Raw genomic sequence first — 144,179 nt, 5'->3', positions numbered from 1 at the left:
CATCTTAGATATAAAGTCACTTGCCTTTATTGGGGCGGGTATTTTGGACCACCCTCTGTCTCTGCAACTGCAATTCCTCTGCCTTCAGAAGGTTGGCTTTCTTTTGCTCCTCCAAGAGAGCCACGTTTGCTTGCATCTGGGCTTGCTGGCCAGCAACAAGGGCTTTCAATATGTCCTCCATTTCAGTCGGGCGGGGAGCCTACGGCCAACTTGGAAAACTGGGTGATCAAACCTTCGGTATCCTCCTCTGACATGCACTATTAACGCTTGAGCGTGCCCGTATTCTCCACCATCTGTGATGTCACGAGAGGCTATACAGCTTTCAGCGGGATTGCTCAAGTAGTGCAAGGAGACAAGGTTCAAACAAAACAAGGATTTTATTATAGGTCTTGGGAAATTAACGAAAATATAACAAAATTCTGTTCTCTTGTGGCTCTTTAAGGGTTAACAGTTCAGGGATGTCTCTTCCACATCCAAAATCATAATTCTCACTCGCTCAGATAACTTTTCCCCAGCCTTACTGTAGTCCACGTTGCAGCTAGTGGCCAACCCAGCAAAAAGTCCTTCCAAATGTCTCTCACGTATTTCCACAGGTGCATATATCCAAAGGTGAGTATTTCCCAAAGGTAAGTATCTCCAAATCCTTATATTCCTCATGGAAGTGGACGTGCAGCACTCTTGTCCTCCCGAGAGCCCAGCTTGGAGACCGTGTCTCTTCCCTTCAACAAACCTTCAGCTCATCACCTCCTGATTGGTTTCAGCTGCGTGGGAAGATTGGCCATAGAGGGTTGGAGTTCCCGACCATACCAGCAGATGGAGCCATAGCTGTCTGGGTTTGCAGCCATCTCAGGGGGATGTAACGTCCCTCCAGGACACAGCCTCTCGTGACATCACAATACATAAACACATAGAACACCAAATACCTGCGTATTTTGTCGGCGTATTTCATCAGCCTCTGTCTGGTGAAGGGGAACCCATGGCTGGCGCAGTAGATACAGTACTGCACCAGAGACTTTTCATCCTCTGGTGCAAGCAATGTGGGTGGTCCACTGCGACAGCCATGGGTCACCAGGCCCCTCAGCCTGTCCGCCAGGGTCTGCCGAGGTACACCATGCACTTTGGTAGATAAGAAAAGAAAACTGTTACTAGCAGATAAAATTCACATACACATGGTAATCTCCTAAAAACAAAAGATGCCTAACCTTGGCAGCCTGGCGGATAGCCATCCCTGCCCCGCAGTCCTCCATGGCATGGAACATGTCCACCTCACTCCACTGCTTCCTCTTGACTTTCTCCATGCTGCAGTGGTAAATACATGTAGCTAAATAACTTGGCATACTATACACATTTTAGAAAGATAACTCAATCTGAATATGTATAAACATTTACATTTCAAAGCTAAGGCATTGAAAGGTGATGAAAGTTTTCACAATAACTGAAAGTGTACCCACGTTTTTTGTTTGATGTTATCTGTAATGAAAATTAGTGTCCCAATTAGTGTAATATTGATGCATACATTGTACCATTTGACTAAATACTGCCTCTATGTAGCTGTTGTAAGATGAAACATAGCCAACAGTGATAGGTGTCAAAAAGTTAATGGTTCAAAGTTCCAAAGAAATTTTTGCAGATTGTGCAAAACGCCTCCGTCAGAGGACTCCAATTTTGATACGGTAAAGCTTGACAATTTCTTACAATTTCTTTCCTTTTTGCTTACTTAGCAGTTCTATCAACATTTAGTAGCAGTTCTATCAACATTTAGCAACTAAGATAGCAACATTAGAAAATCCGTTAGCTATATTTCAGAGGTAAAAAGTTGGATATTAAATTAGGTGTGGTCTGTCGCGCAGTCGAATTTTACAATATGCAGCGTGTTCCACAAAATGTGTACATATAACTTTTTTGAAAACTCTCAAAACCTAACTTAACTTTGTTAGAAATTGCGTAATTCAAATCTGGTATTGGAATAAGAGAAAACATAATCAAGAGCTATTCAATCCAAGCTAAATTTATTATATGCAAAATGTATGTATGATAAGTATGTTGGTTCGTATACAGGCTCACTGAAATACCACGCAGGGCAGACAGAGAACTAATCCATTGTTACAGGTTCTTCTTCAAATACTTTGACAGTTTTTAGTTCCCGCTCTCTGCTGGGCCTATCAGGGTAGAGGTTGGGCGTGGTTTAGACTTGCCCAACCTATCCGTTGGCGCACCGGCTGGTCCCAGCCCCTTGGCGCATCCCTGTTGCCAGGCATACGTTTTTATCATAACAACCTGTAGAGTCAGCACTTTTTGCAGTACCCATGTCCTTGGACGGTTCACAGATCACAAAGAAGCAGTGTAGTCTAGTATTTTGAGACACAAGTTCTTATCTATAAGAAATACAAGTTTTATCTCATCCTAGCCCCTAACGTTCCTCACATGAATCACAGCCTGTTATGTGAAACAATTTATATCAGTACAGTACAAACCTATGCTTATAATTAATGCATTCCTTCTAAGCTATTCATCACATACAGATCCAATTATGAGAAAATAGAACCCCACAACTTACATAAATAGCACTGAAAATCGGTGGTCAGCTAGCTAAAAGGGTGTCGTTAGTCACAAAACGTACCGTTATTTTTCAGTCCGTTTAAATGTTGAGCTCGAGGTGATTCAGTCCTCCAACCGCTAGAGAGTGTCCGAGGTTAGGGGGTGTCCGATGTTTGGGGAAAATTAGCTAGTTATCGTGCGACTGAGTGACTGACAAGTGGAAAAAGGCTAACGTTATTTCGACCGACTAAGGGGTTTTGGTTGACAGAAAAACGTGAAAACGGTAAGTAACTAATGTTACGAATTATGAATTTGATGGTCATTCAGGTTAAATGGGTTGTCCTATCATAATTAGGTACCTAACTAACGTTAGCTTGAGTGTTAGCCTCGCGACCATGCTCGCAACGCTAGCTTAGTAAGCTTACTGAAGTGTTGTTGCGGAATATAACTACATTTATGGTTTTTGTCGATGTTTGGCTAGCTAGCTAACTAACTATGTCAACGTCTGTAACGGTAGCTTGCTAAAGTTAGTTAGCTAGCTACCTTAGCTAGCTAAGTCTGACACTTCTTCTTCTCGACTGTCTCGGACACTGTTTCACTCGTTAGCTAAAGTTAGCTGGCTAGCTAAATTACCATTGATAGATTTGACTTATTCTCGATCTGGGTTAATTTAACCAAGCTATTTGGCAGGCTTATCTCATGCTTGCATGGTGATTGAGTTAGCTAGTTACTGTACTGGTCTTCAATGGTTTCTGACAGTGGCAGCTTTAGTCAGACTTGTGAAGTTGAGGAGGATGGATGCAAATTCTGTTAGCTAGCTAACGTTAGAGTTAATCTTAAATTAGATGTAGCCAAGTTAGTTTAGCTAGCTAACTAGTTATTTAAGAAAATATATACAGTGGGGAAAAAAAGTATTTAGTCAGCCAACAATTGTGCAAGTTCTCCCACTTAAAAAGATGAGAGAGGCCTGTAATTTTCATCATAGGTACACGTCAACTATGACAGACAAATTGAGAAAAGAAAATCCAGAAAATCACATTGTGGGATTTTTAATGAATTTATTTGCAAATTATGGTGGAAAATAAGTATTTGGTCACCTACAAACAAGCAAGATTTCTGGCTCTCACAGACCTGTAACTTCTTCTTTAAGAGGCTCCTCTGTCCTCCACTCGTTACCTGTATTAATGGCACCTGTTTGAACTTGTTATCAGTATAAAAGACACCTGTCCACAACCTCAAACAGTCACATTCCAAACTCCACTATGGTCAAGACCAAAGAGCTGTCAAAGGACACTAGAAACAAAATTGTAGACCTGCACCAGGCTGGGAAGACTGAATCTGCAATAGGTAAGCAGCTTGGTTTGAATAAATCAACTGTGGGAGCAATTATTAGGAAATGGAAGACATACAAGACCACTGATAATCTCCCTCGATCTGGGGCTCCACGCAAGATCTCACCCCGTGGGGTCAAAATGATCACAAGAACGGTGAGCAAAAATCCCAGAACCACACGGGGGGACCTAGTGAATGACCTGCAGAGAGCTGGGACCAAAGTAACAAAGCCTACCATCAGTAACACACTACGCCGCCAGGGACTCAAATCCTGCAGTGCGAGACGTGTCCCCCTGCTTAAGCCAGTACATGTCCAGGCCCGTCTGAAGTTTGCTAGAGTGCATTTGGATGATCCAGAAGAGGATTGGGAGAATGTCATATGGTCAGATGAAACCAAAATATAACTTTTTGGTAAAAACTCAACTTGTCGTGTTTGGAGTACAAAGAATGCTGAGTTGCATCCAAAGAACACCATACCTACTGTGAAGCATGGGGGTGGAAACATCATGCTTTGGGGCTGTTTTTCTGCAAAGGGACCAGGACGACTGATCCGTGTAAAGGAAAGAATGAATGGGGCCATGTATCGTGAGATTTTGAGTGAAAACCTCCTTCCATCAGCAAGGGCATTGAAGATGAAACGTGGCTGGGTCTTTCAGCATGACAATGATCCCAAACACAACGCCCGGGCAACGAAGGAGTGGCTTCGTAAGAAGCATTTCAAGGTCCTGGAGTGGCCTAGCCAGTCTCCAGATCTCAACCCCATAGAAAATCTTTGGAGGGATTTGAAAGTCCGTGTTGCCCAGTGACAGCCCCAAAACATCACTGCTCTAGAGGAGATCTGCATGGAGGAATGGGCCAAAACAGTGTGTGAAAACCTTGTGAAGACTTACAGAAAACGTTTGACCTGTGTCATTGCCAACAAAGGGTATATAACAAAGTATTGAGAAACTTTTGTTATTGACCAAATACTTATTTTCCACCATCATTTGCAAATAAATTCATTAAAAATCCTACAATGTGATTTTCTGGAAAATTTTTTCTCATTTTGTCTGTCATAGTTGACGTGTACCTATGATGAAAATTACAGGCCTCTCTCATCTTTTTAAGTGGGAGAACTTGCACAATTGGTGGCTGACTAAATACTTTTTTTCCCCACTGTATTTATTTATTTCTGTACTTAAATGCGGAGGTCAAGGGCAATGAATGGACAGCTTTGTAAAGATACGCTGGATAAGTGGAACCTGGCCTCTTTGATTCCTAACTTTGAGGATAAGTAAAACTGAGAAATTCCTTTTTGAGAGTGGGGACAGAGGTTTGGTGGGGGGGGACTACGACGACGACACTGATTTTAATTGACCCTGTGTAAAATAGCATCTACTTCTATCACATTGTCATCGATAAACAATAGTGCAACCTTAATAGAAACTTGAAAGACTTAACTTCACCAGAGCCTCTTAGAACCATGGGACTAGATACATTACATGCACAGCTACCATAGATAGTCTGGCCTTCATTTGACCATACTTGCTTTATTGGTCAGATATTCTGTCACAGTGACCAACATGACACACATTACAGGCTGTGAGCAGCTCATGGGCACTTAGGGGTAAAGTGCCTTGCTCAAGGGCACAACAGCAGTAGGTAGTATGCAGAGATATTGTACTTTCCTCACTCCCTTGTCTTTGTTCTACCATTTGACCTGGTTTATCAACCCTTTCCTCAAAGTATTTAATTTAGAAATGTGGGTGAAACTATCCGTTAAAATCTCCACCCTAGCGGTCAAGCCTAGCGGTTAAGAGCATTGGGTCAGAGGGCCTCCCGAGTGGCACAGCGGTCTAAGTCACTGCATTGCAGTGCTAGCTGCGTTATTATAGATCCTGTGTCGCAGCCGGTCATGAGGCGACGTCCGGTTTAGGGGAGGGTTTGGCCGGCCAGGTTGTCCTTGACCCATCGCGCTCTAGCGACTCCTGTGGCGGGCCGGGCGCATGCACGCTGACACGCCAGGTGTACAGCGTTTCCTCTGACACATTGGTGCGGCTGGCTTCTGGGTTAAGCGTGCATTGTGTCAAGGCTTGACGGGGTTGTGTTTCGGAGGACAAAATAATTCATTTTGGAAAAATAATATTTTACATTTTAGTCATTTAGCAGACGCTCTTATCCAGAGCTACTTACAGTTTAAGTGAGTGCATTCTTCTTCATACTGGCCCCCCATGGGAAACGAACCCACAACCCTGGCGTTGCTCTACCAACTGAGCTACAGAGGGCATGAAAGGCATGGACCCCATTAAAAACATTGAGTTTTTAAGTATTTAGTCAGCCACCAATTGTGCATGTTCTCACACTTAAAAAGATGAGAGAGGCCTGTAATTTTCATCATAGGTACACGTCAACTGTGACAGACAAATTGAGAAGAAAAAAACCCCAGAAAATCAAATTGTAGGATTTTTTATGAATTTATTTGCAAATTATGGTGGAAAATAAATATTTGGTCACCTACAAACAAGCAAGATTTCTGGCTCTCACAGACCTGTAACTTCTTCTTTAAGAGGCTCCTCTGTCCTCCACTCGTTACCTGTATTAATGGCACCTGTTTGAACTTGTTATCAGTATAAAAGACACCTGTCCACAACCTCAAACAGTCACACTCCAAACTCCACTATGGCCAAGACCAAAGAGCTGTCAAAGGACACCAGAAACAAAATTGTAGACCTGCACCAGGCTGGGAAGACTGAATCTGCAATAGGTAAGCAGCTTGGTTTGAAGAAATCAACTGTGGGAGCAATTATTAGGAAATGGAAGACATACAAGACCACTGATAATCTCCTTCGATCTGGGGCTCCACGCAAGATCTCACCCCGTGGGGTCAAAATAATCACAAGAACGGTGAGCAAAAATCCCAGAACCACGCAGGGGGACCTAGTGAATGACCTGTAGAGAGCTGGGACCAAAGTAACAAAGCCTACCATCAGTAACACACTACGCCGCCAGGGACTCAAATCCTGCAGTGCCAGACGTGTCCCCCTGCTTAAGCCAGTACATGTCCAGGCCCGTCTGAAGTTTGCTAGAGTGCATTTGGATGATCCAGAAGAGGATTGGGAGAATGTCATATGGTCAGATGAAACCAAAATAGAACTTTTTGGTAAAAACTCAACTCGTCGTGTTTGGAGGACAAAGAATGCTGAGTTGCATCCAAAGAACACCATACCTACTGTGAAGCATGGGGGTGGAAACATCATGCTTTGGGGCTGTTTTTCTGCAAAGGGACCAGGACGACTGATCCGTGTAAAGGAAAGAATGAATGGGGCCATGTATCGTGAGATTTTGAGTGAAAACCTCCTTCCATCAGCAAGGGCATTGAAGATGAAACGTGGCTGGGTCTTTCAGCATGACAATGATCCCAAACACACCGCCCGGGCAATGAAGGAGTGGCTTCGTAAGAAGCATTTCAAGGTCCTGGAGTGGCCTAGCCAGTCTCCAGATCTCAACCCCATAGAACATCTTTGGAGGGAGTTGAAAGTCTGTGTTGCCCAGCAACAGCCCCAAAACATCAATGCTCTAGAGGAGATCTGCATGGAGGAATGGGCCAAAATACCAGCAACAGTGTGTGAAAACCTTGCGAAGACTTACGTTTGACCTGTGTCATTGCCAACAAAAGGGTATATAACAAAGTATTGAGAAACTTTTGTTATTGACCAAATACTTATTTTCCACCATAATTTGCAAATAAATTCATTAAAAATCCTACAATGTGATTTTCTGGATTTCTTTCTTCTCATTTTGTCTGTCATAGTTGACGTGTACCTATGATGAAAATTACAGGCCTCTCATCTTTTTAAGTGGGAGAACTTGCACAATTGGTGACTGACTAAATACTTTTTTCCCCACTGTATCACTTGGCTCATGTAAATAATTCTGTAGTTGTCCCTTTAAACATCCAAAGGTCAACATCCTAATAGTGTTCCCATTTCTGTCATGTAAATGTTGTAGCTACCTAAAAATATTAATATAAACAATTTATTTGGAAAATATGCAGTCGTTTGCTATTTTCCTTCATTACCATGCTGATCATTTCAAGTTGTATTGGACTCATTTTGATCTGTTAAAGATGTTGAATACATGTTTAGTATATTTACTACATTTAGTATGTATTTTCTTCTTCTGTGAATTAAGTTAATTTAAAGTTGTGATTTGGCTTATGTAAACACATTTCACAGTAACCAAAAACGTGATCTAATTTGCGTATTAATACTGAGTTTGCAGCAAACGGAATTTTCGCCACAAGTTTGCCAGAAGTTCACAAGTTGCCGCAATTTTACTGCAACAATTTGCCACAAAACTAATTTGCATGTGAAGATATGAGCTTGCTGCAAATTTGCCAAAGGTTTGCCACAACTGTTTGCCAGAAGCCTGTTTTTTCGGCAAGGGTATTCGGTCACTGGTGTACTATGATACAAAATCCTGAGTCATGCAGTAGAACGCTTACAAACATTTATAATGTTGCATATTTGATGTGAAAGATGACATTAAAAAGCTGTAGGTCAAGGTCATAGTTCTCCATAGGTGGCCAATCAATTGCCTGTTGAATGAGTTCAAACAGTTTTTTTTGGTCATTTGGAGTACCGATTCTGTCATTCGGCATAACTGTTATACCACAATGTAATGTGTTACTCCGAATGACACACATAGCTTTATTGTTTTTATGACTATTCTTAAGCTTTTAGAACCTGGAGTTTATATTGTTATGTCTTGTTAATGACATATGTATGTATTTTTTATGTTGTAAGGCATATTTTGTCTTTTTATTTATGTTAATTAACAAAAGAGAGCAACATGGTCATTATTGTTTTGTTTTTGTGAGGTTATCAATTCAAATCATAAGGATTTAATGAAAGATTTATAAGTACGTTTTTATGTTTTTAAGGTGTTGGTGAAACCATACAGGAGAGGAAGTACAGAACCAACGACGCTAGACGGAGAGGAATATGTTTAAGCAAAAGGCAGTTTATTAAACACAGAGATAGCTGGTATCTGCTCAAGCTACATGCATGGACCCATTTCAGTTGCCTCTTATGGAGACAGTTGAAAAGGGATCAAAAACAGAGTTTTCAGCATTACTTTATACAATGCAACACAAAGGAAGGGGTCCTTCTTCTAGTCCCTTGATTGGTTCCCGAAGCGTAGGAGGCGGGTCTGCTCTGTCCAGAGTAGAAGCCCCATTTTGTGCACGGCAGAGTCCTCTGCCCTAGGCACCCGACCAGTAGAAAGATGTGCAGTTTGTGTGTGTGCGTAACTCGTGAGGCATGAGGATGAGTGTGCGTATGCATGGAGATGTGTGTGAATGTGTGTATGTTCTCAAAGGAAAGTCTCGTGGGGAGCAACCAGATTGTGGCCTGTGGCGTGGGAGTTGTCCTTGAGAAGATATTGGCTCTGTCCATTGTTCTTGCATAGGAACAGCATTGACTGAAAACAAGCTCCTAACATTAAAATGGGTCATGCACAAGATTTTAGTCAGACCAAGCTATAACATTTTAATATTTACTACGACAAATCCCCCTCTTCACGTCTCCCCAGAGACGTGACCAAGTAACAGTAAAGAAGGAAAACTTGAGACGTGACACAAGCTAACAGTGTAATTGGCAAAATAGGGAAAACTTTATCAGAAGATAAAGTTTTACATTCCCCCTCTTCACGTCTCACAAGAGACGGACATAACAAATGCTGCAATTGCAATAGGGAAAACTTTATCAGAAGATAAAGTTTTACATTCCCCCTCTTCACGTCTCACAAGAGACGTGACAAAAGCTTAAATGCTATTCATCATCCAGATATCCTTGGTCAGCATCGTCAATAGCAAGCAAAGGAAACATCTGACCGTTATCTGCAGGATTTGGATCAATAGCGGTGGTTATAATCCTGGTTGTCAGCGTCCGTATGCATGGAATGCAACAGCATCCACAAAGCACTAGAATTGCAGCAAAAACAGAGATGGATACAAGTATAGAAGAAACAAGCGTTTTATATTTACCAAACGCATCCATCCAAGAGTCCCACATTGAAGTATCCACCCCTGAGTGGCTCTTCATTTTACCATTAAGAGTCCTCAAACCTTCTAGAGCAATTGTCAAGCTTCCATCTGCAGCAGTATTATTAGGAATAAAAGTACAACATTGTTCCCCGAACATAGCACACACACCCCCTCTTTCAGCAAGTAACATATCAACAGCAATTCTATTCTGAAAAGCCATTAATGAAGTTGCAGCTAGTTGTCCATGAACAGCCTCAAAACCTTGTTGAGTCCAGTTTTCTAATTTCTGGACATTAATGTATGTAGTTAATTCTATCGACGTTTTTATTAATAGTACAACAGTCAGCACCCAAAAGACACCCCCAAAAACTGTACTCCATGTACCCATGTTCAAGGACAGTTTCACAGACAACAAAGAGAGAGTGTTCTTATCAGCCTGTTATGTGAAACAATCCATATCAGTACAGTGCTCCTCATTAATGCATTCCTTCCAAGCTATTCATCACATACAGATCCAAAAAATAAAACCCAACAATTTTATGGTGTCACTCTAAACAGAGTATAATCACCCTTAAGAATAACAGGATATGGAAATTAAATCACAACATTTAATGTTAATAAAAAATATAAATAATAATTTTAACCCTCTATTCCTCCCCTACACCTAACATGTACTGAGTTGGCTACCAGCCACCCAGGAATCCTTTACCTTCACATCAGGAAGAATAAACAATCACAGTGGTTAGTAAAAACATAAGGTAATAAATGAGCAAGAACTGAAAATAAATGCGTGTATGTATTTTACTAGGCAAAACATGGATCATCCAGCTTGGTCTCAGAGTCAGTAGCAGAGTCACCTGCATCATCCTGGGCCGGTAACAACAGCATCATACCCGACGCCTGCACCACTCCTACCACTGACCTCCTGAGACAGGGGGACGATGCAAGCAGCACAACACATTAACAGCAAAAACACAATCACTAGGGTCAGAAATCCAGTAACCACCATAGAAGAGTACTCACCAAACCAGTCACTCAGCCAGGAAATAAGGCAACATCCACAAAGAACAAGTATACCCATAGAGGCCATAACTTCACCCAGAATAGTCACAACAATAGTTTTCCATTTACCAAATATGTTATCAAACCAACCGTTTATGGAGCTATCAATACCAGAGTTCTCAACCAGTTCGTTCTCCAGCGTGGTGATGGTCACTCAAGCGCTTTGGTCACGGGCCCGTCCGGTGCTATATTGTTGGAGATGAAAGTACAACACATATATCCAAACAGAACACAAACCCCGTCCCGCTCAGCCAAAAGCATATCTAAAGCTATTCTATTCTGCCATGTCATTAAGCTAGTTGCCGCTGTCTGCTCAGCTAATCCCTTTATTGCGTCACGAGTGTGGTTAATAAATCTTTTGCTGGTTATATTAAATATAATTTATCCAATTTACATTTTTATTAATTGTTTGACCACCAGAAAATACTTGATTCAAACCCAGCTGCGATCTGATTGTGGATCCCATCAATATATATCCTTTCATCAAAGGATCCCGGGAGGAGGTCCTACTTTCTATGTGACAACTCACCAGTCTCTGACACGTTTGATTGTTTGCTTATGTAGGTGAGTTCACAATCAGTTATCACCACACATCCATCAGATGTCAGCACGGGTCTGGTTTTTGGCTCCTATAATCCTCTGGCTGCAACAAAGAGGAGAGATTAATCATGGTCTCTTTTAGTTGTGATATTCTCTGTGTGGGAGCAGGAGCTAAGATGCCCTACCCTGTATCCTATCCTTACTAGTCCTAGAAAAACAATTTAGAATCCCCTGTGACTTCAAACTGAGGCAACCCAGGTCGGGATGATTTTGTTATCGGGGGAAACAGATAGTGCAAGTTACCATAAGACTCTTTCCCAGGTGGCTTGCATGGAGGAAAAAACCTGACAGAGAGTTAAAGCCTGTCAAGGGGAACGGAGTAGTTGTTATCCCTGGTTTGGCTGTCCTACAGGCAAAACAGTCCTCTTTAGACATAGTTTTTTTCCGTATACTGAATCCATTCCAACCACAGGTTAAGATTTCTATACCCCGTTTCCACCTGTACTACTTCCTCCAGGTCCATAGTTTTGCACTATCTTTATCACAGCCCCGGTCTCACTACCTCCCTCAGAGAGGTTTACTCTAGAATTTCCCCTTTCCCCTACGTCTAGCTGTCTCCTATGCCTTTTCAACTTGTGTTAGGTTAACTACCACTTCTGGCTGAAACAGGAGGGTCCGTGTGTGTTAGGAATATGGCCCCCCACAATCAGACAGCTACCTACCGTCGGGAGACCTGTGAATCCCCACCCTTGCCCTGAGAACATGTCAGATGCCAGAGGCCAACCCATTGCTTTACCTTCTATCGAACTCACACAGGGATGATCAGACAGGGTAAGGGAATCTTCGTTAAGGAGGCAACCCCCGAACCATAGTGGTGATCGGATCTTTCTCCTAACTCTGTGTTTGTTCGTCAGGTGTAGCTGGTTTTGTACAGTGTGTGACATGCACCCAGATGGATCTCTCAGCTATTCTGCTGGCAAAGGCAGTACTTGGTAGGGCCCTTCCCGCCAGGCCTGATTCAGTCTCCTGGTTAGATAGAGTGGGTCACCTTCTCCTTTAGTTCACCTGTGGGGCACAAAACCTCTGACATACAGGTGTGGTTAATAAACTATCATACATGTTTTTTTTTTTTAAAGTATTTTGTCCTCTCCTTCGTATATATTTAATATTTAATCCAACCATCCCCCTCTTTGACACATGATTTGGCCATGTGTCAATATTACCACCTACCTAAACAATCACTTTAGTTAATATTGGTATTTCATTATCCAATTGCCATTCCTCCACTCTCTCTTCTGTTATTTATGGTTCAAATCAAATATATTATTACCAAATTATAATATTCTTCACAATTTTCACAGTACTATAAATTACCCTCAACTTAGTAAAATAAACTATCTTAAAGTCTTCCTCTCATGCCTTTAGAATGTACTAGTGTGGATGATTAATTAACACCAGAATGTTAAAACAGAGTTCAGAGGCCATTGAAATCATTTAACGAACTGTTTAATCCCATAGTATACTAAACAATTACCATTATTCTAAATATTTCATAAATGTTAGTTATCCCAAGTGTTCATTAAGTCCTCATGACATTCATTCTCATAAGAAATCATATATACCCCAAACTCAGCCAAAACCTAAAATATCCATAAAATTCACTGTGTGCACCTTTAAGACCTATAACCCTTGACCTGCTGAAAACCCTCCAAAATTGAAACAACAAGGCTTTATAAACATCATACTAGGTGTGTTGTTTTCTATTTGAAAACCCCAATTAAAAAAACAACAACCAAACAGCCAGGTCATGAGGACTCCTGATTTCTCTCTTCCCCTTCTGCCTACAGTTTCTTAACTGGTGCCCTTTCCTTGCAGTAACTACACGGTTCCTCACATTCTCTAGCAAAATGTCCCGTTTTGTCACAATTGTAACACTTCCACTCACTCCTGTCTCCACTATTACTATTTCCTTCTTGTCTGTCTTTGCTACCGTAACCTCTCTTCTCTCCTAGGTATTGACTAATAGTCTCACTGTCTCTAATTCAACACAAAACCCCATCATCCAATTAATTTTCATACCCATTACTGTCAATGCCAAATTAGGTTTCTCTGTTCCTGTTGAAGTGCTAAGTCAATAGTAGCCAATTCAAACACCTCACAATTTGGATCAAAGGGTTCCTTAGTCTTCCCCCCACTAGAGTCTACTATTTCTCCCTCAAGGACTAGTCACGCCTTATCTTCCTCTTTCTCACACTCAAAGCTGGGGGATGGACTTCTCTCTCCTCTCTCCTGTCTGATGGATTGCATGTCTCTCTGAGGCTATTACACAATTCAGTTATTTTCCCAACATACTCTCCGTAATCGGCCCATGGCAAAAGTGTCCTATGGGCATCCCCTGAAACCCACTGCCCTCTAACGGCAGCCCAAACCTTACTATTCCTGTCATGGGGTGGGTCATTCTTTCTACCGCTCTGGCCACGTCCTCTGTGTTCATGGCCTGTCTGCTAAATGGCATATTATTATTATTACTGTATACATCTAAGGTTGCTGGGGCCCCTATCATTCCCCGCCAATAGATTAGGTAAGGCTATCAGTGGGTACTGGCCCCCCTCCTACTCTCTCTCTCTCTCACTGCTTATTTCTCCTTTACACACCTTATGTATCTGTTTAAGCATGGATTCGAGTTTATCTGCGTCCAGACGTCCCTCAAAACCATACCTCTCCCTCCACCTCGTTATATAATGGAGATTTCTTCTATCTCTGGATTCCATTTTAATTACATCAAGCATTTCTCGTCCCCAGTAAATTCTGGGACCTCTTGTGAGGATTTCCCCCATGGTTGGTACTGTTAAAAAATCCCTTAGCCACCTCTTCTATATTACAAGTAAATTTAAAGTAATTCAAAATAGCTTCACACAACAACCCCTCATAAGGAGTGCCCAGCAGGAGTCCAATTCCTATCAGAAAACATACATACAAACATTCAGACACTCCCAATCTCTCCCAGGGGGAAAAAGTTATTCTTCACCCTGAGTGAGATTGTTGTTCCCATTAGGGTTTCTTCATTGTGTTGTCAGGGATTGGTTCTCGCTGCTCAAATCAGCTCTTACTTCAGACAATGGTCTGGAAGGAGTGGGGGCTGGAGTACAGTGTGTTAGATGGTGCCAGGGTGCGCCTGATTTACCTCTGACCTGGACTGAGTGTGAAGTAACCTCCTTCACTTCGTACGGTCCAGTCCACCTGGGTTCCAGCCACTTTCTCTTGTGGACTTTAACCCTTACCCAGTCTCCCACGTTTACCTTCAGCGGCAGCGTACTTCCCGACAGCTCCCCCTCTTGGGCCTTCTGCACCTGAGAAGAGAGTGCTGCAGAAAATTCCGTCAATTTCTACACATAATCAGTCATTTCTATCTGTTGTACATCAAGGGCGGGCATATGACCTCCCTCCCTTGGTGGACCTGGCATTACTCTCCCTGTCATTCGTTGTTCTAAGTATTCATTGAATTTGGGTATGGTTATGTTTGGTCCTGCCATCTTGCTTTCTCTATCTTGGATGTATTATCGGTATCAAATACAGACTTATCTCATGTACGACACCCTCGTATATAAAGAGGCTGATTGTTTTTATATTATGTGTAGTGCAATCATTATCATAAAAGTCAGAATTCCAGTCACATATACCAATGCAGTAATTTCTACACACAGCACACACCACACTTTAGTTATCTCACGCTTGTTCTAGAATCATTGCACAACTTCAATATCAGTCTCCCCAGTCCCTGGTTCCTGAAACCCTAGGTCAAATTCACTCAATTCCACAGATTGGTGTTCGGTCTCATAAGTCTCACTATAACTTCCCATCATCCATTACACGTTTAAGATATAACACAGACACGTTAAAATATAAAACACAGCAAATTCCACATAGATCTATACTATGATTCCACTATGCCTTCACATAGATTTAACTTCCACATAGATCTATACTATGATTCCACTATGCCTTCACATAGATTTAACTTCCACATAGATCTATACTATGATTCCACTATGCCTTCACATAGATTTAACTTCCACATAGATCTATACTATGATTCCACTATGCCTTCACATAGATTTAACTTCCACATAGATCTATACTATGATTCCACTATGCCTTCACATAGATTTAACTTCCACATAGATCTATACTATGATTCCACTATGCCTTCACATAGATTTAACTTCCACATAGATCTATACTATGATTTCCACTATGCCTTCACATAGATTAATTAATATAAATCACAGTACGAGATATCTCATGTATGCCTTAATTCATTTAGGATGGAAATTATTTAACAAGTATTCATACTCACGCTCAGTACTTCTGATCAAAATTTGGTATTGGTCTATAATACAATATGCAAGATTTCGTTTTAACAGGCTCTGCATACCTTTTTAGAAGAGCGCGCTCTGATCAGGTTTCCCTGAGCCAAGACGAATAGTTGATTTCTCCAGGATTTTCAGGTCACTCTTCCGTCTGTTTTTAGATCGATGATTTGCCTTTTCCTCTCGCACCAACTTTTAGATCGAATTAAAAACCATCCTCTGCTACCATTTTTGTTGGTGAAACCATACAGGAGAGGAAGTACAGAACCAACGACGCTAGACGGAGAGGAATATGTTTAAGCAAAAGGCAGTTTATTAAACACAGAGATAGCTGGTATCTGCTCAAGCTACATGCATGGACCCATTTCAGTTGCCTCTTATGGAGACAGTTGAAAAGGGATCAAAAACAGAGTTTTCAGCATTACTTTATACAATGCAACACAAAGGAAGGGGTCCTTCTTCTAGTCCCTTGATTGGTTCCCGAAGCGTAGGAGGCGGGTCTGCTCTGTCCAGAGTAGAAGCCCCATTTTGTGCACGGCAGAGTCCTCTGCCCTAGGCACCGACCAGTAGAAAGATGTGCAGTTTGTGTGTGTGCGTAACTCGTGAGGCATGAGGATGAGTGTGCGTATGCATGGAGATGTGTGTGTGAATGTGTGTATGTTCTCAAAGGAAAGTCTCGTGGGGAGCAACCAGATTGTGGCCTGTGGCGTGGGAGTTGTCCTTGAGAAGATATTGGCTCTGTCCATTGTTCTTGCATAGGAACAGCATTGACTGAAAACAAGCTCCTAACATTAAAATGGGTCATGCACAAGATTTTAGTCAGACCAAGCTATAACATTTTAATATTTACTACGACAAAGGGAAATTCTGTCCTAGATGCCTCTATCCAACAAAGAGATGGCTGCACGGTTCAGGGCCTGGAAGAATGCAGAACCTCTATTTAGGGAAGAGTGGCTTGTGAGCAGGAGAGCAAGGTATTAAAGGGATAGAGCAGTTAAATTAAAGATTCACCCGTTTTTAATGTTATATCGTTTTTGTGCATCTCTGAGCGATGTTCTATTGATTCACGGGGTCATTTCATGTTTTCATGTGTATCTGACCTATTCGCCGTTCAAGCAGACAGAAATACTGCCAGTATGACGAGTTTTGCATCATATGATGCAAGCGTCACTTCCTCCAAATAATCAGAATGAATCTAAGAGAACTCAAATCTGTAATAAATGTTTACGCTTTTACAGAGGAGATTTTAGTCGCGCAATTTTACATCTAACTAAGGTGATTGGTGCAGTTAAAAAAAAAAAAAAAAAAACTTGTGACGTGTTGTCTTATGTAAACAAAGTCCGCTCCGCTTCGGTGCGGTGCTGGGTAGTTCGGTCTCACTGTTTGTGTGTTCTGCGGTAGGATTGGATAGAGTGCAATCACCGCAGCTGTGTATCCTGTGTTAGTGGGCAAGTGAGCATTGTCGAAATCAAAACCCAACCCTCAAGCAAGTCATGACAAACTCACTTTCTGACTATCGATAGGCCGTTTTCTATCAGATAAGTTGTTTATTGCCTTCATTTGCGCTTAAAGTACATCTTTGTTCCTGAGATAATGTTTTATGCTCATCCAATGTGGAATCTCACAGTATGTCATTCGGTGTATCGATGTCACCGTCAAGCAGTGTAACACACATGTTTTATGACATATTACATAATTCAGTTTTGTGGAGTTGAAGATACAACAATAATCTTAACTCATTTACAGCATATATATTATGTTTTTCTCACTAGCTAGATGCGCAATTAAAGGAGAATTACACAATTTTTTTTAAATGTGTTAGTTTTCTTCTATACCAAAATAAAATGTATTCTGATGTGAATTAAGCATTGACATTCACTCAGAACATCCAATTTAGTTGTTTCTCTATGAACAATTGTAATTTTAAGAGTGAAAAATGAAACTGAGAACATAATTTGTGGAAATATAACACATAATTTTGGGGGGGAATCACAGATTTTATAGGGCCTGTCATGCCAAATAGTGTCCCCCTCTGAGTTCTAGCTTCTGTTGCTAGGGCTGTTGCTAGAACTTGCAAAATTCTGACCGGATTACATAATGAACCAAAGCGTCCGTTGCTATGCTGGTTGCTTGGCTCTATTTCACCTCAGAAGCGCTCGCTCAGTCCGCACAAAATTATTACCTCAGAATTGCTCTCCAAGGACGGTGTTTTTGGAGGACCGAGAAGACTGGAAAGAGATTGTAAAGTGGTTACCCCACTGGCTATAGGGTCTCACTGTTTGTAAGTCGCTCTGGATAAGAGCGTCTGCTAAATGACGTAAATGTAAATGTAAATGTAGAACACTCTCTCTTTACCATATGTGTCTTTTTATATAAGAAAATATATTGTTAAATAGGAATAAATAATTTAAGCTGTTTTTAGATTGACTTTGCTAGCTTCTGTACTTATTTACCTCACCCTGCCTAGTCAGCTAGCTAGCTATGGACAACCATTTTTCAACAACCATTTTCCATCTAGCTAGTTGGTCATCTACATGTTGCTAGCAATACATATAGTTATGTGGAGGCTGCTGAGGGGAGGATGGCTCATAATGTCAATAATGCCTGGAATGGAGTAAATGGAACGGTATCAAACACATGGTTTCCATTTCAGCCATTATTATGAGCAGTCCTCCCCTCAGCAGCCTCCATTGATATTGTTTTATGTCTGTCATATTGAGGTATCTAGCTATAAGTTAAATCTGATCAATCAAATGGATAGGTGTAAGCAATTATGGTAACTCCAACTGCCCTTAACTAGGTGTCTTCGCTAGATAGAGAGAGACCCATACAGAAAGAGAGCGCGGTGGGAAGAGAGTGAAAGACAGTGAGAGATGGAGAGCTAGAGAAACAGAAAGAGAAAGACAGCAGTGCAAATTTACTTAGACTTCAGTATTTCAACAACTCTTGTCTTCCAACGTGTTAGGCAATCACATGTACTTACTGGGGAAGGATGGCCAGCCACACAGGAGGGTGATTTTCACTAAGGAGGAGAAGGAGGCCGTGCTGACCGAGATGCATGCTGGACATTTCGGAGTGAAGCGCATGATTGCCAAAATCAACCTACGCTTCTTCTGGCGTGGGATTGTCAAGGATGTGGACAGCTGGGCAAATGAAATAACCTTTTATTTATCAATCACATGCTATTATATCTGAAATTATTATGATTCCGATTGTGTCATTTCAGAGCGCACAGTGTTTCAATTTGTCACTTTGTGCTTATAGGTCAGTACCTGTCTAGCCTGCCAGAAGTTTGAGAGGGTAAAGACTGTGGCGGCGGAGTTGAAGCCCATCAAAGTTGTTTCACCATGGCACATGATCGGTAAGTGTGTCACAATTCAAATTTTGCATTGATAAGTTGTTTTTTAATGGTAGCTTTATTTGACCACAGCAGAGTTAAATATGATCAAATGTTTGTGTCAGTATCCTTACAAATATGAAAACTGCATACTGTATGACACAGATACGGGTAAGAATAAAGTAATCTTCTCTCTAACGCTTTAAATGTTAGGGGTGGACCTCATCGGACCCTTCACGAAATCCAGGAATGGCAACCACTGGTGTCTGATGGCGACCGATTACTTCACCAAGTGGGTGGAGGTAATACCCATTAAGGTCAGTAAAGGAAGAGAATGTGCTTAACTCAAAATTCCCTTCTGTAACCCATTAAAAAGGGTGCTTGGAACGAAAAATGCGATTTTCATGTTGTATGATACCCATCAAGGACGAGACTGGCGAGGCCACCTCCAAGGCGATGATGGACATCTTCAACACCCACGGTGCTCCTGAGGTCAATTGACTGAAATTGACTGTTGAGTTGCCCAGTTCCTTACTGGTCCTTAACCCCTTCTCCCTAGCCATTAATCTTTTGTGCCCAATTCCAAATCAAATTTTAGGCCAGGGTTGGTATGGAATTGGACATTGGTTTCTAGTTAGTGTTTGCATATCTGGAGGTTCTAGATTTGTGTACGTAATATGGCAGAAGTGTCCCAGAGTCCATTACACAGCAGGGTTGAGTCATCACCATATTGCTACACCTACCCAAGCCCCATCAGGTCAAACACTAAAAAGATAGAGTAGGGGGTTAAAGGCCTTAATTAAACTGGCTATTTATTTTTTTTACAAAGTATCTCGGCCTGTACCTTGATGTGGTGAGAGGGCTTCCAACTAAACCAGGCCCGTGTTATTGAAAATGAAGTATCCTTTATGATTGCTTTTCCATCCCACCACCCCTGACTGAGACTGGCTGCCTGTCGAGGACAAGTGACAGGAAGAACTAGCCGCAGCACCTGTCTCTTGATTCGGCCTCTTCCCTCTCTCCTCATCCTTTAACTCTTTCTCTCCTCTCCCTCCAGACCAAATTCTGCACCTAGTGACGTCTGATTGCCCAACAATCTGCCCACTCATCCCATCCCCTCCTCCATCTCATTGCATCATTTAAAGCTACTGTTATTGTCATGTCATTATCTGCTAATAAAGTTTGCTAGCCATATCATACTCGGCACATAATATGTGAGATACACAGATGAACTAAAAACACTAGCACTGCAGATACTCAGAACAAAGAGAGCAGCAGTGCATGGACTTCGCAGTCTCCCTCTTCAAGTCCCCCTTCCGAAAAGGCTGCCTGTTGAGAACAAGTGACAGGCAGAACCTCCCAACCACACAGCACCCACCTCTCTATTCCACACACCAGAATTAAGTATTTCAGTCTGATTGCCACGTGATTGTACAAAAATAATATTTGAAAATAAATGAATGACACGCCTGTATCACAAAAATATAAAAGTTTATGTATTAAAATCTTCAATATTGCCAGGTTGGTTTTCACAGCTGTTTCACAAGGTGTTCATTATTGTAAGTTGTAAGGTATCCTTTGATGGTATTTATTTGTTCAACATTGTTCATTGTTGTATCCTAGGACCTACAATAGATACATATATATATTCAACCACAAGGGTGTACTAATGAGCTATGCGAGATAGAAAAAAATGAATCGTAATAGAGGACTACTGAAATTATATTATTTCAGTGTAGAAAAGGGAAGTGCAGGTTAAAATAAAAACATGACAGCTAGACAAGCCAGTGTATGAATCAAACGGATTTGCATATGAATGGAGTGGAAATTAGTAACGTTTAGTATTTTTGACATTCCCCATGCTAGCTGTGCCACTAGAGATCCTGGTTCGAATCCAGGCTCTGTCGTAGCCGGCAGTGACCGGGAGACCCATGGGGCGGCGCGCAATTGGCCCAGCGTCGTCCAGGGTAGGGGAGGGAATGGCCGGCAGGGATGTAGCTCAGTTGATAGAGCATGGTGTTTGCAACGCCAGGGTTGTGGGTTCGATTCCCACAGGGGGTATGAAAAAATAAATAATGTAAGTCGCTCTGGATAAGAGCGTCTGCTAAATGACGTAAATGTAAATGTAAATCATTTCCAAGACAGATAAAGTATTTTCTCTGAATGTGGAAGTTCATCACAGTTAAGACAGCTTTCTCTTACTGTGCTATATTAAACATAGGAAGCTCATACATCCGTTACTACTCTGACATCTCTGACAGCATTATGAAGGAACAACAATGGTAAGGAAAATGACACTTAGATAAAAGAATCAGACATAAAACTAGATATTTCTGAATGTGTGTATTTCTTATGCTTTGCACTTAACATCTGTATTCCTTAAAATACTTTTGATTCATGAGTTGAATGGCATTTCGATTACAATTTATGCTCTCTGACTTGAACAATGACCACAGTAGGCTACTGTATAGTGAGAACTGGGGCCATATCCACAAAGCGTCTCAGACCAGATAATTGTTCGTAAGTACGGAGAAAATAGACATTTTACACTCCTACTGTTATGCATAAAACTAAAAGCTCTGCATGAAGCTTCTTTCGTCATAATTTGATCCGTATCCGTGATTTGATCCTTATCGGTGATTTCCAATGCTTTCTCAAAGGGAGTCCCATCAGTTTTCACGGACAAACAAGTTAATGGGCCTAATTTATAAACCGTGCGTACATACAAAATAGACCCCAAAACAGTTTTCACACAAAAGTGGGCATTTATCAAAACTGACCTTGGCATGAAAATGAATTTAGACCATGCGTAGGCACAGTTTCTAATGGTTGAACTAAGTATTGCATTGCAAGGAAAGTAGATTAGTATTTTGTGCAAATGGGGTATATGATGGACACGCTTATTCAATAACAAGATTCAATAATTTGCCGTTAGTGAGAAGAGAGAACATCTATTTCGTTTATCTTAGCATTTTACAAATAATTAGAAATAGGCATCTATTTCCTAGGCTATTATTGATTTCATTTCCATGATCATTGCATAATAAATTCCTCACCTTTTCTGTGATGGTTTCATACTCACGAGGTACCATAGGCCTACAACAAGGATACCATTCGTTCCATCTCATTTAATTAGACCCACTTCGCAGCAGTAAATAGATAAGCTATTTCAAGTATTTTGCTCTATGCCATCCGAGCGCAGTTTATTAACCGTGGAACAGACGGTTGTAGGTTACTTCTGTAGTTTACGTCTGAAAACTGTAATTTCACATTTCTCAAGTAGACAATATTGCATTTATACACATAATACATATTTTCATAACCATGGCAGAATACATTCTTCACCTTTTCTGGCTATGGATGATGGGTTCATATTCCCGAAGTAGCCATATAACAAATTACCGTGCGCATTTCTCATTTAATTGGACCTATTGCTATTATTTCAAGTATTTTGCTCTATCCATCAGAAAGGAAGAGTGGTTTATAACATACAGTAGATTTTAACAGGTGAATAGACAGTTGATCTTTTGCATTGAGGTGTGTATGGCTTCCACTGTAAGTAGACAAAGACAATGTTTCTGAATTCGGGCAGTGCAGCATAGGTTCAATAAAAAGTGAATGCAAAACATTAGGCCCTTTTAAATTCAAACGGTCTGTTTACAGGTCCACAGCAATTTGCAATTGTTGTTGTCTGTCATATAGCTTAGGCCTACAGCAAATGTCACTGCAAAAGTGGAACATTCTGCCATCACCTACAAAGACATTTGATCAAGTTCATGCGCATTCTTTTCAGAAATGGCGAAAGCAGATATTTAATGTGCAATTTACCCAACTGTTATAAATGAGACCCCAGAATAGTTGAACTTTAGACAGGGCCGACAGATAAGTTAACCAATTAGAAACGAGCAGCATGCGCATTGACCATAGACCAACATTAATCAGTCTAATTTGGTGTCCGTTCTCCACGGATCAGTCTAGCCAAAGCCATCACCTAGTCGACAGATATGAGACCTCATGAGCTGTCCTAACCAGTTAAGAGTTACTAGCAGGTGTCTTGATTATAAAAAGGCAGCAAGTCAGTGGTTCCTGTGACATAGACAGGCAATTTCTTTGGAGTTGAATTTTTTTGTTTATTGCTATATGATCAACCCATAATTTGCAAATAAATTCATTAAAAATCCTACAATGTGATTTTCAGGATTTTATTTCCTCAATTTGTCTGTCATAGTTGACGTGTACAGTGGGGAAAAAAAGTATTTAGTCAGCCACCAATTGTGCATGTTCTCTCACTTAAAAAGATGAGAGAGGCCTGTAATTTTCATCATAGGTACACGTCAACTATGACAGACAAATTGAGAAAAAGAAATCCAGAAAATCACATTGTAGGATTTTTAATGAATTTATTTGCAAATTATGGTGGAAAATAAGTATTTGGTCACCTACAAACAAGCAAGATTTCTGGCTCTCACAGACCTGTAACTTCTTCTTTAAGAGGCTCCTCTGTCCTCCACTCATTACCTGTATTAATGACACCTGTTTGAACTTGTTATCAGTATAAAAGACACCTGTCCACAACCTCAAACAGTCACACTCCAAACTTCACTAAGGCCAAGACCAAAGAGCTGTCAAAGGACACCAGAAACAAAATTGTAGACCTGCACCAGGCTGGGAAGACTGAATCTGCAATAGGTAAGCAGCTTGGTTTGAAGAAATCAACTGTGGGAGCAATTATTAGGAAATGGAAGACATACAAGACCACTGATAATCTCCCTTGATCTGGGGCTCCACGCAAGATCTCACCCCATGGGGTCAAAATGATCACAAGAACGGTGAGCAAAAATCCCAGAACCACACGGTGGGACCTAGTGAATGACCTGCAGAGAGCTGGGACCAAAGTAACAAAGCCTACCATAAGTAACACACTACGCCGCCAGGGACTCAAATCCTGCAGTGCCAGACGTGTCCCCCTGCTTAAGCCAGTACATGTCCAGGCCCGTCTGAAGTTTGCTAGAGTGCATTTGGATGATCCAGAAGAGGATTGGGAGAATGTCATATGGTCAGATGAAACCAAAATAGAACTTTTTGGTAAAAACTCAACTTCGTCGTGTTTGGAGGACAAAGAATGCTGAGTTGCATCCAAAGAACACCATACCTACTGTGAAGCATGGGGGTGGAAACATCATGCTTTGGGGCTGTTTTTCTGCAAAGGGACCAGGACGACTGATCCGTGTAAAGGAAAGAATGAATGGGGCCATGTATCGTGAGATTTTGAGTGAAAACCTCCTTCCATCAGCAAGGGCATTGAAGATGAAACGTGGCTGGGTCTTTCAGCATGACAATGATCCCAAACACACCACCCGGGCAACGAAGGAGTGGCTTCGTAAGAAGCATTTCAAGGTCCTGGAGTGGCCTAGCCAGTCTCCAGATCTCAACCCCATAGAAAATCTTTGGAGGGGAGTTGAAAGTCTGTGTTGCCCAGCGACAGCCCCAAAACATCACTGCTCTAGAGGAGATCTGCATGGAGGAATGGGCCAAAATACCAGCAACAGTGTGTGAAAACCTTGTGAAGACTTACAGAAAACGTTTGACCTGTGTCATTGCCAACAAAGGGTATATAACAAAGTATTGAGAAACTTTTGTTATTGACCAAATACTTATTTTCCACCATAATTTGCAAATAAATTCATTAAAAATCCTACAATGTGATTTTCTGGATTTTTTTCTCTCATTTTGTCTGTCATAGTTGACGTGTACCTATGATGAAAATTACAGGCCTCTCTCATCTTTTTAAGTGGGAGAACTTGCACAATTGGTCGCTGACTAAATACTTTTTTCCCCCACTGTACCTATGATGAAAATTACAGGCCTCTCTCATCTTTTTAAGTGGGAGAACTTGCACAATTGGCGGCTGACTAAATACTTTTTTTCCCCACTGTACCTATGATGAAAATTACAGGCCTCTCTCATCTTTTTAAGTGGGAGAACTTGCACAATTGGTGGCTGACTGAATACTTTTTTCCCCCACTGTATATGTGCTTTCTTGAGCAGGGGGACCTTGCGGGCGCTGCAGGATTTCAGTCCTTCACGGTGTAGTGTGTTACCAATTGTTTTCTTGGTGACTATGGTCCCAGCTGCCTTGAGATCATTGACAAGATCGTCCCGTGTAGTTCTGGGCTGATTCCTCACTGTTCTCATGATCATTGTAACTCCATGAGGTGAGATCTTGCATGGAGCCCCAGGCCCGAGGGAGATTGACAGTTATTTTGTGTTTCTTCCATTTGCGAATAATCGCACCAACTGTTGTCACCTTCTCACCAAGCTACAATTTTGTCCCTGACATCCTTGGAGAGCTCTTTGGTCTTGGCCATGGTGGAGAGTTTGGAATCTGATTGATTGATTGCTTCTGTGGACAGGTGTCTTTTATACAGGTAACAAACTGAGATTAGGAGCACTCCCTTTAAGAGTGTGCTCCTAATCTCAGCTCGTTACCTGTATAAAAGACACCTGGGAGACAGAAATCTTTCTGATTGAGAGGGGGTCAAATACTTATTTCCCTCATTAAAATGCTAGTCCAGGGAGCCATTTGATTAGCTGTTCAAGAGTCTTATGGCTTGGGGGTAGAAGCTGTTACGAAGCCTTTTGGACCTAGACTTGGCGCTCTGGTACCACTTGCCGTGTGGTAGCAGAGAGAACAGTCTATGACTAGGGTGGCTGGAGTCTTTGACAATTTTTACGGCCTTCCTCTGACACCGCCGGGTATAGAGGTCCTGGATGGCAGGAATCTTGGCCCCAGTGATGTACTGGGCCGTACGCACTACCCTCGGTAGTGCCTTGCGGTCGGAGGCCAAGCAATTGCCATACCAGCCAGTGATGCAACCAGTCAGGATGCTCTTGATGGTGCAGCTGTATAACTTTTTGAGGATCTGAGGATGCATACCAAATTTTTTCAGTCTCCTGAGGGGGAATAGGCTTTGTCGTGCCCTCTTCACGACTGTCTTGGTGTGTTTGGACAATGATAGTTTGTTGGTGATGTGGACACCAAGGAACTTGAAGCTCTCAACCTGCTCCACTACAGCCCCGTCGATGAGAATGGGGGCGTATTCTCTCCTCTTTTTCCTGTAGTCCACAATCATCTCCTTTGTTTTGATCACGTTGAGGGAGAGGTTGTTATCCTGGCACGACACGGCCAGGTCTCTGACCTCCTCCCTATAGGCTGTCTCATCACTGTCGGTGATCAGGCCTACCACAGTTGTGTCGTCGGCAAACTTAATGATGGTGTTGGAGTCGTGCCTGGCCATGCAGTCATGGGTGAACAGGGAGTACAGGAGGGGACTGAGCACGCACCCCTGAGGGGCCCCCGTGTTAAGGATCAGCGTGGCAGATGTGTTGTTACCTACTCTTAAGACCTGGGGCCGGCCCGTCAGGAAGTCCAGGATCCAGTTACAGAGAGAGGTGTTTAGTCCCAGGGTCCTTAGCTTAGTGATGAGCTTTGAGGGCCTATGGTGTTGAACGCTGAGCTGTAGTCAATTAATAGCATTCTCACGTAGGTGTTCCTTTTGTCCAGGTGGGAAAGGGCAGTGTGGAGTGCAATAGAGATTGCATCATCTGTGGATCTGTTGGGGCGGTATGCAAATTGGAGTGGGTCTAGGATTTCTGGGAGAATGGTGTTGCCTTTCAAAGCACTTCATGGCTACAGATGTGAGTGCTACGGGTCAGTAGTCATTTAGGCAGGTTACCTTAGTGTTATTGGGCACAGGGACTATGGTGGTCTGCTTGAAACATGTTGGTATTACAGACTCAATCAGGGACAGGTTGAAAATGTGAGTGAAGACACTTGTCAGTTCGTCAGCGCATGCTCGGAGTATACGTCCTGGTAATCCATCTGGCCCTGCGGCCTTATGAATGTTGACCTGTTTAAAAGATCAAACTCACATCGGCTTCGGAGCGCGTGATCACACAGTCGTCCGTAACAGCAGATGCTCTCATGCATGCGTCAGTGTTGCTTGCCTCGAAGTGAGCATAGAAGTAATTTAGCTCGTCCAGCATGCTCTTGTCACTGGGCAGGTCGCGGCTGTGCTTCCCTTTGATATCCCTAAATACTTACAACCACTAGGCTAATAAATAATCACATATGTTTCTTTAGATTATTTCATTAACCTACATCATGTTATTTAAAGATATCCCTTTGGAGCACAATATCATGTTTAAAAAATATGCATAAATTAGCCTATAAGTAAACGTATAAGTTGAGCAATTGATAGCATCTGGGGAATAAGTGTTCAGTGATTAATGATAGACCTTTCAAACGTTTTATGCAACATTATCAGCAAGTGACTTGATGCCTAGGCCTACTGTGCCAATAGCTATTTAGACAGTTGTTGAAAGGGACTGATGACTAATGTTGATAAGGGTAATGAAAAATCAGCTTTTAACAACCATACCGTATGATTCAGTACAATATGCATTCCGGTTGTGAAAAGAAGAATCCTGGCAACAACATTAGCATTTTTGACATTCCCCATAATAAATCATTTATAAGACAAACAGAAAGTATTTTCTCTGAATGTGAAAGTTCATCACGTGCAGTAAGACAGCTTCCTCTTACTGTGCTATAGTCCTATTAAACAGAGGAGGCTCCTCCAACCACAACTTCTCTCTGACAGCATTATGAAAGAACAACACTGGAAAATTATCAGGGGCACAACTTTGGTTTTAGAAGTGGGGGGGACATAATTTTAATTTAATGTTAATTTAACATGCCAAACAGCCTACCCGACCGCTCGGAGGCGTCCACATGGTCCTAAAGCACACCGTAGCCTTGTTTTGTATCACATTCCAATGATAAAACTGAGGGGGACAAAAATGCAAATTCAGAATGTGGAGGGGGACATGTCCCTGAAAATGACACTTAGATAAAAGAATCAGACATTAAAATAGATACTTTTGGTCATGTAGTGTATGTGGACACCTGCTTGTCAAACATCTCATTCCAAAATCATGGGCATTAATATGGAGTTGGTCCCCCCCCCCCTCCCCCCTTTGCTGCTATAACAGCCTCCACTCTTCTGGGAGGCCTTCCACTAGATGTTGGAACATTGCTGCGGGGACTTGCTTCCATTCAGCCACAAGAGCATTAGTGAAGTTGGGCAATGATGTTGGGCGATTAGGCCTGGCTCGCAGTCGGCATTCCAATTCATCCCGAAGGTGTTCGATGGGGTTCAGGTTAGGGCTCTGTGCAGGCCAGTCAAGTTCTTCCACACTGATCTCGACAAACCATTTCTGTATGGACTTTGCTTTGTGCACGGGGGCTGAAACAGGAAAGGGCCTTCCCCAAACTGTTGCCACATAGTTGGAAGCACAGAATTGTCTAGAATGTAATTGTATGCTGTAGCATTAATATTTCCCTTCACTGGAGCTAAGGGACCTAGCCAGAACCATGAAAAACAGCCCCAGACCATTATTCCTCCTCCACCAAACTTTACAGTTGGCACTATGCATTGGAGCAGGTAGCGTTCTCCTAGCATCCGCCAAACCGAGATTCGTCCGTCGGACTGCCAGATGGTGAAGCGTGATTTATCACTCCAGAGAATGCGTTTCCACTGCTCCAGAGTCCAATGGCGGCAAACTTTACACCACTGCAGCCGACACTTGGCATTGCACATGGTGATCTTAGGCTTGTGTGCAGCTGCTCGGCCATGGAAACCCATTTCATGAAGCTCCCGAAGAAAGGTTATTGTGCTGACATTGCTTCCAAGTTTGGAACTCAGAAGTGAGTGTTGCAACCGAGGAGAGACGATTTTTTACGCGCTATGCGCTACGCGCTTCAGCACTCGGCGGTCCCTTTCTGTGAGCTTGTGTGGCCTACCATTTCGCCATTGTTGCTCCTAGACGTTTCCACTTCACATTAACAGCACTTACATTTGACCGGGGCAGCTCTAGCAGGGCAGAAATTGTTGGAAAGGTGGCATCCTATGACAGTGCCACGTTGAAAGTCACTGAGCTCTTCAGTAAGGCCATTCTACTGCCAATGGATGTAGCTCAGTTGGTAGAGCATGGCATTTGCAATGCCAGGGTTGTGGGTTCGATTCCCACAGGGGGGCAGTATGAAAAAATAAAAAATAAAAAATAATGTATGCACTCTGGATAAGAGCGTCTGCTAAATGACAAAAATGTCAAACATGTTTTAATAAGGTCAATAGGTATCCCCAAAAAATAGGTAAAATGTTTTTCATAAAATATAGAATTTTGCCTTAACTACTATAGCCCATAGAAACACATCGAATAACACATTCATAAATGGCAAAAAATACAGGCAAAAAATGTATCATAAGAAATACTGGTTTGAAGTGTCTGTCCTATATCTTGGAGATATAAGAAAGCTCAGGATGTTTGTTTATAATAAATAATAATTTGAACCCCTTTTTAAAAAATTTTTTTATTGTTGGCACAAAACTACCTCTATACTTCCATTAATTTGTGTGGGTAACCTTTAGACGAGTCCCGTGACACTTGTGGGGGTAAAGCATATTAGTTTGTATCCCAAACAATTCGGACACTACAGATAAAAGTTGGCACATCAATGTTATCGACTTCAACCATTCAGATGCTGCAGACGTTTATGTGAGAAGACCGATTTTCGGGATGTCTCCTGGTCTGACAAGCAGCGCTGTAGCTCTGCCACTTTCCCCTGCAGATGTGGAAGGGCGACATAGGCGGATGTGGTGAATTGAGAGGCAGCCAATGCAAAAAAACTGCAAAAAAACAGATAGCTTAAACTGACAGATTTTTGAAGGGGATTTTTTTTTTTACGGTACATCAAACTGTTGTGATTACTAGCTGAGAAACTTTTATGAGTTGATTTTACTCCTGGCTCAGTTTGTCTGGGCAGTGTCTTAACATCATCCTAAAACCTACTCTTAGCTGGAAGTTTTTAAATGGATTCCTAAGACCTTTTCTGAGATGCTTTGTGGATTCTGGGCCCTGACTGCACCTTGACAGGTAAATGGCAGGTTCATGACTGGTCTGCTTAAGATTAATCTGAATGGTGTTTTATTTGCCTACAGTGTGATTTTGATGTGCTGCATAGGAACAATTCAGTCTTGGAAAAATGTGAACTGGTGAATTTTCAGGCAACCAAAGGCCCACTACATTTCACAACACTTTTGGTAACTTAGAAGTGTTTAGAAAATAGTTAGGGAAGCAGGATTGTAGGATTTGTTGTAGCTCAGGAAGGCCCAGCGTAGTATTGAATGTACCACACAGTAAATGCACTGAAGATAGATTTTCTGTTTTTGACATAGAAATAATGGGAGGCCTTCTGCGCTCTTTTTTGATTTGGATTCTTCCACATTCTCGACAGTGTGAGGGTATTTCTATTTATTTATCAGTCTTTGAAATGCATAATACTGTATCTTAAAGTAGTCTGTAGCTATGTGTTACGCCCCGGTCCTTTCTTTCAGGGAACTGAGACTATTGTCAGAATCAGATGTTTTCAGCGCATGAAATACTCATATCCTCTTCCCACAGGGAAGCAGCCTTTCAGAGGCTGCTGTTACTCCTAGTGTTGCTGTGTCTCTCCCCCCCCTGCTGTGGGAGGACCTGGGCTCAGAGGAAACTACCCTGTGATGTCATCTCTCGCAACCATTTACTGGCCTTCGACTGCTCGGACAGGAAGCTACGCCAGGTACCCCACGATATCAGCTGGAATGCCACAGAGCTTGACCTCTCCTCCAACCAAATCAAGATACTCTCCAGCTCCTCGTTTTGGAACCTCCAGAATCTGACTCAGCTAGACCTTAGCTTTAACTTTAACCCCCAGAAACATCCTTTGAAGATAGAGGACCAAACATTCTCCATGCTGGATCAGCTGGAAGCACTGCTCCTTGATGGTAACGGCCTTTGCACAGTGCCGAGGGGCCTTCCGTCTGGGCTGCAGATTCTGTTTCTGAGGTACAATGACATCAGCACTGTAAAACCGAAAAACTTCAGGGATATTCCACATATTAAAGTCCTCCATTTAAGTCACAACTGCCAAGGGAGTGTCTGCAATGGGACCCTGGTTATTGCAAACCACACTTTCTCCAACCTCACTGACCTGACAAACCTGACACTGTCTTTTAACGGACTGAAAGCCATCCCTCATTTCCTCCCCCCATCGCTCCAGCTGCTCAAACTCAAACGGAACCTAATCACCCACATTCACCAGCATGACTTGAGTGCACTCACTAATCTGAGCACTCTAGACTTTTCAGGTAACTGTCCTGTGTGTTCTAACGCACCTTTCCGCTGCTTGCCCTGTAATACACCTAACGGGGCACTACAGATCCACCCAGAAGCCTTCAGGAAGCTCTCCCAGCTGCAGGAGTTGATGCTATCAGGAAACTCGTTAGAGCACCTACAAACATCCTGGTTTGAGAACCTCACCAACTTACGCTACCTGTATCTCTCATTTAATCGTCTGGTTGGGGAGATAGCCAATGGGGACTTCCTCTCTGTGCTACCTTTCGTAGAAGTGATTGACTTGTCTTACAATAATGCTGGACAATCTTCATATTCCCACAACTTGAGGCTCTCAAAGAATTTTTCCAAACTGACATCTCTGAAGACATTACACCTAGAAAACTATGTTTTTTCAGCTCTTCACAAAAATCACTTGAAACCACTTTACAGTTTAGCTAACCTGTCTGTGCTCAATTTGGGAACCAACTTTATCTATTGGGCAGACCTTTCACTTTTTGAAAAGTTCCACAACTTATCCAGTGTTGGCCTCTCAGAGAACAGTCTGACTTTCCTGTCCAAGAGGGCAGATGCCTTGTCTGTGAATGGGTATGGCTGGGGCTATGAGCCAGATATAGACAGGTATGGGCCTTTCATACACAAGGATGAACTCTACCGTCGCCATTTGCCTAACATTAAACCAGAGTGTCTTGCTTATGGTCCAGTGCTCGACCTCAGCAAAAACAACATCTTCCACATAAACCCTGATATGCTGCAGGGCCTGAACAACACAGCTTGTCTCAACCTCTCATCTAACTTCATTGGAGACATGTTCAACGGCAGTGAGTTTGTACATTTCTCCAAGCTGAAGTACTTGGATCTATCCCAGAATAAGGTCTACCTGCGCTATGAGCATGCATTCAGTGAACTGGCAGCACTGGAGGTGTTGGACTTGAGTTATAATAAGCATTACTTTGTGGTGGCAGGGCTAAACCACAGTTTAGCGTTCCTGGAAAACCTGGGTTTTCTGAAGGTTCTGAACTTGAGCTGGAATGAGATCAGCACCCTCACTGATAAAACCATGTCAAGCAGCTCCCTGCAAGAACTGAACTTCCAGGGCAACCGCCTGGACATCATGTGGAACAACGGTCAGGATTTTTACTTTAATCTTTTCACAGAACTTAATAACCTGACGTCCCTGGATCTGTCATACAACCAGCTCCACCACATCCCATCCGAGGTATACGACAACTTCCCCAAGACCCTGAGACGCTTGACTCTGAGTAAAAACAGACTTGAGGACTTTAACTGGACGAAGCTCACACAACTATCACATCTGGAGGAGCTGGATTTGAGTAAGAACCAACTGGAGCAGGTGGCCTTAACCTTCTCCACTCTTAACAGTTCACTGAGGCTGCTGGACCTGAGCTATAACAGGATTTACCGGCTAGCGCCTGGTTTCCTCAGGGGCGCCAGGAGCCTGTGGGTGCTGGACCTCAGCTTCAACCTGCTGGAGCTCATCAACCAGACAACGTTTGAATCTGGAGCAGAGAACTACCTCCAGCAGCTGTCACTACAGGGGAACCCGCTCCACTGCACCTGTGACCTGCTGGACTTCCACCTGTGGATGAGGAGCAATGAGGTGGAGCTCCCTCTGCTGGCCATCGGGGTGACGTGTGACATGCCCGCGGAGAGGAGGGGCAGGTCTGTGTTGAGTTACGACATAGAGGAATGTGTGAATGATGACAACTCAATGGCGTTCTGCATCCTCACGTCGTTACTCGTCATTCACGTTCTGTTGGTATCTCTCACAGCACACCTCTTCTACTGGGACCTGTCCTATATTCTGGACTACTGTGGGGCCAAGCTGAAGCACCACTGTCGCTTACTGCCGACAGACTGTGTCTATGATGCCTTTGTTATGTATGACACCACAGACCCGCTGGCCTCTGATTGGGTGTTGAACCACCTTAGGGTGGAACTAGAGGAGCGCGGAGAGAGGGTTCGCCCACTCTGCCTGGAGGAGCGTGATTGGATGCCAGGGACGCCTATCATGGATAACCTTTCCAATAGTGTGCAGCAGAGCAGGAAGACGGTGTTCGTGCTGACAGAGGGCTTCCTGTCGCGTGGTGTAGTTAAAATGGCCGCCCTGCTGGTGCAGCAGCGGCTGGTGGAGGAGGGTGTGGACGCCATGGTGCTGCTGCTGCTGCAGCCCCAGGTGCTGCGACGCTCACGCATCCTCCACCTGCGCAGACGGCTCTGCAGGCGCAGTGTTCTGGAGTGGCCTGCAACCGCCGGTCCGGCTGCCCAGCGCTGGTTCTGGCACCAGCTGAAGAGAGCCATATGGAAAGATCAGAGAGCCACACACGCATCACTACACGGCACATACTTCACTGGGCGGTGAACCCAAGGACATGAAAGGAATTGACGAAAAACAGGAAACCGACCAAACACATGGCTGAGTTTACTTACCCACAGCTTAAAGGTCTCCAATTCCTACTCTGCAGTGTTCTAGAATCAGTTCCTAGAGACATGACAGTGTAGTTCCCCCTCTCTCTCTCTCTCTCACACACACACACACACACACACACACACACACACACACACACACACACACACACACACACACACACACACACACACACACACAATGTAGCCTATTGTAGGGGGCTGCATGGTTATCTGTACAATCCATAATAAAATATTAGGCCTTAATTTCTGTTTTTCCTGTGAAGGATTATATTATCAATCGTCCCATTAGCTTCTCTGTGAAAATGCCTGCCTCATCTACAGTACAATATAGTAAATAATGTGACTCCTACAGTGAAGCATGTTGGTGGCAGCATCATGCTGTGGGGATGTTTTTCAGCGGCAGGGACTGGGAGACTAGTCAGGATCGAGCAAAGTACAAAGAGATCCTTGATGAAAACCTGCCCCAGAGCGCTCAGGATCTCAGACTGGGGCAAAGGTTCACCTTCCAACAGGACAACGACCCTAAGCACACAGTCTCTGAATGTCCTTGAGTTGCCCAACCAGAGCCCGGACTTGAACCCGATCTAACATCTCTGGAGAGACCTGAAAATAGCTGTGCAGCGACACTCCCTATCCAACCTGACAGTGCTTGAGAGGATCTGCAGAAGAGAATGGGAGAAACTCCCCAAATACAGGTGTGGCAAGTTTGTAGTGTCATACCCAAGAAGACTCTAGGCTGTAATCGCTGCCAAAGGTGTTTCAACAAAGTACTGAGTAAAGGGTCTGAATACTTATGTACATGTTATATTTCAGTTGTATATATTTAATACATTTTTTAATACATTTGTCATTATGGGGTATTGTGTGTAGATTGATTAGATTATAAAAAAAAAAATCAATTTTAGAATAAGGCTGTAAAGTCACAAAATGTGGAAGAAGTCAAGGGGTCTGAATACTTTCCGAATGCACTAATACTGCTTCCACAGGAAACATATACAATTCTGTAGCCTGCATAAGACACATACATTCTTTACCTCTCTCACTTGGTTATAATAATAACAATTTACATCATTTAGCAGACACTCTTATCCAGAGCGACTTACAGTAGCGTGCAATGTTCCCTCTAAGCTGCACGCGTGCGTGGGCGTGCACCTTCCCGAGACAGCCATGCAGAAGAAATATCAGCCTGCACAGAGAAACACGAGATTGAACTTCACTCAACTTTCTAGAGTTTTCCCCCTTAGTTAACACTATCAACACTTCCCTTTACTGTGGGAATTGTGATCGAATCAACAAAATATTAGCCCCTTTCAATGCAACATACCGAAACAAAACGAACTATGCAAGCCTGAGTATGCAAAAATAACTATGCAAGAGATGTATGAAGGACAAGTGGATGTGTTCACAGTAAACGCACGCCCTAAGTTGCACAGAATTTTCACAAAGCTCAAGTTTGCCCTCAGCAGATCTGAAATTTGTTCAGTCCCGATTTTTGCATATATTTTCCTGTGGGAATCAAACCCACAACCCTGCCGTTGCAAGCGACATGCTCTACCGACTGAGCTATACAGGATAATAATAATAATAATAATAATAAGAATTTAATTTGTAGAACGCGCGTTTCCCACACTCACTGCTCAAGGTAGAAACAAGAAAGGGCAACAATACATCAAAACATTGCCTATTAATGCAAAAGATAGGCTAGGCAATCAAACATTAAAGCTAGTTTGAATGGGTAGGTCTTTAGTTGTGTTTTAACAAAGAAATCGAATCTGCCTCCTTGACATGCTGTGCAGGGTTGTGGCTGGTGTGTAATGTGGTCCAATAGCTGAAAATGTTTGATGAAACAGTACTGGCTATATGGATCTTCCTACAGAATATGAGATGATGATCCCGTACTACTTGTTAAATGATGAATAGGCTATCCTGGATCATAAAGTCTATTTCCTGGCCCTAGTTGACCTTACAAGGAAAATGTGGCCTGGAAAAACTCCTGGCCCTAATTTTGTCTGAACAAGTATTTTTCACATTCCGTATTGAATTATTCCAGGACAATGCAAGAGCACAGAGTCGACGTTAAGAAATATATAGTTTTTCACGCATGCTTGTATGTGTGCCATCATTTGCCCTCATCACAATATTCTAAATATTCAATCACAGTAGCACACTTAATATATAAATCTTACATGTGTAGACAGATCTAAACAGTGAAACTATTTCAATCATAATTATCCTGCCCTCTAAAATCATTCAGGTGGCACCATTGACTTATGGCATCAATATCCCACTGGGCAAAAACTGGTTGAATCAATGTTGTTTCCACGATATTTCAACAAAAAGTGTCCTGTCTAAGAAAATCAGTGTTAGGAATGTTTGTCATCATACCGCAGTGCTTAATTTGAGCCGGATCCTGCTCCTCTCAGATTTGACTTTGTTTGTTCCGGCACCTATTTGTCCGGATCCGGTACCTCTCCAGGCACGATTTATTAATTGTTTCACTGTTCGCACTGTAAACATTCTAATAAAAGCGATCAGCTTTAAATTAAGTTGCCTCCTCGTTATTTCTAACGCCCCCCAGAAAGACCATCATGTAAAAGCACGATGATCCTTCTGTGTAATCATCCTATCCTGCCACACTGATTCAAGACCTGCTTTCTTATTTGTACATAGGGGTTATGGGGAAGGCCAGTGGGGTAAGTAACTGATCTTGACACAGGTCTTGGTAGTGGTGGTCAGCTAGTGAAGAGGTCCCTATGTAATCACGTCATGTAGCCTAGGCCAGTCGTCTCCCTACTGAATTTGAACCATGGGAAAGCCACAAAAAAAATGGATAAGAAAAGGAAAGAGTTTGATTACATTTTTCAAGTCCAAAAAATCCAGAGAAAGATGGTGAATCGAACCCAGAACGAGCCAGAGAACGGTCAGTGCCGGAGGAGAGGAGTGAGGGGCAAACTGTTCCTGATGGCGATGCCTTAGCTAACAGCGCTGCTAATCCCGCCAGTTCAGCATCAACACCGACACCTCCACTAGCTAGTAGGCCTACTAGCGAGTCAGACTCAGCGGGAGAGGGAGACTGGGAGCTGGGGGGGGGGGACAGTGCATCATTCACTGACTAAGTGCTCAGAGCAGGTGCAATTTGCAGTTCAAGAACAAGCAAACGTATAACCCTTGGCAGAGTTCAAAGATGGGCTGTACAACATGCAAAAAGGTAGGGAGCTTTTTTGTTGTTGTTCTGTACAGTGACGTTAATCTGAATACAGTGGGGAGAACAAGTATTTGATACACTGCCAATTTTGCAGGTTTTCCTACTTACAAAGCATGTAGAGGTCTGTAATCACATTGTATGATTTTTAAATAATTAATTTGCATTTTATTGCATGACATAAGTATTTGATACATCAGAAAAGCAGAACTTAATATTTGGTACAGAAACCTTTGTTTGCAATTACAGAGATCATACATTTCCTGTAGGTCTTGACCAGGTTTGCACACACTGCAGCAGGGATTTTGGCCCACTCCTCCATACATTCCTTCTCCAGATCCTTCAGGTTTCGGGGCTGTCGCTGGGCAATACGGACTTTCAGTTCCCTCCAAAGATTTTCTATTGGGTTCAGGTCTGGAGACTGGCTAGGCCACTCCATGACCTTGAGATGCCTCTTACGGAGCCACTCCTTAGTTGCCCTGGCTGTGTGTCTCGGGTCATTGTCATGCTGGAAGACCCAGCCACGACCCATCTTCAATGCTCTTACTGAGGGAAGGTTGTTGTTGGCCAAGATCTTGCGATACATGGCCCCATCCATCCTTCCCTCAATACGGTGCAGTCGTCCTGTCCCCTTTGCAGAAAAGCATCCCCAAATAATGATGTTTCCACCTCCATGCTTCACGGTTGGGATGGTGTTCTTGGGGTTGTACTCATCCTTCTTCTTCTTCCAAACACGGTGAGTGGAGTTATATCTAAAGCTCTATTTTTGTCTCAACAGACCACATGACCTTCTCCCATTCCTCCTCTGGATCATCCAGATGGTCATTGGCAAACTTCAGACGGGCCTGGACATGCGCTGGCTTGAGCAGGGGGACCTTGCGTGCGCTGCAGGATTTTAATCCATGACGGCGTAGTGTGTTACTAATGGTTTTCTTTGAGACTGTAGTCCCAGCTCTCTTCAGGTCATTGACCAGGTCCTGCCATGTAGTTCTGGGCTGATCCCTCACCTTCCTCATGATCATTGATGCCCCACGAGGTGAGATCTTGCATGGAGCCCCAGACCGAGGGTGATTGACCGTCATCTTGAACTTCTTCCATTTTCTAATAATTGCACCAACAGTTGTTGCCTTCTCACCAAGCTGCTTGCCTATTGTCCTGTAGCCCATCCCAGCCTTGTGCAGGTCTACCATTTATCCCTGATGTCCTTACACAGCTCTCTGGTCTTGGCCATTGTGGAGAGGTTGGAGTCTGTTTTGATTGAGTGTGTGGACAGGTGTCTTTTATACAGGTAACGAGTTCAAACAGGTGCAGTTAATACAGGTAATGAGTGGAGAACAGGAGGGCTTCTTAAAGAAAAACTAACAGGTCTGTGAGAGCCGGAATTCTTACTGGTTGGTAGGTGATCAAATACTTATGTCATGCAATAAAAAGCAAATTAATTACTTAAAAAATCATACAATGTGATTTTCTGGATTTTTGTTTTAGATTCCGTCTCTCACAGTTGAAGTGTACCTATGATAAAAAATGACAGACTTCTACATACTTTGTAAGTAGGAAAACCTGCATAATCGGCAGTGTATCAAATACTTGTTCTCCCCACTGTATGTGAGTCATATTATCACAAAGGCAGGAGGCCTATTTATTCTCATGTGTGTTCTGCTGTAGCCTACATTGATTTATTATATTTGAAGTTAAATTCCGATATTGTGATATTTGTTCTACTGCTACATTGATGTCTTGAAAATTATATGAAATTCGGGTCTTGTAAGCCCAACAGCTGAGTATGTGTGCATATGCATTTGGCCGGTGTTCTGCAGTGACGTCTAAAAATGTTGCTGCACATTGATGTCTAGAAAAGAAATTCAGACTTATGTAAGCCCTGCAGCTATACTCAAGTATGTGAGCATACTGCAGTGACTTCTAAAATGCTTTGAATTATTCAGCACCTTGTAGAGTGCTGTCTGTTTCACCACAATAGACAGTAGGCTACTTGGCTGTTTACTCTGTCTGCTGCGCTGCTATGTTGTGTTTGACACTTTTTTTCCCAATGTGTTTTCCGGTACCTCAGAGCACCCGGATAACCCCCCACTCTCGAGCTCACTATGTGTTCCGGGACGTCCCGATTTACAAATTAAGCATTGCCTTACCTACATTTCAGCACAACTGAACAGAACATTTGATCCATTAAATATTTTAAATTGAGTCCTAGTGTTGTTACTCGACTGTGTTGAGGTCATTTCCGTTAACTCTCTTCGTGAAAAAGATGTGGGAGTAGCCTCATTATCATATTTCCCAGCATGCTTTGTTGCAGGTTGATTTTTAAAAATAGTTTGTTTCAATATCTATTTTTCCTAATTCACATTGATTGATTAAATTATCTTATACTATACAAAGATAAATAACTCAAATTTTTCTAAACTAATCCAATCTGTAAGGCGTTGGACTTATTGCACCCGTTACATTTACATTTTACATTTACTTCATTTAGCAGACGCTCTTATCCAGAGCGACTTACAAATTGGTGCATTCACCCTATAGCCAGTGGGATAACCACTTTACAATTTTTTTTAGAGGGGGGGTATAAAGATTACTTATCCTATCCCAGGTATTCCTTAAAGAGGTGGGGTTTCAAATGTCTCCGGAAGGTGGTGAGTGACTCCGCTGTCCTGGCGTCGTGAGGGAGCTTGTTCCACCATTGGGGTGCCAGAGCAGCGAACAGTTTTGACTGGGCTGAGCGGGAACTATGCTTCCGCAGAGGAAGGGGAGCCAGCAGGCCAGAGGTGGATGAACCCAATGCCCTCGTTTGGGTGTAGGGACTGATCAGAGCCTGAAGGTACGGAGGTGCCGTTCCCCTCACAGCTCCATAGGCAAGCACCATGGTCTTGTAACAGATGCGAGCTTCAACTGGAAGCCAGTGGAGTGTGCGGAGGAGCGGGGTGACGTGAGAGAACTTGGGAAGGTTGAACACCAGACGGGCTGCGGCATTCTGGATGAGTTGTAGGGGTTTAATGGCACAGGCAGGGAGCCCAGCCAACAGCGAGTTGCAGTAATCCAGACGGGAGATGACAAGTGCCTGGATTAGGACCTGTGCCGCTTCCTGTGTAAGGCAGGGTCGTACTCTCCGAATGTTGTAGAGCATGAACCTGCAGGATCGGGTCACCGCCTTGATGTTAGCGGAGAACGACAGGGTGTTGTCCAGGGTCACGCCAAGGCTCTTCGCACTCTGGGAGGAGGACACAACGGAGTTGTCAACCGTGATGGCGAGATCATGGAACGGGCAGTCCTTCCCCGGGAGGAAGAGCAGCTCCGTCTTGCCAAGGTTCAGCTTGAGGTGGTGATCCGTCATCCATACTGATATGTCTGCCAGACATGCAGAGATGCGATTCGCCACCTGGTTATCAGAAGGGGGAAAGGAGAAGATTAGTTGTGTATCGTCAGCATAGCAATGATAGGAGAGGCCATGTGAGGATATGACAGAGCCAAGTGACTTGGTGTATAGCGAGAATAGGAGAGGGCCTAGAACTGAGCCCTGGGGGACACCAGTGGTGAGAGCACGTGGTGCGGAGACAGCTTCTCGCCACGCCACTTGGTAGGAGCGACCGGTCAGGTAGGACGCAATCCAAGAGTGAGCCGCGCCGGAGATGCCCAGCTCGGAGAGGGTGGAGAGGAGGATCTGATGGTTCACAGTATCAAAGGCAGCAGACAGGTCTAGAAGGACAAGAGCAGAGGAGAGAGAGTTAGCTTTAGCAGTTACCTAAATGTTTGTTCCAGTTTATATGGTTTAGGTAGTGTCGTGGATAATTATCACTACACTTGTTAAAAATCAAAAGTTCTTCCAGAGTTTTTGTAGAATGAAAATATACTTTTATTACACGAAGCAACGAAAGCTGAGATGATCTGCAGAACATCTGTTTTCCCTGATTCGGAGCTCTCCTTTTATACAGACACAAATGCATAGTCATGCTTATACAACCTACACAGTTACTCCATTATACAGTGGGGAAAAAAAGTATTTAGTCAGCCACCAATTGTGCAAGTTCTCCCACTTAAAAAGATGAGAGAGGCCTGTAATTTTCATCATAGGTACACGTCAACTATGACAGACAAATTGAGGAGAAAAAATCCAGAAAATCACATTGTAGGATTTTTAATGAATTTATTTGCAAATTATGGTGGAAAATAAGTATTTGGTCAATAACAAAAGTTTCTCAATACTTTGTTATATACACTTTGTTGGCAATGACACAGGTCAAACGTTTTCTGTAAGTCTTCAAAAGGTTTTCACACACTGTTGCTGGTATTTTGGCCCATTCCTCCATGCAGATCTCCTCTAGAGCAGTGATGTTTTGGGGCTGTCGCTGGGCAACACAGACTTTCAACTCCCTCCAAAGATTTTCTATGGGGTTGAGATCTGGAGACTGGCTAGGCCACTCCAGGACCTTGAAATGCTTCTTACGAAGCCACTCCTTCGTTGCCCGGGTGGTGTGTTTGGGATCATTGTCATGCTGAAAGACCCAGTCACGTTTCATCTTCAATGCCCTTGCTGATGGAAGGAGGTTTTCACTCAAAATCTCACGATACATGGCCCCATTCATTCTTTCCTTTACACAGATCAGTCGTCCTGGTCCCTTTGCAGAAAAACAGCCCCAAAGCATGATGTTTCCACCCCATGCTTCACAGTAGGTATGGTGTTCTTTGGATGCAACTCAGCATTCTTTGTCCTCCAAACACGACGAGTTGAATTTTTACCAAAAAGTTATATTTTGGTTTCATCTGACCATATGACATTCTCCCAATCCTCTTCTGGATCATCCAAATGCACTCTAGCAAACTTCAGACGGGCCTGGACATGTACTGGCTTAAGCAGGGGGACACGTCTTGCACTGCAGGATTTGAGTCCCTGGCGGCGTAGTGTGTTACTGATGGTAGGCTTTGTTACTTTGGTCCCAGCTCTCTGCAGGTCATTCACTAGGTCCCCCCGTGTGGTTCTGGAATTTTTGCTCACCGTTCTTGTGATCATTTTGACCCCACAGGGTGAGATCTTGCATGGAGCCCCAGATCGAGGGAGATTATCAGTGGTCTTGTATGTCTTCCATTTCCTAATAATTGCTCCCACAGTTGATTTCTTCAAACCAAGCTGCTTACCTATTGCAGATTCAGTCTTCCCAGCCTGGTGCAGGTCTACAATTTTGTTTCTGGTGTCCTTTGACAGCTCTTTGGTCTTGGCCATAGTGGAGTTTGGAGTGTGACTGTGTGAGGTTGTGGACAGGTGTCTTTTATACTGATAACAAGTTCAAACAGGTGCCTTTAATACAGGTAACGAGTGGAGGACAGAGGAGCCTCTTAAAGAAGAAGTTACAGGTCTGTGAGAGCCAGAAATCTTGCTTGTTTGTAGGTGACCAAATACTTATTCTCCACCATAATTTGCAAATAAATTCATTAAAAATCTTAAAATGTGATTTTCTGGATTTTTTTTTCTCATTTTGTCTGTCATAGTTGACGTGTACCTATGATAAAAATTACAGGCCTCTCTCATCTTTTGAAGTGGGAGAACTTGCACAATTGGTGGCTGACCAAATACTTATTTTCCACCATAATTTGCAAATAAATTCAAAAAGAATCCTACAATGTGATTTTCAGGATTTTTTTTTCTCATTTTGTCTGTCATAGTTGACGTGTACCTATGATGAAAATTACAGGCCTCTCTCATCTTTTTAAGTGGGAGAACTTGCACAATTGGTGGCTGACTAAATACTTTTTTCCTCCACTGTATGTGCATGTGACTATGTGTGTCAGGTCATAAGCACAAACAAGTGATAACACTAGTTCCATTGTTACTCCTATCTCCACACAGCCACAACGAGAAGTTGTATCTCCATCACATGTCATTGACATACCCAGACCAGCTGCGGGGAATTAGAGGGAACCATTCTTATCAGAAGCACAGCATTTCCACTAAAGAAATGTATCTGCTCTGTTTTAACCCTTTAATTGGTTCTTAATCCATAAGCATATAAGGCATATAGGCAATTCATTCTACAACATGCATAATTCATATAGTTGGTTTTTATGTTGTCTGCCCCTAAGTGAGATAGAGTAGTTAACCAAAAATTACCCACAGTAGCCTTGTTCAATAAGTCCTTTACCGTAGTAGTCACGCTGAATGCAGGTTGTGGGTGATAAAATATTTGAATGGTTGGCTATTCTCTCTAATCTAATCTAATCACTTCACAAACCAGCGTATTGTGACTTGCAGATCTAATGTGGCCCATGAGGATTTTCAGATCACAATGTTGAGGATTACTAGGCCATAACTAAAGGCCTTATGAAATGTATAATATGTAGTCATAAAGGGTTTACTTTTAATGGAAACACATTCACTTAGGCAGTCACTTGGTGAAAGCTTCAGGAATGGAAGATGTTGAATGCAACAGCCATGTCTCTGTCACTAACAAACACAGTCATGGCTTTACACCTTGTTAAAACATCACCCCCAGTGTTTAAAGTTTAAAACCTACACAACTTGCGCTGAATAAACATGTTCTGGTGTTTACAATCTAAACACTGTGACACGTTTTGATTGAAATTCTAAATGCCTTGACACGTTTAAAAAGTGTTCCAGAAAAGTTTTAGTTATGTGTTCAGATCCTTAACACTTGGTTTTACATTGTGGTGCTCACAAAGAGATGTCAGACAGTAAGAGTGGACGAGCCTCCTTTGTTGGTTGCACTTCCACATTGAGAAAGTATTCTCGTTGTTTTCTATGAGTATACTTATTGTATGCTCTGAATGCTGACCTTTCTAAATGGATATTGAAACATTCTCTAATTTCATGGTATGTATGTTCTGGGATCAGTGTGGTGCAAAGCATTCTATCAGGCACCAGCCACACAGGGATGGTTTAAATGCTCAAAGAATGCACTAAGAATCTGTTTAATCCATCAAAATGTGAACTCTCCATTGTCCGTCACTGTATGACCCCATAGAAACACCATTGGCTCACTAATCATTTCTCGGTGTGCCCGGGACCTCGCTGTACAATATACTCCCACCCACTTTAGTACCATCTTTGTTCCTCTATTTGTGGGAAAAAACTCATTCTGATTGGCTGGGCCTGGCTCCCCAGTGGGTGGGTCTTGCTCTCCCAAGTGGGTGGGCCTATTCCCTCCCAGCCCCACCCATGCACCCATGGCTGCGCCCCTGCCCAGTCATGTGAAATCCATATATTAGGGCCTAATTAATTAATTTGAATTGACTGATTTCCTTATATGAACTGTAACTCAGTCAAATCGTTGAAATTGTTGCATGTTGCGTTTATATTTTTGTTCGGTATATCTTGAAATGAGGGTGTGTGAGGCGCTTCCTGGTCTTACACCCCTGATGTTGCTGTCACGGTTCAGACAGACGACAAGAGGACCACAATTGCGTCACACCAGAAAGTTTATTAAAACTAAAGGGGAAAGGGAAGTAGGGAGTGAGTGAAGGCTCCAGGGGTTATCCCGTCCAATGTGCTGGATCTGTGCCCCCCCCCAGTGGCAGCGATGCGTCCGATGACGCCGGTGGTTGGTGGTCCAGAAGTCCTGGGGGGGGAGGAAACACAGACACAGCGGGCGGATGAAACAAGGCAGAAGTACAGTTCAAGGGAAATCCAAATACGTTGTAGCAAGGCAGAAGGCTGGTCAGAGTTACCGGGGTCGAAGAGTAGTCAGGAGTCGAATGGCAGAAAGCAGGTCTGGTTTTCCTGGGGCAGAAGAGTATCCAAGAATCAGGCAGGTCCGGGGTCACAAAACAAGGGTGAGCCAGAAGCGCGAGCACACAGGTTCCCGGGTGTGAGCTTTGCAGACGATCTGACAAAGGAGAGCTGAAAGACAGGACTTTAAATACTGGGAGAGGTTAGTGGGTAATGCAGCGCAGCTGGCAGAGTAATTAGAGCCGAGCAGAGCAGGGACAGGTGGCGCTAGTTAGGCTGAGTAGAGAGAGAGAGATGAGCAGAGTGGAAGATAGTGGAAACACATTAAGGTGGTAACCCGGTGGAGTGAGAGGGCTCATGACAGTTGCCACAGTAGGCTAATGATGGAGAATAGGTCAGTCAATGAGCCTACTAATAGTATTACTGTCTGATTCCACTGGCTGCTACGTTGATGCTCCCTTCACGGAGACCATTGAAGCTTCCTCCTCCACTCCATTCATCCCAAACAATCAACCCTTCATCCATCGCTGTTCATTTCCCTCTAAATCATATTTATTTTCTTAATTTTTTGTCTTTATACTGCAATTCAGCTTTTAGCTGCTAACGTGTACAATATCAAAATAACCTTGTATAATTAAAACAATTTAATAATAATAATAACTAAAATAATAATACTTTTTGTTAAATCATGTCTTGATTGTCTCCACCTCGGTTGTCGGCGCATCACATTCAGAAAACAAATTAAACACATGAGCAAAAGCTTATATCACAAGAACTAAGAATTGTGTGGTTTATCTGATAAGGGTTTATTTTATTTAACAATCAATGCAATTAAGGGCCATTGCATGATTATTGTACATGGTTTAGTTTCAGGAGCAAAATACAAGTTCTTACCTGGAATATCGAATTTTGCTTCAATCAGGTACTTGATGAGCTGCTGTTGAACAGTAGTTTTATAGAGGAACCGACCCCTTTTCTTTACAACATGTATTTTGATAACATAGAGGCCATCAGCCTTCCAGTGCCTCTCTGTCAGTCCACTGAAAAAGCACCTGCAGGGATAACAGTCTGGCTCTGGAGGTCCAGTTAGGTAGATCAGTTTGTCAACGTCGTTCCATACAATGTTAGGCTCACCGGCCCATCCCAGAAATTCACACCGCAGATGCAGCCCCTCGTCTTGGGGCACTGGCTGAGCAACCACCCCACATGGTTCTTTATATTTCGTATACCAGAGCTGTGTCTGTACAAAGCATGTGTTTTTTCTCTCTCTTCAGAAAGTTTCAATTGGGCCAGTTTTAAAGAAGTGTTCTGGTCTTTCTCTCCATGTTTCCATAAAGATGCACAGTAAATCATTTGTCTTGTATGGACCTCTCCATCCTAATGTCCAGAGTGTTGATGATGGATTTGAGAATACTGGACAAAACAACTTCATATCCACAGAAGACCTCAATACCTATAACCATGTTAAATGGAAATACAAACCGTTTCTATTGTGTCCACGATTCCATTCCCCTTTCACTGTCTCCTCATCCTCATCCTCCTAACTTTTACACACTGATGATCTGTGATGCCTTGTGTTTACTCCCCTGTAGTAGCCAGTCCCAACATCTTTACACCTGGATTTCAAAACATGGCCTAAGCAATACAACTACAGTATATTCTCTATAAACATAAACGGTTACATTTACGGTTACATTAAATTTTTCTGGGTTATAAACACGTCTCAGCTATAGTCGTTTTGTTATGTTGTAAAACATATTCTCAAATGTGAGGAGTATTTCTGTAGGCTGGAACATGAAGTAGGACCAATACTACACACAGACACTCCAATGAAATCTTCAAAGCTCTGATTGGTAGAGAGGAGACATGAAGAAAAACAGAATATGAATAACAAAACACCTATTTCAATCAAGTTGACAGTCCCCCGAACATTTGTACATGATTTCTACTACATCAATCCATACTGTAATCTACATTAAATAACTAAAAGATACAACTGACAGAAAAATGCCTACCAAAGGCAACACAGCTCTGTTCCATATACAGTGGGGAGAACAAGTATTTGATACACTGCCGATTTTGCAGGTTTTCCTACTTACAAAGCATGTAGAGGTCTGTAATTTTTATCATAGGTACACTTCAACTGTGAGAGACGGAATCTAAAACAAAAATCCAGAAAATCACATTGTATGATTTTTAAGTAATTAATTTGCATTTTATTGCATGACATAAGTATTTGATCACCTACCAACCAGTAAGAATTCTGGCTCTCACAGACCTGTTAGTTTTCTTTAAGAAGCCCTCCTGTTCTCCACTCATTACCTGTATTAACTGCACCTGTTTGAACTTGTTACCTGTTTAAAAAACACCTGTCCACACACTCAATCAAACAGACTCCAACCTCTCCACAATGGCCAAGACCAGAGAGCTGTGTAAGGACATCAGGGATACAATTGTAGACATTCACAAGGCTGGGATGGGCTACAGGACAACAGGTAAGCAGCTTGGTGAGAAGGCAACAACTTGGCGCAATTATTAGAAAATGGAAGAAGTTCAAGATGACGGTCAATCACCCTCGGTCTGGGGCGCCATGCAAGATCTCACCTTGTGGGGCATCAATGATCATGAGGAAGGTGAGGGATCAGCCCAGAACTACACGGCAGGACCTGGTCAATGACCTGAAGAGAGCTGGGACCACAGTCTCAAAGAAAACCATTAGTAACACACTACGCCGTCATGGATTAAAATCCTGCAGCGCACGCAAGGTCCCCCTGCTCAAGCCAGCGCATGTCCAGGCCCGTCTGAAGTTTGCCAATGACCATCTGGATGATCCAGAGGAGGAATGGCAGAATGTCATGTGGTCTGATGGGACAAAAATACAGCTTTTTCGTCTAAACGCCACTCGCCGTGTTTGGAGGAAGAAGAAGGTTGAGTACAACCCCAAGAACACCATCCCAACCGTGAAGCATGGAGGTGGAAACATCAGTCTTTGGGGATGCTTTTCTGCAAAGGGGACAGGACGACTGCACCGTATTGAGGGGAGGATGGATGGGGCCATGTATCGCGAAATCTTGGCCAACAACCTCCTTCCCTCAGTAAGAGCATTGAAGATGGGTCGTGGCTGGGTCTTCCAGCATGACAACGACCCGAAACACACAGCCAGGGCAACTAAGGAGTGGCTCCGTAAGAAGCATCTCAAGGTCCTGGAGTGGCCTAGCCAGTCTCCAGACCTGAACCCAATAGAAAATCTTTGGAGGGAGCTGAAAGTCTGTATTGCCCAGCGACAGCCCCGAAACCTGAAGGATCTGGAGAAGGTCTGTATGGAGGAGTGGGCCAAAATCCCTGCTGCAGTGTGTGCAAACCTGGTCAAGACCTACAGGAAAAGTTCTGCTTTTCTGATGTATCAAATACTTATGTCATGCAATAAAATGCAAATTAATTACTTAAAAATCATACAATGTGATTTTCTGGATTTTTGTTTTAGATTCCGTCTCTCACAGTTGAAGTGTACCTATGATAAGAATTACAGACCTCTACATGTTTTGTAAGTAGGAAAACCTGCAAAATCGGCAGTGTATCAAATACTTGTTCTTCCCACTGTATGAGCAGCAAAACTATTCTGGGAATACTTACCTAGATTTTAAAAAATACCCTTTAGGACTGTATATTATACTGCCCTAAAAAGCAAAAGAGTAGTAACTGCACATTTGGTCAAAAATAAGTTGACATTTTTTATACATTAAATACATGCTTTATCATGTGGACATATATCCTTCCTCCATTGTGTTGTGTTATGGAGAAAATATGGGTCATGTTTGCAGTAACTGTCACAGGTGCAGAGAGGAGTAGGCAGGAGGCAGTCGCAGGTTCAGAACTACTGAATTTAAGCACCGAAATATAGGGCGAAATATAAAGTACTCAGGAAATAGGAGAGATTCCTCTCAGGAAAACAAGTAACATATACAATGACGACAAAGACAAATGGCAGAGGGAGTATACATACAGTGATAGAGTGAGGAATGGAACAAGGTGTGTGTAATGACGCCGGAGGACGACGCGCTGGAGACGGATGTGTGCTGTGTTCCATACCTCCTCGGCGCGCCGGAACCAATCGTCCATCGCAGGAGCCTCGATCTGACTCCGGTGCCAGGGCCGGCTTATAGCCTAGAACACACTGAAAGGGAGTGAGGGTAGGGTAGGAGTGACAGAGTTTTGTGCAGAAATGCAGCCCACTCCCTCGGCCGGTCCTGACAGTAACTACGAAGGTACCTACCCAGTTCCTGATTTACCCTTTCCACCTGCTCATTAGATTGGGGACGGTACCCGGAGGTGAGGCTGACCGTGACCCCCAGTTGTTCCATGAAGGCCTTCCAGACACGGGAGGTGAACTGAGGACCACGGTCAGACACGATGTCCTCCGGGATCCCGTAGTGCCGGAAGACGTGAGAGAAGAGAGCCTCCGCGGCCTGCAGGGCCGTAGGGAGACCAGGCAGAGGAATCAAACGACAGGCTTTGGAAAACCGGTCCACAACGACCAGGATGGTGGTGTGCCCCTCCGAGGGGGAAGGTCTGTGATAATGTACATGGAGAGATGGGACCAGGGTTGTTGTGGAACTGGCAGCAGGTGGAGTTTACCATAGGGGAGGTGTCTAGGTGGAGCAGGAAGAGATGTAAACCTGGACGTCCCGGGCCAAGATGGGCCACCAGTACTTGGCAGAGAGACAGTTGATAGTACGGGCTATACCCGGGTGCCCCGACACAGGTGCTGTGTGTGCCCAGGCGAGGAGACAGGGGTTATGCAACTGTAGCCAGGGGACACCTAAAACTATGTGGTGTGCAGGAGAGTCTAAGATGAGGAAAATGATGCGTTCATGGTGGTTGTGATTAACTGTGAGGGAAATGGGAATCGTGGTCTGGCGCACCAGTCCTGTTCCTAGGGGGCGGTTGTCTAGGGAATGGACTGGGATAGGGGGTTGTGAAGGGACTAGAGGAATGCGTAATGATGAGGCCACTGACCGGTCTAGGAAATTCCCAGCAACAGAGTCCACTAGGGCAGGAACCAGTGGGGGACCAGGATAGTCAGGGAAGGTGACAGGGAGGAGGACGGGCTGGGTGGACAGAGAGGAGCAAGGCACGTCCACGCCTACCTGGGAAGGTGCAGGAGCGCTCCTCGGCCTGTTGCTTCTGTGCCTGGTTTTCCTTCTGGGACAGGTGTTCCAGGGGTGGTCCGACTCCCCGCAGTAGGAGCAGAGACCCTGTTGATGGCAGCGTTGAGTTTCCGCAGGGGGAAGGTGCGTCGTGCCCACCTCCATGGGCTCAGTCTCGCTGGAGATTCCTGGGAGAGACCCGATCCCCCGGGATGGGTGACGACAGGCATGCAGGAGATTATCCAGGCTGATGGCCATGGCGATGAGCTCGGTCTGGACGTCCTCCTGTAGCCTGCTGCGGGAAACCATCAACAGGGCCTGGTCGTCCCAGCCAGTGGACGCAGCCGCCGTCCGGAAATCCAGAGCGTACTCCAACGCTGTCCTGGACCTCTGGCGTAGACGGAGGAGTACGCTCACCTCCCTCTTGGCCATCTGTTGGGTGGTAGGAGATGGCACGGAAGAGTTGGGTGAAGCGCTCATAGGACTGCACTTCTGGACCGTCCCTCTCCCAGACGGCATGCGCCCACTCCAGAGCCCAGCCTGTCAGCACCGAGATCACCAAGGCCACCTTGTCCCTCTCAGAGGCGGTCCCGGCATGACAGGCAAGGTGGAGGGCACACTGCAGGAGAAACCCCCTTCAGTGAGCTGGGGTGCCGTCAAACTGCTCCGGGAGGGGCAGGTGGACGTTGCTGATCGGACCAGGTAGATGGTGGTGGGGTGGCTGGTACGACCGCAGGGAGCTGGGAAGGTGGTGGTGTAGCCTGCAGTTGGCGTACGGCCCGGAGCACCTCGTCCATGGCAGTCCCGAGGCGCTCCAGGCACGAGTCGTGGTGGAGGAGCTTTGCTCCTACAGCGGAGAGGTCGGGATGTCCTGCTGCTTCCTGTTTTCTTGGGTCGGTCATTCTGTCACAGGTGCAGAGAGGAGTAGGCAGGAGGCAGTCGCAGGTTTACATTTATTTAAGCACCATAGATCAAAGCGGGATGAAACCCAAACGCTGTTGTGCTCAGAATATCTCTTCATAAACAAAAGGCACAGGGCGAACCCAAAGTGCAAAATCTAAAGTACTCAGGAAATAGTAGGCGAGATTCCTCTCAGGAAAACAAGTAACATATACAATGACCGACAAAGACAAATGGCAGAGGGAGTATATATACAGTGATAGAGTGAGGATTGGAACCAGGTGTGTGTAATGATGACGGGACAAGTCCGGGGTTGATGAGTGAAGGGCGTTTGCCAGCAGTAGGTTCGGCAGCAGCTAGAAGGCCGGCGACGCCGAACGCCTGAGCTGGACAGGAGGGGGAGCCAAAGCGAAAGCTGGTGTGACAGTAACTGCAAAAAGTTACAGTGAAACCAAGGATTAAAGCAGTAACTGCCATTACTCACGTCAGTTATTGCCTTTTACCTTGGTTTCACTGAGCTTTGGGCTGCAGTTACTACGGTTTACCTGGGTATTATTTATTGTTCTTCGCTGACACAAGTATCAAACTATATGACACTGACAGTCTAATACAAATATATATATATTAACACAAGTTTGTGAAAAAACAAATCGTAATGGAAACGGAACTGCCGTCTAGGGTCAAAGGTCATGTCAGAGGTCAGAGTCAATATGAATAAAAATAACCTCATAGTAAGACAACAGATAACCACATCTCCAATGATCTGCCTACAATGAAAAAAAATAAAAAAAGTGAAGTCATTTTTCTCAGTTTCACTCTATGAGCAGTTACTGCTCTTTTGCTTGGTAGGGCAGTATAAACTGATCACTTTGTGCTGGTAAATACTCATATACCCCTTCTTATCACCAACCTTTATGATTATGTGGGGATTCTGATTATACACACTAAAAATGAGGGTTCCTCAAGGGTTCTTTGGGAAGGGTGATGGTTCTATATGGAACCATAATGACTCAAAGAACCCTTTGAGCTCTTCAACGGTTCTTTACAATTTACAAAAGAGTTCTTTGCTCTTTTAGTAATAATACAGATGTAGGGGAGGCGGCTCATTCGAATATTTTGGGCCGTAGTTTGCGGACAGCTCTTTTTCTTCAACTGTGAGTGAGTGTCATTCCAGTTCATCTAATGTGTTATGTTATACCATTACCTAGTATATGACTATGGCCATTGACAGTGCCTTGTGTCAATTGAGAACGGTTGACTAAATCAGTCAGTGGTTCTCAATTCTCTCCTCAGGGACCCACAGCTGTTCCAGAGGTAATTCACTTGATTCAACTTGTCAATCAACAAAATAACACCTTTGGAATTGTAACAATATAATATGTCTGACCAGAATAAAAAACCCTGTGGTTCTTCAAAAGGATCTACAAAGAACCTTTCAGATTGAGAAAGAAAAAAGGGGTTCTAAATAACCCCCAAAAAGGTTGTAACCATAGCGGAAACCTTTTTGGTGCTATATAGAACCTTTTTTAATGTTTTTTTTTTACAATAGAACCTTAGGAAAGGGTTCTTTATATACAACATACAGGTTCCATTTAGAACCTTATGAGCATGGTTCTTTATTGAACCTTCAAAAAAGGGTTCTGCTATTGTTACAAGCCAAAGATCCCGTATCTGGTACTATTTAGAACACATTTGTCTGTGTGTATAGCTAGGTTTCCATTCAATTGGCGATTCATTTTCATGCGAATATAAAAAAAGATGTATAAAGAACATGCAGATTTTCCAACCAATGGTGTGTTTCCACTAAACGGACTTGTTGCAGATAAAAATCATTGCGTGATGACGTAGTCAACACAACATTTCCTTTTTCTGCTTAAGTTTTCATGTACCTGATAAAAATCTAAATGTGTTTGCGTGTTTTGGGTGCATGTTTTGGTTTTTTACCCTGGCACTACACATCTGATTCAAATAACCAACTCATCATCAAACTTGAATTATATTAATCAGCTGTGTAGTGCTGCGGCAAAAAACAAAACGTACACCCTAGAGGGACCCCAGGATCGAGTTTGGGAAACCCTGCTCTAGCCAACAGCTTACAGATACAGTGTAGGTAGCTGTGCGGGTAGGTTAGTCTACATGATGAGATTATTATGGATAAGAGAATATTTGTATTTATCAGACGGCAGTAAAGCATCGATCATCATGTCACCAGAATAAGACCCTCGATATTTATTGGAAAGGAGCATCAAGATCACAGTGCACTTTCACCACCCTGTGAAGTCTCAGGAGGTTGGTGGCACCTTAATTGGGGAGTACGGGTTCATGGGAATGGCTGGAGCGGAATAAGTGGAACGATATCAAATACATCAAACACGTGGTTTCCATGTGTTTGATGCCATTCCATTCACTATGTTCCAGCCATTATTATGAGCCGTCCTCCCCTCAGCAGTTCATCATAATTTATTTAATCTGTAGCCTAATAAACTGCATGGTGTCACACCCTGGTTCTGGGGACTCTATATGTTGAGCCAGAGTGTGTAGTTTCTATGTGTTTATTTTCTGTGTGGTAGTTCTAGTGTTGTATTTCTATGTTGGCCAGAGTGGCTCCCAATCAGAGGCAACGAGTGTCAGCTGTTGCGGGTTGTCTCTGATTGGGAGCCATATTTAAACTGTCTGTTTTCCCTTTGTGTTTGTGGGATCTTGTTCCTGTTGGTTGTTCCTTTCGGTGTGTTCCGTGTTTGTGTGTTCAACATAGGACGTCACGTATCGTTTATTGTTTTGTTCGTGCATTCATTAAATAAAGTAAAGTATGTTCGCAACTAACGCTGCACATTGGTCTACTCCGTACGACGATCGTGACAGAAGATCCCACCATACCAGGACCAAGCAGCGTGTCCAGGAGCAGGCAGCCTGGACGTGGGAGCAGATCTTGGACGGGCAGGGGTCCTGGACCTGGGAGGAAATCCAGGCCGGGATGGATCGCCGGCCATGGAGGGAGACGGTAGAGGCGCGACGGAGAGAGGAGCAACGGGGTAATCAGTGTCGTCGTCGGACGGACGAGAGGCAACCCCAACATTTTTTTAGGGGGGGGCACAGGGCATGGATGACGGGGCTGACGGAGGCAGACAAGGGGCGAATTTAGAAGGCCACCAGGTTACGGGAGCCATTGGTGAGAAGAGGGAAGGAAGATGTAGAGGCGCGGCGAGAGGTACTGAGGTGTATTGCCAGTCCGGTCCGGCCCGTTCCTGATCCCCGTTTAAGGCCAGTGGTGTGTGTTCCCAGTACGGTCTGGCCTGTTCCTGCCCCTCGCACCAAGTGTACGGTGCGCGTCGCCAGCCCGGCCCGGCCTGTTCCTGCTTCTCGCACCAAGTGTACGGTGCGCGTCGCCAGCCCGGCCCGGCCTGTTCCTGCCCCTCGCACCAAGCCTACGGTGTGCGTCGCCAGCCCGGCCCGGCCTGTTCCTGCTTCTCGCACCAAGCCTACGGTGCGCGTCGCCAGCCCGGCCCGGCCTGTTCCTGCTCCCCGCACCAAGCCTACGGTGTGCGTCGCCAGCCCGGCCCGGCCTGTTCCTGCCACTCGCACCAAGCCTACGGTGTGCGTCGCCAGTCCGGCCCGGCCTGTTCCTGCTCCCCGCACCAAGCCTACGGTGTGCGTCGCCAGCCCGGCCCGGCTTGTTCCTGCCATTCGCACCAAGCCTACGGTGCGCGTCGCCAGCCCGGCCCGGCCTGTTCCTGCCACTCGCACCAAGCCTACGGTGTGCGTCGCCAGCCCGGCCCGGCCTGTTCCTGCCACTCGCACCAAGCCTACGGTGCGCGTCGCCAGCCCGGTCCGGCCTGTTCCTGCCACTCGCACCAAACCTACGGTGCGCGTCGCCAGCCCGGCCCGGCCTGTTCCTGCCGCTCGCACCAAGCCAGGGGTGCGCGTCGCCAGCCCGGCCCGGCCTGTTCCTGCCACTCGCACCAAGCCAGGGGTGCAAGTTGTCAGCCTAGTAAGGCCCGTTCATGCTCCACGCACCAAGCCAGGGGTGCGCATCGTCAGCCCGGTCCGGTCCGTTCCTGCACCACGCACCAAGTGTACGGTGCGCGTCGCCAGCCCGGCCCGGCCTGTTCCTGCCCCTCGCACCAAGCCTACGGTGTGCGTCGCCAGCCCGGCCCGGCCTGTTCCTGCTTCTCGCACCAAGCCTACGGTGCGCGTCGCCAGCCCGGCCCGGCCTGTTCCTGCTCCCCGCACCAAGCCTACGGTGTGCGTCGCCAGCCCGGCCCGGCCTGTTCCTGCCACTCGCACCAAGCCTACGGTGTGCGTCGCCAGCCCGGCCCGGCCTGTTCCTGCTCCCCGCACCAAGCCTACGGTGTGCGTCGCCAGCCCGGCCCGGCTTGTTCCTGCCATTCGCACCAAGCCTACGGTGCGCGTCGCCAGCCCGGCCCGGCCTGTTCCTGCCACTCGCACCAAGCCTACGGTGCGCGTCGCCAGCCCGGTCCGGCCTGTTCCTGCCACTCGCACCAAACCTACGGTGCGCGTCGCCAGCCCGGCCCGGCCTGTTCCTGCCGCTCGCACCAAGCCAGGGGTGCGCGTCGCCAGCCCGGCCCGGCCTGTTCCTGCCACTCGCACCAAGCCAGGGGTGCGAGTTGTCAGCCTGGTAAGGCCCGTTCCTGCTCCACGCACCAAGCCAGGGGTGCGCATCGTCAGCCCGGTCCGGTCCGTTCCTGCTCCACGCACCAAGCCAGGGGTGCGTATCGTCAGCCCGGTCCGGCCCGTTGCTGCTCCACGCACCAAGCCAGGGGTGCGCATCGTCAGCCCGGTCCGTTCGTTTCCTGCTCCACGCACAAGCCAGAGGTGCGATCGCCAGCCCGGTCCGCCCGTTGCTGCTCACGCACCAAGCCAGGGGTGCGCATCGTCAGTCCGGTCCGGTCCGTTCCTGCTCCACGCACCACGCCAGGGGTGCGCTGTCGTCAGTACGGCACAACCCGTGCCTGGGTCACCGGTGCCTGATCAGGTACCGGTCAGCTGCTCCACAACGGAGCTTAAGCAATCCGCTCCTTCGATGTCCAGTCCAGCTCCAGCCAGCGGGGCCAGACCGGACCAGGGGCGCTACGGGGGGATTATTGAAGGGTGGTGGTCAAGCCCGGAGCCGGAACCGCCTCCGAGGAGGAATGCCCACCCAGCCCTCCCCTGTTTGGGTTTTGTTCAGGCGCGGTCGCAGTCCGCGCCTTTGGGGGGGGGGTACTGTCACACCCTGGTTCTGGGGACTCCATATGTTGAGCCAGGGTGTGTAGTTTCTATGTGTTTATTTTCTGTGTGGTAGTTCTAGTGTTGTGTTTCTATGTTGGCCAGAGTGGCTCCCAATCAGAGGCAACGAGTGTCAGCTGTTGCGGGTTGTCTCTGATTGGGAGCCATATTTAAACTGTCTGTTTTCCCTTTGTGTTTGTGGGATCTTGTTCCTGTTGGTTGTTCCTTTCGGTGTGTTCCGTGTTTGTGTGTTCAACATAGGACGTCACGTATCGTTTATTATTTTGTTTGTGCATTCATTAAATAAAGTAAAGTATGTTCGCAACTAACGCTGCGCATTGGTCTACTCCGTACGACGATCGTGACACATGGTCTCCCAAGTCGTAGTGGGAGGACCACACACCATGTCATCGCGTGACTCCAAGTTTACTTAAATATGATGGTTGTTATATCAATATTTGCGCATAAAGGCGTTTCCATTGCCATTTCTTCAATAATTAACTTTACCAACACAAAAAGATCCCACCATGTCGAACGAACACATGATCTCTTGGCATTTATAAAATTGTACCGAAACATCCTGTTTCCATCACAGCTGTCGTGATTTTTTTTTATACGATATGACTTTACTAGCATAAAAACTGTAACTACCAATTGGATATCATGAAATTGGGGAGAAAAAGGGGTAAAAAGTAAAACAAAAGAATAAAATAAAATAAAAACTGTGGATGGAAACGTGGTTGATGAAGCAGAGAGAACAGCACACCCAGAGCCATATATTTAGATTATGGCTCTGAGCACAAAGCGACGCCCCATAGTGGGAATTTTTCCCACGATGCTTTCGCCTCTGAGCACACCCACAGTAAGACTCTCTATACAAATTATGTTTCTCCAGTTACATGGTCTTTATATACTGTATCAGGCAGACCATACAGAATTCCTTCAGCATCAAGCATTAACAGTCACAGTGGTACAACAATCATTTATGAACATGGTTTATGCAGACAGAGACAGAAAATAAAACATTACAAATGTATTTTACATTAACCAACATTATCAGAGAATGATCTCATGATTTTGGCTTCAGCCGACCCAGAGCTCATGTGCAGTGACCTCACTCTAAGGTAAACCTGTGGTCATAAACCTTTTATGAACGTGTTCTCAGATAAGAGCACACTGTCGGTTCACATTCAACACCTGATCAGCCAATGAATGTTTATAAACACACACATCACAGGTAAAACCCCGATCAGGTAACCAGGTAGAAACCTTTGATGGAGTTGATGTGAAAGAGAAACACTGTTCTTGGGATAAATGCGAATACACTATCAACAAGCCTTTGTACCGACTTCAGGATGCGACACACACTCATGCAACAGCCACACTGAATATGCACTACATATATTACATACATAAACACACTTACTCACAGGTTCAGATTCATGCGAGACACTGATACAAAAAACATGGTTGGATTGTAAAATAATCTTTAGCATTCTAAAACTAGAATGCATTGTCTTCCTAGATGATTCTTCTAGCAGTCCAACTTCAGTCACCCTCGATAATAGCAGATGCTCATTTAAAAAATGTGTCTGGACCAAAGAAACAGAAGAGTTCTACAAGAAGACTCTCTGCTCTCTGTACATTAAAACAAACTTGCAGAGATTCAGATTAGGGCCAAGATGGTGTCGATAGACCTGGCAGCTCCACTTCTAGCTCCTAAGCACCTTTGCAGTATAAAACAAATATATATTGTGTTATACAAGCATTTCGCTACACCCGCAATAACATCTGCTAAATACAGTATGTGTATGCGACCAATAAAAAAATTGATTTGATTTGACAAACATACACAGTACATACGTACATGCTCTTTGATATAAATACATACTCTTCGTTATACACATACAGTACATACATATTAAAAACTCAGTCCTTTGTTATTATAACTGCCAACTTAGTCCTGGAGGCTAGGGTGTCCCTGTGCTAATCTTGTACAGGTATCCAGGTATCTAGTCGGAGAAAAGCACACGCGTCTCCAGAAGGGAGTCTTTCCATTTTAAAAATCCAGAAATGTTTGGACCCGTTTTATAAAGTTATTTTGTGACCAAACAAAGAACAGGAGTAAAAAAAACATACACTGTGTGTTCTCTTTGTGCTGTGACTTCCACAACATCTAAAACACAAAAAATTAAACTACCACTAGTCTTAATCATATTGATATTCATAATATAAAAAAAATCGATACTATTTGTTTTTACAATGTTTACAGTTGCATACCCTATTTACAAAGTATGGGAGTATTGAATATCCCTCAGAGACAGAAAGTCCAGTGTGAGTGTGTGTGTGTGTGTGTGTGTGTGTGTGTGTGTGTCTAGCCAGGGTTGGTCTTCTTTCGTTTGCTGGGGCTCTGTCCTGGATTGAACTTCAGCTCCCGATACTGCATCTATCAAATACACAGTCAGAGTTAGACACGCACACCCACACCCACATACACACACACACACACACACACACACACACACACACACACGAGCAGCACCTACCACTTGTACGTCTGAGGGGACTCTAGAGAGGAAGTCTAGCACCTCATTGTTTTCAATCAGGTACGGATTCCTCAGCTTCTTAGTAAACTTATTCACACCTGAGAGAGTGGAGGGAAAGAAACAGGTCAGAACAGGTTAGAGAAGATGATCGGGACGTAATGGTCAGAACTGCAGGAGCTGACTAGCTACCCCCCTCCTTGAGGCAAGCCTCCATCTTCAGTTTGGGGTCTGTAGACAGGAGACACACAAGGAGCGGGAGACAAACGCACATACACACTCACCCCAGGCGAGTACGAGGTATCGCAGAGGGATGAGGTAGAGGAGGACTGTAGCCACACACAGAACCGAGATGGCCAGCCAACTCAGGAAAGGCACTGTCCAGTTAAATGCACTGTGGAGAGAGACAGAGATGTTAGTGAACACACACGCACACACAAACTGTAGCTGTCTAAAGTTGATACACAAACCCACACACAGCCTCCCTCACTTCTTTATCCTCTCTCCATAGGAGGCCACGTCATCCAAGGCACTCTGTACGCTGACACACACGTCCTGGAGGGCATACAGCTTATCCATGAAGCCCTTACGCTCCGAATCCTGCCAGGACACACACGCACGCAAATGTTACGGAGACAGAAAAGGTCGCTTCTAACAACAAAATACAAAATCAAGTGTTTATTTTTACAATAATGTTTTTCCATCAGTTGCACACAAGGTTAAAGAGAAGGTCAAATGTTACCTTATCATCTTTCTCCTCTTCCTCCTCCTCCCACTCAAACTTGGCCTCCACTGCCTGTTGTAGGGCACATTGCCAGGACAGGGAGGAGAGAGACATTATGGAGAGAGACATTATACACAGAGAGAAACGATAACATTATAGACAGAAACACAGCACTCACCATGTCTCCTGGCTCCCTGCTTGCAGTCATGAAGTAGTTCCACGTCAACAGCAGCAGCAGAGCCCCAGGTACCATGTAGAGCTCAAAGTTCCACACTACTACCACAAAGAACTGAGAGGGAGAGAGAGAGAGAGTTTATTACTTTAATTGGACGAGGCCCATAGACCTTAATATCAAAGTGTGTGTCTGTGTGTGTGTGTGTTTCCTACCAGGAAGGCACTGATGCTCCTCTGAGGTGACTCCCACTCGAAGCAGCTGTTAATGAAGGTACCAATGTTTATCAGGAACATGACGCACCTCTTCACTCGGTTAAAGTTCTGTTGGAGCAACTAGATAAAAGACAAAACACAGGGTCTTCATCATCATCATCATCATCATCATCATCATCATCATCACCGGCCGTAACACACACACACACACACTTACATGTTTAGACACTTTGGGTTCTTCCTCGATGTACTTCTGCTCTGGTGGAACTATCGTTCTCAAGCCTGCCTTCACCTGAGGACAACATGAATCACAACCCAAAGGAGTGAAAGGAAAATGTCAGGTGAGAGGATGTAACGGAAGGGAGAAAATATTAGAGGAGTAGAGGAGGAAACTCACAGTGCTATAGATGACGTCAGACTCTAGGTAGATGAGTCCTTTAGTTGGTCCAGTCATCTCCTTATTCTTCAATACATAACCCTTCTGTTCTCCATTCTGGATCTGTGCGAGAGAGGAAGGGGAGGGAGGGAGGGATTGTGAAAGAGGGTGAGAGCAGGCTATGTGTGTTTATTTGTATTCCTAAGAAAGATGTCCGTGCTGGAGTTGTGCGGTAGAACACATGCACACGCACGCACGCGCACACACATACTCACATTTAACAGTGGGATGGCCACTTTGCCCAAGAAGTCAGCGCTCCTGTCTCGGTCTTCATCAAACACTGTCACCTCCAACACAGAGTGAATGTCCTTCACATTACTGAGAGAGCGAGAGAGGGAGGAGGAGGGGAGGACGGGGGAGAGAGAGAGAGAAAGAGAGAGAGGGAGCAATAGGAGGGGAGGAGAGGGAGGGTCGGAGGAGGGGGGAAGGAAGGGGGAGGGAAGGAGGGGGGAGGAGAGAGGAGAGGGAGGGAGGGAGGGAGGGAGGGAGGGAGGGAGGGAGGGAGGGAGGGAGGGAAAAAACAGAGAGGAGGCTGTTACTGACAAAAGTCTGTATTGGGGTGGAGAGAGAGGGGAAAGTGGAAAGGAATAGAGCAAAGGATAAAAAGAGGGATGGATATATTGATGAAAGAGAGGAGAGGTATGGAATAGCCTTCATTTCTCAGAACAAGAATAGACTGACGAGTTTCAGAAGAACGTTCTTTGTTTCTGGCCATTTTGAGCCTGTAATCGAACCCACAATTGCTGATGCTCCAGATACTCAACTAGTCTCAAGAAGGCCAGTTTTTTTGCTTCTTTAATCAGCACAACAGTTTTTAGCTGTGCTAACAAAATTGCAAAAGGGTTTTCTAATGATCAATTAGCCTTTTAAGATGATAAACTTGGATTAGCAAACACAATGTGCCATTGGAACACAGAACTAATGGTTGCTGATAATGGGCTTCTGTACGCCTATGTAGATATTCCATTAAAAATCAGCCGTTTCCAGCTACAATAGCCATTTACAACATTAACTGTATTTCTGATCAATTTGATGTTATTTTAATGGACCAAAAATTGCTTTTCTTTCGAAAACAAGGACATTGCTAAGTGACCCCAAACTTTTGAACGGTAGTGTATATAAAGGAGGAAAAAAGAGGAAGAGATAGATCGATATACTGTAAATAGATGGATGGAAAAAGGGAGAGATAGAGGGATAGAAAGAAGTCGACACTTACAAGGTGAAGACTTTGTTCCATTCCGGGTTGAGGTTCTTGTAGACGGTGTGTGTTTGTAACCGGTCGTTATTCAGCTCCAAAACACAGAAAGGATCACTCTTACCTACACAGAGATGCAGGCAGTTATACTATAAACACATGCACACACACACACACAGTTAAACATGTCCACACACACACACACACACACACACACACCTTACCTGTGACATCGGCAGCCATGAGGCCCTCAGCTCTCATCACCTTGACCTGAACTATCCCCACATCTTTCAGGTTAGACAGGGTCCGGAACATGCCCTGGGAGAGAGATAGAGAGAGAATATTAATTCTAACCAGCCTTTTTTTGGAGCGAGAGTGGTGTGAGAGTATGAGCATTGTGTGTGAGATCTGTCCTACTGCGCACCCCTCTGGTCAAATAGAGGTACTACTAGAGACTTTAGGTTACAACCACTACACCACCTTTTCCCTTAGCGACCTGTAAACTTAACCAAATCCTATTTATTAAATGGATGTCATCTCTGAGTTTTAGCAACTTCCAGGTTGGCAAACATAATGGTGGATAGACTAAGTTGTACTCCCTTTTACTACAATGTTACTCACATATCGGCCCATGATCTCTCTGCGTTCAACGGGGTCGTCGAGCGGGGTGAGTGACAGGTCGGCGATGGAGACGTGTAAGGAGGCTGTCAGAGTGACCAGCAGCACCACAAAGCCCCGGGACTCCTCCAACGCCAGCTCTAACCGATGGGTGTGTTCCTTAGCCAGGGTGGACAGGTCTAATGTACAGCTGAAAGAGTCACACACACACACACACACACACAGTTAAATAAACACACACACACATAAACACACACACAGTAAAATACACAAACACACAAACTCAGTGGGGACGAAATGCAGATAGAAAAAACACACACACACACACACACACACACACACACACACACACATACAGAACCAGTCAAACGTTTGGACACACCTACTCATTCAAGGGTTTTTCTTAATTTTTTACTATTTTCTACATTGTAGAATAATAGTGAATACATTAAAAACTATGAAATAACACATATGGAATCATGTAGTAACCAAAAAATAATTTTTATTTGAGATTCTTCAAAGTAGCCACCCTTTGCCTTGATGACAGCTTTGCACACTCTTGGCTTTCTTTTAACCAGCTTCACCTGGAATGCTTTTCCAACAGTCTTGAAGGAGTTCCCACATATGCTGAGCACTTGTTGGCTGCTTTTCCTTCACTCTGCTGTCCGACTCATCCCAAACCATCTCAATTGGGTTGAGGCCGGGGGATTGTGGAGGCCAGGTCATCTGATGCAGTACTCCATCAATCTCCTTCTTGGTAAAATAGCCCTTACACAGCCTGGAGGTGTGTTGGGTCATTACCTGTTGAAAAACAAATGATAGTCCCACTAAGCCCAAACCAGATGGGATGGCATAGTGCTGCAGAATGCTGTGGTAGCCATGCTGGTTGTGTGCCTTGAATTCTAAATAAATCACAGACAGTGTCACCAGCAAAGCACCCCCACACCATAACACCTCCTCCTCCATGCTTTACGGTGGGAACTACACATGCGGAGATCATCCGTTCACCCACACCGCGTCTCACAAAGACACAGCGGTTGGAACCAAAAATCTCAAATTTGGCTCCAGACCAAAGGACAAATTTCCAAAGGTCTAATGTCCATCGCTCGTGTTTCTTGGCCCAAGCAGGTCTCTTCTTCTTATTGGTGTCCTTTAGTAGTGGTTTCTTTGCAGCAATTCAACCATGAAGGCCTGATTCACACAGTACCCTCTGAACAGTTGATGTTGAGATGTGTCTGTTACTTTTAACTCTGTGAAGCATTTATTTGGGCTGCGATTTCTGAGGCTGGTAACTCTAATGAACTTATCCTCTGCAGCAGAGGTAACTCTGGGTCTTCCATTCCTGTGGAGGTCCCCATGAGAGCCAGTTTCATCATAGCGCTTGATGGTTTTTGTGACTCCACTTGAAGAAACTTTCAAAGTTCTTGTCTTAAAAGTAATGAAGGACTGTCGTTTCTCTTTGCTTATTTGAGCTGTTCTTGCCATAATATGGACTTGGTATTTTACCAAATAGGGCTATCTTCTTGTCACAACACAACTGATTGGCTCAAATGCATTAAGAAGGAAAGAAATTCCACAAATTAACTTTTAAGAAGGCATACCTGTTAATTGAAATGCATTCCAGGTGACTACCACATGAAGCTGGTTGAGAGAATGCCAAGAGTGTGCAAAGCTGTTATCAAGGCAATGGTGGCTACTTTGACGAAACTCAAATATAAAATATATTTGGTTTGTTTAATATAATAATAATAATAATATGCCATTTAGCAGACGCTTTTATCCAAAGCGACTTACAGTCATGCGTGCATAAATTTGTGTGTATGGGTGGTCCCGGGGATCGAACCCACTACCTTGGCGTTACAAGCGCCGTGCTCTTCCAGCTGAGCTACAGAGGACCACCCATATGATTCCATATGTGTTATTTCATAGTTTTGATGTCTTCACTATTATTCTATAATGTAAGAAATAGTAAAAATAAAGAAAAACCCTTGAATGAGTAGGTGTGTCCAAACTTTTGACTAATAGTGTCTATACACAAACAGACTTACCGTCCTATGAAGTCATCCCTGCGTCCTGTGTCTTTGTCCCAGACTGCAATTTCCAGCATTCCTCCTGTCTCCTCATACAGGTGCAGATCAAACTGCTCTCTCCACTGGGGACACAGCGTCTTAGGCATGGTCTACAGAGAGAGAGAGAGAGAGAGAGACGCTGATTATCTGTGTGTGTGTGTGCATGTGTGTGTGTGTCGCCCGTACCTTGCTCCTGTACTTCTGGTTTCCCAGTCTGAACTTCGCATAGGGGTCACTGAGGCCGTTAGGGTCCATGGGGCAAAGGTCGCGACCTTCGATCAGAGAGATGCTGACGATGCCTCTCCACAGCTGGTCCTTACGGTGCAGCTCCGACAGACGCACTGACTGCTGCTGCAGAGACAAACCCAGAGAGAGAGAGAGAGAGAGAGAGAGAGAGAGAGAGAGAGAGAGAGAGAGAGAGAGAGAGAGAGAGAGAGAGAGAGAGAGAGAGAGAGAGAGAGAGAGAGAGAGAGAGAGAGAGAGAGAAAGAAAGAAAGAAAGAAAGAAAGAAAGAAAGAAAGAAAGAAAGAAAGAAAGAAAGAAAGAAAGAAAGAAAGAAAGAAAGAAAGAGAGACTGAGTCAGTTACTTAGATTTTACATTTTGAATCGCTTCTGGTGCTAAAAGCAGGAGCACCAAAATCATGTCGACCCCTGGTGCTAAAATATGGGAGAGGATGACAACCACAACAAACATAGCTACAGTACAGCCACAGATTATCAGCTGAACCAGCTGTTAGACAGATTGTCTGCTCAGAGACACATTATCGATTATACTATAACTCACAATGTGACAGATTGTCATGCAAAATAAAGCGAAGTCAGTTCTGAAAGGGAACCCGAGTGCCCGCCTCTAGCTCAGGGATGATTGCACCAATTAGACGCTAGTAACAATTACGCCTACCTTATTTGGCGGTCTATTTAAGCTGACCGGTTCTGCTTCTGCTAGTATGCATTTTCTTATTTTGCTCCATCCACCACCCCAGCCTCCCCCTGTTAGGTTCTGTTTTCCTGCTGGGGGATTGGTATAGCTGAACACACTTCCTGCTTGTAGGTAATTGTATATATGATGCACAACCAGATTTCGAAATTGCACCTTGTGTATTCTACTATTCTAACTCGCAACAGTAAGTTGAGACCCCGACTGAGTTCCTTCAAAAGGAGGGCCGCGGGCCGCCAGTTGCCCATCCCTGAGCTAGACCAGCATAGACCAGCTTGAAATTTTGCTGGTCTATGCTGGGGGGGGGGGGCGTTACAGCTGGTCAGGTGGTAACATGAGAGCCAGGATCATATGGAAGGGGGATATAGTACAGTAACACCAACACAACACAGCACTGGGATGGATGGGGCCGATTCAGACCCGTTACACACACACAACCATGGCAAAGAACTGGGTATGGAGCTAATGAAGACCTACTACTACTACCACTACAAACACAGTAAAGCACTGGGTATGGATAGGGATAGGAGCTGATGCTGTTCTTCATAGTTTTACCTTACTGGATCGTCTCCAGGTCCTTTTGAGCAGCATGGTCTAGAAATAAGACACATTATTTCAAAGAGCACTCCATTCAACATAGACTCCCCCCGTTATGTTACAGCCTTATTCTAAAATGGATTAACTTGTTTCTTCTCTCAGCAATCTACACACAATACCCCATGATGACAAAGCAAAAACAGGTTTTTAGAAATGTTTGCAAATGTATTAAAAGAAAAAACCCGGAAATATCACATTTACATAAGTATTCAGACCCTTTGCTATGAGACTCGAAATTGAGCTCAGGTGCATCCTGTTTCCATTGATCATCCTTGAGATGTTTCTACAACTAGATTGGAGTCCACCTGTGGTCAATTCAATTGATTGGACATGATTTGGAAAGGTCCCACAGTTGACAGTGCATGTCAGAGCAAAACACAAGCCATGAGGTCAAAGGAATTGTCCGTAGAACTCCGAGACAGGATTGTGTCGAGGCACAGATCTGGGGAAGGGTACCAAAAAAATTCTGCAGCATTGAAGGTCCCCACGAACACAGTGGCCTTCATCATTCTTAAATGGAAGAAGTTTGGAAACACAAAGACTCTTCCTAGAGCTGGCCGCCCGGCCAAACTGAACAATCGGGGGAGAAGGGCCTTGTTCAAGGAGATGACCAAGTGGAGATGGGAGAACCTTCCAGAAGGACAACCATCTCTGCAGCACTCCACCAATCAGGCCTTTATGGTAGAGTGGCCAGACGGAAGCCACTCCTCAGTGAAAGGCACATGACAACCCGCTTGGAGTTTGCCAAAAGGCAACTAAAGGATTCAGACCATGAGAAACAAGATTCTCTGGTCTGATGAAACCAAGATTGAACTCTTTGGCCTGAATGCCAAAGAGTTAAGGCTGTAATGTAACGTAACAAAATGTGGAAAAATCAAGGGGTCTGAAAACTTTCCCAATGCACTGTAATAAGTGGCTATACTTTATCTGCAAACCATCAACTACAGTGCCTAGTGAAAGTCTACACACCCCTTGCACTGTCTTCACATTGTGCTGCCTTAATATTAAATCTAAAATGGGATTAAATTAGATTTCTTAACCAACAGATCTACGCAACCTACTCCACATCTTCAAAGTGAAAGAAATTTTAATAAACAAATATGTCCTCATTGCAAATTGTAGTGTATTCGAAGATTTAAAAAGACTTCTAAAGTTTGTAATTTCCACTTTAAAATGTCTTCATTTACCCTACCTAAAAATGTATTATAATCCACATAATTATTCACATTTCCTGTTGCTGCAGGATTATGTTCCTGTTGTAAGAAACTGGTCAAACAAAAAGTCTTTGCCGTTTTGTATTGCAGTATTACTTAATGGCCTTGTTGCAAACAGGCCATTCATGAGGAGTGAATGTGATGTTGTTGATCCTCTGTATTTTCAAGTATTGTTGTGGCAGCATCATGTTATGGGTATGCTTGTCACTGGCAGGGACTGGGGAGTTTGTCAGCATCAAAATAAATATGAAAGGAGCCAAAGCCCAGGTAAAAAGTTTGAGGAAAACCCGCCATAGTCTTCTGAAAACCTAACCCTGGGAAAGAGTTTTACTTTTCAGCTGGACAAATACACAAATTGTATAGCCAAAGACCCACCAGAATCACTTTCCAAGACGTGGTGTCTCATTCCTGACTTAAATCTGCTTGAAAATCAGAGGTTTGAATATTGCTATCCATCAATGATTGCCAAACTATTTTACTGAGCTTGAGGAATTTTGTCAAAAACAATGGATATGTGTTGCCCTAAGATTCATGCAAGGTTGGTAGAATCTTATTCAAAATTATTCTCAGCTGTAATGGTTGCCAAAGGTGCTTCCACGAACGAGCAACTCTGGGTTGTGAAGACATACGCAATCAATATCTTCATTTTTTATTAATTTGGAAAATGTTCTATAATTTTTCTTTCACTTTGAACATGTGGAGTAGATAGTGTAGATTGGTAGGGGGGGAAACTGATTTAATCCCTTTTTAGATTTAATTTAAAGGCAGCGAAATGTGAAGACTGCAAGGGGTGTGTACAGTCGTGGTCAAAAGTTTTGTGAATGACACAAATACTAATTTTCACAAAGTCTGCTGCCTCAGTTTTTATGATGGCAATTTGTATATACCCCAGAATGTCATGAAGAGTGATCAGATGAATTGCAATTAATTGCAAAGTCCCTCTTTGCCATGAAAATGAACTTAATCCCCCAAAAACATTTCCACTGCATTTCAGCCCTGCCACAAAAGGACCAGCTGCCATCATGTCAGTGCTTCTCTCGTTAACACAGGTGAGAGTGTTGACGAGGAGAAGGCTAGAGATCACTCTGTCATGCTGATTGAGTTAGAATAACAGACTAGAAGCTTTAAAAGGAGGGTGGTGCTTGAAATCATTGTTCTTCCTCTGTTAACCATGGTTACCTGCAAGGAAACACGTGCCGTCATCATTGCTTTGCACAAAAAGGGCTTCATAGGCAAGGATATTGCTGCTAGTAAGATTGCACCTAAATCAACCATTTATTGGATCATCAAGAACTTCAAGGAGAGAGGTTCAATTGTTGTGAGGAAGGCATCAGGGCAACCAAGAAAGTCCAGCAAGCGCCAGGACCGTCTCTGAAAGTTGATTCAGCTGCAGGATCGGGGCACCACCAGTGAAGAGCTTGCTCAGGAATGGCAGCAGGCAGGTGTGAGTGCATCTGCACGCACAGTGAGGCGAATACTTTTGAAGGATGGCCTGGTGTCAAGAAGGGCAGCAAAGAAGACACTTCTCTCCAGGAAAAACATCAGGGACAGACTGATATTCTGCAAAAGGTACAGGGAATGGACTGCTGAGGACTGGGGTAAAGTCATTTTCTCTGATGAATCCCCTTTCCGATTGTTTGGGGCATCCTGAAAACACCTTGTCCGGAGAAGACAAGGTGAGCGCTACCATCAGTCCTGTGTCATGCCAACAGTAAAGCATCCTGAGACCATTCATGTGTGGGGTTGCTTCTCAGCCAAGGGAGAGGGCTCACTCACAATTTTGTCTAAGAACACAGCCATGAATAAAGAATGGTACCAACACATCCTCCGAGAGCAACTTCTCCAAACCATCCAAGAACAGTTTGGTGACGACCAATACCTTTTCCAGCATGATGGAGCACCTTGCCATAAGGCAAAAGTGATAACTAAGTGGCTCGGGGAACAAAACATCGACATGTTGGGTCCATGGCCAGGAAACTCCCCAGACCTTAATCCCATTGAGAACTTGTGGTCGATCCTCAAATTCTGACAAACTCCAAGCATTGATTATGTAAGAATGGGCTGCCATCAGTCAGGATGTGGCCCAGAAGTTAATTGACAGCATGCTAGGGCGGATTGCAGAGGTCTTGAAAAAGAAGGGTCAACACTGCAAATATTGACTCTTTGCATAAACTAAATGTAATTGTCAATAAAAGGCTTTGACACTTATGGAATGCTTGTAATTATACTTCAGTATACCATAGTAACATCTGACAAAAATATCTCATAACACTGAAGCAGCGAACTTTGTGAAGACCAATACTTGTGTCATTCTCAAAACGTTTGACCACGACTGTAGAGTATCACAGTATTGATAAGAGACACTGCACACTGGTTCTGATCAGTACCTCTCTCTCTCTCTCTCTCTCTCTCTCTCTCTCTCTCTCTCTCTCTCTCTCTCTCTCTCTCTCTCTCTCTCTCTCTCTCTCTCTCTCTCTCTCTCTCTCTCTCTCTCTCTCTCTCTCTCTCTCTCTCTCTCTCTCTCTCTCTCTCTCTCTCTCTCTCTCTCTCTCTCTCTCTCTCTCTCTCTCTCTCTCTCTCTCTCTCTCTCTCTTTTTTTGCCGTTGGGTCCATGTCTAATTCACCCAGCAGATCATGCATTATACACAGACAGGATTAATTTTACATCCTGGCACCGCAGATGCCTCATCCCCCTCAGATGTAGAACACAAAATAACAGAACTGAACAGGACAGAGTGTTCACAGTTCCAGTTCCACACTGCTCCAGATACAGACAAAAACTACAGTCTAAGATGCTGCTGTAATTACGGCTTTAATAAAAATGTATCAAGGGGTAAGAACCAAATAAATTCCACTGCTGGATATTAAATCTGTGTGAAAGAGTGTCATGGAGATGGAGAGAGGGCATGTAGGAATATTAAGCCAGGCTACATAAAGAGTCTAACTAAGTGGAGTTGGCAGGTATGGAATATGCTACAGGAGGCTAACTGGCTAACTACCAATAGACTCACTTTGTTTACATAATGCTTCCAACGATGCTCCTTTACCACCTCATTTTTCTGTTGGACACAAACAGTTCACAGACTCAGCACAGCTAGACCCTCAATACACTATAGCTACTGGCTGCCTTACATTTCATCAGAGCTAAACGTGTTAGTGCTGGGCTGGAACAAAAACCTGCACCACACTGTAGTTTTCCGGGACTGCAGTGATCTGGCTCTCTTACTGTGCATTTCATCCAAATGAAACGTGTTAGTGCTGGGCTGGAACAAAACCCTGCATGCCCTATAGTTCTCCTACAGTGATAACTGTTGTCAGTAGATTGTGGTGGTGTGCCACTTACAGTGGCATCTCTGTGTGGCTCCTCTACGGGGCTGGCTTTAGGTCTTAAGGTGACGGTCAGCTCCAGTGTTCCCAGGTCTACATCAGGGTAGTGGGGGTCCTGCAGTGTTAGAGTAACTGGTATTGCCCTGCACAGGAATAGATCACATTCAATGAGTGTGCGTCTGAGTGTGCAGATGTCTGTGTGACACCACTGTACTGTAAGTCGCTTTGGAGAAAAGCATCTGCTAAGTGGTATATACAGTACCAGTCAAAAGTTTGGACACCTACTCATTCAAGGGTCTTTCTTTATTTTTACTATTTTCTACATTGTAGAATAATAGTGAAGACATCAAAACTATAAAAATAACACATAAGGAATCATGTAGTAACCAAAAAAGTGTTAAACAGATTCTTCAAGGTAGCCACCCTTTGCCTTGATGACAGCTTTGCACACTCTTGGCATTCTCTCAACCAGCTTCATGAGGTAGTCACCTGGAATGCATTTCAATTAACAGGTGTGCCTTGTTAAAAGTTAATTTGTGGAATTTCTTTCCTTCTTAATGTGTTTCAGCCAATCAGTTGTGTTGTGACAAGGTAGGGTTGGTATACAGAAGACAGCCCTATTTGGTCAAAGACCAAGTCCATTTTACGGTAAGAACAGCTCAAATAAGCAAAGAGAAACGACAGTACATCATTACATTAAGACATGAAGGTCAGTCAATCCGCCACAGGAAAGAAAGACCCAGAGTTACCTCTGCTGCAGAGGATAAGTTCATCAGAGTTACCAGCCTCAGAAATCGGCAATTAACTGCACCTCAGATTGCAGCCCAAATAAATTATTCACAGAGTTTAAGTAACAGACACATCTCAACATCAACTGTTCAGAGGAGACTGCATGAATCAGGCCTTCATGGTTGAATTGCTGCAAGGAAACCACTACTAAAGCACACCAATAAGAAGAAGAGACTTGCTTGGGCCAAGAAACACGAGCAATGGACATTAGACCGGTGGAAATCTGTCCTTTTGTCTGATGAGTCCAAATTTGAGATTTTTGGTTCTAACCACCGTGTCTTTGTGAGACGCAGAGTAGGTGAACGGATTATCTCCGCATGTGTGGTTCCCACCGTGAAGCATGGCGAAGGAGGTGTGATGGTGTGGGGGTGCTTTGCTGGTGACACTGTCTGTGATTTATTTTCGAATTCCAGCATGGCTACCACAGCATTCCGCAGCGATACACCATCCAATCTGGTATGTGCTTAGTGAGACTATCATTTGTTTTTCAACAGGACAATGACCCAAAACACACCTCCAGGCTATGTAAGGGCTATTTGACCAAGGAGAGTGATGGAGTGCTGCATCAGATGACCTGGCCTCCATAATCACCTGACCTCAACCCAGTTGAGAAGGTTTGGGATGTGGCGGGTGATTTGGACGGAGTCAGGCGCAGGAGGGTAAATCACAGAATTAATGGTTTATTCGGTAAGACAGCGGTACGCAGCTATGCGTAAAACATTCCAGTGCGCACTGGAGACAACAAGGCACACAGGTGAATATCCCGGCGATACAAAATAACATATAGCTCCACCAAGCTATAGTAACCTCCACAATAAACAATCACACACAAAGACAAGGGGGCCAGAGGGAATACTTATACAGGTACTGATGAGGGGATATGAACCAGGTGTGTGTAATAAACAAGACAAAACAAATGGAATGATGAGATGATGAGAGGCAGTGGCTAGAAGGCCGGTGAAGACGAACGCCGAAGCCTGCCCGAACAAGGAGGGGAGGCAGCTTCGGAGGAAGTCGTGACAATTGATGAGTTGGACCGCAGAGTGAAGGAAAAGCAGCCAACAAGTGCTCAGCATATGAGGGAACTCCTTCAAGACTGTTGGAAAAGCATTCCTTATGAAGCTGGTTGAGAGAATGCCAAGAGTGTGCAAAGCTGTCATCAAGGCAAAGGGTGGCTACTTTGAAGAATCTAAAATCTAAAATATATTTTTATTTGTTAAACACATTTTTGGTTACTACATGATTCCATATGTGTTCTTTCATAGTTTTGATATCTTCACTATTATTCTACAATGTAGAAAATAGTAAAAATTAAGAACAACCCTTGAATGAGTAGGTGTGTCAAAACTTTTGACTGGTACTGTATATTATAATTATGTCATACAGGTGATTTACATATATACAGTATATACCAAAACTGTTTACAAACATGTGATATACTAATGAAATAGGCCTACAGTACCTCTGTTGCTCCAGGGACTCCAGGTAGAGGTAAGCTGAACCCATGAAGTCATCCTGAAGGCCGAAGTCATAGTCAAACACCTGCAGGGGAAACACACACCATCTGTGAGTGTGTGTGTGTGTGTGTGTGTGTGCGTGCGTGCATTACCTTGACATAGAGTGGTTCCTGCAGATTGTCCACCAGTAGTTTAGTCCCCTCGTCCCAGACAGGGTTAAGGTTCTTGTGGATGGTCTTACTGCGAAACACCTCCTTGCCGCACAGCTTAAACTTCACATATGGATCACTGGTACCTGAGAGAGTGAGAGAGAGAGAGAGAGAGAGAGAGAGAGAGAGAGAGAGAGAGAGAGAGAGAGAGAGAGAGAGAGTGTGAGAGAGAGAGAGTGAGACAGATAGAGAGAGAGGGAGGGGGAGAGAGAGAGAGAGTGTGAGAGAGAGAGAGTGAGACAGATAGAGAGAGAGAGAGAGAGAGAGAGAGAGAGAGAGAGAGAGAGAGAGAGAGAGAGAGAGAGAGAGAGAGAGAGAGAGAGAGAGAGAGAGAGAGAGAGAGAGAGAGAGAAAGAGAGAAAGAGAGAAAGAGAGAGAGAGATAGGTTGATCCTCCCCCACCCCCCCTAAAGATAGATGGACAGATATACTGTATATGACTCTACCTATTCTGTCCCTTATGGCCAGGTTGTGTCCTCTCTTCAGCACTATGTCCAGCTGGTACATCCCTGAGCTGGGCAGAGCTCGGTCCGAGTTAACCCCCGAGGCACCAGTGGCACCCATAACCTGGGGAGAGAGGAGAGACAGACGTTTAAAAATACAGTGTTAAACACACAACCTAACACACACAGACACACACACACACAGTTTCACAGGCATACACACACATACAAACAAACAAACAAACAAACAAACAAACAAACAGAGAGAGAGAGAGAGAGAGAGAGAGAGAGAGAGAGAGAGAGAGAGAGAGAGAGAGAGAGAGAAAGAGAGAGAGAGATTGAGAGAGATTGAGAGAGATTGAGAGACAGAAACACACAAAGCCTAATAAAACTGACATCCTGAAAAATATGTTGGCTAAAACACAGCGTTAGAACGAGGAAAGGGGTGTGACACAGCTTCACAAAACCAACTTCCTGGAAACTCCTGCACCAGAGATGATTTCAGCATTAACAACTCTTACAGTAGCAATACTTTCACCAGCAAACACAGTCAAGAGCATAATATTCACCATAAGCGACCGTAAGCATAGATCCGTTCCTCTGCTGTGGGTTTGTGTAGTCAGGCACACACGTTGCCAGTGAGCAGACAGCTATCAGTGTGGGTCTAATGTACGAAGAGAAAACCAATGAAAGAGCAAATCTACAGGGAGACCACTAACAGGATATTGCATGAGAAAGACTTCCTGAGCTGAGTGTGTAAGTTTGAGCTTATTATCTACAATAAATATCAATTCCTGTATTGCTCCACTTCCATACCCAGGTCCAGTGTCATCATGATGCATTACCGAGGCTGGGCAGTGTGTATCTACTGTATTCAACAATTTCCTGCTACTGGTTCTTTAGGCATTATACTTCTGGTGAAGAGAAGAGCAGCTGATATATTGTCTCCACTTACACCAAATACTAATCTAGTGAACCGGACATAGTCCAAGCCCAGGGATATACACCAACTCTACAGTAGTGCATCCCTGATTACAAAGCGAACTTTGTGAAGACCAATACTTGTGTCATTCTCAAAACTTTTGACCACGACTGTAGAGTATCACAGTATTGATAAGAGACACTGCACACTGGTTCTGATCAGTACCCCATTCTCTCTCTCTCTCTCTCTCTATCTCTCATGCATAATATATATTGTGGTATCACAGTATTGATAAGAGACACTGATCAGTACCCCATTTTCTCTCTCTCTCTCTCTCTCTCTCTCTCTCTCTCTCTCTCTCTCTCTCTAACACACACACTTAAATCAATGGCGGTTAGCAACTTTAATCCAGTCAACAGACAGGTGACGTATTCAGCACATACACTTATAATGAAGTGCTTTGTAACACCAAAACTAGTGGCAACTAAGCTATCACCAGTGCAAAGGAGGCAAAACCTGAACTTCGCTGGAGTATTGAAACACATCATCTTGAGATGTTTTCAAATATTACATGGTGAGTTTTAACACCACTAAATCAAGTGTTGTGCAACACCTTCCGAGGAACTAGGAGCCCTACCGGAAAAGGTTGAAAACACTATTTTGGTACTTCGAGTTCTGTGCAGAATTAGATACCTTCTCTTTTGGTGTTGTTTTCTCTCTCTAAATCTTCTAAACACTATTACAGTGTTTCAAATCCTGTCTAGTGCGGAGTTAGATCACTTCTTCTAGAGTATGTTTAACATTGATTTATGTACAGTATCTGATCATTTGCCAGTTGAACCCATTTTGGTTGGCATTGTTGAGCACAGTGCTCAATCCACCAGCAGTAACTAAAGGTTTTACAACAAGCAGTGCACTGTATTTTCCTCTACCATCAAAAGGTAGAAATGTGGGAATGCGTAGTCTCATCATTGAACGTCATTTTGATTGACGGTTTTGATATTCGTTCATCATGATCCATTACACCTTATGGAACAACAAGCTGCTTAATACTAATATAGAAGTATACTTTTCTTTCTTCAAACATGCATACAACATTCTGTTAAATAATAATTAAGTCTAAAACATTTGAATTACCCATAATCCTCTAAAAACAGCCACGTGGAAAGACAGGATTTATTCTTAATTATTTTGGTAAAATGAAATTAGCAAATCATTGAAACGACTTGCATTCATTTTCTATTAAGTATATGTTTTTTGTTGTTGTTGTTGTTGTTGTCAATTTCAATTCACCCCAAAATCATTTTTTACAGTGTGGCTGTGTGGTTGAGTGTGTGAAAATTAAATTAAATTCCAATAAAATGTACGATCTTACTGCCCCAGGGATTCAATTGCCGCTTCCGCCTGTCCCACTTTCACTCCTTCTCTGTCTCCTCCTGTTTCTATTCTGTCTAAATAAAGCATTGAAAAATGAAGGTGGAATTCCACAAAAATATTCTACACAGGCCATTATCATCTATCAATATTTAGGCTATAAATCATTTGCATTTCTTAACTTTTGATTGTATGAGAGACAGTCTGCCCCAAAAAATGTTGTGTGTATTTTTATGCTAACTTTTACATGCACTGACCCCCCCCACCCCCTCCAACACTCTCTTTAAAACAATATTCAGATTGAAGAACCACTTTGGGCGATTCAGAGTACCTCTATTCTGTTTTTAAACTTTCTTTGTATCATAACACTTACACTGGTGTTTACATTCAAACACCCTCCAAACTCCAGATCTCAGGTTAGTTGCATTACTTTCCATGGTGTTTTGAGTGTTTCTACTTTTACAGTGTAGTTATCAGATATCTGCTATCTAATGATAACAACAATAGACCAGTACAGAGACACAACCTCTCTGTGTACTACTAACACAGAATCCTGCCAACACACACAATCAATACGTGATCAATAATAGTGATCTGTACTAACAATCAATCATAGTGATGTGATTAGTCTTGTTATGGCCGGGAGGAGGGGGGATAGTCCAGTGACTACGAACAAGACACTTGACTGGCCTGGTACAATTGAGCCAATGGAAAAGTGTCAAATGTCAAAAGCAATTATATTATGTGACTGTATGCCTACCTGTATGCCTGCCTATGAGGCTGTGGCCCTGAGTAGCGCATTATGTATAGTGAATGAATAACGTTTGATTCTGGACTAAGCCATATGTCTAACCAACCAGGCTGTGTGTGTGTGAACAACAAGCTGCTTACAGCTGATCTCCACAGGCCTGTGGTGCTAAATCAGGAGGTGAGCGCCGCTGGGCTTCTAATACACACCAATCAGGTACAATCCTATCAGCAGGCACTGATATACACGCAGCACAGGGTATTTCGGGAGAGAGAGAGTGTGTGTGTGTTGGTTATTTAGTGAGACAAGCAGCCAGTATAGGCGAGCTCTGTGACATGACAATAGGCATGTGTCAACTGGTTAAATAGACTGTGAGCTCATTTGGAAGAGCAACATAGCAATTATCTTTTGTTTGTGACCAACTTTTTATTTAGTTAGGGGGGGTTACAGGTACAAAGACAATCAAAGAATTACACTTTGATTACCGTAGTAATTCCTCTCTCTCTCTCTCTCTCTCTCTCTCTCTCTCTCTCTCTCTCTCTCTCTCTCAGACACACACAAACACACATATACACACACATACACACGTAACTCAACCCATTCCCGTCCACCTCAGTCACCATCCACCCGCCCACATCCTCCCTCCCCACTTGGAAATCATGTAGCTGTATCCACTGGTTAAATGGGAGCGAGTGAGGTGGTTGCCATCTTAGAGAACAAAAAAAATTCACAGCAGTGCTGCCTGCCAGCAGTAATCTTCTCTGATTGATTGAGAGATTCAAGGCGCTATCATCATTAACTAACATAATAAATGCAAAGCATTGAATATTTAAATTCATGCACTTCCCCAAAAAATGTTTTACTTTGCCCCAGAAGCATTTAACTGCAGGGCACTCCCAAATCATATGAAGGAATGTGCCTACCTAATTTAGGGGACACAGTGAACAGTTGGGAGTTGGGGCCAATTTCATGGCAAAACGTTTGCTTGGTGTTAAATACAGTCTGTGAACTAACTTAAAATGTATAAATTGATGGTTCGGATTACGGGATGCCAAGGTAATATTTTCCAAATATTAAAGGGTTGTTCAGAATCAATTAGATCTGTAAACCATATTATTTAATGGCTAGCTCAGAATATTAATTTTCCAATAGTTGTTTATATACAGTATTATAGAGATCAGTCCTTTCGGGAGCCCAGATCATTTATTTTTTAAATCCCATCATTGGATGGTAGTTAGGTTTCCCAAGGGACTCCATAGGCCAGCATAGCTGACCTAAATTGTAAATTATAGAAATAAAGTTGCCTGATAATGTGTATGTCTCTTTCAAATCTTGGAATGTTCTCAAACCATTACTTTCCATGATATCAGTAAGGTTACAGATTCCACATTTGGACCATTGGGTGGATGCAAAAGGCCGCCTTCCAGATAGCAAGGCATTATTGTGAAATATTGGAGTACGGGCATGCCATTTTGATTCCCAGTTACATAGTTTTAAAATGTTGCACCAAATAGAAATTGTGAGAGCAATAAGAGGACCAAAGCGTAGTTCACATTGTTTAAGGGAGTATTCATCCCACCTGGCATTTTTCCTATTTTGTTGCATTACAACCTGTAATTTAAATGGATTTTTATTTGGATTGCATGTAATGGACATACACAAAATAGTCCAAATTGGTGAAGTGAAAAAGGAAAAGTGGTGCGTGCATATGTATTCCCTTTGCTATGAAGCCCCTAAATAAGATCTGGTGCAACCAATTACCTTCAGAAGTCACATAATTAGTTAAATAAAGTCCACCTGTGTGCAATCTAAGTGTCACATGATCTGTCACATGATCTCAGTATATATACACCTGTTCTGAAAGGCCCCAGAGTCTGCAACACCACTAAGCAAGGGGCACCACCAAGCAAGGTGCACCATGAAGACCAAGGAGCTCTCCAAACAGGTCAGGGACAAAGTTGTGGAGAAGTACAGATCAGGATTGGGTTATAAAAAAATATCTGAAACTTTGAACATACCACGGAGCACCATTAATCAATTTTTTTTAAATGGAAAGAATATGGCACCACAACAAACCTGCCAAGAGAGGGCCGCCCACCAAAACTCACGGACCAGGCAAGGAGGGCATTAATCAGAGGCAACAAAGAGACCAAAGATAACCCTGAAGGAGCTGCAAAGCTCCACAGCAGAGATTGGAGTATCTGTTTATAGGACCACTTTAAGCCGTACACTCCACAGAGCTGGGCTTTACGGAAGAGTGGCCAGAAAAAAGCCATTCCTTAAAGAAAAAAAATAAAATGTTTTTTGGTGTTCGCTAAAAGGCATGTGGGAGACTCCCCAAACATATGGAAGATGAGACAAAAATTGAGCTTTTTGGCCATCAAGGAAAACGCTATGTCTGGCGCAAACCCAACACCTCTCATCACGCCGAGAACACCATCCCCACAGTGAAGCATGGTGGTCGCAGCATCATGCTGTGGGGATGATTTTCATCGACAGGGACTGGGAAACTGGTCAGAATTGAAGGAATGATGGATGGCGCTAAATACAGGGAAATTCTTGAAGGAAACCTGTCTCAGTCTTCCAGAGATTTGAGACTGGGACGGAGGTTCACCTTCCAGCAGGACAATGACCCTAAGCATACTGCTAAAGCAACACTTGAGTGGTTTAAGGGGAAACATTTAAATGTCTTGGAATGGCCTAGTCAAAGCCCAGACCTCAATCCAATTGAGAATCTGTGGTATGACTTAAAGATTGCTGTACACCAGCGGGACCCATCCAATTTGAAGGAGCTGGAGCAGTTTTGCCTTGAAGAATTGGCAAAAATCCCAGTGGCTAGATGTGCCAAGCTTATAGAGACATACATGAAGAGACTTGCAGCTGTAATTGCTCCAAAAGGTGGCTCTACAAAGTATTGACTTTGGGGGGGTGAATAGTTATGCACACTCAAGTTTTCTGTTTCTTTGTCTTATTTCTTGTTTGTTTCACAATAAAAAATATTTTGCATCTTCGAAGTGGTAGGCATGTTGTGTAAATCAAATGATACAAACCCCAAAAAAATTCCAGGTTGTAAGGCAACAAAATAAGAAAAATGCCAAGGGGGGGTGAATACTTTCGCAAGCCACTGTATCAGTGAAGACCACCTCTTCCAGGGTAATAGGAGACACCATATGTATCTCTATACTCAGCCAGGGGGCAGAATAATCATGTCTAAACCAATTTAGGATGGGGCGAAATGCTAGTGCCTGGAAATACAATTTCAAGTTTGGTACGGATAGTCCTCCTACTTCTGTCCCTCCTTTGTACATTTGTTACATTTATCTGTGATCATTTACCTTGCCATTTACATTTTGAAACCACACTATGAAATGTATCCCAAAAGCCAGAAGGGTGGGACAAGGGAAGCATTGAACTACAGAAATTCAGCCGTGGCAATATATTCATTTTGACAATAGATATTCAGCCGGTTAAAACAACTGGGATATTATTCCATCTACTGAGGTTAGATTGAATTGATTTGAGAGTTATGTTAAAGTTTCTGGCAATGGTTTTATCTAAGGAAGGAAATATATCTACTCCCAAATATTTATAATGGGAAACGACAACATATCAGTTCTGAACACAAACTAGGTCATATAGCAACCTGTTTTTGGAGCAACAGAACAGAGCCTTGAAGGAAGAATGAATTCTAGCGAGCTCCTTTTGATTAGTGTTGCTGTGTTGCACTTCAAACAAACTACAGTACATGTATTTGGTTCAGATGGGTGGGTTGGTTGGGGCATGTTGCCTGCAATTTCCAGCTCCAGAATTGAGGGTTTGATTTCTGTATGGGCCACATATTACTGTAAATTGCTTAATAGCATATGCTGATTATGTAAATGACCATATTCAGCATATGTTACAGAGCACAGTCACAGAAGATATAATCACTTTGAAGTGCAGTATATTTTTTAATTAAACATATGTTAGAGTGTCTAGTGACACAGAAACCATGCTTGCATAACGATAATACTCAAACATGAGAAGAATACATATCTCCTTCATCCCAGCACAGACGTGTGTGACCAAACCAGATAGGGAACCCAGGGAGCCTTGTGTACCAACATGATTCATTCACTTTGATGTTACTGTGATTTCTCCCTGACACAGACAGCTGTCAGATCAAGTAATCTCAATCTCATCTCAACCCAGTGTATCCCCCCACACACACACACACACAAACAAACACAAATTGCATCTGCATTGCCCCCTGTAAAACACACTATTCAAACCTGTCGAGGAACCTATCAGAGAAACAGACACACACACACACAAACAGAAAACATTTCACACTGGTCTCGTGATGACAAGACAGGTATCTACAAGAGAACCTATCCAGGCAGCAGAAGGATTGTGTGCAAGATAGAGAGATACCGTAAGCCACAATTTAGTAGAGCCACCAACAGTAACACATTCAAACAATGAAACCCTTGAAAACCATAGCATGGGGAAACAGGGGGTAGGTGGCAGGGAGGCAGGGGACAGCAGCTTAAGCTCACCGATAGCAGTCATCCGCATATTGAGGTCAGATGATGTGACACGTCCCGTTACCCTTGAAACGCCAATTCCAAACCCTCATTCATGAAGTGAGAGAGAGAGAGGAGGAGGAGGAGAGAGATGGTTGTGGAGAATGGGAGGGAATGAGAGATAAAAAGGAGAATGGAGGGGAGAGTGGTAGAAACTGACAGAGGGAAAGAGAGAGAGAAAGAGGGGACTCCCAAAGGCACTACTTAGGGACGACAAGCTCCACTCATCCAGAAAACAGCCACCTCCTCTCCTCCATTCATTCTCCCATCCGCTCAGTCCCTAACCTCATCTGAGACACACACACAGAGACACACACACTGTCCCCTCAGACAGACAAGACCAGAGTCACTCTCTGCACTATCATAGCCTGTGTCCTTTGAGAGAGAGCAAAGATAGATGGAGGGGAGCGATAGAGGCAGAAACAGAACAAGAGGGAGAAAGTGATAGAAGGTCATTAAACGACAAGGAAGACAGGAGAGCTCAGAGGAGTGAGGAATAGATACTAAGCTGAATGAAGGGATGACAAAGAGGTAGGAGTAGAAGGAGGAGGAAGAGTGGGTGGGAGAGGAGAAGTGAAGTGTTGGCTTCTGGCTATAATCTCTGGAGCGGATACCTCTTGATTGACAGGTGCTAAGCCAGTTATGTAACCGCTGAGGCGGCCCCACAGCTCTCAGTTGTTCAGTCATGTATCTCTGTACGCTACAGTTAGAACCAACCAACCAATGACAGGAGTCAAGCCAGGAACCAATCAAACAACAACAGAAGACATAAAAGGGACTAATAAACCAATGGGAAACAACATCAACAAATCAAACTAATTGATGGCCGGCTGATTGGTTGACTGATCGATATCTTGGACACCTGTTGCCGTATTGAATATACAAGAGCAAACCTTAAATCTTCCAATTGATAATCTTTTAAAATAAATTATCAATACAGACTGATCTTAAAGGCCCACCTATTCACTATCCCACATAGAACATTCTCACTTCAGTGTCAGTGTCATGGATAGATCCTGGTCTGCATTTGCTTACCAACCAGGGTTTCTGTTAGGAAAATGTGGCGCCTGACATTTTAATTTAACAGACATTTGAGAAATTTACTGGAACCATATGCATTGGGTACTCAGAATGACAGAAATCACATTTAGATTATGGTAGTTCAAATTAACAGAACATGCAAGTCGAGGATGCAACAATGTGCGGTCCGTCTTACCGAAATCTGATGTGCACTTTGAAGATTTTAGAATAACTGTCCACATTTACTTTTCCTTAGTCCAAAAGACGAGTAACGAACAGCTAAATCACTAGCCTATGTCAATCTACTATTTCCCATAGTATAAATGTTTCCCTAAACTCAGCAAAAAATAAACGTCCTCTCACTGTCAACTGCGTTTATTTTCAGCAAACTTACAGTGAGGGAAAAAAGTATTTGATCCCCTGCTGATTTTGTAAGTTTGCCCACTGACAAAGACATGATCAGTCTATAATTTTAATGGTAGGTTTATTTGAACAGTGAGAGACAGAATAACAACAAAAATGTTATGAATTGATTTGCATTTTAAATCAGGGAAATAAGTATTTGACCCCTCTGCAAAACATGACTTAGTACTTGGTGGCAAAACCCTTGTTGGCAATCACAGAGGTCAGACGTTTCTTGTAGTTGGCCACCAGGTTTGCACACATCTCAGGAGGGATTTTGTTCCACTCCTCTTTGCAGATCTTCTCCAAGTCATTAAGGTTTCGAGGCTGACGTTTGGCAACTCCAACCTTCAGCTCCCTCCACAGATTTTCTATGGGATTAAGGTCTGGAGATTGGCTAGGCCACTCTAGGACCTTAATGTGCTTATTCTTGAGCCACTCCTTTGTTGCCTTGGCCGTATGTTTTGGGTCATTGTCATGCTGGAATAACCATCCACGACCCATTTTCAATGCCCTGGCTGAGGGAAGGAGGTTCTCATCCAAGATATGACGGTACATGGCCCCGTCCATCGTCCCTTAGATGCGGTGAAGTTGTCCTGTCCCCTTAGAAGAAAAACACCCCCAAAGCATAATGTTTCCACCTCCATGTTTGACGGTGGGGATGGTGTTCTTGGGGTCATAGGCAACATTCCTCCTCCTCCAAACACGGCGAGTTGAGTTGATGCCAAAGAGCTCCATTTTGGTCTCATCTGACCACAACACTTTCACCCAGTTCTCCTCTGAATCATTCGGATGTTCATTGGCAAACTTCAGACGGCCCTGTATATGGGCTTTCTTGAGCAGGGGAACCTTGCGGGCGCTGCAGGATTTCAGTCCTTCACGGCGTAGTGTGTTACCAATTGTTTTCTTGGTGACTATGGTCCCAGCTACCTTGAGATCATTGACAAGATCCTCCCGTGTAGTTCTGGGCTGATTCCTCATCGTTCTCATGATCATTGCAACTCCACGAGGTGAGATCTTGCATGGAGCCCCAGGCCGAGGGAGATTGACAGTTATTTTGTGTTTCTTCCATTTGCGAATAAATCGCACCAACTGTTGTCACCTTCTCACCAAGCTGCTTGGCGATGGTCTTGTAGCCCATTCCAGCCTTGTGTAGGTCTACAATCTTGTCCCTGACATCCTTGGAGAGCTCTTTGATCTTGGCCATGGTGGAGAGTTGTTTGGAATCTGATTGATTGATTGCTTCTGTGGACAAGTGTCTTTTATACAGGTAACAAACTGAGATTAGGAGCACTCCCTTTAAGAGTGTGCTCCTGATCTCAGCTCGTTACCTGTATAAAAGACACCTGGGAGCCAGAAATCTTTCTGATTGAGAGGGGGTCAAATACTTATTTCCCTCATTAAAATGCAAATCTATTTATAACATTTTTGACATGCGTTTTTTTCTGGATTTTGTTGTTGTTATTCTGTCTCTCACTGTTCAAATAAACCTACCATTAAAATGATAGACTGATCATTTCTTTGTCAGTGGGCAAACGTACAAAATCAGCAGGGGATCAAATACTTTTTTCCCTCACTGTAACATGTGTAAATACCTGCAAGTTCCTGGACATTTCTGGGGGGAATTGTCCTAGCGTTCACCCTCCGATCCAACAGGTCCCAGACGTGCTCAATGGGATTGAGATCTGGCCTCTTTGCTGGCCATGGCAGAACACTGACATTCCTGTCTTGCAGGAAATCACGCACAGAACAAGCAGTATGGCTGGTGGCATTGTCATGCTGGAGGGTCATGTCAGGATGCCTGCAGGAAGGGTACCACATGAGGGAGGTGGATGTCTTCCCTGTAACGCACAGCGTTGAGATTGCCTGCAATGACAACAAGCTCAGTCCAATGATGCTGTGACACACCGCCCCAGACCATGACTGACCCTCCACCTCCAAATCGATCCCCCTCCAGAGTACAGGCCTCGGTGTAACGCTCATTCCTTCGATGATAAACGCAAATCCGACCATCACCCCTGGTGAGACAAAACTGTGACTCGTCATTGAAGAGCACCAGTCCTGTCTGGTCCAGCGACGGTGGGTTTGTGCCCATTGGCGACGTTGTTGCCGGTGATGTCTGGTGAGGACCTGCCTTACAAAAGGCCTACAAGCCCTCAGTTCAGCCTCTCTCAGCCTATTGCAGACAATCTGAGCACTGATGGAGGGAATGTGCGTTCCAGGTGTAACTCGGGCAGTTGTTGTTGCCATCCTGTACCTGTCCCGCAGGTGTGATGTTCGGATGTACCGATCCTGTGCAGGTGTTGTTACACGTGGTCTGCCACTGCGAGGACAATCAGCTGTCCGTCCTGTCTCCCTGCAGCGCTGTCTTAGGCGTCTCACAGTACGGACATTGCAATTTATTGCCCTGGCCACATCTGCAGTCCTCATGCCTCCTTGCAGCATGCCTAAGGCACGTTCACGCAGATGAGCAGGGACCCTGGGCATCTTTCTTTTGGTGTTTTTCAGAGTCAGTAGAAAGGCCTCTTTAGTGTCCTAAGTTTTCATAACTGTGACCTTAATTGCCTACCGTCTGTAAGCTGTTAGTGTCTTAACGACCGTTCCACAGGTGCATGTTCATTAATGTTTTATGGTTCATTGAACAAGCATGGGAAACAGTGTTTAAACCCTTTACAATGAAGATCTGTGAAGTTATTTGGATTTTTAGGAATTATCTTTGAAAGACAGGGTCCTGAATAAGGGACGTTTCTTTTTTGCTGAGTTTATTTGTCAGCTTGTTGAGAAAGAAATGGCCTTTTCCAAACAGTCTCAGGGACAGTTGAGGGACGACAGATCCCAAATTCATACAACCAGTAGGTCTAGGCTACATAAAACAAACGTTAAAAAGCAATGAGTCTGATGCAACGGATCAGAACATTTAGCTTAAAATGTTGATAAACTATTATTTCTTCATATTATAAGCGCAGCAATGCAAACAAGGCAGTAGGCAATGAGTGAATATTCGTTCCATAATGCAATTAGTGGGAAAACACAGTTGTCAAAAGGGCACCGCACATGTGAGCAGTTTCATGTGACAGAGATGAAAACATCCATAAGAAATATAGAAAGAGGGGAGATCTAATATGCAATAACTAGCATGGGTTGCTCATATGACTAGGATTGTGCCTTTGGCTACTGGAAAATGAAAGAAAGTTGGGTAACACTTTACTTGACACCCAGTGTCATAACACGTTATGACACTGTCATAACCATGTCATAATATGTCATAACAGCTGACATAACTTGTCATAAACTGTCATAATATGGTCATAACACTGTCGTGACCCATATATTTTACACCTGTTGTGACATATTGCGTTATTTTATGGCTGGTTATGACACCTACATTAGAGTGTCAAAACCCACATTTATTCAAATTCGTTTTTTCCCTGCCAAGTTTGTCTCTTAAATTCTTTGTTTTTGATGTAATTAATTCATAACGATCATGTTTTTTCATCATATTTTAAATAACTTGTAGAAAATACACTGACACTGTCATGAAGCATTATGACCATCCATTACTTGGACTAAGAAAATACACTTTATGACACTGTCAAGAAGCATTATAACCATCATAATCATATAAGCCCGATAGGCCTATCACATACATGCCCTTATATCAGTCATCAGTCAAAAAGAGGGTGTCTTGTCCTGCTCCTGAAAGCAGAGTTATGACCATATTATAACAGGTTATGACAAGTTATGTCAGCTGTTATGACATATTACAACATGGTTATGACCGTGTCATAACGTGTTATGACACTGGGTGTCAAGTAAAGTGTAACCGAAAGTTGATATAAAATACTGTAAAGGTAAGACATGCCTCATATGTATTAAAACGTTCAGGTTTCAAACAGTATATGTTTTTAAAATGCATTCTGCCTCCAGCTCATTGCAAAGTGGTGTGTGACACGCTGATGAAGCCTGCCTTCCGTTGCCTATTGCCGCGATTATGTGCTAGTCGGCACTAGGAAACTCTGTAATGTTCGACTTGCTAGCTAACTGGTTGTAGTTATACACGTGCCATGTTCAACCAGTTATCAAGTCGAAAATGTCAGAGTTCCGACTAGCACGTATTTGCTGTTTGAGACGCTGTAGCCGCAGCTCTCGCGCTCTGACAGATTTTCCGCTCAAAGGCTCTGGATCTGTATGCTGTACGCGTGTGATAAATAAGATACATTTACATTACATTACATTTTAGTCATTTAGCAGACGCTCTTATCCAGAGCGACTTACAGTTAGTGAATACATATTTTTTTTATACTGGCCCCCCGTGGGAATCGAACCCACAACCCTGGCATTGCAAACGCCATGCTCTATCAACTGAGCTACATCCCTGCCGGCCATTCCCTCCCCTACCCTGGACCAATTGTGCGCCACCCATGAGTCTCCCGGTCGCGGCCGGCTGCGACAGAGCCTGGATTCGAACCAGGATCTCTAGTGGCACAGTTAGCACTGCTAGTGCCTTAGACCACTGCACCACTCAGGAGTACATAACGAATATACTGTACACACGCACCAATTTAACTATATACAAAACAGACAACCATGCCATTTGCCTACCAACCCTCTTTCTACCTACAAACAGACAACCATGCCATTTGCCTACCAACCCTCTTTCTACCTACAAACAGACAACCATGCCATTTGCCTACCAACCCTCTTTCTACCTACAAACAGACAACCATGCCATTTGCCTAACAACCCTCCTTCTACCTACAAACAGACAACAATGCTATTTGCCTACCAATCCTCTGCCTACACAGGAACAGAAAATACACACGGAAACGGATTGAGCTCATACAGCAACACCAGGAAGTGCTGACTGTAACTGTGTCAGGGTTACACCCAAAGTGTTGTCCAGCACACACACACACACACACACATACGTGTAAACATACTAACCGTTTTCATCTTTGAAAAGATGTAGTGAAGAGCATATGGACGGGCTGCCACTCCATCTACTGCACTTTTAGTGGACATTATTAAGTGCACTCTTGTTTACATGCACGTGCATGCGAGCATACACACACATATTAAAGTCTCACACAGATCAATTAGATGGTAATAGGGTTCTATAGAATACCAATGCAGTAACACATTATTTACTTCACATTATTTAAAATAAAGTAAACTACAGCTCTGAGATGGATTTATGCTTCAACAAACAGGCTCCGTTTTAAATGATTAGACAGCAGTGCTTTTATACCATGTTAGGTGACATTAGACATTAGGGCAATTCCACAGTAACAGAATGAAGCTTAGACTCAGATTGTTCACTTTAAAAGTATGCCAAACAAAAAACATTGATTGCAAAGTTAAACACACCATACAACTCTTTGCACAAGGACTAATGAAAATTGTACAAAGACACATTTACTCGAAGAACAGTGCAGATGTAAAGTTTGGTAACAGAATAAGGGTAAAATCTCCCTCCGTTTTTTTTGTGACCACATTTTTTCAAATACACTTAAATATCTACCCCAAATTAAGATTCAAATATTTCTGCAGAAAGAATGGGGTGTCAGCTATGATATTACACCTTGAGTTTGAACAAATCTATTTTGGTTATTGAACTACAGTAAGTGAAGTGGATTAACACCCGGTAACAGAATGATGGTAACAGAATGACATCATGTGTCCCTGATCTGCACTATACATAAACACATAATTATGAATGCCATTTTCTTCATGGTGATGTATCCTGAATAGGTACATAAAGGTAGGAAATTGTAATATCCTCCTTTGCATGTTTGGGTATTATTCTACACACTGGCTATTATTCTAATGAGCAGGTGACCCAAATGTGGTTTGTGACTATTATGAATTCCTATTTTAGCCAATTCAGTTGCAGTCATTCAGTTACAGATTTTTTGGTCATTCTGTTACTGATTTCATAACAGAATGATGTGTTTTAATCACTTAATAAATCATAAACCAAATTGTTATTAGTAAAAACACTATAACTAATTGGTAGGTCTACCTTTCCTGGTTACTTCTGTGAACTTTAATTATCTTCCTTCCTCATGAGGGAGAGAAATTAGAAAATATCTTAAAGATATGTGGGTTTTTGGTAACAGAATGACAACACTAGGCAATACTTCTTAAACTTACAGAAGGCAAATCATTTCTGCAAAACAAAATAAACAGCCCTTTTTCAGGACCCTGTCTTTCAAAGATAATTTGTAAAAATCCAAATAACTTCACAGATCTTCATTGTAAAGGGTTTAAACACTGTTTCCCATGCTTGTTCAATGAACCATAAACAATTAATGAACATGCACCTGTGGAACGGTCGTTAAGACACTAACAGCTTACAGACAGTAGGCAATTAAGGTCACAGTTATGAAAACTTAGGACACTAAAGAGGCCTTTCTACTGACTCTGAAAAACACCAAAAGAAAGATGCCCAGGGTCCCTGCTCATCTGCGTGAACGTGCCTTAGGCATGCTGCAAGGAGGCATGAGGACTGCAGATATGGCCAGGGCAATAAATTGCAATGTCCGTACTGTGAGACGCCTAAGACAGCGCTACAGGGAGATATGACAGACAGCTGATCGTCCTCGCAGTGGCAAACCAAGTGTAACAACACCTGCACAGGATCGGTACATCCGAACATCACACCTGCGGGACAGGTACAGGATGGCAACAACAACTGCCCGAGTTACACCAGGAACGCACAATCCCTCCATCAGTGCTCAGACTGTCCGCAATAGGCGGACTGAGGCCTTGTAGGCCTGTTGTAAGGCAGGTCCTCACCAGACATCACCGGCAACAACGTCACCTATGGGCACAAACCCACTGTCGCTGGACCAGACAGGACTGGCAAAAAGTGCTCTTCAATGACGAGTCGCAGTTTTGTCTCACCAGGGGTGATGGTCGGATTCGCGTTAATCATCGAAGGAATGAGCGTTACACCGAGGTCTGTACTCTGGAGGGGGATCGATTTGGAGGTGGAGGGACCGTCATGGTCTGGGGCGGTGTGTCACAGCATCATCGGACTGAGCTTGTTGTCATTGCAGGCAATCTCAACGCTGCGCGTTACAGGGAAGACATCCTCCTCCCTCATGTGGTACCCTTCCTGCAGGCTCATCCTGACCCTCCAGCATGACAATGCCACCAGCCATACTGCTCGTTCTGTGCGTGATTTCCTGCATGTCAGTGTTCTGCCATGGCCAGCGAAGAGCCCGGATCTCAATCCCATTGAGCACGTCTGGGACCTGTTGGATCGGAGTCCAACAAGTCTGGTTCATCCTTGGGAGCAATTTCCAAACGCCTGAAGGTACCACGTTCATCTGTACAAACAATAGTACGCAAGTATAAACACCATGGGACCACGCAGCCGTCTACAATTGTTTTTCTGAGGCCTTGGCTGATTTCTTTTGATTTTCCCATGATGTCAAGCAAAGAGGCATAGAGTTTGAAAGTAGGCCTTGAAATACATCCACAGGTACACCTCCAATTGACTCAAATGATGTCAATTAGCCTATCAGAAGCTTCTAAAGCCATGACATCATTTTCTGGAATTTTCCAAGCTGTTTAAAGGCACAGTCAACTTAGTGTATGTAAACTTCTGACCCACTAGAATTGTGATACAGTGAATTATAAGTGAAATAATCTGTCTGTAAACAATTGTTGAAAAAATTACTTGTGTCTTGCACAAAGTAGGTGTCCTAACTGACTTGCCAAAACTATAGTTTGTTAAAAAGAAATTTGTGGAGTGGTTGAAAAACAAGTTTTAATGACTCCAACCTACAGTGGGGAAAAACATATTTAGTCAGCCACCAATTGTGCAAGTTCTCCCACTTAAAAAGATGAGAGAGGCCTGTAATTTTCATCATAGGTACACATCAACTATGACAGACAAAATGAGAAAAAAAATCCAGAAAATCACATTGTAGGATTTTTAATGAATTTATTTGCAAATTATGGTGGAAAATAAGTATTTGGTCAATAACAAAAGTTTCTCAATGCTTTGTTATATACCCTTTGTTGGCAATGACACAGGTCAAACGTTTTCTGTAAGTCTTCACAAGGTTTTCATACACTGTTGCTGGTATTTTGGCCCATTCCTCCATGCAGATCTCCTCTAGAGCAGTGATGTTTTGGGGCTGTCGCTGGGCAACACGGACTTTCAACTCCCTCCAAAGATTTTCTATGGGGTTGAGATCTGGAGACTGGCTAGGCCACTCCAGGACCTTGATATGCTTCTTACGAAGCCACTCCTTCGTTGCCCGGGCGGTGTGTTTGGGATCATTGTCATGCTGAAAGACCCAGCCACGTTTCATCTTCAATGCCCTTGCTGATGGAGGGAGGTTTTCACTCAAAATCTCACGATACATGGCCCCATTCATTCTTTCCTTTACACGGATCAGTCGTCCTGGTCCCTTTGCACAAAAACAGCCCCAAAGCATGATGTTTCCACCCCCATGCTTCACAGTAGGTATGGTGTTCTTTGGATGCAACTCAGCATTCTTTGTCCTCCAAACACGACAAGTTGAGTTTTTACCAAAAAGTTCTATTTTGGTTTCATCTGACCATATGACATTCTCCCAATCCTCTTCTGGATCATCCAAATGCACTCTAGCAAACTTCAGACGGGCCTGGACATGTACTGGCTTAAGCAGGGGGACACGTCTGGCACTGCAGGATTTGAGTCCCTGGCGGCGTAGTGTGTTACTGATGGTAGGCTTTGTTACTTTGGTCCCAGCTCTCTGCAGGTCATTCACTAGGTCCCCCCCGTGTGGTTCTGGGATTTTTGCTCACCGTTCTTGTGATCATTTTGACCCCACGGGGTGAGATCTTGCGTGGAGCCCCAGATCGAGGGAGATTATCAATGGTCTTGTATGTCTTCCATTTCCTAATAATTGCTCCCACAGTTGATTTCTTCAAACCAAGCTGCTTACCTATTGCAGATTCAGTCTTCCCAGCCTGGTGCAGGTCTACAATTTTGTTTCTGGTGTCCTTTGACAGCTCTTTGGTCTTGGCCATAGTGGAGTTTGGAGTGTGACTGTTTGAGGTTGTGGACAGGTGTCTTTTATACTGATAACAAGTTCAAACAGGTGCCATTAATACAGGTAACTTGTGGAGGACAGAGGAGCCTCTTAAAGAAGAACTTACAGGTCTGTGAGAGCCAGAAATCTTGCTTGTTTGTAGGTGACTAAATACTTATTTTCCACCATAATTTGCAAATAAATTCATTAAAAATCCTACAATGTGATTTTCAGGAAAAAAAATTCTCAATTTGTCTGTCATAGTTCACGTGTACGTATGATGAAAATTACAGGCCTCTCTCATCTTTTTAAGTGGAAGAACTTGCACAATTGGTGGCTGACTAAATACTTTTTTCCCCCACTGTATATCGAAATCTGACTTTAGTAACCACATTGTGGGCCTGTTCCAATACATAAATCATGATGGATTTGACGAATATCCACTTTGTTAGATACAATTTGTTGAATGTGCGCCAATCCGGTGTCCTTCTTCTATCCCCCAGGGTCTGAGTTTCATTGACCTCTTTACAGCATCTGTGTCAGTTGAGTTGAATCAACAAATCACAGCACATATTGATGGGCACACTTCCTGCTTTTACTTCCTGCTTTTACTTCCTGCTTTGCTCTTTTTGGTACACTCGCAATGGCCGCCAGTCCACCGATTATGCCATCATTGACTTGAATGGGGAAGCCCATTTCAAGCTATTTCAATGGCAACACATGTAGTCCCCCCAAAAATTGCTATTCGAACAGTTATTATGGAGACTGCGGTCATAGCCCTATTAGTTGGCAGGGGTCTTTATTTCAACATTATTGTATTTGGATGTATTTCTAATACCTTTTAAGACCTTTTCTAAGTCCCCTTTTCCATCTGTTTGACCAGAAATCAAAGAATTAGCTGATTCCTTATTTTTAGGATGGAACATTTTAGAAAAAAGTTATATAGGACTATTAATTTCAACAACAAAATTATAGACTCTTAGCTTTCATTTTACACCAAATCTTATGTGGTCCTATGAAATTCACATGGGGCTTTTTACATAGAAATGCCCAGTAGGCCTAATCTTCTGTCCTCATAGTTCTCCAAAGGAAGAACTGGGAACTCAGGTTACATTCTTACAGTGAAAAAAGCAACACTTATGTCAAATGAGACCAATTGGATTCTTGTCTAAACTGCTCAATGACACGTCTGCAATAAATTATCCCTCCTCTGTCAAGGTCATAACTGAATAAGATGTTTGGAAATACAGTGCATTCAGAAAAGTATTCAGACCCCTTGACTTTTTCCAGTTACAGTCTTATTCTAAAATGGATTCAATGTATTTATTTTTTCCTCATCAATTTACACGCAATACCCCATAATGACAAAGCAAAAACATGTTTTTAGAATTTTTTGCAAATTTATTATGAAATAGACAACTGATATATCACATTTACATAAGTATTCAGACCCTTTACTCAGTACTTTGTTGAAGCACCTTTGGCAGCGATTACAGCCTCAAGTCTTCTTGGGTATGACGCTACAAGTTTGGCACACCTGTATTTGGGGAGTTTCCCCCATTCTTCTCTGCAGATCCTCTTAAGCTCTGTCAGGTTGGATGGGGAGCGTCATTGTACAGCTATTTTCAGTTCTCCGCAGCGATGTTCGATCGGGTTCAAATCCGGGCTATGGCTGGGCCACTCAAGGACAATCAGAGACTTGTCCCGAAGCCACTCCTGGGTTATCTTGGCTGTGTGCTTAGGGTCGTTGTCCTGTTGGAAGGTGAACCTTCACCCCAGTCTGAGGTCCTGAGCGCTCTAGAGCAGGTTTTCATCAAGGATCTCTCTGTACTTTGCTCCGTTCATCTTTCCCTCGATCCTGACTAGTCTCCCAGTCCCTGCTGCTAAAAAACATCCCCACAGCAAGAAGCTGCCTCCACCATGCTTCGCCATAGGGATGGTGTCAGGTTTCCTCCAGACGTGACACTGGGCATTCAGGCCAAAGAGTTCAATCTTGGTTTCATCAGACCAGAGAATCTTATTTCTCATGGTCTGAGAGTCTTTAGGTGCCTTTTGGCTAACTCCAAGTGGGCTGTCATGTGCCTTTTACTGAGGAGTGGCTTCCGTCTGGCCACTCTACCATAAAGGCCTGATTGGTTGAGTGCTGCAGAGATGGTTGTCCTTCTGGAAGGTTCTCCCATCTCCACAGAGGAACTCTGGAGCTCTGTCAGATTGACCATCGGGTTCTTGGTCACCTCCCTGACCAAGGCCCTTCTCCCCCAATTGCTCAGTTTGGCCGGGCACCAGCTCTAGGAAGAGTCTTGGTGGTTCCAAACTTCAATGCTGCAGACATTTTTTGTTACCCTTCCCCAAATCTGTGCCTCGACACAATCCTGTCTCGGAGCTCTACGCACAATTCCTCTGACCTCATGGCTTGGGACCTTTAATAGACAGGTGTGTGCCTTTCCAAATCATGTCCAATCAATTGAATATACCACAGGTGGACTCCAATCAAGTTGTAGAAACAGCTCAAGGATAATCAATGGAAACAGGATGCACCTGAGCTCAATTTTGAGTCTCAATTTTGAGTCTCATAGCAAAGGGTCTGAATACTTATGTCAATTACAAAAAAACAGTTTTCACTTTGTCATTATGGGTTATTGTGTGTAGATTGATGAGGAAAACATTTAATTTAATATATTTTAGAGTAAGGCTGTAACGTAACAAAATGTCGAAAAAGTGAAGGGGTCTGAATACTTTCCAAATGCATTGTACATTGGCAGAGGAGAGATAATTTATTTAGTGTGTGTAGTAGAACAACAATGCAGATACACAATGCTTGATTTTGGTCGCAAATTACGTGCCGTGACTTCTTCTACCAAGTTTGCAGGTTTTCATAATTAAAAGCAGAACACAGAACAGCCACGTGAGTTGTTTTGGTCCATGTACCTGCCTCACTTTCTTACTCCGCACATCAAGTAGTTTGGTTAGAGGGCCTCTTACACACGCGTGCAAACACACACACACTATGCAGACGCATGCACGCAAACACACACACACATATGTACAAACACACACACTCTATGCGGACGCTAGTGGTGCACGGGTCAGCTGTTTGTTCACCCACACCCGCCTGCAATTGCTAATAACCCATCCGCAACTATCAGCTTTTATGATGCTGATAAAGATAGCACCTCTACAGACAGTAACTGCGCATTCGCATTCTCTCAAGATGCTGAAAGATATCAATAATATTTCTCCACTCCTGTTCCCAAGTAAAAATGTAGCCTACATTTGGTGTATAATTTTACTGCAAGAAATGCTTAATTCTGAAAGGCGTAAATATTAAGGCTATATGAGAGGTTATAGACCTACAGTCAGTGTCCAGATTTCAGTTTCCATTTAACCCATCTGAACAGTAGGCTACAGTTCCCTTGACGTGCCATAGACCTATTTGAAGTCCCTGTCTTGTGACTGTTGAATTTGTATAGCGCCTCAATCATCACACATAACACAGCGGCACTGCTATAATCATCCTGTTTACCACTTCACCAAATCTTTCCCAAACACTTTTCTGGCCCTCCTTCTCTTTATTTTCAACTCTCCATTTCGCAGCTTTTCTCATATTGAATTAAACTCCAGCATTGTCCTTTTTGCCTCTGTGGATCGACTTTAAATTGTTCTGCCCTTTCCCAAAAGCATGTGGTGATTGGCATGTAGGCTATTTGTGTGCGTACATTTATAGGCCCTAAAGCTTAGGCTTACGCACTAAAATAATGAAAGGAAAACCTCAATGTAGCCTCAATGTATTGTTTTCTCTTTATTCAACCCGCCTGCCACACACCCGCCCTTCAGCCACACAATATTTAATGACCCTAAACCCACCCGCTTCACGGATATAACCGCAGGGACTGGGGTTATGGGTCAACCCATGCATCACTAGGGGACACACGCACGCACGCATACACACACATACACACACGTACAAACGCACACACACACACATTTATTGGCATGCAGGGCAGAGACTGTGGGAAGTGTGGGGCAAGAATTCTCGCAATTTCTTAAAATCTAAAACAGAAAAACAGGCTCTCAGTATAAGTGCCCCTTAGCCATAGATCTAGGATCAGCTTTCCCTCTCTAAATCCTAACCTTAACCATCAGGGTGTAAAAAGCTAACTTGACCTTAGATCAGTGTCTAGCGGCAACTTCATCCTACTGCAAGGAAACAGTTGGGAACACAAACACATAGCCTCTGTCCCAAATGGCACCATATTCCCTACATAGTGCACTACCTTTGACCAGAGCCCTATTGGCAGCCAAAGGCTCCCTGTTGTAACATGATAACACCTGCTGAAGACTCCACCCCTATTTCCCTATTTTTCCTTTTCCAAGAATGTGAAAGGTCGGCCCCAGAACAGGCTCAGACAGGTAATCTGCTGAAAAATGTCCCTGCGGTACGGGAATATTGTACGCTCTCTGTCGTCCTCTCTCCGAAACACACATCAATACACACACCTCTTTTACTCACTCCTTTTCTCTTACTCACTCCTTTTCTCCATAATCACTCCCCCTTCACTATTTCTCTTTCTATTACTCGTTCTGTCCCTCTCTACACAATCTCTCTCTCTCCATAATCCCTCTCTTCTTCCTTCCCTCTCTCCAGCATGATGCAAGACCTGTCTAGAATAGAATAAAAACATGTAGGATTATATATCTAGATCCGGAATTCCAACACGCTGTAGTGTGTGGATGTAATGGGTATGACTCATGACCCATGGGGCGGCGCACAATTGGCCTAGCGTTGTCCAGGGTATGGGAGGGAATGGCCGGCAGGGATGTAGCTCAGTTGGTAGAGCATGGCGTTTGCAACGCCAGGGTTGTGGGTTCGATTCCCACGGGGGGCCAGTATGAAAAAAAAATATATAATAATATTGTATTTACTCACTAACTGTAAGTAGCTCTGGATAAGAGCGTCTGCTAAATGACTAAAATGTAAATGTAATGTAAATGGCTCAGTCTGCAAAAACACATTTGGTCAAATGAGACTCTCTTTGTGTCACGATCGTCTGAGGAAACGGACCAATACGCAGCGCGTGGAGTGAACATGATGACTTTATTTAAATAAAAGCAACCACGAAAACAACAAACAAATGACGAATGTGAAGTCCTACGGTACACTGACCAAAAGGAACAAAAACCCACAAACCCAACAAGCAAACATACAGATTAAATATGGCTCCCAATCAGAGATAACGAGCCGACAGCTGACACTCGTTACCTCCGATTGGGAGTCTTAGACCAAACCTAGAAATGAACCCAACAGAAAGGCAAACCTAGAAATACACACAACAGAACTACCAACATCGAAATACACCCAAATACCCAACAAAACAAAATACACCCTGGCTCAAATATCAAAGTCCATGGAGCCAGAGTGTCACAGTACCCCCTCCTAAAGGTGCGCACTCCGGGCGCACCAGCATACAGTCTAGGGGAGGGTCTGGGTGGGCGTCTGTCCATGGTGGCGGCTCTGGCCCAGGTCGTGGTCCCCACCCCACCTTAGTCACTATCCGCTTCCGTAGCCCCCTCCACATGACCACCCCCAACTAACCCCCACTGGATTAAGGGGCGGCACCGGACTAAGGGGCAGCACCGGACTAAGGGACAGTACCTGACTAAGGGGCTCTGGCGGATCCTGGCTGGACGGCTCTGGCTGATCCTGTCTGGCGGAAGGCTCTGGCTGATCCTGTCTGGCGGAAGGCTCTGGCTGATCCTGTCTGGCGGAAGGCTCTGGCTGATCCTGTCTGGCGGAAGGCTCTGGCTGATCCTGTCTGGCGGAAGGCTCTGGCTGATCCTGTCTGGCGGAAGGCTCTGGCTGATCCTGTCTGGCGGAGAGCTCTAGCGGCTCCGGTCTGGCGGACGGCTCTGAAGGCTCATGGCAGACGGGCGGCTTTGCAGGCTCAGTACAGACGGGCAGTTCCTGCGGCGCTTGGCAGACGGACAGTTCAGACGGCGTTGGGCAGACGGACAGTTCAGACGGCGTTGGGCAGACGGACAGTTCAGGCCCCGTTGGGCAGACGGCAGACTCTGGCCGTCTGAGGCGCATCGTAGGCCTGGTGCGTGGTGCCGGAACAGGAGGTACCGGGCTGAGGACACGCATCTCAGGGCTAGTGCGGAGAGAAGCAACAGGGCTTGCTGGACCCTGGGAACGCACATAACGCCTAGTGCGGAGAGCCGGAACAGGGCATGCTGGACCCTGGGGACTCACATAACGCCTAGTGCGGAGAGCCGGAACAGGGCATGCTGGACCCTGGGGACTCACATAACGCCTAGTGCGGGGAGCCGGAACAGGGCATGCTGGACCCTGGGGACTCACATAACGCCTAGTGCGGAGAGCCGGAACAGGGCATGCTGGACCCTGGGGACTCACATAACGCCTAGTGCGGGGAGCCGGAACAGGGCATGCTGGACCCTGGGGACTCACATAACGCCTAGTGCGGAGAGCAGCAACAGGACGCACAGGACTCGGGGAACACACAGGAGGCTTGGTGCGTGGTGTATGCACTGGTGGTAAAAGGCTGGAGACACGCACCATAGAGCCAGTGCGTGGAGGAGACACAGGGCTCTGAAGACGCACTGGAAACCTGGTGCGTGGTGTAGGTACTGGTGGTACTGGGCTGGAGCGAGGAGGTGGTACCGAAATACCCGGACCGTGCAGGCGTACTGGCTCCCTTGAGCACTGAGCCTGCCCAACCTTCCCTGGGTTGATGCTCCCCGTCGCCCGACCAGTACGGGGAGGTGTAATAACCCGCACCGGCCTATGTGGGCGAACCGGGAACACCATGCGCAAGGCTGGTGCCATGTACGCCGGCCCGAGGAGACGCACTGGTGACCAGCTGCGTGGGACCGGCTTCATGACATCCGGCTCAACACTCAATCTGGCCCGGCCGATACGTGGAGCTGGACTGTACCGAACCGGGCTATGCCTGCGTACAGGAGACACCATGCGCTCAACTGCGTAACACGGTGTCTGCCCGTACTCTCGCTCTCCACGGTCAGTCCAGGGAGTAGGCGCAGGTCTCCTACCTGACTTCGCCACACTCCTCTTAGCCCCCCCAAGAAATTCTTGGGTAGTACCCACAGGCTTCCAGTCTTGCCTCCGTGCTGCCTCCTCATATCGCCGCCTTCGGCTTTAGCTGCCTCCAGCTCTTCACGAGGACGGCGATATTCTCCCGGTTGTGCCCAAGGCCCCTTACCATCCAGAATCTCCTCCCATGTCCATGAATCCTTTATGGGTGGATATAAATCCTGTGTAGGTGGATCCTGTTGCCGCTTGACACGCCGCTTGGTCCTTTTATGGTGGGTTTTTCTGTCACGGTCGTCAATGAGCGAAGGAGACCAAAACGCAGCGCGTTGAACGAACATGACTTTATTAGAGAAAAGTACACGAACGACAAAAACAATAAACCAAGACGACTAGTGAAGTCCACAGTTATAAATACTGTACAGGAACAAAAACCCACAAAACCCAGGTGAAACCACACAGTATAAATATGGCTCCCAATCAGAGATAACGAGCCGACAGCTGACACTCGTTACCTCCAATTGGGAGTCATATGACTAATCAACAACAAAACCAAACATAGAAATGAACAACTAGATCCAACATAGAAATACACCCTAAATGAAAATAACAACCCTGGCTCAACAATGAGAGTCCCTGGAGCCAGAGTGTCACACTTTGTCCCTCTCTCATCATAAACATCTCTCTCTCTCTCTCCCCTTCTCACTCTGTTCCTCTATCCATAAACTCTCTCTTTCTCCTGCTGCTCTCTCTCTCCCTTCCATCGCAATACTTTCTGGCAAACAGTTGTGTATTTCTGTAATGAATACAAAAACACAATCATACTTGGGAAATCAAGCTGGCTGTTCTGCACAAGGCAAATGAAATTGAAAATACCCACTGGGCACAAACTGGTTGAATCAACGTTGTTTCAACATAATTTGTCACTGTTTTGTGATGTGAAATTTATATGGAAAATACATTTGATTTGAAAAAACTGTTGTTTTGAGGGTGAAATTTCATCCACAGGATTATGTCATCATGGTTACCAAATTTCAAAACCTTGTATAAAATATGTTGAATTTGTACGTAGAACAACGTCAGATCTTCAATGTTATATCCACTATCATAAAACAAATAATATAGGCTGGGCAGCACCTCCTACTGGATAATTGATCTATCTACAGCTACCCTTTGGTCTCCAGGGTTTTATTTACCAAGCCCTGCTTAGCTATGATATTTGTCACAGACTACCAATGTGCTATCGTAAGAATGATTGTTGAGAGATCTCCACTTAAAAACTAAATAGATTCACTGTTGCTATCAACGTCATTCCACTCATATATCATCAATGATGCTATTAAGACCTATATAGCATTTTCAAAGTCATCAACAGCTATTGTTTCAATTCAACCCAGGATTCAACAAAGAATAGACAATGCATAGGCCTAGAGTCTCAAGCTCTGGAGGATTTAATATGTAATGATAGCATAGCCTGGGCCAAGGAGGCCACTAAGCACATTCGCTTCATGGAAGACTGATCAAGACTGTCAAGTTCTACTGTGCGTCCTTTCTTTTCTGAATTATTTTCTTCCCTAAGAGTTTATTGAAATGTCGGCCATTTTGTCATTGCTAAATAGGATGAGGTTTTAGTTTTACTGTTCATGAGAGTGGTACAAGTAGAGAGAAGCAATGGTTAAATTTTTTTTATAAAAACGATTTATTATGCTCATTTAGCTGTGCCTCACAAGTAATACAACACATTATATATTACTAGTGTGATCATATACCTACATATTTTAAATATAATTTCAAAATGGTCTAGGAAGAACAACATTGGCAGGGCAATTCAAGCATAGCCAATATGAAGTGATAATGTGACGAGGTGTGAAAGAAGTCCAGAGTTTAACCGTTTGCATAAATCAAACGCCCCAAGCGTCAAACGAAACTATACAAGGGAAAACATCCACCTTGGCAATAACACAGTGAAATGTAGACCAACTGAGCTACACGCTCTCACAACAAACAATCGTTCACAAAGACAAGGGGGCACAGAGGGAACACTTATACGCATACTAATTAGGGGAATGAGCACCAGGTGTGTGTGATTGACAAGACATGACAAGTGGAGTGATGAGAATGGGATCGGCAGTAGCTAGTACTCCGGTGACGACGAATGCCGAAGCCTGCCTGAACCAGGAGGGGGGGCAGCCTCGGCGGAAGTTGTGACAGTACCCCCCCGACGCGCGGCTCCAGCAGTGCATCGACCCCGGCATCGGGGACGGCCAGGAGGACGCCGAGCAGGGCGAGTCGGATGGCGACGGTGGAAATCCCTCAACAGGGAGGGATCGAGGATGTCCCACCTTGGGACCCAGCACCGTTCCTCCGGACCGTACCCCTCCCACTCCACGAGATACTGAAGGCCCCCCACCCGACGCCTCGAATCCAGGATGGAACAGACCGAGTACGCCGGGGCCCCCTCAATGTCCAGAGGAGGTGGAGGAACCTCCTGTCCCTCAGACTCCTGGAGCGGACCAGCTACCACCGGCCTGAGGAGAGACATATGAAACGAGGGGATAATAAGGTAATCAGGGGGGAGTAACAACCTGTATGTCACCTCGTTAATTCTCCTCAGGACTTTAAACGGCCCCACAAACCGCGGGCTCAGCTTCCGAGAAGGGCAGGCGGAGGGGCAGATTCCGGGTCGAGAGCCAGACGCGATCCCCCGGTACGAACACCGGGGCCTCCCTGCGGTGGCGGTCAGCGTTGGCCTTCTGACGACGCACGGCGCGCTGGAGGCGAACGTGGGCAGCGTCCCAAGTCTCCTCCGCGCGCCAAAACCAGTCATCCGCCACGGGAGCCTCGGTCTGGCTCTGGTGCCACGGTGCCAGGACCAGTTGGTAACCCAAAACACATTGGAAGGGTGTTAGGTTAGTGGAGGAGTGGCGGAGATAGTTCTGAGCATATTCTGCCCATGTCAGGAACACTGACCACTCCCCCGGCCGGTCCTGACAGTAGGTCCACAGGAACCTACCCACATCTTGATTCACCCTTTCCACCTGCCCATTGCTCTCGGGGTGAAAACCAGAGGTCAGGCTGATCGAGACCCCCAGACGTTCCATGAACGCCTTCCAGACTCTAGACGTGAACTGGGGACCTCGGTCGGACACTATATCCTCTGGTACCCCGTAGTGCCGGAAGACGTGAGTAAACAGAGCCTCCGCAGTTTGTAGGGCCGTGGGGAGACCGGGCAGAGGAAGGAGGCGGCAGGACTTTGAAAAGCGGTCCACAACGACCAGGATAGTGGTGTTACCTTGGGAGAGGGGAAGATCAGTGAGAAAATCAATACTCAGGTGAGACCATGGTCGTTGTGGAACTGGTAAAGGTTGTAGCTTACCCGCTGGGAGGTGCCTAGGTGCCTTACTCTGGGCGCACACTGAGCATGAGGAAACATACACCCTCACGTCCCTAGCCAAGGTAGGCCACCAGTACTTCTCGGTCAGGCAGCGCATTGTACGACCGATACCTGGATGACCAGAGGAGGGTGACGTGTGTGCCCAGTAGATCAGACGATCACGGATAAGCGCAGGCACGTACTGCAGCCCACCTGGACTCTGCGGTGGAGATGGATCTGTGCGTAATGGCTATGCTATATCTGCGTCCATCGCCCATACTACCGGCACCACAATGTATGAGGCCGGGAGTATGGGGGTATTGTCTCTGGGCCTCTCCTCTGTGTCATACAGCCGAGACAGTGCATCTGCCTTCACGTTCTTCATAGCTGGAATGTATGAGAGTGTGAAATCAAACCGGGTGAAGAAGAGGGCCCACCTGGCCTGGCGAGGATTCAGCCTCCTCGCTGCCCGAATGTACTCCAGGTTACGGTGGTCTGTCCAGACGAGGAAAGGGTGTTTCGCCCCTTCGAGCCAATGTCTCCATACCGTCAAAGCTCAGACAACAGCCAGCAGCTCCCGATCACCAATGCCGTAGTTCTGCTCCGCCGAGCTGAGCTTCTTAGAAAAGAAGGCACAGGGGCGGAGCTTGGGTGGCGTGCTCGAGCGTTGGGATAAGACAGCTCCTATCCCTACCTCGGACGCATCCACCTCCACTACGAACGGTAGTGATGGATCAGGTGAGCCAGTACCGGGGCTGAGGTGAACAGACCCCGCAATCTACTGAAGGCCAAATCAGCCTCAGCAGACCAGCGGAGCCGGGACGGCCCACCCTTCAACAAGGAGGTAATGGGAGCTGCGATCTTGCCAAAGCCCCGAATAAACCTTTGATAGTAGTTGGCAAAGCCAAGGAAGCGCTGCACCTCCTTTACCATGGTTGGAGTCGGCCAATTACGCACGGCTGCAATGCGGTCTCCCTCCATCTCCACACCTGTGGTGGTAATGCGATATCCGAGGAAGGAGATTGACTGCTGGAAAAACTCACACTTCTCTGCCTTGGCATAAAGATTATTTTCCAGCAGTCGGACCAGTACTTTGCGAACCAGGGACACATGCTCGGCGCGCGTAGCGGAATACACCAGGAGGTCATCGATGTAGACCACCACACCGCGACCAAGCATGTCCCGAAACACCTCGTTCACAAAGGACTGGAAAACGGATGGAGCACTCATCAAACCGTAGGGCATCACCAGGTATTCATAATGCCCTGAGGTTGTGCTGAAAGCTGTTTTCCACTCATCCCCTTCCCGAATACGCACCAGGTTGTAGGCACTCCTGAGGTCTAATTTGGTGAAAAAATGGGCCCCATGCATTGACTCAATCACTGAAGGAATGAGGGGAAGAGGATAACTAAATCGTACCGTCACATTATTCAGTGGTCGATAATCAATGCACGGGCGTAAACCGTCATCTTTCTTCTTCACAAAGAAGAAACTCGAGGAGGCAGGTGAAGTGGAGGGACGTATATACCCCTGGCGCAGGGACTCGGTGACGTATATTTCCATAGCCTCCGTTTCCGCATGCGACAGGGGATACACATGACTCCTGGGAGGTACAGCGTCTAATTTAGTCGCTTGCGTCTTGGAAAACGCGAGCGCCAGATCATGGTATTCGGGGGGAATGCGCACGGTGGGGGTACCGTCTGGACTTTCCACCGTGGTTGCACCAACGGAAACACCTAGACACCTACCTGGACACTCACGCGACCACCCCGTAACAACCCTCTGCGGCCATGAGAAATTGGAGTTGTGAAGGGCTAACCACGGGATACCCAAGACTACAGGGTAAGCAGGAGACTCAATAATCATAAAGGTGATCTGCTCAACATGCGTCTCCTGCGTAATCATGGTGACTGGTACCATAACTTCCTTAACCATCCCGGACCCTAATGGTCGACTATCAAGTGCTCTGATGGGGAGTGGAATGGTTGGGGGAAGCAATGAAATGCCTTGACGGTGTGCAAATGCCCTGTCCATAAAATTCCCAGCTGCGCCTGAATCGACTAGCACCTTACACTGGGAACCTACCAAGTGATCGGAAAAGGAGATAGATAAAGTACAGTGCGCCGCAAAGGGCTCTGAACACGTTTGTTACCTGGGGTGATGCGTGAATACCCTGCCTACCGCCTCCAGACCCAAAAGAACGTTGACTGCGACGTGAGGTGGATTGACCCTTCGTGACACCAAAGTGGCACTGTCGCTGTCCTCCTGTGCTCTCTCGACCGGCGGCTCCCCCTAGCTCCATCTGCTCGGGGTCAGAGTCGTCCGGAGTGGGAACGGGCAGACCCCAACCAGGACGTCCTCTGGCTGCTAGCAGATTGTCCAGCCGGATGGCCATGTCCACCAGTTGAGAAAACGATAGCATGGCATCCCGGCAGGCAAGCTCCCGTCAGACGTCCTCCCTTAGGTGGCACCAGAAATGGTCGATCAGGGCCCGCTCGTTCCACCCGGACCCCGCTGCCAGCGTCCGGAACTCCAGCGCGTAGTCCTGAGCGGTCCTCGTCCCCTGCCTCAGATGAACAAGTCGTTCGCCCGCCTCTCGACCCTCAGGCGGGTGATCAAAAACGTCCCGAAAGAGGCAAATAAACTCCCCGTAGTTCTCCAACGCGGTACCTCCCTCGTTCCACACCGCGTTGGCCCACTCCAGGGCTCTCCCACAAAGGCAAGAAACGAGGACGGATACCTTCTCCCGCTCCCGGGGCTCCGGCCTGATACTGGAGAAATACAACTCCAGTTGGAGTAGGAATCCCTTACATCGCGTTGCCGTCCCATCAAACGCTGGTGGCCGGGATATCTGGATCCCTCCAGAGGCTGGGGTGTAGGTGGCTGGATCCGGTTGACCAGCTGGTCTCGATAGATCAGATCCTCTCCTCTCCAGGCATTCTACCACCTGAAGAACCTGATCCATCGTTTCCCCCAAGCTGGCCAACATCGAGGAATGCTCCTGGACCCTTGCCACAACTCCAGGCATGCGGTCTGCTCCTGCTGACTCCATATCAGATGAGGTGAGTGATTCTGTGACGAGGTGTGAAAGAAGGAGTCAGGTGCAGGAGGTAAAATACCGAAGTCCAGAGTTGAATCAGTTTGCATAAATCAAACGCCCCAAGCGTCAAACGAAACTATACGAGGGAAAACATCCACCTTGGCAATAACACAGTGAAATGTAGCTCAACCGAGCTACACGCTCTCACAACAAACAATCACTCACAAGGACAAGGGGAACAGAGGGAACACTTATACACATACTAATTAGGGGAATGAGCACCAGGTGTGTGTGATTGACAAGACATGACAAGTGGAGTGATGAGAATGGGATCGGCAGTAGCTAGTACTCCGGTGACGACGAACGCCGAAGCCTGCCCGAACAAGGAGGGGGGGCAGCCTCAGCGGAAGTCCTGACAGATAATGTAATGGGCTTATAGCCTACTGCACAAACCTCATTTCTACAGAATGATTTTTAATTGGTTAATGTTGCATAGGCTTACGTTTTTTAAAGTCATGTTTAAAATAAATCTGAGTGGTAGATCTCGGCTTGCATTTTGACTCAGAAAGTGATCTTGACCTAGAAAAGGTTGGTGACCACAGAACTAGGGTGACCACATGTCCCGGTTTGTGCGGGACAGTCCCGTATTTTTGCCCTTTGTCCCACATCCCGCAAACAAACAATAACGTCCCGCTTTTTATCACCAACCCCATCACGCAGAGACTATATCCATCTCAATAAATGAGACAAAACAAAATATTGATTAAATCTTGGCTATAACTTGTCTTGAGCGAAATAGCCAAGGGGTCCCAAATGGTCGAGACTATCTATAGCCTATTCTTATTGCCAGATATGTTTTCCCCATCAGCCACTGCCTGTGCTTCTTCAACTGTTTTGTTTAAAATGTATTTAGAGGCTATATTTAGAGGCCTGTGAGCTAGGGCTCTCTTTTTAAGGGGAGGCCTATAATGAAAACATTTATAAAACACAAATAGAGTTCTAAAATTATTAGAATCTCAAATATAACATATATTTTGATTTGTTTAACACTTTTTTGGTTACTACATGATTCCATATGTGTTATTTCATAGTTTTGATGTCTTCACTATTATTATACAATGTGGAAAATAGTACAAATAAAGAAAAACCCTTTAATGAGTAGGTGTGTCCAAACCTTTGGCAGCTATCTGGCTCCATACTCTTAGATCATACTACTCCCTTCCCCACACAACAAACACACACACATTCCCCTTTTCAGAAACACTATGGTATTACATTGTCTTATCTCAGACCCATTTGGGCACCAATTGCCACAGTTGAGTCTTAAAGGAAATGAGATATTTTGTCTAATTATATATATATATATATATATATATATATATATATATATATATATATATATATATATATATATATATATATACTTCTATTACCCCCTCCCTTCCCATAACCCAGGGATTGTGTTTTTCTTATTTTATTAAATATCATCTGTCTTGTCAGTGTGTAAAGACACAAAACTGTAACCTGTAGTCAACAGGTCTGGTCAGGATGCAGGTATAGATTACAGCTGTCCTGCAGGTATTGTTTTGCAATGAATGTTTACTTAACCAAATGAACTGTTAAACAAATTATACTGTTCATATTTGTTTGGCGAGCATCCCAAGGTACTATTGTCTTTGGTTGTTAGCTAAAGGTAACTTCCTTTAATGATGCTGGTGCTGTTTTACACCATCATAGTAGTCTATTTTAGCAGCTTCAATGGAAATGATGGTTAGCCTACAAACCTAAATATAGGTAACAAAATATTATCCAGAGGAGTGTTAGAGCTATAATATATTGTAATGGGGTAGTACAGTACAAATCTGAATAGCCTATATCGCTAATATTGCTACTATAGCCCACATGATGTCTATAGGCTCCATGTACATGCTGCAAATAAATTACTCATGTAGGGCTAATAGAGAAAGGCTATAGTGGTCTCCCTGTTTCATTGATCCTTACCTGCAGGTCAGTTTTATCCAGCTGTGCCTCCTTCTCCCCTCCATCGCTGTCACTACCACTTGCTGAAGGGTCTGTAACCAGCCTCTCCAGGCACGAGGACCCCAGCGAAGAGCTCTTGTGGTGGGACTGCACCAACTGTACTAGCGTGGGCTTCGGGATTCCCGAGCCGCCAACGACACTCTGTGTTTCGTGCTGCATCGTTTCTTCGCCCGCCTGTCTGGAGCTGTGGCTGGTGTTCGGGTCCACTTTGCCGCAGAGGGGCGACTCCTGCAAGTCCAAACCCACCGGTGCGGAGAATAGGTCGGGCTGCGAGGAGGAGATCACCCGGTCCAAAACAGGGTGCTTTTTCTTCTTCCGAAACATCCACAATGATCCCCTCTCCTTTTTCTCATCTGGGTTTCTGGCGCTGAGTTTAGGGCTAAGGATGGGTTTGGCTCTCGCTTGAAATTGTTTCCACATTGTGTTTTGGTGGGACGAGGACGAGGAGGGTTCATCGTCGTTCTCTTCACTTCTCTCCATTCTCTCCTGCTCTTTCTCTCTCTGTGTGGTGCGCTGCTGCTTTCGAAACGATAAGTGTCACAGCCTGATGGACTGACGCGGCGCTCTGGAGACCAGCAGGTACTGCGCTTTAAGCAGTTTTCCCTTTGAAGTCTGACACTGCGATGTTGCTTAGATGCTCTCTGTTGTGTAGACCAATGGAGTGAGTGATAGTAGCCTAATTGCTTTACGCGGAAGTAGGCTGATTTGCAGTGAATGGTAGAATACTCTGCAAAGGGGGTGTTTCAAAACAAGCCTATTCAACAGCCAGCAGGATGCCAAAAGATTCCTGTCTGGACACTGCCAACATCAGGTAGACTACAAACTAATAGGCTTATCCATAATAAATGATCAAATGAATATTGCATAATGTGAGTAGCCTACCATCAAACTAGACATGGTGTTATTTTACACCAAGCTGGTTAAATAAACCAATTTAACCCAGGGGTGAAGGCACAAAAAATTAAATCCTATTTGATTGTCAGTGTTCCAAACGGGACATTATTTGTATTTTTACCTAAACATGCAAACACCATCAGAAAGCAGTTCACTGGGTTAGTCAGATTTTATTAAATATAACAGAACAGATTACCTGGAATGACATTCACTCTCACTGGATTGGTTGCCAAAAAGCCACTGCATTGAGGCATACAGTGGGGAAAAAAAGTATTTAGTCAGCCACCAATTGTGCAAGTTCTCCCACTTAAAAAGATGAGAGAGGCCTGTAATTTTCATCATAGGTACAGGTCAACTATGACAGACAAATTGAGGAGAAAAAATCCAGAAAATCACATTGTAGGATTTTTAATGAATTTATTTGCAAATTATGGTGGAAAATAAGTATTTGGTCACCTACAAACAAGCAAGATTTCTGTCTCTCACAGACCTGTAACTTCTTCTTTAAGAGGCTCCTCTGTCCTCCACTCGTTACCTGTATTAATGGCACCTGTTTGAACTTGTTATCAGTATAAAAGACACCTGTCCACAACCTCAAACAGTCACACTCCAAACTCCACTATGGCCAAGACCAAAGAGCTGTCAAAGGACACCAGAAACAAAATTGTAGACCTGCACCAGGCTGGGAAGACTGAATCTGCAATAGGTAAGCATCTTGGTTTTGAAGAAATCAACTGTGGGAGCAATTATTAGGAAATGGAAGACATACAAGACCACTGATAATCTCCCTCGATCTGGGGCTCCACGCAAGATCTCACCCCGTGGGGTCAAAATGATCACAAGAACGGTGAGCAAAAATCCCAGAACCACACGGGGGAACCTAGTGAATGACCTGCAGAGAGCTGGGACCAAAGTAACAAAGCCTACCATCAGTAACACACTACGTCGCCAGGGACTCAAATCCTGCAGTGCCAGACGTGTCCCCCTGCTTAAGCCAGTACATGTCCAGGCCCGTCTGAAGTTTGCTAGAGTGCATTTGGATGATCCAGAAGAGGATTGGGAGAATGTCATATGGTCAGATGAAACCAAAATAGAACTTTTTTGGTAAAAACTCAACTCGTCGTGTTTGGAGGACAAAGAATGCTGAGTTGCATCCAAAGAACACCATACCTACTGTGAAGCATGGGGGTGGAAACATCATGCTTTGGGGCTGTTTTTCTGCAAAGGGACCAGGACGACTGATCCGTGTAAAGGAAAGAATGAATGGGGCCATGTATCGTGAGATTTTGAGTGAAAACCTCCTTCCATCAGCAAGGGCATTGAAGATGAAACGTGGCTGGGTCTTTCAGCATGACAATGATCCCAAACACACCGCCCGGGCAACGAAGGAGTGGCTTCGTAAGAAGCATTTCAAGGTCCTGGAGTGGCCTAGCCAGTCTCCAGATCTCAACCCCATAGAAAATCTTTGGAGGGAGTTGAAAGTCCGTGTTGCCCAGCGACAGCCCCAAAACATCACTGCTCTAGAGGAGATCTGCATGGAGGAATGGGCCAAAATACCAGCAACAGTGTGTGAAAACCTTGTGAAGACTTACAGAAAACGTTTGACCTGTGTCATTGCCAACAAAGGGTATGTAACAAAGTATTGAGAAACTTTTGTTATTGACCAAATACTTATTTTCCACCATAATTAGCAAATAAATTCATAAAAAATCCTACAATGTGATTTTCTGGATTTTTTTCCCTCATTTTGTCTGTCATAGTTGACGTATACCTATGATGAAAATTACAGGCCTCTCTCATCTTTTTAAGTGGGAGAACTTGCACAATTGGTGGCTGACTAAATACTTTTTTCCCCCACTGTATGTCACTGTGCTTCTATGGCTATATGCACCATGCCTCTGACTATTTCATTTGTTCATTTAGCAAACAAGACAGCTCATAGTCCAGTGCCTTTATCACAGCTAAACACCTATATTTTAGCTTTAATTCACTTTAAAAATGCAATATTTTCTCTCAGCTTCATGGCAAAATGTGTAGAATTGCAGGAAATGTGCTATAAAACTACACATTTTTCTCTTTGCCCACGGCAAAATGTCAAAAATCTCTTGAAGTTAGCCGCTTTTCCCTCCCAGTTTTCTGCAAGCCCACCCACCAACGAATTTCTGGCTATGCCACTGATTTATCCAACCATTGCCCCTGACCACGTTTTACAGATAGGCCTTATCTGATGTCGCTCCATATAATGTACACTGAGTATACAAAACATTAGGAACATCTGCTCTTGCATGACACTGACCAGGTGAATCCAGTTGAAAGCTATGATCCCTTATTGATATCACTTTTAAAATCCACTTCAATCAGTGTAGATGGAGGAGAGGAGACAGGTTAAAGATGGGTTTTTAAGCCTTGAGACAATTAAGACATGGATTGTGTATGTGTGCCATTCAGAGGGTGAATGGGCAAGACAAAATATTTAGTCAGTGGAGTGTGTCAAGAACTGCAACGCTGTTTTTCACGCTCAACAGTTTCCCATGTGTATCAAGAATGGTCCACCACCCAAAGGACTTCCAGCCAACTTGACACTGTGGGAAGCATTGGAGTCAACATGGGCCAGCATCCCTGTGGAACGCATTAGACACCTTGTAGAGTCCATGCCCCCGACGATTTGAGGCTGTTCTGAGGGTGAAAGGGGGTGCAACTCAATATAAGGAAGGAGCTCCTAATGTTTTGTGCACTCACTGTATATCAGGCTATATAATTATATCTAATTATAATGTATTTAGATGTGACAGATTACAGAAAGGGGGAGGAGTGGCCGTATGTAAAATCGAATTTTCTTGGCATCCCACTAAATATTTCTGATAGCAATACATTTTTGCTCCTGGTTGCAAAATGCTAATCCTCGTTTAATTAAGGAGAAGCAAGCGAGAGAGAGCGAGAGAGAGAGAGAGATAGCTATATTTCATAGTATATATATATTTTTTTACTTTCACTTACTTAGCTACTGTAGCAAATGCAGCTAGCTAGTTTAGCCTACTCAAACACCCGGTTCAAACAGAGAGGGATGCTATGTTAGCTAGCTGGCTATAGCTATCCAACACTGGAACTCTTCCAAGTCAAGGTAGGCTTTTGGTTTTATTAATTTATTCCCACCGGGGCCCGCTGGTGTAACTGATAAATTGCTTGCTGTACATTGTACTGCATGATTGTAGTGGGTTTACTAACGTGTTAGTTCTAGTAGCTATGTTAACTATGATGTTAATATTGTGAAAACAATGTAGGCTGTGTGTAGCGGTTAGCTGTTATGGTATGAAAGTTTGGCTTGGAAAGGTTTTTTCGCCTGCTCACAGGCAGCTGTTGTATTGTGCACTGAGTCCACAAGCGAAGGGAAAATGTGAGAGGAGAGAGAGTAGATGCGAGAAGGAATTATGTATACAACGAGCAAAGTGATCATGCGGTTTATATGTGGCTGCTAGTTCTGTGTTTGCGTGTTATCAGGGGTGTATTCATTCCGCCAATTCTGTTGAAAAACATTTCTTAAACGGAAGCAAGCGGAATGAAACGGTGATAAACATGCCTGACTTTCTCCAATAGAAACTCTTGTTTGCAACTGTTGGACTAATGATTACAACCTAGATCAGCTAGATGCAGGGAATAGTGTGTAAGATGGCATTGAATATGCCACTGTCTGTCACCTTGAATACTCTAATTTCTCTCGACCTGTACACATATGTTGTAAACTTTCATTTGTAGGCTAGGTTGTAGCAACCTCATGATGGGTATCGGGAAATTTGTTGTATCATGTAGCAGCCTAAATATATTGATGTTACATTGAGCTGGGTGAATGGAATATGAATTCCAGTCATTCAATATGCGGTAATAGAAATATGGCCATGCTCATAAAAAAATTAGTTTGTCCTCCGTCATCTTAAACGGCACCGGTTGCCACTGGATCCAACCCTTGGTTTTCTTCTGAGCTACAGTATCTAAGCTCATTCAGATGAGAAACAAGGCCTAGGCCAAAGCAAGGAAAACTGCCTCGGTAGTGGATTGGAAATCTTTCAGACAACTGAGAAACAAATGTACTATCTCGATTAAGAAAGCATAATTTTGGAAAACAGTTAATGCACTGAAGCATTCAAATTCTTCTTCTTCCATACCTAAGCAAGTTCTGTCTGACTCTGGCATCATTACTGAAAATAATGGGATAAGTGACGCTTTTAACCAGCATTTTATTTCAGCAAGTTTTGTATTTGAGAGAAACGGTTGTTTAATTGACCCTGGTCAGTCAGCCGACTGCTCTTCCTTCTCCCAGCCTCTAGCTGACTCAACGGTTAGCCCGTCAACTTCTAGTGAATCTTTGTTTTCATTTCAACAATTTACTATCTGTGATGTGATAGTTGCCTTGCTTAAGATCGATGTAAAAAAAAATGTATTTGCTTTCTACTGAGTTAGGTAAATCAGCTTTTAGTGTTCTTGCAAATTATTTATAGAACAATCTTCAACATGTTCTTATATTGATGTTTTGGTGCCTCTAGGGCAATTCAGAAAGCTGATTGAGGACCTTATTACTGATGCATGTGTTTGTTTTTTATGACTGTGAGCCAGGACTGCACAGAGCTATACTTTTTACATAGGCCTACATTTAGTAATTTATTAGTAGACACTATCCAGAGTGACTTACAGTAGCTTACGCTGTTCACATACTGAGTGACTCCACTGTTGAGTCAGAATCTTTATTGAATTATTGTATAAATAATCTTATAATCTTAATAATCTTATAATAAACAGTTTGTTATGGACAGTACATTTTTGAATTGTCTACATAATGCATAGGTCATGAATCAAATACGGGGTTTGTAAAGCAGCATACAGTATGTGTACTAGATAATAGATGATAATCTACTGTAAATACTTTGTAACAAATATTTCAAACATTTCAACAAGTTTTACCACATAAATAGACATTCCTCATCATCTGAGCTAGTTCTCCATAACTATCTCAAAGTGTTTTGAGTTCCTGCTCCATATACCCGAGCTGGGGCCATATTCTGAATGTCCAGAGCTGTACGTACAGTGGGGAAAAAAAGTATTTAGTCAGCCACCAATTGTGCAAGTTCTCCCACTTAAAAAGATGAGAGAGGCCTGTAATTTTCATCATAGGTACACGTCAACTATGACAGACAAATTGAGAAAAAAAAATCCAGAAAATCCCATTGTAGGATTTTTAATGAATTTATTTGCAAATTATGGTGGAAAATAAGTATTTGGTCACCTACAAACAAGCAAGATTTCTGGCTCTCACAGACCTGTAACTTCTTCTTTAAGAGGCTCCTCTGTCCTCCACTCGTTACCTGTATTAATGGCACCTGTTTGAACTTGTTATCAGTATAAAAGACACCTGTCCACAACCTCAAACAGTCACACTCCAAACTCCACAATGGCCAAGACCAAAGAGCTGTCAAAGGACACCAAAAACAAAATTGTAGACCTTCACCAGGCTGGGAAGACTGAATCTGCAATAGGTAAGCAGCTTGGTTTGAAGAAATCAACTGTGGGAGCAATTATTAGGAAATGGAAGACATACAAGACCACTGATAATCTCCCTCGATCTGGGGCTCCACGCAAGATCTCACCCCGTGGGGTCAAAATGATCACAAGAACGGTGAGCAAAAATCCCAGAACCACACGGGGGGACCTAGTGAATGACCTGCAGAGAGCTGGGACCAAAGTAACAAAGCCTACCATCAGTAACACACTACGCCGCCAGGGACTCAAATCCTGCAGTGCGAGACGTGTCCCCCTGCTTAAGCCAGTACATGTCCAGGCCCGTCTGAAGTGCATTTGGATGATCCAGAAGAGGATTGGGAGAATGTCATATGGTCAGATGAAACCAAAATATAACTTTTTGGTAAAAACTCAACTCGTCATGTTTGGAGGACAAAGAATGCTGAGTTGCATCCAAAGAACACCATACCTACTGTGAAGCATGGGGTTGGAAACATCATGCTTTGGGGCTGTTTTTCTGCAAAGGGACCAGGACGACTGATCTGTGTAAAGGAAAGAATGAATGGGGCCATGTATCGTGAGATTTTTGAGTGAAACCCTCCTTCCATCAGCAAGGGCATTGAAGATGAAACGTGGCTGGGTCTTTCAGCATGACAATGATCCCAAACACACCGCCCGGGCAACGAAGGAGTGGCTTCGTAAGAAGCATTTCAAGGTCCTGGAGTGGCCTAGCCAGTCTCCAGATCTCAACCCCATAGAAAATCTTTGGAGGGAGTTGAAAGTCTGTGTTGCCCAGCGACAGCCCCAAAACATCACTGCTCTAGAGGAGATCTGCATGGAGGAATGGGCCAAAATACCAGCAACAGTGTGTGAAAACCTTGTGAAGACTTACAGAAAACATTTGACCTGTGTCATTGCCAACAAAGGGTATATAACAAAGTATTGAGAAACTTTTGTTATTGACCAAATACTTATTTTCCACCATCATATGCCAATAAATTCATAAAAAATCCTACAATGTGATTTTCTGGATTTTTTTTTCTCATTTTGTCTGTCATAGTTGACGTGTACCTATGATGAAAATTACAGGCCTCTCTCATCTTTTTAAGTGGGAGAACTTGCACAATTGGTGGCTGACTAAATACTTTTTTTCCCCACTGTACGTGTCTGTTGCCCTTTCAGCATAACACGGTAGTCTTCCAAAGCAGACCATGTCAGAATATTGCACCTGAGATACAGTGCAGTTTGCCCAATAAATGTGCCTTTTTTAAATGTAGCATCGAGCACTTAAGTAGCCAAATTACGCCACCTTCATTGGCCAGCTGATAAATACTAACAATACCAACCATATAAAACTAGTTATTTTATCAAGGGTGGAGCATGGGGGAAAAAACAACGAATTCAAGATGTATTTTATTTTCCATTAAGCAAAGATATAATTCAATAAGTGCAGAGTTGATTCAATATTTAGTTTCACAACAAATCAGCTTGGTTCAAGATTGCACCAGCTTCCCCTTATGGAAACACCACATGATTTCACATGTGGAAAATCACATGATTTCACATGTGACATTTCCACGTTTTGCACATGTGAAATCATGGGATACCATGTGTATTTGGAACACTTCACATGTGATGATGTGGATTTTCACATGTGAAATTATGTGAAAGCATGTGTTTTTGGAACACTTCATGTGGCATTTCACATCTTTTTGAGTGATTTCATTTTTAGTGATTATCTGCTGATAGTTGCTTCAGGGTTACTGAGTCTAAGAAGGCTGTAGAATCAGTCCAACTGTTATTTAATTCTGATTTATATCGATTTTCATAGAAGCTTTTACAATTGTTATGAATAGTGTTGTTGTTTCTAATTAAAGCATTTATAGCCTTATCTTTTAAAATTATAACTGGTTTGGCATTTATTCTTTTTGTAAGGGCTGCGATTTGTTTACCGGATTTATTTGCCATTAAATAGTATGCTTTATTTAAGTTTAATTTGTAGTTGTTGGCTCTCTTCAAAAGTAAAAAATATCATATTCCTGCTTAAGTTTAGAAATTGTATTTTATTCTTTACCTTGTAAATATTTTTTATAGTCTTTTTCTAAGATACTGATTTATTTTTATTTTTATTTAATTAAAATGTCTAACTCAGATGTTACTTTTTCAGAGTTTGAGATTATCCTTCCCCTAATGTATGCCTTAAAAGCATCCCGAATTATGTTTGGTCGTCAGCTTTTCTCTGTCCTCTATGTCTACATTTGTAATGGTAACGGTCTTCATTTTTTCGTTTACATATTATAATACATTTCGGATGTTGAAAATGCTCTCTGTTCAATCCATTTTCAGTCACTAAGTGTATTTTCTGTTGGTGTAATTAAGCATGATACAGGAGAATGATCCAATATCACTATATCAGGGATTTTAGAACCCAGTATATTGTTGAGTGCATTTTTGGAAATAAAATGTAGTCAATTCTTAAATAGCTTTTCTTAGTAGTCTTTTGTAGTTGGAAATAATAATCTCTAGGTGTCCTGTAAAATATTTGTAGAGATTACATTTTTCAGCCTCTTTGGAGGTTCCTTGAATTTCCCTTTTTTATTGCGATGTCTGTCTAACTTGCTGAATGCTTGATTTAGGTCACCTGCTAAAATAATAGTTCCAGTCTGGGTTTGATCTAATATAGCTTGAATTATATCTAAAACACCAGGTTTGCCCCTGGGGGGATACACTATGAAATCAATGTGTATTTTTCCCCACGTAATATACAATTCAAAATTAGAAAACGTCCTTCTTGGTCCGTATGCTCGGATATAAGGGAAACTTGTGTATTCTTATTTATCAGGATGCCTACACCTCTGCTGTTACTACAGTAGGTGGCAGCATAGGTCTCTCCAACCCAGCGTATCTTTAAATATAGAACATTTCATTTTTTTTAAAGTGTAGCTCTTGCAGAAAAAAAACACATCTGCTGACAATCTATTTAAATGTTCAAGAACCTGTGCACATTCCATGTAATAAGTTTGATTTTGCTGGCCTCTACTTGTATAGAATCAAAGTTAACCTTGTCTGTTCTGTCTGGCATTGAAGAACCAGATAAAACATTTTAGCAGACATGTCAAATGAAGGCTGTGGACATCTCATGGATATGGAAGTCATAGTATGAATACACATTTATTGTATACATTACATACAGTATATACAGTTGAAGTCGGAAGTTTACATACACCTTAGCCAAATACATTTAAACTCAGTTTTTCACAATTCCTGACATTTAATCCTAGTAAACATTCCCTGTCTTAGGTCAGTTAGGATCACCACTTTATTTTAAAAATGTGAGATGTCAGAATAATAGTAGAGAGAATGATTTATTTTAGCTTTTATTTATTTCATCACATTCCCAGTGGGTCAGAAGTTTACATACACTCAATTAGTATTTGGTAGCATTGCCTTTAAATTGTTTAACTTTGGTCAAACGTGTCGGGTAGCCTTCCACAAGCTTCCCACAATAAGTTGGTTGAATTTTGGCCCATTCCTCCTGACAGAGCTGGTGTAACTGAGTCAGGTTTGTAGGCCTCATTGTTCGCACACGCTTTTTCAGTTCTGCCCACAAATGTTCTATAGGATTGAGATCAGGGCTTTGTGATGGTCACTCCAATAATTTGACTTTGTTGTCCTTAAGCCATTTTGCCACAACTTTGGAAATATGCTTGGGGTCATTGTCCATTTGGAAGACCCATTTGCGACCAAGCTTTAACTTCCTGACTGATGTCTTGAGATGTTGCTTCAATATATCCACATAATTTACCTTCCTCATGATGCCATCTATTTTGTGAAGTGCACCCTGCCATCCTTGCCCACCCTTAGTCACCCAAGCGAAGTTTGTCCCAACCTCACGTCTTTTACAACCCTCCCTTTTTCTCAGACACATTTACACATATCCATACATCGACTTACTCATCCATTCACGTTCAACATATACCCTATGCATCCACACACCCATTTTCTTCCGCCCTCCTACACATATTAATATTCACCATCCTTCACACTCCCATTCATATGCCACACACACACACACACACACACACACACACACACACACACACACACACACACACATCCATAGAACAGTTATTGAAATACATGCTATATTTCCTCTTTTGAATTGTCTTTTCAGTATCCATGTAGCCCATTGGCATCGGCTACTTCTGTCGTTACTTCCTCGAGAAAAACAGTTACTTGGAGAAAATAGAGTATAGATTGTATTGGGGGGAGGGGAAAGAATATTGTCTCAAATTACGATAAGCTGATTTTAGCCATCACTGTATGTAGCCTAGTGAAATTCTAATTCTAATAACAATTATTTTCAATAGCAGAAAATCTGGAATTGGGTTCACTTTCTGAATTGACTGGAACTTGTTGTTACATTTACAGTGCTTTCAGAAAATACCCCTTGACTTATTCCACATGTTGTTGTGTTGCAGCCTGAATTCAAAATCTACATATAATACCCCATAATGACAAAGTGAAAACATTGAATATGAAATACAGAAATATCTCATTTAAATAAGTATTCACACACCTGAGTCGATACATGTTAGAATCAGTTTGGCAGTGATCACAGCTGTGAGTTTTTCTGGGTAAGTCTCTAAGAGCTTTGCAAACCTGTATGTACAATATTTGCCCATTATTATTTTTAAAACTCTTCAAGCTCTGTCAAATTGGTTGTTGATCATTGCTAGACAACCATTTTCAAGTCTTGCCATAGATTTTCAAGCAAATTTTAGTCAGACCTTTAACTTGGCCACTCAGGAACAGTCACTGTCTTCTTGGTAAGCAACTCCAGTGTAGATTTGGCCTTGTGTTTTAGGTTATTGTCCTGCTGAAAGGGGAATTCATCTCCCAGTGTCTGGTGGAAAGCAGACTGAACCAGGTTGTCCTCTAGGATTTTGCCTGTGTTTAGCGCCGTTCTGTTTTTTTATCCTGAAGAACTCCCCAGTCCTTAATGATTACAAACACACCCATAACATGATGCAGCCACCACTATGCTTGAATACACGGAGAGTGGTAGTCAGTAATGTGTTGTATTGGATTTGCCCCAAACATGACACTTTGTATTCAGGACAAAAAGTTAATTGCTTTGCCAAATTCTTTGCAGTATTTCTTTTTTAATACTTTATTAATACTTTACTTTAGCCTTGTTACAAACATATGATGCATGTTTTGGAATATGTTTTATTCTGTACAGGTTTCCTTCTTTTCACTCTGTCAATTAGGTTAGTATTGCTGAGTAACTACAATGTTGTTGAACCATCCTGAGTTTTCTCCAATCGCAGCCATTCAACTCTGCAACTGTTTTACAGTGACCATTGGCCTTATGGTGAAATCCCTGAGCTGTTTCCTTCCTCTCCGGAAACTTAGTTCTTTGTAGTGACTAGGTGTATTGATTCACCATCCAAAATGTAATTAATAACTTCACCATGCTCAAAGGGATATTCAATGTCTGCTTTTAATTTTTTTACCCATTTACAAATAGGTCCCCTTCTTTGCGAGGCATTGGAAAACCTCCCTGGTCTTTGTGGTTGAGTCTGTGTTTGAAATGTACTGCTCGATTAAGGGACCTTACATATAATTGTATGTGTGGGGTACAGAGATGGGTAGTCATCAAAAAATAATGTTAAACACTATTATTGCACACATAGTGAGTCTATGCATCTTATTATGCGACTTGTTAGAAACAAATTTACTCCTGAACATATTCAGGCTTGCCATAACAAAGGGGTTGAATACTTATTGACTTAAGACATTTCAGCTTTTCATTTGTAATTAATTTGTAAATATTTCTAAAAACATATTTCAACTTTGGCATTCTGGGGTAGTGTGTGTAGGCCAAAGACAAAAAATCTCAATTTAATCCAATTTAAATTCAGGCTGTAACACAACAAAATGTGGAAAAAGTTAACATATGTGAATACTTTGTGAAGGCTCTGTAACTGCCGAAAATGCTGTTATCAAGGTAATTTCCTTAGTAGGGGATGTCAGTGATCACCATGTGGGAGAAGTCAGAGCTCAGGGATGATAGACATATTTACTACTAGTAATTACCAGTTGGAGGGCTGATCAAGTGGATTTTCCCCAGTTGTATGTGGTAAATTCCCACTTGGTTACGAATGCAGGATTAGGTACAATCATTACTGCACTTTTAAATGTAGGTGGGGGCAATGTGCTGCATTTGGTAGCATTGTCTAAAATATGTTGTATTTGTGCCAACTGTCAGTGGAAATGTTGTACCAGTTTAAGTAGTTTTATCGTAATGTTGATGAAGTTGGAGCACCTCTTTTGACACTGTCAGTTTTGCAATCGTTGAAAGAACGTGTGACAATCAAGAGCTGCACTGTTAACATTTTATTGCAGTGGGCTAAATCAGGGTCACACAGAGTGAATCTTGGTAGTCTTAAACAAATCTACTTTGAAGCAAAAGTTTTCACCTCACACACATGGTTATGGGCTTAAAAAAAGAAGAAACCTGTACCGTGTCGGATATAGAGTTGAAATGTATTCAATTTTGAGTTTGCATCCCAATGTTACACTTTATATACAGTGGCTTGCGAAAGTATTCACCCCCCTTGGCATTTTTCCTATTTTGTTGCATTACAACCTGGAATTAAAATTGATTTTTGTGGGGGTTGTATCATTTGATTTACACAACATGCCTACCACTTTGAAGATGCAAAATATTTTTTATTGTGAAACAAACAAGAAATAAGACAATAAAACAGAAAACTTGAGCGTGCATAACTATTCAGCCCCCCCAAAGTCAATACTTTGTATAGCCACCTTTTGCAGAAATTACAGCTGCAAGTCTCTTGGGGTATGTCTCTATAAGCTTGGCACATCTAGCCACTGGGATTTTTTGCCCGTTCTTGAAGGCAAAACTGCTCCAGCTCCTTCAAGTTGGATGGGTTCCGCTGGTGTACAGCAATCTTAAAGTCATCTCACTGATTCTCAATTGGATTGAGGTCTGGGCTTTGACTAGGCCATTCCAAGACATTTAAATGTTTCCCCTTAAACCACTCAAGTGTTGCATTAGCAGTATGCTTAGGGTCATTGTCCTGCTGGAAGATAAACCTCCGTCTCAGTCTCAAATCTCTGGAAGTCAAACAGGTTTCCCTCAAGAAATTCCCTGTATTTAGCACCATCCATCCTTCCTTCAATTCTGACCAGTTTCCCAGTCCCTGCAGATTAATTACATTTACATTTTAGTCATTTAGCAGACGCTCTTATCCAGAGCGACTTACAGTTAGTGAGTGCATACATTATTTTTTATTTTTTTATACTGGCCCCCCGTGGGAATCGAACCCACAACCCTGGCGTTGCAAACGCCATGCTCTACCAACTGCACTACATCCCTGCCGGCCATTCCCTCCCCTACCTGGGGCAATTGTGCGCCGCCCCAAGGGTCTCCCGGTCACGGCCTACGACAGAGCCTGGATTCAAACCAGGATCTCTAGTGGCACAGCTAGCACTGCGTTGCAGTGCCTTAGACCACTGCGCCACAGCATGATGCTGCCACCACCATGCTTCACTGTGGGGATGGTGTTCTCGGGGTGATGAGAGGTGTTGGGTTTGCGCCAGACATAGCGTTTTCCTTTATGGCCAAAAAGCTCAATTTTAGTCTCATCTGACCAGAGTACCTTCTTCCATATGTTTGGGGAGTCTCCCACATGGCTTTTGGTGAACACTAAACATGTTTGCTTATTTTTTTCTTTAAGCAATGGCTTTTTTCCTGGCCACTTTTCCGTAAAGCCCAGCTCTGTGGAGCGTACGGCTTAAAGTGGTCCTATGGACAGATACTCCAACCTCCGCTGAGCTTTGCAGCTCCTTCAGGGTTATCTTTGGTCTCTTTGTTGCCTCTCTGATTAATGCCCTCCTTGCCTGGTCCGTGAGTTTTGGTGGGCGGCCCTCTTTTAGCAGGTTTGTTGTGGTGCCATATTCTTTCCATTTTTTAAATAATGGATTTAATGGTGCTCCGTGGTATGTTCAAAGTTTCAGATATTTTTTTATAACCCAACCCTGATCTGTACTTCTCCACAACTTTGTCCCTGACCTGTTTGGAGAGCTCCTTGGTCTTCATGGTGCCCCTTGCTTAGTGGTGCCCCTTGCTTAGTGGTGTTGCAGACTCTGGGGCCTTTCAGAACAGAAGTACATATACTGAGATCATGTGACAGATCATGTGACACTTAGATTGCACACAGGTGGACTTTATTTAACTAATTATGTGACTTCTGAAGGTAATTGGTTGCACCAGATCTTATTTAGGGGCTTCATAGCAAAGGGGGTGAATACAAATGCACGCACCACTTTTCCGTTATTTATTTGTTCTAATTTTTTGAAACAAGTTATATTTTTCATTTCACTTCACCAATTTGGACTATTTTGTGTATGTCCATTACATGAAATCCAAATAAAAATCAATTTAAATTACAGGTTGTAATGCAACAAAATAGGAAAAATGCCAAGGGGGATGAATACTTTTGCAAGGCACTGTACATCACAGAAGACTGAAATATAACATAACTGTTTGACATAGCAACAAAAAAAAAACTATTAATTATGAAACTGGGAATTTATTTTATAACATTCCACCCATGAGGCCAAAGAGGGCACTTTTGGTCATTGACTGCAGGAAAGGGCTATGAGGATACTGTGCTTCTTCCAAAAGCTTAATGGCAGCTGGTTCACAGGAATTTAATGTTTACTTTTCAATAATTTACTATCAACTAGTTGCAAGTGGTTTATTATAGTAACTTACTGTAATCCGTCACACTCACTGACCTGATGGTCTGGTACGTAGGTAAGTGAGTATTACAGTAACATGGTGACTAGCTATGAATTGAACATTGCATGGCTCTTTGTCATCACATTTACTTACGTCAGCCTTGTTAACTGACAGTATACACGCCTAATGTTTATGAACAGAGCACATTAACTGGGATGATATTCCCGCTCATGGGAGACCAAAAAGTAGTGATATTACATTTGATACTGGAGCTTCGAGGCATGCGTCGAAATCACTAAGCAGTTTACTTCGAAGCAGTGTGCCGATGCTTGTATCAGAAGCACTTGATCAATGACATCCAAAGCTTCGTTTTGTCGAACAACCACCTGATTGGTTTGGTAAAAGACAAAAAGGCTGCCCTGCGCACGCGCAACAGTGTGTGTGATGTCATCTATAATAATTTGGCTGTTCTAAATTCTTTTGACAAGCAGGTAACATTAGTGTACAATGTGTTGATCAAAGCCTCGGGTGATGAACCTATTTCCGACTCAATTGGCTGGAAAAGCTCAATGATTCAGGAAGCTTTGTTTCCCCATCGCTACCAAAAAGGAAACCACACCTCGAATAAGCCACTCCTGCAATCTGCTGATAGGCTGCCGCTGCTGCAGTATGCTGCAAGTGATGTGCCAACAGAAACGTCAGTGAAGGCACAGTGGATTACCGGCAAGGATTGCTAGTGGCAGCAAGTGTCCTGTAGGTTACTGGCAATGTTTTGCCAGTAGCCATTAACTTACTGGAAAATGCACAATAACCTCTTTACAATGCAACCCATTACTGACACATTCTCTTGCAACATTTGCAGAGCAGTGTTAAAGGAATTTCTCAACTTGCATTGGCATAACTGCCTACCATTCAGCTGTTTTCTAACCTCATTGTCTGAACCGTTAACGTTAGGTAGCAAGTGGCTACTGTGCTTGAAAATTAGCAAGCTTGTTGCAACCTGGATAACTACTTGTAAACAATAGCTGGAACGACCGAGCGAACAGACGCGAACTGGCTGAGTCAATTCAGTGGCTAGCTTTGCACTTGGCTAGCTAACAGTAGCTGCTAGGGGTAAGTCATAACCTACACTTGTGTGTTGTTTTTTACATATTGATAGCCCGAGTCGCTCAAGGAATTCGGGACATGGGTGACTAGTTAACGTTAGTTTGGCTCTCTCTGTGTGTTCGTGCCGTGAAAGGAGGGGTTCTTCTTTGTCTGAAAGCAATGGCTAGCTAGTTTGCTAACTATTCTAGCTAACTAACTGGCTGAATAAGTTGACGACGGACTCGCTCAAGCTGTCGGGACTAACCCACAACGTTAGACACGGACACGAACGATCTGCTTTTGTGTTGATACACTGGTGGTTGTTGTGGCTGAGTATTGGCGCTAAACCCTGCTGTTGGAGACCGGCATGCTAGCTGGCTGTGGCGTCTTATGACGAGGTGCCCGGACGTTTTTCACGGAATAATACTGCACCTAGTTAGCTAGCTGAATAAACTAGGTTAGTCTATTCCTTGAAAACATTGAACCGCTGTAGTTTACAACAATTATAGTTTCTGAGGTGGAAGTTGGGAGAGTTATATTTGGGAGTTGTGGTGAGGGAGGCCCCGCTCTCTCCTTTCCCAGATGTTTAGTTCATTTTATTCCGATCTCCTCTGCATTATTGTAGCCATCTGCTGCACCCTGTCAACTATGCCTCTGCCTATCCCTGTTCTCTCCTCTCCGCACAGGCTACACAAACGCCTCACACCGCGTGGCTGCTGCCTCTCTAACCTGGTGGTCCCTGCACGCACGACCCACGTGGAGTTCCAGGTCTCAGGCAGCCTCTGGAACTGCCGTTCTGCTGCCAACAGTGCAGACTTCATCCCAGCCTATGCTACCCTCCAGTCCCTCGACTTCTTGGCGCTGACGGAAACATGGATTACCACTGAAAACACTGCTACTCCTGCTGCTCTCTCCTCGTCTGACCATGTGTTCTCGCATACCCCGAGAGCATCTGGTCAGCGGGGTGGTGGCACAGGAATCCTCATCTCTCCCAAGTGGACATTCTCAATTTTTCCCCAGACCCATCTGTCTATCTCCTCATTTGAATTCCATGCTGTCACAGTCATTAGCCCATTTAAGCTTAATATCCTTGTCATCTATCGCCCTCCAGATTCCCTTGGAGAGTTCATCAATGAGCTTGACGCCTTGATAAGTTCCTTTCCTGAGGATGGCTCACCCCTCACAGTTCTGGGGGATTTCAACCTCCCTATGTCTACATTTGACTCATTTCTCTCTGCCTCCTTCTTTCCACTCCTCTCCTCTTTTGACCTCACCCTCTCACCGTCCCCCCCTACTCACAAGGCAGACAATACGCTTGACCTCATCTTTACTAGATGCTGTTCTTCTACTAATCTCACTGCAACTCCCCTCCAAGTCTCCGACCACTACTTTGTATCCTTTTCTCTCTCCCTCTCCTCCAACACTACTCACTCTGCCCCTACACAGATGGTAATCCCACTGGCTATAAGGTGAATGAACCTATTTGTAAGTCGCTCTGGATAAGAGCGTCTGCTAAATGACGTAAATGTAAATGTAAAATGTAAACACTTAAACTGCTCCAACACTTCCTCTAATGGTTGGCACAAATACACATATATTTAACCATGCCCCCAAATATGCTAATGAGCCCTAACCAGTGCATTGGCCCCACCCATATATTAAAGTGCAGTGATGATCGTACCTTATATTCAAAATATTGGGTAGAAAAATCTTGAACTGTACCATGTGAGTTTATATGTGTAGCTAAGAAGTGTACCTTTGACCTTTTTGTACCCTGGGGATCAACACTGTACCCTAACCATACCCTTATTTTTTGAGAGTGTGTTAATATATGTTCCAAGCAAAAAGTATGAACCTGGTGGCACTGCAAGAACATTGATGCACTCCCAACCAAGAGGTTGCAGGTTCAAATCCCCAAATAATTATTGTATACTATATGTCAAGTGTCCTTGAGCACTGATAGTGTTACATTGGTGGTGATAATAGTCAAATTATTTAATTGATTCTGGGCAGCTTTTAGCAAAGTGCAGAAATGAATTCTTGCCAATAAGTGTGTGGCCATATCTCTTTTATGCTTACAGATATGGTGGTGTAGCTGCACTGTAACAAGACATTACAGGTTGTAGTGAGCAAGGGGTTATTAGTTCAAATCCCATTTAAGGCTGAGTACATTAAATGTATTTGGAAGTAACTAGCTACAATCTTACTGCTAAAAATAAATGATGCAGGGAGTTGGTGTATCATTTCAACTTTCATTTGTTGGCAGGTAAACATGTTTCAATAAAACAGTAGATTAGTCTGTCAATGTAGCAAATACGTGCACATGGATTGTTTTCAAGACAAAGTTATTTGGTCTGGAGACCAAGGTGAGTTTACACAGCAGTATGCAGGAAGAGTTATGGCAATTTATGACATACAGTATATACAGTAGAAAAAAATATACTACTAACGCCTATAATAAATACTACAGTTCTACAAAGGGAATACTTGCATATGGTGTGTTTGGTTGTTGTGAGGTGTTCGGAGTCACTTTGATACAAAGGGAGATTTTTGTTATGGACCCTTCACATCTCCTCTTGAGTCATTAACTTATTTGTATCCAACATACTGTCCATCGTGTGAGGAATAAATTACTTGAATGGCCCCAACAACACACACAGGCAAGGGGTGTCTCTGTCCTTTGCCTAGCTTCTCCCTATGTAAAACAAACTCCAAAAAGAGTCTGTAGGCCACCAAGCTGTACTCTGTAAGAGAATGACAAAACTGATATTAGACTTTCATGGGCAATTGTTGTGTACTGTTTGTATTCCTACTGTAGCAGCACGATGCAGAATATTACACATCACACAGACTTTAGCTAGCTAGCTACAACATACGGGTACATGTTAGCTAGCTAGCTACAACACACGGGTATAGTTACTCAAAGACTAATATGAGTCATAAAGCCAAAGTCATTCCTTTACTCTTTGTCATATCATCATCAAAACACTTATCCAGTTTTGCTCCTGATAAGATGCACTAAGGCTAGCTAGGCTAGTTAGCTATCACATCAGGCTACAGTACATTTTGGGTATAGCAAACAAAGACATCTGGCCCAACTTGGCTAGCTTTGCTCGTAGTGGTACTAGCAAGCCCCGTTATGGCCAAATCGATCACAAAGTTATACTGTACTGAACAACACTGCCTCGTGTGAAAAGAGAGCTTATATTGCTAGCTAGCTACCGATAGCAAAGCAACTTACTCATTTTGTCATTGTGCCCTCCTGGTCCAGCTGTTCTGGGCTGCCGCCGGCAGTTGATCTTGGAGGTTTTGAAGAACGTCTCCAGCACACCTCTATCCATACAGTGCATTCGGAAAGTATTCAGACCACTTCCCTTTTTGCACATTTTGTTGCGTTACAGCCGTATTCTAAAATTGATTAAATTACTTAGTCTTTACAAAGCAATGTCATGGCAGATAGGAACATCATTGAGACAAGTCTAATGGCTCTATTGAACAAGGACAACCACAAGCATTTAGCTACACCAGCAATAACATCTGCTAACGTGTATGTTACCAATACAATTTGAGTTGATTTGATTTGATATCTACTTGCTGGTAGCGTGATTGTGCAATCGGCGAAACACAAAGGCCACAATAATTGCTACAAAACATTTTTTTATCAAACAGCAGGCTCAATCAACCAATGCTGTCATTGGTTGAACTCTCCCGGTGCAAACATTTGCATAATTATGTCTGAAACACCTCTTATCACTCATAATTATGTAGGGAGACTGAAAAAAACACTCTAAATAGTGTCTAGAGGTGAAGTCTTCCTTTAAACATTATCCCCTAAACCTAACCCCTAAGCCTAAAATAGCATTTTAACAAATTCAGGACATGATAAAAGTCAAAATTGTTCTTGTTTTCCTACCTTGTCAATACATTTTGATGACTTGTCAGAACATTGTGGTCCTGATAAGGTAGGAAAACATGTCTGGACTGCATTTTTACTCTAAGAGCACAGTGTACAGTAACCTATGATGAGACTATTTGTTGTGGTTGCATACGACACAGCCATATATCAGGAGTAAAACATTTTAAGTCGCTATCCGATGCTAAGCCACACACACGCACACACACACACACACACACAAACACACACACAAACACACACACAGCCCTCTGCTGTGCACTGCACCATACACATCACCTTCCCTGATTACACAGTAGTTTCCCAGTGTAAGGCGCTCGTCGATTCAGGCGCAGCTGGGAACTTTATGGACAGGTCGTTAGCTCATAGTCTAGGTATTCCATTGGTTCCCCTATCCATTCCACTGCCCATCAAAGCACTTGACAGTCGACCATTAGGGTCAGGGTTCGTTAGGGAAGTTACAGCACCAGTCACGATGGTTACGCAAAATACCCATAGAGAGCAAGTAATCTTTTTTATTATTGAGTCTCCTGATTTCCCTGTTGTGTTGGGTCTTCCCTGGTTAGCACTACACAACCCCACCTTTTCATGGTCGCAGAGGGTTCTCACGGGGTGGTCGCGAGAGTGTCAAGGTACAGTGAGGGAAAAAAGTATTTGATCCCCTGCTGATTTTGTACGTTTGCCCACTGACAAATAAATTATCAGTCTATAATTTTAATGGTAGATTTATCTGAACAGTGAGAGACAGAATAACAACAACAAAATCCTGAAAAACGCATGTCAAAAATGTTATAAATTGATTTGCATTTTAATGAGGGAAATAAGTATTTGACCCCCTCTCAATCAGAAAGATGTCTGGCTCCCAGGTGTCTTTTATACAGGTAACGAGCTGAGATTAGGAGCACACTCTTAAAGGGAGTGCTCCTAATCTCAGTTTGTTACCTTTATAAAAGACACCTGTCCACAGAAGCAAACAATCAATCAGATTCCAAACTCTCCACCATGGCCAAGACCAAAGAGCTCTCCAAGGATGTCAGGGACAAGATTGTAGACCTACACAAGGCTGGAATGGGCTACAAGACCATCGCCAAGCAGCTTGGTGAGAAGGTGACAACAGTTGGTGCGATTATTCACAAATGGAAGAAACACAAAAGAACTGTCAATTTCCCTTGGCCTGGGGCTCCATTTAAGATCTCACCTCGTGGACTTGCAATGATCATGAGAACGGTGAGGAATCAGCCCAGAACTACACGGGAGGATCTTGTAAATGATCTCAAGGCAGCTGGGACCATAGTCACTAAGAAAACAATTGGTAACACACTACGCCGTGAAGGACTGAAATCCTGCAGCGCCCGCAATGTCCCCCTGCTCAAGAAAGCACATATACATGCCCGTCTGAAGTTTGGCAATGAACATCTGAATGATTCAGAGGAGAACTGGGTGAAAGTGTTGTGGTCAGATGAGACCAAAATCGAGCTCTTTGGCATCAACTCAACTCGCCGTGTTTGGAGGAGGAGGAATGCTGCCTATGACCCCAAGAACACCATCCCCACCGTCAAACATGGAGGTGGAAACATTATGCTTTGGGGGTGTTTTTCTGCTAAGGGGACAGGACAACTTCACCGCATCAAAGGGACGATGGACAGGGCCATGTACCATCAAATCTTGGGTGAGAACCTCCTTCCCTCAGCCAGGGCATTGAAATGGGTAGTGGATGGGTATTCCAGCATGACAATGACCCAAAACACACAGCCAAGGCAACAAAGGAGTGGCTCAAGAAGAAGCACATTAAGGTCCTGGAGTGGCCTAGCCAGTCTCCAGACCTTAATCCCATAGCAAATCTGTGGAGTGAGCTGAAGGTTTGAGTTGCCAAACGTCAGCCTCGAAACCTTAATGACTTGGAGAAGATCTGCAAAGAGGAGTGGGACAAAATCCCTCCTGAGATGTGTGCAAACCTGGTGGCCAACTACAAGAAACGTCTGACCTCTGTGATTGCCAACAAGGGTTTTGCCACCAAGTACTAAGTCATGTTTTGCAGAGGGGTCAAATACTTATTTCCCTCATTAAAATGCAAATCAATTTCTAACATATTCTACATGCGTTTTTCAGGATTTTTTTGTTGTTATTCTGTCTCTCACTGTTCAAATAAACCTACCATTAAAATTATAGACTGATCATTTCTTTGTCAGTGGGCAAACGTGCAAAATCAGCAGGGGATCAAATACTTTTTTCCCTCACTGTAGGTGTCTAGCTTTTTCCGTTGGTGCAACCACGATGGAAAGTCCAGACACTACCTCCACTGTGCGCATTCCCCCTGAATTCCTCGATTTGGCGCACAACTTTTCCAAAACGCAGGCGACCAAATTACCACCTCATCGGGCGGGGGATTGCGCGATAAACCTCTGGGTAGACGCTGTGCCTCACAGGAGTCATGTATATCCCCTGTCGCAGGCTGAAATGGAGGCGATGGAGACATACGTCTCCGAGTCCCTGTGCCAGGGGTTCATACGTCCCTCCACTTCGCCCGCCTCCTCAAGTTTCTTTTTTGTGAAGAAGAAAGAAGGAGGTCTGCGTCCCTGCATTGATTACCGAATACTCAACAAGGGGACAATACGTTATAGTTATCCTCTACCCCTCATTTCATCTGTAATCGAGTCAATGCATGGGGTGCGCTTCTTCACAAAATTAGATCTCCGGAGTGCGTACAACCTGGTGCGTGTCCGAGAGGGGGACGAGTGGAAGACAGCATTCAGCACAACCACGGGGCATTACGAATACCTGGTGATGCCGTACAATTTGATGAATGCTCCATCCGTCTTCCAGTCCTTTGTGAACGAGGTGTTTCGGTACATGCTTGGTCGTGGTGTAGTGATCTACATCGGTGACATTCTGGTGTATTCCGCCACGCGTGCCGAGCATGTGTCCCTGGTTCGCAAAGTGCTGGGCCGACTGTTGGAACATGACCTTTATGCCAAGGCAGAAAATGGTGTCTATTTTTCCAACAACGTCTCCTTCCTCGGATACCGCATTACCACCTCAGGTGTGGCGATGGAAGGAGATCGCATTTCAGTCATGCGTAATTGGCCGACTCCAACTACGGTAAAAGAGGTGCAGCGCTTTATTGGCTTTGGCAACAGCTATCGGAGGTTTAGCCGGGGCTTTGGCAAGGTTGCAGCTCCCATCACCTCTCTGTTGAAGGGTGGGCCGTCCCGGCTCCGCTGGTCTGCTGAGGCTGACAGGGCTTTCAGTAACCTGTAGGCTCTGTTCACCTCAGCCCCGGTACTGGCCCATCCCGATCCATCATTACCATTCGTAGTGGAGATGGATGCATCCGAGGTAGGGATAGGCGCTGTCCTATCTCAATGCTCGAGCACGCCACCCAAGCTCCGCCCCTGTGCCTTCTTCTCCAAGAAGTAATGGGCAGGTGGAACGGGTGAATCAGGATGTGGGTAGGTTCCTGCGGTCCCACTGCCAGGACCGGCCGGGGGAGTGGTCGGTGTTCTTGCCATGGGCCAAATGGGCCCAGAACTCTCTCCGCCACTCCACCACTAACCTATCGCCATTCCAATGTGTTTTAGGTTATTAGCCGGTTCTGGCACCGTGGCATCAGAGCCAGACCGAAGCTCCTGCGGTGGATGACTGGTTTCGGTGCACAGAGGAGATGTGGAACACTGCTCATGTCCACCAACGCTGACCGCCACCGCAGTGAGGCCCCGTTCTTTGTACCGGGTGATCGGGTCTGGCTCACGACCCGGAATCTGCCCCTCCGCCTGCCCTGCCGGAAGTTGAGCCCGCGGTTTGTGGGGTCATTCAAAGTCCTGAGGAGAATAAACGAGGTTACCTATGGGTTACTACTCCCTCCAGATTACCATATTTACCCCTCGTTCCATGTGTCTCTCCTCAGGCCGGTGGTGGCTGGTCCGCTCCTGGAGTCTGAGGTGCGGGAGGTCCCTCCACCCCCTTTGGACATCGAAGGGGCCCTGGCATACTGCGTCCGTTCCATCCTGGATTCGAAACATCGGGTGGGGGTTCTTCAGTACCTCGTGGAGTGGGTTGGGTACGGTCCGGAGGAGCGGTGCTGGGTCCCGGAGAGGGATATCCTCGATCCCTCCCTGTTGCGGGATTTCCACCCTCGCCATCCGGCTCGCCCTGCTCCGCGTCCTCCTGGCCGTCCCTGAGGCCGGTGTCGGCGCGCTGCTGGAGCTGCGCGTCAAGGGGGGGTAATGTCACGACTTCCTCTGATGTTGCCTCCTCTCCTTGTTCGTGCAGGCTTCGGCGTTCGTCGTCACCAGCCTTCTAGCCACTGCCGCTCCTCATCTCATCATTCCATTTGTTTTGTCTTGTTTATTACACACACCTGGTTCATATCCCCTCATCAGTACCTGTATAAGTGTTCCCTCTGCCCCTTTGTCTTTGTGTGTGATTGTTTATTGTGGAGGTTCGATTAGCTCGGTGGAGCTCTTGCTATTTTGTATCACTGGGATATTCACCCGTGTGCCTTGTTCTTTTCCAGTGCGGAATACGGACTGGAGTGTTTGACGCATTGCTGCGTACTGCTGTGTTTTCGGAATAAACCTTTTATTCTGTGATTTACCCTCCTGCGCCTGACGCCTTCAAAATCACTCATCACACTAACGTCATTAGGAAACATGGCAACCAACAAAACTTTAAAACATTGTAGTCTCCTTTAAAACCAATGCCTTCCATGGTGTTCAATCTGATTAACACACTGTAAAACACTAACTGCCCTGTAGCAATGTATTTATTTACAATGACGGCCTACACCGGCCAAACCCGGGACGACGCTGGGACAATTGTGCGCCGCCCTATGGGACAGGACTTATACACAATGTATATATTGCAGCACTTACTCTATATACATCTCAATAGGAAAATGTGTTGTACTGGTGTACTAAATTGGTTGTACATGTAGACTAAATGAGAAAGTAATTCATGGGCACACCTCTTTCATAGTTGGATTCAGACTTTCCCTCCATTTTTCTCAGAATTATGTTATAAAACCCAAAGATTTGGTTTCAATAAATCTGTGTAGGTCCCAGTATCTTGGTCTGTGTTGTCCTTAAAGAGCAGTGGAAAAAATGTATTCCATACACAGGACCTATAACATAAGAGTGAACAAGGAAACCTTAGGGGGACTACTCCCTTAATGTCAACCCTAGAATAACCAGACTGGTTACATTTCTCCTTACCATTTTGGCTCATAATCAACCATACGTGAGTCATGTGTTTACCTGTCATAGGGGACGACAGGCCTTGTCTCATCCTCATAGGCAGGCAAAGCAGTTGTCCTTAGGCACAGATCTAGGGTCAGTTTACCCTCACCAAATCCTAACTTTAGCCATTAGAGGGGGAAAACATAAAGCTGACCTTAGATGAGTGTCTATGAGAAAGTTCATCCAGAGGAAGTGTGACTGTGGACGAATAGCTGTGGCACGTCCCAAAGTATATGGTATGATGACGTAGAAGATTAACTAGCACTGAACAACACAGTGTACAGTAACCTATGATGAGACTATTTGTTGTGGTTGCACACAGCACAGCCATGTATCAGGAGTAAAACATTTTAAGTCACTGTCCGATGCTTAGCCACACACCCAAACACACACAGTAATATTAGTGAGCATCAAAGGTACAACAGTGGGTTTTTATTGAGTGATGAGCACCGGTGTGAGACATCACTGTGTTATGTGGACACAACCTTGATCATGCTGACATATCTACTCATCTATGTTACGTACAACAATGGGATGGACCAACATACAGGCTAAACATCACCACCATTGACACACAGGTGCACACACACACACACACACACACCAAAAATGTGTAATATAATCTTGTCAAGTAGGTGGGTTCTGGGCATATAATGTTTTTTATTTGAGTTTGATCTAATGTTTCTTTATCTAATATAATCTAAAGTAGACTCTCAGAATATTGATTGTGCTGTAACACTTTGCCCTTGTTCCATAAGAGAACCCTCAGAGACAGAAGTGGTGCTTTAGAAAGCCTCAGTCTGTCAATGGAACAAAGGGAAAATATTTATTATCGCTCAAAACTTTGGTTCGTTTCATAACTTCTGTTGGACAGGAAATGGCACTGTGGTCTATGTTTCTGACATAGAGACACATTCTCTCTATTACTCTAACATACACAAAAACTATAAACACACACGCATTCACACACACACACACACGCACACACTCACAATTTCACATGATCACTTTTACTCATGCACACACACCATAAATTAGAATAAATAACAAAGAACCCAAGGTTATAAACAGAATAACAGTGTGATCCAGTAGAGTGCAAAAGACATAGTCAACCATAATCATAAACAGTCTTATTAAGTACCAATTAACTTCCCTTAAATTCAAAAACAGGCTTGGACATCAACTGCAATCTAAGGTGCAAATCTACTACAATGCTACAAAGCTTGGCTATAGTCTTGGCTTCTGACGGTATCCAACAAAGCATCGTTTCTTAGGTTTTTCACAACACCAACAAAACATTGACAAAATGCTTGACCCTGTTTAAAAGTCATACTCCAGTGTAGGGTGTGGCCAATCCATAATGTCGATGGTTTGGAGAGTGTTTAGTGTTGGTTTTACCATGTGTCCAGTTTCTTTGTTAGTGCTTGGTGACATGCACATATTCAGAAGAGGGTGTAACAACTACAGAATGTTCAGACATGCTTCCGTTTAAGAGGCAGTGGTCAGGTGGCAGCGTGTGATTGTTCAGCACGTGATTGAACCTGTGTTACACCTCCCACATGTCATTAGGTGAGAAGAGAGAGGTGAAAGCTCTGGGGTAAAAGGTAAAGGGTCAGGGTTCACAGGTCGTGCTCATGTTGCATCTGCATCTTCTGAAGCATCTTCTGTGTAGGGGTTGGTGTGAGGTGTAACCCAGGTGCGGTGCAGGATATACAGTAGGCAGTAGGCAGAGATGGTGAAACAAGGATCTTTACTGGTGGTCCCGTAGCCAGAATACAAAAGAATGGACTAATCACGATAAAAGAAAGGCGGAGCAAATAAGTCTCCAAAAACCGTCTGACAGCCAAAATACGAAATACTACCTACGACTGAAACAAATAACGAAACAGGGAGAACACTTCTCAAGTACCTGTACATAGGTCTCCGATCAGACACCGAGTAGTACTGCTGGACATAGAGAAACTAGCAGAGAAAACTGAGCAAGGGAACACAGGGCATAAATACACACGTGAACAGGTAGACACAGGTGACACCAATAGGATACTGATTAGTCCAGACTGTGAGGGAGGAGGTGCCTAAGGTTGTCGGAGGATGACACCTAGTGGGTCGCTCCGGAACTGCGACCCCCTCCTGTAACACTCCTGCATCGTCCTCAACTACAGAGAGAGAAAGAGGGAAGGAAGAAAGAGAGAGAGCGATGGAGAGTGAAAGAGACAAAGCTGTACAGAGGAAAGGAGAAAGAAAAAACAACTTTCCCCACACAATGTATATGTGTCCAGTACGCATGAGACTATAGCATTATATCAATGCAAACCACTATCATACAGGGTTGGGTAGGTTACTTTCTAAATGTAATCCATTACAGTTACTAGTTACCTGTACAAAATTGTAATCGGTAATAACCTGATTACTTTCAGTTACTTTTAGATTACTTTCCCTTTAAAATATATTACAAAAAGACAAAGAGGGCCCATCAAACGTGTTTCTCAGGGGCAAATGATAGTGGTCTCTGACTCGCTCCGGTGGAACAAAGCCTTTTTTTAATGCTGAATTGAATGTACATGTATTTTTTTCGCAAACATCCTTTCAGAATTTTTCAGTAATCCAAGAAGTAATCATCTACTTTTTCAAAAGTATCTGTAATCTGATTACAATATTTTAGCTGTTAACGTACAGTTCATTTTTGTTTTTTATCAGATTACATGTAACTGATTACACGTAATCAGTTACTCCCCAACCCTGCTATCATATACTTTGAATGTCATTAATTAATTGTAATTAACAGTTCACTACCTCCTCGTCCTTCATCTTGATGAGTTTCTCTGTCTCCATGTCGGGGGTGGACAAGGGCAGGATGGGGATTGGGCTCTCCACACGGTTATCTGTATTCATTTTACTGGAGTAGAGAGAAACAGCAAGGTTAGCTCTGATACACACACACATACACACATGCACACACACACGCACACACTGATACACACACAGCCTTTGGCTACCTGGTCATGGTCTGTATGCACTGTGCCCTGTAGTTCTCGTAGTGGCAGTCACAGGAGATGTCCTTCACGTCGTGCAAATGGGTCCTGATCAGCATGATCCTCAGCTTCACAAAGTCACAATGAGACTGGTTCTCCACTGCAGGCACACATACACACAAGTTCATACACAGACACACATTACATACACACGCAACACTCATACACCTACCCTCTACGATGCCCCAGGGATAGAGTCTCCCTCTGACTTTCTGGCCTCTGGTGTGCTTACGTACGTGTGTGTGTGTGTGCATGCGTGTATGTGCGTGTGTACTTGCTTGTGTACGTGTGTGTGTACATACGTACGTGTGCGTGTGTTTGTTTGTGCGTGCATGCCTGCGAGTGTCCTGCTCCTTACATGTTGACATTTTCTACGTCACTGCTCTCCGCTACAATATGACCACAGATCAGGGCATACACTGAGCTCTGAGAGACCATCTGTACTTCTGACTCCTTAGTTACATAAAGGCCTGCATCATCAAATCAAATATAATATAATTTGTCACATGCTTCGTAAACAACAGGTGTAAACTAACAGTGAAATGCTTACTTACGGGTCCTTTTCCAACAATGCAAAGTTAAAGATAAAAAATAAAAAATAAAATTGAAATAGTGACACAAGGAATAAATACACAGTGAATAATGAATAACAATAACAAGTAAAAATAACATGGCTATATACAGGGAGTACCAGTACTGAGTCTATGTGCAGGGGTACGAGGTAATTGAGGTAGATATGTACATATAGGTAGGGTTAAAGTGACTAGGCAACAGGATATATAATAGACAGTAGCAGCAGCGTGTGTGTGTGTTTGTGTGTGTGCGTGTGTGTGCGTGTGTGTGCGTGTGTGTGCGTGTGTGTGCGTGTGTGTGCGTGTGTGTGCGTGTGTGTGCGTGTGTGTGCGTGTGTGTGCGTGTGTGTGTGTGTGTGTGTGTGGAGTCAGTATGCATGTGTGCGCATGTTATATGTGTGGGTGTAAGTAGGGCTGTGGTGGTCATGACATTTTGTCAGCCGGTGATTGTCAAGCAAATATCTGCAATAAATAAATATTCCAAACATAGTCTGGGACAGTTGTGGGATGCGATAGATCCCAAATTAATACAACCACTAGCATCAAAAAACTTGTTTTAAGCAATGAGCCTGACCCAACAGATGAGATTGTTGATAAACTACTAGGCTATTTCTTAACATTATAAGCGCAGCAATGTGCACACGGCAGTAGGCTATAAGCATGAATGTTCCAATAGCAGGAAAATACCATTTTCAAAAGTGACCACAAATGCGATTATGCATGTAATGCTTTTATTATAAAGGTGCATTTTTATGGTGATGGTGAAAATGCTCTTCCCCAAACTTTAAACTCACGCGCTGCGTATGTATGCCAGTTAGGCTCTACACCCGTTGTAAAGCAGATTAATGTGCTTCATTTTAAGAAGTTATTTGGCCACTTTAGTTGTGATACAAACCTTATCAAAACATATAGGCCTATGGGCAAGGCTACATGAGGTGTGTGACTATGATTCGAAAAAGTCACAAAAAAGAAGCATGTGCTGTTTGCCTTAAGCTGGGCATCATTCACAGGTGATAATATATCATTCACAAGTGATAGGCTAATATTGTCACCATCACACTATTCTTGATTTAATCTTGTCTTTACATATACTAAATAATATATGTGTGAAATTTGCTTTGATTTAGAATGGACCATTGTCATGCACCTGTCTCGAAAACAGGGGCAGTGGAAAAAAATACATGTCACCTATGCACTTAAATAGCGAATGGAGGACGCTTTTCCGTGGTTCATTTTCATGCCAGCCAGGTAAGCTATACTCCTGTTTTAAAGAGAAGCAATGTGCTTAATATTAGGAAAGTTGAGAAATAAATATAGTAGGCCTAGCCTATAGAAATGATCCTCCTCTTTTTAATAGAGGCCATCGCTCTGTTTTCTCACGCAAATGCATAGCTCGTAGAAATGTTGCGCAACATCAGCTCATGGGCTCTCATTAAGTTTTTGATTCGATTTTTGATTACATTTGCATTGATGTCAGAGTGATTAGAAGGACAATAGAGTGCTGAGTACCAGGCAGTTAGCAAGTTTGGTAGGCTACTGATGACCATCAGCAGCATCAGAGCTTGGAGAAGCCTAATTACCGTGACTAAACAGTCACGTGGAATTTGACTGCTGTCATGACTCGTGACCGCAGGTGTTCGGGTAATACGGTCACCGTAACAGCCCTAGGCTTAAGTAGTGTGTGTGTGTGTGTGTGTGTGTGTGTGTGTGTGTGTGTGTGTGCGGGTAGAGTCCACTGTGTGTGCATAGAGTCACCCACTCCACTACAGCACCATCGATGTGGACGGGGGTGTGCTCGCCCCACTGTTTCCTGCAGTCCACGATCAGCTCCTTTGTCTTGCTGACGTTGAGGGAGAGGTGGTTGGCCTGGTACTACACTGCCAGGTCTCTGACCTCCTCCCTATAGGCTGTCTCATTGTCGTCGGTGATCAGTCCTACCACCATCGTGTCGTCAGCAAACTTGATGATGATGTTGGAGTCACCGTTGTGGATGAACAGGGACTACAGGAGGGGACTAAACACACATTCCTGAGGGGCCCCCGTGTTGATGGTCAGAATGGTGGATGTGTTGTTGCCTACCCTCACCACCTGGGGGGTGGTCCGCCAGGAAGTCCAGTATCCAGTTGCAGAGGGAGGTGTTCAGTCCCAGGGTCCTGAGCGTAGTGATGAGCTTGGAGGGCACTATGGTGTTGAACGCTGAGCTGTAGTCAATGAACATAATTCTTATATACGTATTAATTTCGTTCAGTTGGATATTTAAAGGTCTTTCTCATATCGGCTATGGAGAGCGAGATCACACAGTCGTCCAGAACAGCTGGTGCTCGCATCATGTGGCAAAGGGGAGAGGGGGAGAGAGTGGAGGAGTGTGAGTGAGTACTGTAGAGAAAAAGAGACAGCGAGAAAAGGAAAGGATAGAAAGAGAGAGATTGGAAGAGGAAAGCCAAGCCGTTTCACGCTGCGGTATCTCCTCTGGCAGTGCTGAAAGACAATCGCATTAACAGGGGTTGCTATGACGATGGCTAACGACTATCCAAAAATACAGTGGCCAATTTGACGTTTTAAAAAAAAATGGTGTAAAATCCTGCACACCCAGCTTTCTCTGGGAGCTTGGAGGTTGGCCAACCCTAGACTAGGGAGCTGTAAGATGGGCAGTGAGCACCTTCACAGACAGCAGTATGTAAATAGTCAGCTACCCACATGGAGATAGAGAAACATACAGAGACACCTATCTCTGTGATCTGTGCACAGCTCTCTCTGTCTGTGTATGTGTGTGTGTGTGTGTGTGTGTGTGTGTGTGTGTGTGTGTGTGTGTGTGTGTGTGTGTGTGTGTGTGTGTGTGTGTGTGTGTGTGTGTGTGTGTGTGTGTGTGTGTTGTGTTGTGTGGACGTGTTTGACTATACTATGCTATAAGAAGTAAACAAACACAAATTTGACCAACTGGGGACATTTTGTTGGTCCCCACAAGGTCAAATGCTATTTCTAGGGGGTTTAGGGTTAAGGTTAGAATTAATGTTAGGGTTAGAATTAGGTTTAGAGTTAAGAGCTAGGGTTATTTTTAGGGTTAGGGTTAGGAGCTAGGGTTAGGTTTAGGGTTATGTTTTTGGGTTAGGGTTAAGGGTAGGGTTAGGGTAAGGGTACGGGTTAGGGTTAGGGGTTAAGGGAAAATATGATTTTGAATGGGACTGAATTGTGTGTCCCCACAAGGTTAGTTGTACAAGATGTGTGTGTGTGTGTGTGTGCGTGTGCGTGTGCGTGTGTGTGTGTGTGTGTGTGTGTGTGTGTGTGTGTGTGTGTGTGTGTGTGTGTGTGTGTGTGTGTGTGTGTGTGAGCGAGCAAGCGCGAGAGCGAGCGCGAGAGAGAGAGACATACGCTTACTCTGATATGAGAGCAAAGCCATTCATTCTGCCAAATAATAGCGGACAATGTTTGGTACAGTGTGTGCTTGTGTGTGTGATAAGATAAGACAATGCTGTTGTGCCCAGCGTCCTAATTGGGGTCACGGAGCGGAAATGGTCTTAGATTCTTTCCCTAGTGCCCCAACTGGCTGCTGCTTCCGCCCGCTGCCGTGATAAGACATCGTAACAAAAGATAAGTGGCACCATGCAGACGTAATATGATCATTCATTCTAGGGCTTGGTAATACTTTCTTCAAAGATGCCGTAGAGGACAAAATATTCCTCTCTTTCCCATATTAGAGAGAACATTTATTGAATATAATTTCAAATGTGGTAATACCATTTCGATTATAGCCTTATTAGGACATGACTTATGTGAGTAAAGTTAGATAATGGAATTTCAACAGCGCTTTTCTCATAACACAGACAGGCCGTAGTCATATGGGCCGACAGGTCAGTTATAAACGGTTATAACGGGTCACAGTTCTTACCTCTCCTCCATCCTCTGTTAATGGAAACCATATCCGATGGAGTATTATTCCATGGGGATCGGCAGCGGAGCACGAGAGACCCGGTGGGGCAGGTGAAAGATGGAGATGGAACCGTCTGGTCATTGCAATGCGCAAGTGAGAGGAGAGAGAAAGCAAACAGTTATAGCAAATATATTTAGAACAGTTATCGTTATTAATCCATATCGGTTATAAATCATGATCAATGTGCCATTGATTGATTGTTGATCAGCTGGAGTAATGTGCATACCTGATCTGAGCGGGCGGCTCTTGTACCTGGTGTTGCTTGTCATCTTGGCTGCTGAAACCTACAAGCTCTCACAGTCTTTCAGAATTAGTCTGATACACCTGGACACTTACGCCTTTAGCCTAATGAAACAATTATAATTGCAGTCCTATTAAACCTAATTGTAACAATAAACACAAGACGAGCACTATACAACAAACAATCTCTACATTTATTTGACATTACTGTCGATTACAAAACAAACAGTAGCCTTGTTTCTTTCATCTTGAGACCTCAGTGAATTCAATTTCTCAGAACTGTGTGAAGGTGTAGCTAATATTTACTGCCGAAGAGTGGCAGTCTAATACCACTCCTAAACCAGCCGATCTTCACTATGGAAGGGCTGAGACAAAGAGAGAGCATTTAACACACTCTGTGTTTGGTGCTACACAATGGTGCTTACAATGAAAAGCTCTTTGAGACCTAGTGAATGTAGGCTAGACCATTATTATTGTTCTAGTTGTGACACAGAAAGGAAGTGTTTTGACAGGTACTCAGAGTTGACCTCTCAGAAATGCCCCTACTCTCCCCTGGGAATGGATATAAATGTTTATAACAATAACATCAAAGGGACTTTGCCTTAGAACTGTACCGATAAGCTACACAGAACTCACTCTCCGTCTCTCTCACTTTCTCGCTTTCTTGCTCTCTCTAACACACCGACACACGCTCTCTCTCTCTCTCTCTCTCTCTCTCTCTCTCTCTCTCTCTCTCTCTCTCTCTCTCTCTCTCTCTCTCTCTCGCTCTCTTACACATACACACGCATTTGTTTTACTATACTTGTCGGGACCAAATAATTGATTCCCATTAAAAATCATATTTTCCCTAAACCTAACCCTAACCCTAACTCTTAACCTAACCCTAACCCCAACCCCAAAACCCTAAAACAAAACCTAACCCTAACTCATAACCCTAAACCTAACCCTAATTGTAACCCTAATTGTAAACCTAAACCCAGGGTTTTCCAAACTCGGTCCTCGGGACCCCAAGGGGTGCACGTTTTGGTTTTTGCCCTAGCACTATACAGCTGATTCAAATAATCAACTTATCATCAAGCTTTGATCATTTGAATCAGGTGTGTAGTGTTTCGGCTGCATGGCCTTCGTCAGTGAGTACAAATGTATTATAATACAATGTCCTCTTTTGAACAGCCTTTTCCAATCAACCCTGATTTGAAGAGGGAGTGGTTACAGAATTCATTGGACAACACCTAGTAAGCAATACTATACACATTAAAAAGTGAAATACTGTAGATATGTTATCAAAAATGCAAATCAAGGCAAGAAGCATCAGAACCCCTAGAAAGGTAGTTCTAACCTTGAAAATGACTGGGCAAAGTGTTAAGAATTGGAGAGCCATCTATTTTATAAAAAATATATATATATATAGTACACTCGAACACAGCAAACATGGACCACAACAGTCTAAACATAGCTGAGGGCAATAGAGCAATATGTCCACTAGATGACAGCAAAGGGACCTCTCACGACCCTACAGGAAAGGTGAGAAATACATATCTTCATTTAAATCAGGGAATTTAGTGGCCTGTAGTTTGTAAATCCCAAAACTTTCCCTTTGGTTTATCTGTTTAAGATGGTCCCCTTTTCTAATTGAGGCCAGAACATCAATACCCATAGCTTGTAGGGAGGCAGGGTCGCCATGTTGTAAGGACTTGAAGTGCCTTGCCACGGGGTAGTCTTCATTGCCTACCCATATGATGTACTTGTGTTCCACTAAGCAGTCATGAAGGCATCTCTTTGTCTGTCCAATGTAGAACACTGTGGACATTCCAATCTGTAGATTACATGAGTGGTTTTGCAGTTAATGAAATGCTTGACTTGATTCTCCATTTTAGAAGCTGTGTCAACAAAATACTTTTGCTGTGCAATATTTCTGCAATGGTTGCACTTGTTTCATTTAAAAGAGCGCCTGAGTTTGTGGTCTCGCCAAGTTTTTTTAGAGTCACCCGGAAGATAACTGTGGACTAATTTGCCATTTAGGGTAGGATATCTCTTAAAGTTTTATGACTGGTGGCTCAGGAAAGACTTGTCGTAGTTGCGTATCACTTTGGATGATTCCCCAATTATTTTTTATGATTATTTGAATGTTCTCTTGGTCAGTGCTGTATTTATTTTATTGTATTTTACACCCTTTTTCTCCCCAATTTCGATCTTGTCTCATCGCTGCAACTCCCCAATGGGCTCGGGAGGCGAAGGTCGAGTCATGCGTCCTCCGAAACATGACCCGCCAAACCGCGCTTCTTAACACCCACCCGCTTAACCCGGAAGCCAGCCGCACCAATGTGTCAAGAGGAAACACCATTCCCCTGACGACCGAGGTCAGCCTGCAGGCGCCCGGTCCGCCACAAGGAGTCGCTAGAGCGCGATGAGCCAAGTAAAGACCCCCCGGCCAAACCCTCCCCTAACCCGGACGACGCTGGGCCAATTGTGCACCGCCCTATGGGACTCCCGATCAAGGCCGGTTGTGATACAGCCCGGGATCAAACCCGGGTCTGTAGTCACGCCTCTAGCACTGCGATGCAGTGCCTTAGACCGCAGCTCGGGAGGCCCAGTGCTGTATTTTGTAACAAAGTACACTCTCTCTGGTGCATCACAAGACTCTCCCCTTCGCAACAAGTTCTCTCTGTCAAGCCCTTACACCTGCATCTTTCATGACCTGAGCGCTGTAACCCCGATTCAATAAGCAATTCTCAAATTCAGTAGATTTGACACTGTAGTCTGTTTCCTGATCGCAAATTCTGCATACTCTTTGGAATTGGCCATATGGAATGTTCTCTTTTAGCCTTTTGGGGTGGAATTACTTTATCCTATCCCAGGTATTCCTTAAAGAGGTGGGGTTTCAAATGTCTCCGGAAGGTGGTGAGTGACTCCGCTGTCCTGGCGTCGTGAGGGAGCTTGTTCCACCATTGGGGTGCCAGAGCAGCGAACAGTTTTGACTGGGCTGAGCGGGAACTATGCTTCCGCAGAGGAAGGGGAGCCAGCAGGCCAGAGGTGGATGAACGCAATGCCCTCGTTTGGGTGTAGGGACTGATCAGAGCCTGAAGGTACAGAGGTGCCGATCCCCTCACAGCTCCATAGGCAAGCACCATGGTCTTGTAACAGATGCGAGCTTCAACTGGAAGCCAGTGGAGTGTGCGGAGGAGCGGGGTGACGTGGAGAGAACTTGGGAAGGTTGAACACCAGACGGGCTGCGGCATTCTGGATGAGTTGTAGGGGTTTAATGGCACAGGCAGGGAGCCCAGCCAACAGCGAGTTGCAGTAATCCAGACGGGAGATGACAAGTGCCTGGATTAGGACCTGTGCCGCTTCCTGTGTAAGGCAGGGTCGTACTCTCCGAATGTTGTAGAGCATGAACCTGCAGGATCGGGTCACCGCCTTGATGTTAGCGGAGAACGACAGGGTGTTGTCCAGGGTCACGCCAAGGCTCTTCGCACTCTGGGAGGAGGACACAACGGAGTTGTCAGCCGTGATGGCGAGATCATGGAACGGGCAGTCCTTCCCCGGGAGGAAGAGCAGCTCCGTCTTGCCAGGGTTCAGCTTGAGGTGGTGATCCGTCATCCATACTGATATGTCTGCCAGACATGCAGAGATGCGATTCGCCACCTGGTTATCAGAAGGGGGAAAGGAGAAGATTAGTTGTGTATTGTCAGCGTAGCAATGATAGGAGAGGCCATGTGAGGATATGACAGAGCCAAGTGACTTGGTGTATAGGGAGAATAGGAGAGGGCCTAGAACTGAGCCCTGGGGGACACCAGTGGTGAGAGCACGTGGTGCGGAGACAGCTTCTCGCCACGCCACTTGGTAGGAGCGACCGGTCAGGTAGGACGCAATCCAGGAGTGAGCCGCGCCGGGAGATGCCCAGCTCGGAGAGGGTGGAGAGGAGGATCTGATGGTTCACAGTATCAAAGGCAGCAGACAGGTCTAGAAGGACAAGAGCAGAGGAGAGAGAGTTAGCTTTAGCAGTGCGGAGAGCCTCCGTGACACAGAGAAGAGCAGTCTCAGTTGAATGACCAGTCCTGAAACCTGACTGGTTTGGATCAAGAAGGTCATTCTGAGAGAGATAGCAAGAGAGTTGGCTAAAGACGGCACGCTCAATAGTTTTGGAAAGAAAAGAAAGAAGGGATACTGGTCTGTAGTTGTTGACATCAGTGGGATCGAGTGTTGGTTTTTTTGAGAAGGGGTGCAACTCTCGCTCTCTTGAAGACGGAAGGGACATAGCCAGCGGTCAAGGATGAGTTGATCAGCGAGGTGAGGTAGGGGAGAAGGTCACCGGAGATGGTCTGGAGAAGAGAGGAGGGGATGGGGTCAAGCGGGCAGGTTGTTGGGCGGCCTGCAGTCACAAGTCGCAGGATTTTATCTGGAGAGAGAGGG

General features: G+C 44.1%; 3 protein-coding genes across 5 annotated transcripts; 1 reads left to right on the top strand and 2 right to left on the bottom strand.

Annotated features, from left to right (window-relative positions):
* The first annotated feature begins 30,689 nt into the window (after positions 1–30,689).
* On the top strand, positions 30,690–34,298 carry LOC121542188 (toll-like receptor 8). The gene has a single exon (XM_041851668.2). The coding sequence runs from the start codon at positions 30,690–30,692 to the stop codon at positions 33,822–33,824; it is 3,135 nt and encodes a 1,044-aa protein (XP_041707602.1). The 3' UTR covers positions 33,825–34,298.
* A 22,651-nt stretch (positions 34,299–56,949) lies between these two features.
* LOC121541521 (multiple C2 and transmembrane domain-containing protein 1) lies at positions 56,950–107,153 on the bottom strand. 3 transcript variants are annotated; one of them, XM_041850588.1, is made up of 21 exons: positions 106,545–107,153; positions 73,005–73,125; positions 72,503–72,645; positions 72,356–72,435; positions 70,121–70,247; positions 65,522–65,560; positions 64,216–64,380; positions 64,009–64,139; positions 61,964–62,150; positions 61,567–61,660; positions 61,364–61,466; positions 60,363–60,465; positions 60,109–60,210; positions 59,929–60,003; positions 59,712–59,831; positions 59,503–59,613; positions 59,343–59,396; positions 59,091–59,200; positions 58,885–58,994; positions 58,604–58,701; positions 56,950–58,503 (listed from the first exon to the last, which is right to left on the bottom strand). In XM_041850588.1, exons 1-21 carry the CDS (start codon positions 107,061–107,063, stop codon positions 58,432–58,434), a joined length of 2,664 nt encoding a protein of 887 aa, XP_041706522.1. In that variant the 5' UTR covers positions 107,064–107,153; the 3' UTR covers positions 56,950–58,431. The 3 variants fall into 3 exon arrangements, with proteins under 3 accessions (XP_041706522.1, XP_041706524.1, XP_041706523.1); XM_041850590.1 differs by lacking the exon at positions 106,545–107,153 and adding an exon at positions 73,571–73,658; XM_041850589.1 differs by lacking the exon at positions 65,522–65,560.
* A 26,387-nt stretch (positions 107,154–133,540) lies between these two features.
* On the bottom strand, positions 133,541–135,248 carry LOC121542187 (septin-5-like). The gene is made up of 4 exons (XM_041851667.1): positions 134,991–135,248; positions 134,788–134,890; positions 134,113–134,150; positions 133,541–133,586 (listed from the first exon to the last, which is right to left on the bottom strand). The coding sequence occupies exons 1-4, from the start codon at positions 135,188–135,190 to the stop codon at positions 133,541–133,543; spliced, it is 387 nt and encodes a 128-aa protein (XP_041707601.1). The 5' UTR covers positions 135,191–135,248.
* Positions 135,249–144,179: the final 8,931 nt, after the last annotated feature.

Source organism: Coregonus clupeaformis, chromosome 27, assembly GCF_020615455.1.
Source record: "Coregonus clupeaformis isolate EN_2021a chromosome 27, ASM2061545v1, whole genome shotgun sequence".
Lineage (NCBI taxonomy): Eukaryota > Metazoa > Chordata > Actinopteri > Salmoniformes > Salmonidae > Coregonus > Coregonus clupeaformis.
Note: the sequence above shows the minus strand (reverse complement) of the source record. Positions and strands in the feature narration are given on the sequence as shown.

Bases quoted from the DNA above. Each gene is read 5' to 3' on its own strand.
- LOC121542187 (XM_041851667.1), bottom strand. From the start codon at position 135,190: ATGAGTGTTGCGTGTGTATGTAATGTGTGTCTGTGTATGAACTTGTGT. The intron at 134,151-134,787 runs GTAGTGAACTGT...CTCTCTCTGTAG, and splicing joins TCAAGATGAAGGACGAGGAG to TTGAGGACGATGCAGGAGTG. The intron at 133,587-134,112 runs GTTCCGGAGCGA...CTTTTACCCCAG, and splicing joins TGTTACAGGAGGGGGTCGCA to AGCTTTCACCTCTCTCTTCT.
- LOC121541521 (XM_041850588.1), bottom strand. From the start codon at position 107,063: ATGGAGAGAAGTGAAGAGAACGACGATGAACCCTCCTCGTCCTCGTCC. The intron at 70,248-72,355 runs GTACTGTAGGCC...ATTCCTGTGCAG, and splicing joins GAGTCCCTGGAGCAACAGAG to GGCAATACCAGTTACTCTAA. The intron at 64,140-64,215 runs GTACGGGCGACA...CTCTCTCTGTAG, and splicing joins ACCAGAAGTACAGGAGCAAG to ACCATGCCTAAGACGCTGTG.
- LOC121542188 (XM_041851668.2), top strand. From the start codon at position 30,690: ATGTTTTCAGCGCATGAAATACTCATATCCTCTTCCCACAGGGAAGCA.